At 31.1% G+C, this 102,703-nt stretch overlaps 12 protein-coding genes and 1 non-coding gene across 20 annotated transcripts in view; 6 read left to right on the top strand and 7 right to left on the bottom strand.

Annotated features, from left to right (window-relative positions):
• Window positions 1-13,920: 13,920 nt before the first annotated feature.
• Window positions 13,921-13,993, bottom strand: TRNAA-CGC (transfer RNA alanine (anticodon CGC)). Its single transcript has one exon. It is a non-coding gene; the product is annotated as a tRNA-Ala (tRNA).
• Window positions 13,994-16,696: 2,703 nt separating this feature from the next.
• LOC101248258 (putative U-box domain-containing protein 50) lies at window positions 16,697-20,936 on the top strand. Its single transcript, XM_010314352.4, has 8 exons — window positions 16,697-17,085; window positions 17,183-17,295; window positions 17,407-17,534; window positions 17,625-18,045; window positions 18,602-18,742; window positions 18,958-19,497; window positions 19,706-20,389; window positions 20,546-20,936. Exons 1-8 carry the CDS (start codon window positions 16,914-16,916, stop codon window positions 20,741-20,743), a joined length of 2,397 nt encoding a protein of 798 aa, XP_010312654.2. The 5' UTR covers window positions 16,697-16,913; the 3' UTR covers window positions 20,744-20,936.
• Window positions 20,937-21,042: 106 nt separating this feature from the next.
• LOC101263268 (nucleobase-ascorbate transporter 11) lies at window positions 21,043-32,916 on the bottom strand. 2 transcript variants are annotated; one of them, XM_004250475.5, is made up of 10 exons: window positions 28,717-32,916; window positions 25,363-25,460; window positions 25,095-25,265; window positions 24,787-24,887; window positions 24,483-24,618; window positions 24,044-24,094; window positions 23,531-23,818; window positions 22,735-22,969; window positions 21,756-22,036; window positions 21,043-21,531 (listed from the first exon to the last, which is right to left on the bottom strand). In XM_004250475.5, exons 1-10 carry the CDS (start codon window positions 29,423-29,425, stop codon window positions 21,310-21,312), a joined length of 2,292 nt encoding a protein of 763 aa, XP_004250523.1. In that variant the 5' UTR covers window positions 29,426-32,916; the 3' UTR covers window positions 21,043-21,309. The 2 variants fall into 2 exon arrangements, with proteins under 2 accessions (XP_004250523.1, XP_010312652.1); XM_010314350.4 differs by lacking the exon at window positions 24,044-24,094.
• Window positions 32,917-39,510: 6,594 nt separating this feature from the next.
• On the bottom strand, window positions 39,511-39,918 carry LOC138339661 (uncharacterized). The gene has a single exon (XM_069291528.1). The coding sequence runs from the start codon at window positions 39,916-39,918 to the stop codon at window positions 39,511-39,513; it is 408 nt and encodes a 135-aa protein (XP_069147629.1).
• A 5,349-nt stretch (window positions 39,919-45,267) lies between these two features.
• On the top strand, window positions 45,268-49,597 carry SGT1 (protein). Its single transcript, NM_001320221.1, has 5 exons — window positions 45,268-46,595; window positions 47,466-47,786; window positions 48,212-48,345; window positions 48,703-48,875; window positions 49,066-49,597. Exons 1-5 carry the CDS (start codon window positions 45,469-45,471, stop codon window positions 49,246-49,248), a joined length of 1,938 nt encoding a protein of 645 aa, NP_001307150.1. The 5' UTR covers window positions 45,268-45,468; the 3' UTR covers window positions 49,249-49,597.
• Window positions 49,598-49,793: 196 nt separating this feature from the next.
• LOC101247977 (nicotinamidase 1) lies at window positions 49,794-52,293 on the top strand. The gene is made up of 5 exons (XM_004250103.5): window positions 49,794-50,239; window positions 51,133-51,316; window positions 51,397-51,530; window positions 51,619-51,804; window positions 51,941-52,293. Exons 1-5 carry the CDS (start codon window positions 50,084-50,086, stop codon window positions 52,034-52,036), a joined length of 756 nt encoding a protein of 251 aa, XP_004250151.1. The 5' UTR covers window positions 49,794-50,083; the 3' UTR covers window positions 52,037-52,293.
• Window positions 52,294-52,446: 153 nt separating this feature from the next.
• LOC101262680 (kinase-interacting protein 1) lies at window positions 52,447-56,662 on the bottom strand. Its single transcript, XM_004250473.5, has 2 exons — window positions 56,241-56,662; window positions 52,447-55,377 (listed from the first exon to the last, which is right to left on the bottom strand). Exons 1-2 carry the CDS (start codon window positions 56,332-56,334, stop codon window positions 52,652-52,654), a joined length of 2,820 nt encoding a protein of 939 aa, XP_004250521.1. The 5' UTR covers window positions 56,335-56,662; the 3' UTR covers window positions 52,447-52,651.
• A 5,918-nt stretch (window positions 56,663-62,580) lies between these two features.
• Window positions 62,581-65,704, bottom strand: LOC101247386 (uncharacterized). The gene is made up of 2 exons (XM_004250101.5): window positions 64,504-65,704; window positions 62,581-63,062 (listed from the first exon to the last, which is right to left on the bottom strand). Exons 1-2 carry the CDS (start codon window positions 64,970-64,972, stop codon window positions 63,013-63,015), a joined length of 519 nt encoding a protein of 172 aa, XP_004250149.1. The 5' UTR covers window positions 64,973-65,704; the 3' UTR covers window positions 62,581-63,012.
• Window positions 65,705-72,910: 7,206 nt separating this feature from the next.
• On the top strand, window positions 72,911-78,348 carry LOC101262375 (uncharacterized protein At4g38062). Its single transcript, XM_004250472.5, has 2 exons — window positions 72,911-73,073; window positions 74,218-78,348. Exon 2 carries the CDS (start codon window positions 74,250-74,252, stop codon window positions 78,141-78,143), a length of 3,894 nt encoding a protein of 1,297 aa, XP_004250520.1. The 5' UTR covers window positions 72,911-73,073; window positions 74,218-74,249; the 3' UTR covers window positions 78,144-78,348.
• Window positions 78,349-79,376: 1,028 nt separating this feature from the next.
• Window positions 79,377-87,394, top strand: LOC101247086 (mechanosensitive ion channel protein 2, chloroplastic). Of its 2 annotated transcripts, none has more exons than XM_004250100.5 (14): window positions 79,377-79,523; window positions 79,831-80,062; window positions 80,443-80,502; window positions 80,880-81,034; window positions 81,484-81,607; window positions 81,698-81,795; window positions 81,887-82,000; window positions 83,234-83,294; window positions 83,421-83,570; window positions 83,731-83,841; window positions 83,972-84,139; window positions 84,228-84,341; window positions 85,240-85,296; window positions 86,061-87,394. In XM_004250100.5, exons 2-14 carry the CDS (start codon window positions 79,976-79,978, stop codon window positions 87,024-87,026), a joined length of 2,265 nt encoding a protein of 754 aa, XP_004250148.1. In that variant the 5' UTR covers window positions 79,377-79,523; window positions 79,831-79,975; the 3' UTR covers window positions 87,027-87,394. The 2 variants fall into 2 exon arrangements, with proteins under 2 accessions (XP_004250148.1, XP_019066536.1); XM_019210991.3 differs by having other exon boundaries at window positions 79,389-79,523; window positions 81,701-81,795.
• Window positions 87,395-87,732: 338 nt separating this feature from the next.
• Window positions 87,733-93,835, bottom strand: LOC101246780 (O-fucosyltransferase family protein). 6 transcript variants are annotated; one of them, NM_001347877.1, is made up of 11 exons: window positions 93,575-93,633; window positions 93,222-93,385; window positions 91,408-91,470; window positions 91,224-91,305; window positions 91,004-91,074; window positions 90,788-90,876; window positions 90,505-90,708; window positions 89,850-90,120; window positions 89,387-89,614; window positions 89,075-89,272; window positions 87,735-88,327 (listed from the first exon to the last, which is right to left on the bottom strand). In NM_001347877.1, the coding sequence occupies exons 2-11, from the start codon at window positions 93,324-93,326 to the stop codon at window positions 88,118-88,120; spliced, it is 1,521 nt and encodes a 506-aa protein (NP_001334806.1). In that variant the 5' UTR covers window positions 93,327-93,385; window positions 93,575-93,633; the 3' UTR covers window positions 87,735-88,117. The 6 variants fall into 6 exon arrangements, with proteins under 6 accessions (NP_001334805.1, NP_001334807.1, NP_001334806.1 ...); XM_019210992.3 differs by lacking the exon at window positions 93,575-93,633 and adding an exon at window positions 93,671-93,835 and having other exon boundaries at window positions 87,818-88,327; XM_069290685.1 differs by lacking the exon at window positions 93,575-93,633 and adding an exon at window positions 93,671-93,817 and having other exon boundaries at window positions 87,818-88,327; window positions 91,004-91,071.
• Window positions 93,836-100,252: 6,417 nt separating this feature from the next.
• Window positions 100,253-102,703, top strand: part of LOC101246492 (very-long-chain (3R)-3-hydroxyacyl-CoA dehydratase PASTICCINO 2A) — a 4,108-nt gene continuing 1,657 nt past the window's right edge. The window contains exons 1-10 of the mRNA XM_069291527.1: window positions 100,253-100,262; window positions 100,623-100,667; window positions 100,781-100,887; window positions 101,042-101,060; window positions 101,165-101,253; window positions 101,328-101,381; window positions 101,452-101,522; window positions 101,650-101,731; window positions 102,014-102,110; window positions 102,280-102,703. The exon at window positions 102,280-102,703 is cut by the window's right edge and continues 1,657 nt beyond it. Coding sequence (XP_069147628.1) covers window positions 100,253-100,262; window positions 100,623-100,667; window positions 100,781-100,887; window positions 101,042-101,060; window positions 101,165-101,253; window positions 101,328-101,381; window positions 101,452-101,522; window positions 101,650-101,731; window positions 102,014-102,110; window positions 102,280-102,365 — 660 coding nt within the window. The 3' untranslated portion in view covers window positions 102,366-102,703. The remainder of the gene's footprint in view (window positions 100,263-100,622; window positions 100,668-100,780; window positions 100,888-101,041; window positions 101,061-101,164; window positions 101,254-101,327; window positions 101,382-101,451; window positions 101,523-101,649; window positions 101,732-102,013; window positions 102,111-102,279) is intronic.
• Window positions 102,626-102,703, bottom strand: part of LOC101246201 (probable methyltransferase At1g29790) — a 1,849-nt gene continuing 1,771 nt past the window's right edge. The window contains exon 1 of the mRNA XM_004250098.5: window positions 102,626-102,703. This exon is cut by the window's right edge and continues 1,771 nt beyond it. The gene's annotated coding sequence lies outside the window, so the exon portion shown is untranslated.

Below are 102,703 nucleotides of genomic sequence, written 5' to 3'. Positions count from 1 at the left end.
ATTTATTAAATATATTTAAATTATTACTTTTTATAATGTATTATATTTTATATAAAATTCTAAATATATAAAGTAAAATATAATATGGAGTAGGAGTAGGAAACAGTGACTTTTTGGCACTGCATAGTAGAAAATATGTCTCAAACAAAGCCGCGAAGAATCCGGGCTGGTGGACAATTTTAATTTTTTATAAAAAATAATAATTGAATATATTAAAATTTACAAAAAAAAAAACAATATGAAATTAAATTGAAATTTCAGTATATTATACTATATGTATTATATAAAGTTATAACGATGTTAGAATCATTAAAAAAGCTTGAGATTGTATCAATATTGAAATTACGTGAATGTATATGAAAATTGGTTTCAAATTTCACTAAATTTTATCAAAGTGAAACTTTATTACTTAAGTTACAATGATATTAAAATTATTTAAAAAATAAATCTATCAAGAATATAAATAAATTAAAGATACTTCCGATATAAAATTTATGAAATTTAAAAAACCTTTGTTTTGTCAATGAAACTTTTTATACTTAAGTTACAATGATATTAAAATTATTTTTAAAAAATTAAATGTATCAAGAATATAAATAAAATTAAAAATACTTTCAATATAAAAATTACGAAATTTAAAACATCTATTTTGTCACTTTATTAAGGGTGAGAAAAAACGTGATCTTATTTGGATGGTTGTTAATTGTATTTTTATTTTTACTGTTTTGATAAAATATAACGTATGAATAATTTGTATTATTCGTAAAAAGAGAAATTTACATTAAATAATTTTATTTGACTTTATGTATTGTCGAATTCCTTAAAACAAATATCTAATACACGCACTTCATGTGTTAGCAATCAACTATTAGGGAGACAATATATAAGTGGCCCACTAATCATGTCTAATTTACAAGTTTAAATGAAGTAATTAATATTTTATAGCACTTTTGAAGTAATCATTATAAAGAAAAATCTAAATATGAATAAATACTATATTTTGAATAACCATAAAATACTCTTTCGGAAATAGAACAAAAAATGATGACCACTATCTCAATTTATCACTTTAGCAAAGTACTATGAGAAAAAAATAAATTATACGTATATATATATATATACACATTAATATATAAATTTGTGAGAGAGAGAATTTTTGATAAACTTTAACTCCAGAAGCATAAATCAAAGTTGTCCAGCAAAAAAAATAACGAAAATACAAAAAATCACAATTCATACTTAATACTAACAAACAACAGATGGCAACGTAACAAAAACTACAACAAAACAATATGAAAATAAAAAGTATAAAAATATTAACATATATATAGAATTAAAAATTATTTCGGGTAAATTTGATATTGTGTAATATCAAATTTTTTGACCTTTTAAGTTATAGATTACGAAAAGAACTCATTTCCTATAATCATAATTCGTTGAAAATTAATTTACATAAATATTGGACTCGAAGAAATTATTTTATTTATAAATTATGAATTATATTTATTTTATTTTCAAATAATATTTTCACTCAATAAATAATTCAACATTGGTTCGCTAGTTAATACGTTGCATCCTAATGTAAAGAATTATTTATCAAGATACATCACCTTTAAAATGATTTGAACTCAAAATCTAATTAAGAATTGAGTAATTTTATTCGTTTCGCCACAATTTCAATTCATGTAACTCTCTTCATCCGATATTATTTGTCATAGTTTCTATTTACAGAGTTAAACTATAAAACCTTTGACTAACATTTTAAAATATATTTTTCCATTATATTAATATGCGAAAAATTGTAATTTATAGTACTTTTCATATAGTTTTAGAATATCTAATTTTTTTTTAAAATATCGAATTAATATGATCTAATTTACCTTTAAAAATTAATCAAATTAACTTTTAAAAAAAATAACATGACAAATAATTTTGCACGGAAAAAGTATTTTAAGTTCTAAAAACTTAACTATATGAACTTTGAATTGTTTTCAAAGTAAATAAAATGTGTAATTTGAGTTGACTTTTTATTTTGAACCTAACTAATGTGTATAAGTGTATGAATTAATTAATGTCATTCTGAACATTGTATTTAGTTTTATTTATTACAAGTGAGTAAAGTAAAGTATGTCACCCTTTTCTTCACACTTGTCTAACATGCCGATTGTTATTGCCACCAATAACTATTATATTATAATGTACTATGGTCCATATTTAAGGTCGTACAAAAATAAAAACAAAAAATAGCTTTAAAAAATGATAAATTAAATTTTTCTCCGAAATTGTATAAAAAATTGAATCAAAATAATTTTTCTGTAAATTTTTATATTACTTTATAAAAAATAATTTATTTACATTTTCTTTTTTGGTGCCAAGCACTTGAAAACTAAAAAATTTCTTAAAGTAGAGCTTAGTTACTAAAGAAAAAGAGAAAAGAGGTTAATTGAGCAAAATATACTTCATTAGAATTTTAATCAATTAATATTAAAATATGACAACTCTTTTTTTAACGTTAGACAAAATTCATAATTACTATTCTTTGAATCGAAATAAATAGTACCTTCGATTTTATACATTAACTTACAAACTACTCAACAAAGATAACTTGCCCTAGATTGTCAATGTATGTGAATTGATTTTTAAAATTATAAAAAAAAAAAAAAAAAAGTTGCCATATTATTAGATTCTTGTATTGATAGTGACTTTAGTCATTCAAAAGTCCATAATAGGTTCATCATTTCTTCTTTTTTTCTTTTTTTCCCTTTTGATTTTAGATATTATAATTTTTTTTTATAATCATAAGAGAGAATAATATTTTGTCATATAAATGATTGTATGTAATTGGTAGGGTCTGATAATCTCAGCAATGTCACATTTAAAGGGAACAAAAACTCAACAAGACCAAAATCTATATAATGGCCAACACTTGTGGACATTTTTTTATATATATATAAAAAAAAATAGAAAGAGAATTTTTTTGATTGTGAAAGTTTAACTAACGAATTCATATTTAATATATTTTGAAATAATACTTGTTAGTGGCTTTTTCAAACATTTTCTATTTTAATCCAAGAATCCCACTTCATGTTGTTTTAATTAGCGCCACACTTCTTTGATTATGAGAATTAATTAACAATTATGTCATCACCATAATAAACATTTAGAGGACATTAAGTAATAGTAAAATTAAAAAAATTTAATAGTGGTGTTTTTATCACCTTACTCCGAGTTTAAGGAGAAAGATATTTTAATCCACTCTCCATTATTTTCTAAAATTTATAAATTATTTCAAAAACACCAACACAAAAAAAAAAATCTAAAGCGAATAAAGTCTTTTATAACCTACTTAAATCAAGAAAATTGAAGAAAAAAAAAACATATTTTTTAAAAAAATTATTGCAAAAAAATGACTTATTTTTCAAAAATATTTTTTCCTTTGCATATCAAATAAAATATTATAATTGACTAAAACAAAATCAATTCGATAAAATTTCACTAAGCCTAATTAACTTAGAATTACATAATAAGAAGTCACATGTTTAAGTCTCGAGAGTTAAAAACAACTCGATATAAAGAATTTTCTCCTTTAATAAACTTCACATAAAATAAATCAGAACTAATTAAGTAATCAAATATTCAATAATTATCGAGTGAGAAACAAAAGAAGAATATACAAAAGAAATGAACCTCCATCTCTAAATTATATGTCATTATTGAAGTTAAGAAATTCCTGATTTTCTGGTCTATTTAGCTTCTCGTTATTGTTTAATTAATATAAAATCTCTCTTATAAAACTTATTAAAAAGAAAATTAATTTTAGACATAATATTTTCATACCCAATGTTCAAAATCTTCAAACAAAATATCAAAAGAAATTCTATTCATCTCGCTACAATTGTGATCGATAAATTCAAAGTCGTTTAGTCAAGAAGTATCCCAAAAATTACTTTAGAGACAAATTGCCGTAAAAACAGCAAGGAAACAGTAAGCCTTATCATCTGGGAAAGAAAATAAAATATTCACTTTGATCCCTAATATTTGTCTTATATTGAGATTAGTACTATTAAAATTCAGAAATTGGTCTTCTTAGGTCCTCCAGTTTTTATGGAAGGTGACCTATTAATTGCATTCGTGCAAATTACAAATCCCCATAGTATTATACGTACATTAATTTGTACAAATTTCTATATATACTGTCACTATATATATGTATCTCGAGCCTGCTAAAAATGAAACACCTATACTTCTCCCTAACCTATATATAATGTATATATCTAATATCATTTTTAGTTTTTATATACTGACAACGTAACAAAAAAAAAATCGATTAGATATAAGTTAGATTTTAAAACTTATGTATTATAAAAGAATTGAGATCGGCTACGAGTTTTATCGATAATTTGTTTCTATTGTAGCTATTTAACATAATTCTTTTATCCACTATCGTTAAATATGACTATTGATGAATTTTGGTGTTCAGTTATACTATAAAGTAACATTTAGTTTAGATTTAGATTCATTTTGATAATTGAACGGATTAAAATTCTTAAATTATGAACTTCGAACTTAACCAAAGTGTGATGGGACAAAAAGTCAGAATATAAATTTTAAACTTATAGAATTAAAATTCTGAATTAGATTTCATACTGATTAATTAATATCACGATACAATTAATAACTTTGAAATAAATTATATTATTACTTGATACAAGATATTAAAATATTTTGTGTTTACTCTGTGTGTGGGGTGGGGGGTGGGGGGTGGGACTAATATATAGGTACAGAATCGTAGAGTTATATGAAGGTGTTGACCTATGGCTGCAACATACGTACAAAGATTAATTATTTTTTAGGACTTTGCAAATAAAGGAAATGAGTTTAACATTTAATTTAGATATAGGAACAGTCAAATACAGTCTCGATTTGGTAAATTGGTCCTACGGAATATTCATACATAAAAGAAAAAAAAGAGTTTGTGATTTAATTTATGTTTTACTAAAATATATATAATGAGATCCCATACAATAATTGAAGTTGGTGATATATAACAAGTTATATCTCATAATGGAGGTTAAAAATTATTTTTTAAAACTAATATCTTTCAATAGGATTTATCGTATTTAATTCATATAATGTGATTATGTTTTTTCTATAATTTCTGATTTATTACAATAAGTGAGTTTATCTAACACATATTCAAAAGAAAATAATAATGAACTTTTGAAAATTTCACTATATCAATATTTTTTTTCTTCAATCTACTTTTATGAATATTTAATTTGTATTTATGTGATTTATGTTTTTTTTCTTTATAATGTATGACTTATTATACGTAAGTGAATTTATCTAGTACATATTCAGAAGAAAATAATAATAAATTTTCAAAAATTTAACTAGAAAAATATTTTTTTCTTCGATTTACAAGAAGTCGAAAATGGAACACATTGCATTATCAAAGTGTGTAGAACTAAAAGTAGTTTACAACCTGTATTTTTGTCTTGATTAGATACGAGTGAATTAAATGATATTTTTGGACACTAGTTAAAGAATATAATATTTCAAAAAATTAATAATATTGCATGTGTAAATAGTAGCAACACGTAAATATGGATTCATTCGTTAGTAATAGCGGTGCTAATCTCTAAATCTATTTAATAGTCAAAAATAGTAGCCTCCGTCCAGTATTTTTAATGTATACGTAATAAGTATTCGGTGGTAATTAAATTATTATTGTTAATTAATTATTGCTAAAAGTTATTATTTATCGTAGTATATCAAAATATATTTCATGTTTTAACAATATGCTCAAGTATATATTAATTGAATAGATACGTATGATTATAAGAGATGATGTAATGCCATATTATTCATTTAATCATCTATTAAACGTTTGAATATATTTTTAAAAATATTTTCAAAATTTAGAGTCGAATAAAGATAATTTATCATATATTTATATGTTCAATTTAAACACAACTTTTTTTAAAAATTTGGAATCGAATGAAAATAATTTATCGTGTGTTTATATGCTCAATTTAAACATAATTTAAAACTCTTAGTGTGGGAGCCATAAGATTTCATAGGTGTGACGTGGCCACTAAGGACACAATACTTGCTATTTTTGTGTTAAAAAATTCTCTCTTTGACCCCAACTTTTTAGAAAATTTCAAAATAGGCCTCTAAGTATTATTTTTATCCTTTTCGTATTTGAAATTTATATTAAAATTTAATTAAATCAACATTTCTACTTTATATGTCACTCAACTATAAGTATAGCGTTTTTAACATGATTTTCTTCTTTCTCAAACTTCGAATCGAGAGATCTACTTAAAAAATAGAAATATAAAACATCACATCGCATCATAATAATGTTGGTAGCTTGAAATTTGAAATCTTTGATCAAAAAACTTTCTTATGAAGTAAAACAAATTAAACTTAGGTACGTATCTTTTTGAGCAAGCAAGCGAAATTCATACTACTACTACTAATAAATAAATATAAGAATGAATTTTAACACAAAGAATTATATTATTGCTTGCATTTTCAGCAAAATTATCATCTCCACATGTTAATTATAGCTGGAAAGTTTCAACTAGTAGTCCAAAACTTACTTATAATCAGATCACAACTTATTATAAATCCCCATAGGATATAAATAAATTAATACCAAATGGGAAATACATATAATGTTCCTTCATTTAATTGTTTAAGATTTTAACTTGATAAAGATCGTTTGATATATTAGATAAGTATAAATATTATACTGAATCGTCATATTAAATCGTTTGTTCAGATACTAATGACATTATAAGTTATTCCTAATGATAAAAGGTAAAATTGAAATAAGTTATTTTGAAATAAAAAATTAAAATAACAAAAATACCAGTGTTACTCAAGCAAGCCATATTATAATCATATGGGATGATTCTTCTCAAAAAAAATAAAAAATATTTCTTCAATAACTCCAAATATTATTTTAAATATTTAGTTCTATAAAATTAGTTTTAATTAATTTGTTTTTATTGGGGAAAGAATAGAAGAGATCAGAGAGCTCTACTTTTAAGAAGGCAAATCTGAGATTAGAATTGCCTAATTTGATGGAGGTAAAAATGGAAATACTTGATCCAATAACAAGTTAATTTATTATTCTCTTTTTTTTATTATTAAAAAAAAATCACACCTTCAATTCTATGTTGATTTTTTATATTACTCTGATCAATTTATAAAATTAAGATAGAATTAATTAAATTTAATATCCGAGAGAAAAAGAAGGAACGAAGAAGTCTATTCACGTAAAATTGTTAGTAATTTTTATCGATCAATTAAAAATGTATATTAAAAAGTGAGCAATTAATATGAAACAGATCAATAAGAAAATTTGAAATTTGTAAAACTGGTTTACCCGATGCCAATTGTAAATGGGTTCTCCTCGGGTTTTTCGTTAAGCCGACCCAACTTGCACTTTTCCGGTTCTCAAGTATAATTTTAATTATTTTTCTATTAGATTTTTATTAGATATTTGATATTTATATTAAAATTTAATTAATTATTTTTATTATTTAATATCTGATATTTATATTAAAATTTAATTAATCGGATATGATCTCATTTAAAAAAAATGTGTATAAACAAATATTAACTACCAAAGTGTTTGATATGTAATAAGTTTATAGCAGACATGATCATAACGTTTTCTCAAGCTATCGTAAAAGTACATCATAGGAAATTTTAAATTACTACAATATGTCTTACATTTTTATTTTATGGTGATCTCTTATTCAACTAGGACTTTTAGGGTCGTTTGATACAAAAATTAGTAATGTAAGAATTGATAATGTATGAATTAGTAATATAGGGATTGATAATACAGAGATTAGTAATGTATGGAATTATTTTTATGGTTCATTGCTTCTTATCTAATTCTGTGTGTGGTTTAAAAGTTTACAAAAAAAAATTCTTTCTAATTATACTCGAGAGTTATTATGAGATTCTTTTATTTAATGTAATTGAGTCAAGATAGACAATTAACGAAGAATAATATTTTTTATAACATTTTTAACTTGCTAAGAGAATAGAAATTTTATTGTCATGTTCACTATTTTTTCACATAAATTATTTGAGAATCAATAATTGTCATCTTAATAAATTGAAGTTAATATCTCAAAGGGTCACACAACAATAATGATCTATAGAGAAAATTTATTTATCATAAAATAAAATAAAATAAAAAATAAGCACAGCAAAATAATTTAAACTATTTTTATACTCGAGATGTGTGTATGTGTATATATATATACACACACTCTCTTATTTCATACTATTTGTGTAATTTTAATGGACTTTCATTAATAGACAATATTATATACGTGAATTGTTTTTAAATTCATACATCAACATTAACATATTAGTCTGATTATAATATTTTATATTAATAATTAATAGATTAAATAACTCATATTTTAAAAATAAAAAATTATATCTAAACAATAAAATTTGTAAGCTAATTTATTTAAATAAATTTATTAGTATAAATATAAAAATATACAAAATGATCAAAGGGTATTTTTGTCCCATGGTATAAGAGCTAATATCACAAAATGAGAGGTATTAATCATACACCCTCTAATACCATGTAATTGACCTAAAATTCCTACCAAACATAGAATCAAATAATATCACACATAATACATAGACTGTTTCTCTTGATACTCCCTACCAAACGATCCCTTATAATCCAATGACATTTTCTTATATTTTGATATATTGATATAAAATTTATGAAGGATAAATTCTATAATTAAATTCAACCGTCAATCATATATTTATGTATTATATAACGTTAAAAAATACAAACATATCTACGTATTATGACCGCTAAAAAATGCAAGCACTTTTTCACTATTGAATGATTGTGGAAAAATGAGTACATGATTCATTAAATAAAATTAATAGTTTAACTTAGATAATTAATAGGTACATGAACTGTATATGGTCAATTAGTTTATAGTTATTCCGATTTACGTGCTGTAAATAGTTTTTGTTTATTATAATTATTTTATTTCATTTTTACGAATGACTCATAATTGAATAATATTTTTTGGTACCGTACATTAAACACTTATGTTGCAATTGGTTATAACTTTAGGTGACTAATAATTAAAGTCATTGGCTTAATTCTTTTTTAAAGGCCTTATTTAACGGCACGTGACACCACACGTGGTTGTACTATAGTGATAACAAAATTATTATTGTTACTAACATAAAATTAATTATTAAATTAAATAAACATAAGATAAGTAGGACTTTTGAACTAAAGAAAAAGCATTGTACATTTGTATTCTTCTTTTTTTTTAAGCATCGGATTCGATTAATTTAGATTTATTTCATATAAAATTTATCAAAGAAGAAGTATTATTTATTGGAATTTTGTTTTTTATCTAGAGCTCGTTAAAATGAAGCGAAAAATAAAAATAAAAAAATACAAGTTTTGACTGCTATGATTAAATAATTTTGAGGGATTAAAAGCAATTTATTGAATTAGCTAAAAAAAAAAGAAGAAGAGAATCTCAAGAGTACTAATGGCAATATTTTTCGTTTTTATATGATTTATCTTTCTTTTTTTTCCTGTTATTTTCTCAAACCACTTTTGTGTTTTTCTTTTTAAATTAAAGAATCATACCCCAAAAAGGAAAAGAAAAAGATTAAAAAAGAACTTGCATTTGATTTTCAAAATCTTTTCAGAAACTAAAACCTTTCAAAAGAGGGAAAAAAAAACTAAATTTCAAAAAGCAAGCAAAATTAACACTGAAAATTAAATTAATTATGCTTTAATTTCAAGCAAGTTAAAATCAATTATATGAATCCTCTTTTCTTCAATTAAAAATACCAACATTCATTACCATATAACATAATCTTCCTTAACATTGTTCTATAAAACCTACATTTTACTTAATTAGTTGGTATCCTTTTAAAACATAACAAATTCTTCAATTAAAAATACCAACATTCATTACCATATAACATAATCTTCCTTAACATTGTTCTATAAAACCTACATTTTACTTAATTAGTTGGTATCCTTTTAAAACATAACAAATTCTTCACTTCAACCATATATTTTTAATTTAAAAAAATCATCATTAATCCATAATATTTTTCCAAAAAATCATAAAAACTAAAAGGAAAATGATGTTAAATATTATTTAAAATCTGAATGCTATCTCATTTTGTCAAAATCATATCTACTTGTAACATTAGATATATTATTTGATCAAGATAAACACAAACATTAAGAAAAAAAAATACTTTATTTTACTTATTTAATAAAAAAGATAACTACAAATTAGTCAAAAGTATACACAAATAGAAACCTAATCCCATTCAGACTTAAACTTATATAATCTGAGAATGTCTGAACATAAAGCTAAGAATCTAAAAAAAAAATCCAAATTTGAAGTTTATCCCAAAAACAAAATCACCAAAAAAAAGAAAAAAATATATATTTATATTTTTTAGAAAAAAAGAACAGCTGTGAATTAAATTATTTAAAATATAATTTAGCGGTTCCTATTTGTTCCATGTGCAATAAATCTAAGAAAAGGTAGAAATAAATAGCAAAGTAACATGCAAACCATGACCTATGTTCATAACAATTATCACCCTAATACTATTATTAATTCAAGAAAATAATCAAAGATCAACATCCATGATTTGATCTTATCTTACATAATAATATGAGGTTAGCTTGCGAGCACTTTAACTAATTTATCGAATTTCCTATTCATTTTTATCAGCTCAGGTTTTCAAGATAAAATTCATACACATGCTTAAAATGCTGAAAAACTGATATTTTGAACTTCAGATCTCAATAATTCATTTTTAATACCTTATTATTTTATAATTCAACATCCGTAATTTATGTATTTGACTAATTCGAATTTTTATCTCCAAAAAATCCACCACAAATTAATTAAATATTTCTATTTAAAACGACTCTATGTACATATTTTAAACATAAAAATTAACAAAAAGACTTTAGTTAACGTTAATAATAAACTAGTAGTGCTATTTTATTTTTTTCTATCGATATTTAATTTTTCTAATACTCAAAACTTAACTAATTTTAATTTGTGTTTAATAGGATACATTAAACTACACAAAAGCTCAAATTTATTTCAGAGTAATCATATTCATCACATCAATCATTTTAAGTGGTGTTATTCTAATGTCTTTATTATTATAATATAAATAAACACAAGATTTTCCAAATAATTAAATACATTAATCAAAATGTGTATAATACCTTCGAGCAGGTTCTAAAAATAGGTGGAGTAATTTAAAATTAAATAATGTCAGAAATTCACCTTAATAAATTAAAAAAAACCGTAATTTATATCATGTCTATATACTCTTTTAGAAGGTAGTAGTATATAAAGTATATTAATTAATTATATTATATAGTTTAATAAAGTGATTTAATTATGTTTTTACGGCCCCTAAACTCGTGCATTGTGATCACACTAACTTTTGACCATTGACCAAAGGCACGTGCGTGGTATCTTTTGACTCAAATATCTCGATGATTACGGAGCGATACGCACGTGCACTTCTGCTATTTTCGAACAAATTAATTATTTTTTTAAAAAATTAAATCGCTTTATTTTAAAATATTTTGATAAATACTACCGTCCTCTAATTATTAATTTTGTTATTATTTGATTATATTATTATTTGGTATTTTATTAAAATAATGTTAACTAGGATTGGATCCTCTGTCATCCCTTTAAGGACATTTAACTAAGTGACAATACAAGAATTTGGATTCATTGTATTATTATAGATTAGAGGTCCCACATTTATATAAAGGCCATGGAATTTCATAGATTTATTTTAGTATCATGACTATGGTATTTCATTATAAGTACTTGGTAAAGAGATTAGATTATATTCTTTGCACAAATGAATGAGGTGAGTTATTGATAGTTAAAAATTCTCATGAAATGAAGAATTTTTTTTGTTTTTATAATTTATGGATTTTTAATCAGGTTGTAAATAAGTTTTTCTTTATAGTTTGACTTTAATCACATATGTCAAAGTAAAAAGTTCATTATTTAGGTCTACTTTAAGTCTGTAGCTGATCATGATACTGATTTTTTTATCGACTATGGTAAATTAATATGAACAAATTGATAGCTAGGAGAATAACGAAGTTATTTTCCTAAAGTGGTGATGTTGACTTACTAAGTTAATCGTCAATTATATATAACACCTATTGATTGAATGTGGAACCTTTATTGAGTTTAGTGTAGAGTGTTTGAATAAGAAATGTGAATTGAGTTCAAGTTATGACGAATAAAGAAATTTTTATTTTTTCATCTTTCCTACTTTATCTAACATATTGCAATAAAAAAACTTTGTTTAAACACGTATCAGGATACAATTATATTTATAAGTAGGATATAGAAGGACGACAAGGTAATGTGTTGATTGATACCCTTATGAATGGACCCGATCCAATAATATTTTTCAATTACAAAAATTAGGATTACATTAAAATTATCAAAGATGTTAAAAAATTCTTAACCAATTTGTAATTTAATAATATCATTTTAAGAATAAGGTTTTGACATAATAATACCAATAGAATTTAAGATGGACATAAATCTAATGTGGAGAAGATTTTCCTAGTTCTATGTCAGTCTATCTTGATGGGAATTTTCAATTTCGCTATTAAAAAACGAAAAGTTACACATTTGACTATTCTGTCAAAAATATTTACATGCACAAAATATATATTATTTTTTTGAACGGACGATTATTTACTTTAATTTCTCACTAAGAAATACATTTATAATATTTTGCAATGTATGTATTTTTTTAGTTAGATTGACACGATTTACCTAATAAACTTCATGATTTATGGCTTGATTTTCTTGTTGAACTGAGTTATTGGGCCTTATGAAACTGTATTATGGGCCATCCATTTATATGACAATGGACTTTATGGCAGATATGGGCCCAATAGAGTACCCTGAAGTTCAACTTCTCCACCATTTTATTTAAAAGCCCAAATTTAATCACTATATATAACGTAATTTTTCGACGAAATTGTTGGCTAGTATTGGCGGTTTTTTAGATACAAAGATACGCGTTTCTTATATATCTACTATAAAAAATAAATAGTATCACATCGAGCTCGTTAAACTCATCATATAATACATTGTTTCTATTAGAAATTTCCAACTAAAAAATTGAAAAAGTTTCATTCAATCGCCTGTTAGGTAGACAAAAGAACTCTACTTAAAATATGTTTTTTTTTAAAAAATTTAATTATAATTAATTATTAGCCTCAATAAGTGGTAGAACCTTAATCTGCTCCAATTAATGTTGAGTGTATAGTTAAATGAGATAACATATTTAATACTTTACATTTGATAACACATGAAAAGGTTTTTCAATAAATTTGAAGCGAAAATGTTTAACATGAACACTTTATCGTGTATCTAAATGCTCAATTGAAACATCTTCATTATTTTCTGACAAATTAAGATATATACATAAATATATATTTTTAACTTGATAGTTGATTGAAGATACATTTCTTTTTATTAAAAGAGGAAAGAAAAAAGTTAGTTACACAAAAAGGATAAACTTTGCTTGGAGTACAAGAACTTGCCACATATAATTTTCAGCAAATAAAAATAAATGCACTTGACTATATATTAATATTGGTAAAAAGAATAAAATTATAATAATTTGGTATTATTTATAAAAAAGAATGGAGTACAAGAACTTGCCTCGTATAATTTTCAGAAAATAAAAATAAATGCACTTGACTATATATTAAAATTGGTAAAAAGGATAAAATTATAATAATTTTGGTAAAAACATTATTTTATTTATTAATAAAATAAAATAAAATGGAGGTGCGGGGAATCGAACCCCATGCCTCTCGCATGCGAAGCGAGCGCTCTACCATATGAGCTACACCCCCTTGATGTTCTTTGCAATCTTACAAAAATATTTGAAAGATATTAAATTGTCTCATATTTTATCGATTAAAAAAATTAAGTTTATAAGATTTTAAAATAAGTTATTTTAATATTGTTTTAAAACATTACATTACATTTATTACAATGTGATAAAATTACGAATAAAATATAGTATTGTTTAATAAGTAGGTGTACGTTGATTTGGTTTGATTTTATATATTATTATTTTTTTAATCTATTTTTTATTTGTAAACATGCTAAATCGATAACCTAATCAATAACATATTCATTAGTATTATTTTTTTAAAATTTAACCGTCAAGAAAATGCTCTTCTAATTTTATATCAAATCCGTTTTAGTTACATTAACATTACTAAAATGGAGCAAATTGATTTCAAGTCGAAATACTTGGAAGCTAAAGATAATATGTCACACGTAAATTCGTGATTACAGTAAATTAACTATATCAATACAAACTTACAAATATAAGGACGACATATTCGATCATTATACTATTTATGACCAGTGACAAGATATTAATAAAAAATAAATTTAGATTAAACTTAAATCAACTGAACAACAATATATACAAAGAAAAGTACGTTCTTTTGTCATCTCTATATCGAAAAAGTAAATATAAAGTTACAAGTGTAAAGACGATAAACTCGATTACTATCTATGATCAACGACAAAATGTTAATAAGAGATAAATATTTAAGATCAAACTTGAATTATCGATGATTCGACAATACAATGAAAAAAGTATGTTTTTTTATCAACTTTCTAACAAAAAAAGTAAATGTAAATTGACAAATATAAAGACGATAGACTATATTATTATTTATGATCAACGACAAGATATTATAACAAGCGATGATGATCTGATAAAACAAAGAAAAAGTACATTTTTATCATCTTTCTATCGTAAAAGTAAATAATAGATTAACACATTATAATCAAATTTTAAAGACATATAGGATGAGTTCAAATAAGGCATTACACTTACAAACAAGACAGGTACTCATACATATAAAAACTTTAACTAACATTTGTCCAGTATTATTTGTCATAATTTCTATTTTTAGAGTCAAATTATAAACTTTGACTAACATTTTAAGATACATTTTTTCATCATATTAATATGTAAAAAATTGTAATTTATAGTACTTTTTATATAGTTTTAGAATATATAATTTTTTTGTTTAAAATATCAAATTAATATGATCTAATTTATCTTTGAAAATTAGTCAAATTGACTTTCGATAAGCGTAACATGACAAACAATTTCGAACGAAGGAAGTATTTTTTATCATGAATTTTTTCAGTGAGCTAAATTAATAAAAATGATTTTTAAAAAATGATACTCTGCGGTAGAAAAAAACCTTTATTTGATAACTACCTATACAAAAAATTCATGCTTTATATTTCTTTCATCTTATATAAATATCTGGTACAAATAAATTGTCGTGTCAAACAAACTTGTCCTTGTAGTCGCACCAAAATATAAAAGTATAGTTTTCATTAATTAACATTTAGTGTAAATTACCCGCAAAGAATATCCTCGGATATGCATTATATATCAAATGTCATAGAGTCAATCTTCTTTCTTTTTCCTTTTAACTAATCACATTAAATGTAATTACCAATAAAATTCTTTTAATCGAAGAGCTCGATTGACGTGAAGAATAAAGAATAAAGAATAAAGAATAATTAATTTTAAATAGATAAATTTTCAATTTATGGGGTAGTTGGAATTCTTAATCAGTGCGAAAATCACTTATTTGATTGATGGTAATTGATATTCATCGTCTCATATTTAATTATGATAAATTAAATAATATAATTTATTTTGAAATTAGTTATCTTAAAATTATAATATTATTTTTATATATAATAATTTAAAAATAATTAATTTCGAAACAAATAATTATATAATAACTTATTCATCGACCAAACTAGGAGTATTCGTAAGATACCAATCAATATGGCCCCATCTTTGCTATCATCGGCTAAAATCCTAAACTAAAAAGTCCAAAATAAAAGATAATAACATTATTGCCCCCTTAAGTTATTTATAAATTTACTCTTAGTCCAAATGATGTATGATTAGCATATTAAAATGAGTGCTTTGGTCCCCTTTAAAAGAAATATATGTTATATTTAGTCTATTTTTTAAGATTATGTTATTGCCTAATACTAGATAAACGTTATATAAATTTAACATATAAGTAAGATAAATACTTAATTTTACGATTCATTATTTTTTTTGACTCGATAAGGATTTTAATCTAGCACCAATAGGTAAATGGAGTGCGTAAGTGGTCCTCACTTTCCAAAGCTAGAATCTTTTAGCTCCTTTTACTTGATCCGAAATCGTTCGATCTAGCCGTGAGTAGGATAAAATTAGTAGAACAATGAATAATCATGATAAATTTGCGAAGATTCACGAACAACAACATATTCAATAATATCCCATAAATAGAGTAAAAAAAAAGATACACCAACTATATTCTTATCTTCTCGAGAATAGACGTTTTCTAAAATACACATTGCATGACAATTGGATCTAAAGTGCACATTTCGACTAAACTTTTAATCAAATATGCTCAGTCAAATATCATAAGAATAAAAATCAAATTTCATCAATAATCAAAGGACCAAAAATGTTACTTACCAAAAGGGAAAAAAAAGGACCAAAATTTGTTGTCTTGAGTCTTGCCACATCAAATATTCAATTTCCTTTTAAAAATCATCCACTCAAGAAATCACACACAAAATCTTCAAAAAAAAAAACCATAGGTTATTTTTTTCAAACCTATATATACTTTCTCCTCACATGTGCTTCACACTATATACTTTTTCATGACTTATAAAATTACCACACAAATATAATATATAGTTTTTTAACTTAATTTCTTAGCCATGGCTATAGAGATGGAGAGAAATAACAAGGTATATGTAGCAATAAATTCAGATATACATGATGGTTTTTTAACCTTACAATGGGCACTCAAAAGATGGAGTCCTCACTCAATTACTATTGTTATTCTTTATGCTTCTAATAACATATGTAAAGATTATGTTATAACACCAAGTAAGTGTAATTCTATACACATATATATATTTGATTGATTTAAACACCCTTTTCTTCTTCTTTTTTTTAATTTTAATTTTTTATTGTTGTTGTATAGTGGGAAAGCTACCAAGAGGATCAGTAAATGAAGAAAAATTGAAGGATCTTGAAAAGTTAGAAGAAGCAAAAAATCAAAATATACTTTGGAGATACAAAGTTTTTTGTGGAAATGTATATGTTTTTTTTTAATAATATCTTTTTTGAATATATATATATATATATATATATATATATATATATAAACTTTATGTTAACAAAAAACTAATCTTTTTTTTTGTATAGGTGAAAGTTGAAGCAATCAAGATTGAAAGATATGATGAATCAATTCAAAAATTCATGGTGGATTTGATCTATGGTCTTAAGATAACCAAATTAGTCATGTCATTGACTTTTATGAAACCTTCATCATGGTACCAAAAAAAAAACAACAAAAAAACCCTTTTTTTTGAATTTTTTTTCTTCTAATTTTAATTATTTTTTTGTGAATTTTGTTTTTATAGGAAATCAAGAAGTGCAATAAGTGGATCATTTTTTGTGCATAGACAAAAGCCAGAATTTTGTGAATTATTTATTATATGTGGAGGGAAATTGGTTTTTTTAAGAGAAGGAAATAATGAAGGATTAATTGAAGATGATGAAGGAATTATGGTTGCTAAATCAAGATCAATGAGACAAAGTTTTAGAGATTTGGTTGTAAAAATGTTTCCTGAAAATAGTTCAAAATTGTTGAAAAATCAAAGTGATTTATCATCATCATCAACAAGTAATATTGAATTTGATCAATGGGAAAAATATAAAAAAGAAATTGATAATTATATGTGTCAATTATTATCTTCAAATTTTGAAGAAATTGATGATTTTGTTGCTGATGAGATTCTCCACAAGAACATCATTACAGAGCTTGTTATGGCAGAAAATATGGTAAGTACTAATACATTTTTATATTATTAGCGTATTTTAACTTGTTATAACAAATAATTTATATTAGTTTCTGAATATACTTTTTATAGACGATAATCTAGAATTATCTTCCGAGTAATTGAACAGATATTTGAAGATAAACAATAAATTATGTGGCTATGATTAGTTGGTGTAGTTGCAAAAGGGATTTTTATTTATTTGACAAGTCAACTTTGGGTTTCTTTTAATTTCTTTATTTTGTTTTTATTTTAAATTTCTTGCTTAATTTGAATGATAATTTTCATCATTGTGAGAGCGTAAACTAGTTATAATTTGTTATTTGATGACGAAGCGTACTTTGATATTCGTTTAGATACCTGCTATCTTTCACCATTGCAAATGATGAATAACTAGTAACGTTAACGTATCTCGTCTTTGTTGGGATTTGAATCAGGACTTTCAATGTTTCTTACTGACTTCATTGAACGTTAGGCCATATAAATATGTGCATAAAGTTTAATATCCTAATTACATTGTTTTTTTTTAAAAATGAAATTTTGAGTTTTTTTGTTATTAGACTATGCAAGAAAAGAAAGAAGCCTTGAGAATCAAATTTTTGGAGGTAAAAGAAGCAATACAACTAAGCAGAGATGAAGCAAAATCTCATGTTGAAGCACAAGCTAAGGCTCAATGGGCTATCACTTTATGTACTAGAAGGGTAAGTGTTACGGTTTTACCGCACCGCGATTAATTCTACGGTGTATTAGGTAACTCTGTCCACCGAGGCTTTAGACATATGGGATTTGAACCTCGAGACCTTATGATTCTCAGTTCATTTCATTGATCACTAGACCATGTCCTTGGACGCGTTATGCTTTATAGCTAGTTTCATTTTGCAAATTTACATACTTTAACAGTTTGTTGTATCTATAGGCTGAGGAAATTGATGGTTGCATAAATGATGAACTCGCGCGTAAACCTGATCTAAAGAGAGAGTTAGATGCTACAAAAGACGAGCTGAGTGAACTTCACACGGAAGTAGAGGTCACGAAGAGTAAACTCAGCTCGAGTTTTGAACTACAACACGAGTTATCTACCAAGATGCAGCTGTCTTCTGTGGCAAGATCGCGTGCTGAGGTCCAAGTGGAAAAGTTATTGAAGCAGAGAATGGATACAGTCCAGGAGATTGAGGAGTTTAGAAGGCAAAGAGATGTTCTACGAAGAAGGATAACGTTTTGTAGAGAAAAAGACGCGATAGGTAATGCTTCAATGCTGATTGAACCGAGGCTCGAGTACAAGGAGTTCAGTGCTGCAGAAATTAGAACAGCCACAGATGGATTTTCGAATCTTATGAGGTTGAAATCTGGTGGTGATTGGACTGATGTGTATAAAGCTAAGCTTCATCACACATCAGTTGCAATCAAACTGTATAGTTCTGCTGATGTTGATTCTGAAGACACCTTTCAAGCTAAGGTAATTCAACACACTTTATTTGCAGTTAAATCGGTAGAATTTCATGTATCAAAATACTTTAGATGGAAAAAAATCGAAATATCCTCTGTTGTACTTGGGGGAAAATACGAGATGATATGCTAATGGCAAAGGTATGAGTAGCTCTAAATTAACGATATCATGAAAATAGTAACATGACATGTCTGAAATCCGAAAAATTCTGATGCAGGTGAAGTTCTTAAGTAATATGAGGCATCCTCATATGCTATCGATGATCGGATATTGCTCTGAGCTAAGGTGCATCGTGTTCGAGTATATGCACAATGGTTGCTTAAGAGACATTCTCTTCTCAGGCACCAGAGGCTCTAAAAGGAGGAATAAGGGCCTAAACTGGCAAGCTAGGATATGTATTGTAGCCAATGTCTGTACTGGCTTGTGCTTCCTCCATCATGCCAAGCCAACGCCCGTGGCTCATGGCAACCTGAACCCTTCAAAAATCCTTCTTGATCATAACTATATGGCGAAAATCCATGGTGTTAGGACACCTCTGTCATGTGACAGATCGAATATGAGATCAGATATCCGGGCTTATGGGAACTTAGTCTTACAGATTCTGACTGGAAGAAACTGGGCGGGGTTGGTTGAGGAGGCGATTATGATGGACCAGAGTAAGCTTATTGAAGTGCTTGATCCGATGGCCGGAGAGTGGCCATTGGATATAGCACTAGAACTTGGTAGAATTGGAATAAAGTGTTTGTCTGTTCATGAAGATAAGGAGTTAAACATGTCGAATTTGGCAAGAGAGATGGAGAAAGTGAAGAAGTTAGCTGATGAAATAGTAGCAAATGGAAGAAATCTAGATGATCAAGACTCAACAGAGTTTCCTAATTTCTTCCTTTGTCCCATTTTACAGGTTCGTTGTCTATTTTGTATTATGCTTTACTTGAGCCGAGGGTCTATCAGAAACAATCTCTCTATCCTCATAAGGTAGAGGGGTAAGGCTGCATCCACACCACCCTCCTCAGACTCCACTTGTGGTATTTTCCTACGTATGTTGTTGTTGTTGCAGGAAGTGATGAAGAATCCACATGTTGCAGCAGATGGATTTTCATATGAGTTAGAAGCTATAGAGGAATGGCTAAAGAATGGAAGAGATACATCACCAATGACAAATTTAAGGCTCAAGGACAATATTCTCACTCCGAATCATAGTTTACGTGCTCTGATCCAAGACTCACAAAAGAAACAATCAACTTCAACCAGATAGATAGATCGATAGACAGACAGATAGAGAGAGTTCAATAGGATTTTGTACATGCAGGAGAAGAATAATACAGGTACCAAAAGCAACAAGATAACTCATTCTCTTAGATTTTAGAGTAAACATGGTCTCAGAACCATCATTGACAAGTTCTTTACTGGTTGAATGTATCAAGAATGTCAATCATGTAGTTCTATAACTGAGTGTCATTGGTGCATGCTTTGAAACTCGATGCATATCTTTCTACCCTTAATACGATAAACGAATTACTAGGGACAATAGATAGTAACGAAAGAACAAGAACCTACAAAAAGTATTTCAATATAATGCTTCCATTCATCATAACCAAAAAAACAACTTACATTTCTATATATAAGAAGAATTAATTAACAGTTGAAATATATATGGAATTGCCCCATATAATACTATATTTTGGTGAAATCTCTGTAACCTCCTTGTGTATACCTTTCACCTATTTTAGCTACACTCTTTCTAAGCTATGCTTTGAATAACAAATTTCTTCCCTGAAGTTTGGCATGAAGCAAAAACAAAGTTTTTTCTTTTGCATTTCATCATGTGCCAACACATTTGGCCCAGTGGAAACACCTTGCTACTCTACTCGGTAACGAGTAGTCTAAGAGGGAAGAAGGATCTGTCATAATGTCTTCAGCCTTTGACCACGCATACACTCCTCGTTCTTGTCTGCTTCCAGGGACAGTGTTGTCTAAAACGAATGCTACTAATAGTGTGACCACCATGTTTAAGGACAGAAGTGCATTCATTGCAAAATTGAACTGTCAACAACACAAGGAAGAAACCAGACGTAAGTTGAGTAAAAAGTACATCTTCTATAGAATTCCGTTGTTATACACAAATTCCATGTTATACCAAATTGTGTGCAATCAGAGGCGGAGTCAGGATTTCAACTTTATGGGTTCTAGATTTTAAAATGACGAGTTCATGTGATAGTACAGATTTAACTAAAGGACAATAACAGAAGTCTTTAAGATGAACTCACTTGTGAATTTCCGGTATGTACTGGTCCATTGGATGCTGCTGCATAAGGAATTAGATAGCCAGGCAAGATTAGGCCGGTCTCTGGTGCATACTGCTGAAAATAAGCGGGGACCGACAAACCAAAGAACAAGGATACACCAACAATTATAATGTTTCGGGAACTTGCATTTTGTGTATACTGCAATGTAGATAGTCCCAGAGCCACAATAAGAGCCCATGTGAAGCACAGTACCGCGGCTGCCAATGCTTGTGGTATAGAAGCAAGAATAGCACCAATTTTACCTACCACATCAGTTAAGAAATAAGAGGTTACATGTCTTTGCTAATGAACTTGCTAGCTATTCAAAGACGTCTTCAAGGCAACATCGTTTAGGCATTTTTCATATTAATAGAAGCAAATAACAAGAACAAAAATGTTCAGTATCTAAAAGAATAGACCAAGAAGGCAGTGCGATTTATGAAGCATAGCACTTAAAAACTTATCGAGAGGCAGAGCCAAGATTTGAAGCTTACGGGTTCGGGATTCTAGTTCTTTTAAGTTACTAGGTTGTTCTAAATTAATAACTAGTACATATCCTCAATAGATTTCCTAAGACAAATACAGGATCAGGACCAAAGCTACTAAGTTCGACCGAACCCGTAAGCTCAACTCTAGCTCCGCCACTGAATTTATTTGAACAATGCTACATGTTCCATTGATGAAAGTCTTCTTTATGGTTGAACTGCTAAATAGCAGGTTTCTGTCTCTCGTGTTTTCACATTTATTAACAAAATTCATGAACCAGGACAGTATTGTAAAGGGAGAACGGAGACGAAGAAAATCTTGCAATGCCTCTTTTCCATTCATCTAACAAGTATAGAAATTTCCACAGAAGCGGACTAAAAAATAGAACTCGGGGAGTACTAACTAGAAAAAAAAGAAGGGATAGGATAAGCTTTTTCCTGCTTCAATGAAGAATTGGTCTTTCATTAAGTCATACCTACAAAGGAGAATAGGATTAAAAGTACTGCTCCAAGCTGTACAGCCCTTCGGTTTGCTACTTTCGTTGCATTGATCGTGTGTACATTCTCTGTCAAAGTTGTTGCCCCAGTACCCGTTCCCCAAAGTCCAGCCAATACACTACAGAAACCTTCCAGACCAATCCCCCTGCTGACTATACCTGGGGTTGGGGGTTTCAAATTGATTCGTATTGCGGCGGAGTGATAACTTCCAATCTACAATGTGCAAATCTTAATCAATAATTAGTCTTGAATTATGACAGATAGTAAGATCAGTAAAAGACAACTTTTTTTCTTTTCAAGAGTGAAGGATCAAAAACACACCAAATTTGAGTTCCTTGCCTAAACTATCAAGTGAGCGAATTTCCCAGCTATCACCAAATGTTCATTGAAACACACCTCGATCCTGACTAGATAAAATGTGTTTCGATAAACATTTGGTGATAGTTCAATTATGAAACTTGATAAACAAGATAATTCAGGTGTGTTTTTGACCCTTCGATCTTCTCAAAGAGCAACATGAAAGATTTTACAGGAACCAAAAACAACAAAGAAGGAAGTTTTTCCTTTTTAAATCTTGCTGGTGAAATGCTGGTCAGCATAGAGAAAAGAAGAGTAAGATTCCTTTTCCTCTTATAATAAATTATAAAAGAAGATGATATGCCAGAACCCAGAAGTGCCAAATTGTGAAAATGAGACCTAATGTTGGTGACACACTTAACTAGAATGATTTCGATACCATAAATGACACATTTACACAGGTAACTGCTAACTCACCGAGTCAATGGAAGCAACCAGTGACACAATAACCATAATGATTGAAGTTCGTAACCGAAAGGTCGGTATACCCCATTGGAAAGGGTAAGGAATCCTGACCCAGGCAGCAGTTCTCATAGCATTGGAGACATCAGTCCTACAATGCCTCATTGTATTTGCATGCTTTTGACAAGCATCAATAAGGATGTTGGAGTTTGGTATGTCGGGGCTACAACCCTTGAAGTTGTATGCACCACCAGCTGTCAAGAAAAACGCATACGCCCAAATGATCATAACACTAACAGGGACCTGCAATAATTCTTTTTGTTCGTTAGAAAACAGATGAACATGTGATGACAGTTTCCGTAGTAGCTGAAAAATCATAATACATCTCCCAAAAGAGTTCTCCATAAGAAAAGTCTTGGACTAAATCCACTAATATTATCTTGTTCGGAGGCTCCCGTCTCAGACACCCCTCCACCTCCCAAAAGAAAATATTCAAAGAGAAAATAAGAGGAAGCAGAAACTACGTACAGCATATATACGAAACACTCGGTAACCAAAAATGGATATTCCTCCAAGGTACTGTAAAGAGAAATGACAGAATATAGTTAGTGAAAGAAAACAAAATCTATACTAGAGCTCAGAAGTGAGACACTGAAAACCTATGTTACTCTGACTCTTCAAAAATGTCGATAGGTGCATGTCGGATCCTCCAAAAATAGTGTATTTTTGGAGGATTTGATACGGTTCACGGGTGTGTCAGTATTTTTGGAGTTAGAGCAACATAGCTGAAAATCAGCTCATCATCTGATATTTAAGAGAGTATCTTATCCATGCCAATACAAAGCATTTTTCTTTAAAGTTCTATCAAGTAAGAAAGATTTCAGTAAATAAATGGAAAAATTCACCTATGCAAGTCGTATACCAAAAACAAAACTTATGATCATAAAACATTCATACAGCTACCTACCAAGGTAAAAATAAGGATAAGTAGTATTTGAGGAAGGCTGATTTCTACACAACTACCAGCTTGTGGAAAGCCATAGCTAAAAAATGCTAAACCCACTGCAGCTACTGTTGGTGCGACCACAACGGGATTTACTAACCTGCAGGATATGTTCTTAAAACATATTGATTAATTCTCGGAAGTGTCTTAAAAATAGAACTAAAAGACTGATCAAGAAAGTCATATTTGTGAAATACAAGCTCCTACAAGGAAATTACAAAAGGGGGGCTGGTCAAGAAGGATAATGAGTAAAGAGCTCAAATATTACCGTAGAAAAAGGGACATCAAACCACTGTAACCCAAGAAGCTCTGGAAAATCGATCCAACAATTATAGCTCCTTGTAACTCCCTCATTATGTACCTAAATTTCTGTGGACACCCAAAAAGTTTCCATCAACAAAAACCATCATCTATTACAAGAACATGTGTGTGTGTGTGTGTATATATATATATATAAAATTTCACGTGCAGTCAATATTGAGGGGTAGAGACGTTATTTCCAATAGACCATCGACTGATATATAAAAAACATTTACCTAAACAAAGTCTCACTAGGATGACTTCATTTTAACTTACATGATCAGCAAGATTCCGGTACTCCTCAGAATTCATGATAACTAATGCAGGAGCCAAATATACAAATGAACTCCCTTGAACTAACGGCAGACGGGTGCCAAAATATGAGTGCAGTATTGTGGTAAGGCCAGACAATAGCAGCACTGTGGAAACCACATCAGCAGTGTCTTTCTGTCACCACATGGAAAGAGAAATCAATGAGAATGACAAAAAACTTGCTAACTAGATTCTAATAATTCAAGATGTAAGTTCATAAGAAACAACTCACATCACTTCCACCCATGGTGGGAACAGTAATCAGAGGGATAAAAATAAGTGAACCAGCCAATGACAAATAGTGCTGCAACCCATAGAACATAAGAGGCACTGCAGTTTAAAGACCAAAAAGTGGTCAACAGTGATCAACATAGAATCACAGGAGATCATGCATCTGAATAATTTCACCATGAAAAGTCTTTGCTACTTCATCGTGAATAAAATTCACCATGACATTTATATTATACCATATTCTTTGACAAGGGTAACATAATTTATACCACACGTGTAATTATTCATTTTTTTCCAACAGAGACAATTTTGTGATAAAATAACATAATTTTTGTTGAAGTGTGTGACCATCTCATCTAAATGCTTAAGCTACTATTACAGAGAGCACATTTTTATGATTCTACATTAATCAATATACAACAGAAGCTTCAGAGATCTGTTTATTTAGTCAAAATATCTTGATTTTAGCAATGACTGTTACAGTGCAAACCTATCAATGCAAATTGGATGAGGACTTAAATGCATACAACGATTTCTTGGAATGCAGCTAGTTAAAAAAGAATTTTATATTTGGTTCAAAATCAAGAGAATACAACTTCGCCACAGAAAGAAAATATGGGAAAGTAATGGCAAAACAGAATGGTAAAAACTTACCTCCAACAGGCGTTTACATCAACCCAATGAATGCAAGGCATGTGTCATGCATATCACTTTATTGGTTTGGTGTAAACGCCAGGTGAGGGAGGGTGAATATTTACCAACAAAAAGTGCATATAAACTATCTTTGTTGTTTCCCTTGGTGAACTGAACCAAAATAAACTGTGCTTCTTTATAAATTCACTTCTTTAATCTATGTCTATACTACACTAAAAGTTAGAAGCCCTAAGTGTACTGTTGAACTACCAAAATATCCATTGAAAGTCGACATGCCATTTTACTCTTCACCACCACGGAGTAAAATTACCTTTGATTTTATGATTAATTTGAACTACATTAAGCAGGGTAAATAGGAAGAGATCTTGTATCTACCAATACTTATTGTTGATGTGGTAATTATCTAAATTTTATTTACAATAATTACAATGTCAGTTTTTCCACATTTCAACTTCAATTTATTTGCCACCATTAATAACATTCATGTATAACCTTTTCACATCCTTTATTGCACTTTATAAAAGTGCATAGCTATGTGTTTGTTCACTTTATCATTTTCTCTTGTTTATATCAGAGCATTACCATTTGCAAGTTCCCTTTTCTTCATAATATCCTATTGCTCTTCCGTCTGGCATATCTTCTTAGCACCATTTGCAATAGACAGATAATTTTATATCTTTGTTTGTTAGTTGGCTTTCTAAATAGATAAATTTAAGTTCTACTTGTTGCCTACTATCTAGGAGTAAAAACATACCCGCACCGCATCAAACCACATCAACTTACCACGATTGAGTAATTTCATAATGTGAGAATACGTATCAATTAACCATGGTTATGTGAAAGAAGTCTGTGAAAACAAGTGTCTTGCATGTATGTGAAAGAAGTCCATATGCAAGCAAATATCTTGCATCTATTGGTTTGGTGTAAGCACCAGGTGTGGTAAAAATCAACTCGCACCCAATGTATACACCAAGCCAATGAATACATATCACATACACTGTGATCATTGAACCATAGTTAATTAATACACATTCTCACATTACTTTATCATTATCCATGGTAAATTAGTATATGTTGATCAACCACCAGGTGTTGGTAAGTTTTTACCATTAATTAATCATCCGATCTCATAATTGAACGATGGTAAATACATATTGCAACCAATGTTTACACCAAATCAAGCACTTCACATTTAACCTTAGCATCCAAAATTAAGTTGAAAATACATATCACTTAACCCTGATTAAGTGATAAATATGTGTATGAAAGATGTGTTTTGCATTCATTAGGTCGGTTTAAACATCGGATGCATATAAGATTTTACCATGGATTAGTGGGATAAATGGTCCATCTACTCTTGATAGACATTTTAGTATTCAATTTTAGACTTAAGGTTTCCCCAGTTTAAATATAGTATCAATAGATAGATTAGTTTCCAATGGTGAACCTATGTTTATGTCTACTGTAAGATGTCTAATTCATTTTTCTTAATAGTGATAAGTTGTCTACTGTACATTGTCTGAGGTGGCTTTAAAATGCTTCTTATGCTTGAATTTACTTTCCACAAATGACCTTCTTAAGATTATACCCTTTCAATCACAGCTCGGACTCTCTGAAATTGTTGTCGCACCCGTGTCGGATCCTCTAGACATCCACAACTTTTGGAGTATCCAACACACACACCCATCAACATTTTTTAAGAGTCCAAGCAACATAGATTTCAATTCGGATCAAACAAGGCAATCTAGAAATATAGCAGTGTACTTCAGTGTTTGAAGGCAAAGTGAGAAAAAGAAAGAGAGGTGTGGGTGTCCTTATTTGGTGATAGTGTAAAAACCAAAAGGTGTTTGTTCATTTAGTTGGTGATCGAATGAAAAAACAAAGTGCTTTTTTCATTTTTGGTGATAAGAGTGAAAACCAACTCAGCACTGTTGGTAGTGAATGCTAGAAAATACAGATTTTACTCAAATTATAAAACTTCAAAATGTTTGAGATATAACATCCTTGTGTTCCAAGGGAACTCGAGCAGGCACAATATTTGTGATATGAACCAGCATAAAAATTCCTCCACTCCTTTACTTTCTTGCAATTTATCTCTTCATACTTGTTCAACTGAAAAACTAATGAGTTTGTTATGCAGCTTATTTATCTCAGTTTTCAGTCGACTAAATCAAACTAAGTCTACTCAATTTGGAGCTCACAGGCCACTAACCTCTTGTGTTTTCAGAAGGAACGTTCTGTACAAATTTAAGCAAGACAGATAATTACAGTTCCTTATATCAAGGATTGAATGTGTTATTGTGATTGCACATAAATAAATAAAAAGCCACCCATTCAAATTTCACTGATTCACCTACATTACTCGATCTATGCTGCTCGGATCCTTCAAAAATATTAGCAGGTGCATGTTGGATCCTCCAACAATAGTGCATTCCTGGAGGATCTGACACGGGTGAGGCAGCATTTTGGTTAGACTGAGCAACATAGACTGAGATATTTCTCCCTGCTTCGCTTTGTGCTCTACTTATGTGGTCACGGAACAGCCTCTTCTTAGTGATGATATTCTAAAAGATTCTTAATTTCCGCGAAAATCATTTGACATAAAGACACTAGAATAAGAATCACAACCAAGTGTAAGGGAAAAATGATTAGTTCAAGTCGGAGACCATACAACAATGTTAAAAGCAGAATAAATACTAACCAACACCCGGATTTTCCCTTAATCCACATTTCATCCGCGGAGACTGATGCCACCCTCCGTAACTAGGGTCCTCGCCATTGGGATATATGCCCATTCCTACTTCTTCATCCACATTGCCGTCATCCTTCCGTGGTACTTCTGTAACTGGAGTAGCTGGTTGAGCTATGTGTCCATTCCCATTCCCATTAACAGCTCCATTAGCACTATCACCATCATTGCCATTCTCATTCCTAGCATCTTTCCTCTCCTCATTATGACCTCTCAAAATAGGCTCCATCTCAGTTCTCCTCCCAAGATTTTCACCTTTTCCTCTTCCTCTTCCTCTTCCATTTCTCAAACCCTCGTTGTTTGACCCGGAAATTGGCTCGATTTCAACCCCTCTATTCCTTGCCCTTCCTAAAATAGGATCAAGCTCAATCTTTGGAGATACAGTTTCAGTTTTATTAACCCCTCTTTCCAAATCAAATCCAACATTCTCATTACTACTCACATTCAGATCTCTACCATTATCAAAATCCCTCCTACTATGACCACCACCTCTTTCAGTCTCACCAGAAAAAGTTGTTGACACAAAACCAGTCCTCTTAGCCCAAGATTTCAACTCTCTAGGATCATAACCTTTCTTTGGTACAAAAGGCTCAATCTTTGGATTTACCCCCTTTTGCCTCTCCATTCTTTCTTTCATGTCTGAGTTTGACCCACCTTCCATTTCACTATTTCCTCAAATGGGTATCAAGAAAACACCAACAAAATCAATTCTCTCACCCCACCACACAAAAACAAGAAAAGACCAAATCTTTAAAGCAAAGAACTAAAGTTTCAACTAATGCAATAAAAGGGTGTCAATAAAACACCAACAAAATCAAATCTTTCTTCTGCTTCACCCACCCCCACTACACAAAAACAAGTAAAGAACAAATCTTTAAAGCAAAGAACTGAAGTTTCTGATAATGCAATAAAAGTGTCAATAAAACACCAACAAAATCAATTCTTTCCTCTGGCTCTCTCACCCCCCACAACCCAAAAACAAGAAAAGAACAAATCTTTAAGCAAAAAAAGAAGCACTAATGGGGTTGTCAGAGTGAAGTTAACATGATTTTTCTGAGCTCTTTCAAACCATTAATGGCTACTGCTTAGCCAGTAAGAGCTCAAAATACTACTACTACTATATTACTGCTCAGTTGTTGCTATCAACAAGCTTAAGTTTCTTCTTGGAATAGTGTGGAAGTGTAAAGACAAGAGTGCCATTATTGTGTAAGTTGCCGTTGAAAAATAGCGAGGTTTGTTATCCGTTGAGATTATTTTCTTAAATTTCATGTCAAGTTTAAAGTCAAAAACAAATAAATTAAAACGAAAAGATACATACAATTATGTCACTTTTTCAAAATTATGTGATTTGGCTCCCTTAGTTTTCAAGCATGTTGTCCCTTAGTGAGTTCATGTTGTCTTTACCTAGTAAAAGGAAAACAATTTGTCTCTTCTCTTGAGTGATTCATGGACTTGGTGATGAATGATGATTGTCACATTTTGTTGAAAAGGAACATTTTAGTTGGTTTAGGTTCATTAGGTTTAAGAGAATATTTTTTTTTAGATATTCAAATTAAATTATGTATCTAAACATATTTAGTTCATATATTTATTTTTTTAAAATTTAAATTAAAAGTGTCTTATTGAAAAACTTTTTAAAATTGAAGTATTTAATCGAAATATAACTTAGTTCGAATGTTAAAATAAAATATAATAACAAGTTTAAGGGATTAACTATTTATTAATTCTTCCTTTCTTTTACATGATATTGTTCATGTAACTAATCCATTCTACGTAATCAGTACAAATGGCGAGTAACTTTTGTAGTTATCAGAATTAAATAAGAAAATTATGATTATAGGATAATTTTTTTAAAATGATATTATATATCTTATAAGTATATCAAAACGAATAAATTGAAATTTACATCGAAAGCTCTTATATTTAAAGTAGAGTGTTCCCTAATAAAAGTGTTTCGAAGAGTGAAAATAAGAAAGTCATTTAAAAAAGCTGGTAGATCATTCTCAAATTTTTAAGACAAAAAGGTACTCAAGATATACATGAAAAAAGGAGATTTTAGTGATTGATTTCCCTAATCTTGATTTTTCTCTAAATTTAATTTCTGTTTAGTGACTGATATTGACAACTCACTGAGATTGTACCAAACTTTGTATTTAAAAAATTATTTCTTACATGAAGTGAAACGGACACAAGAGCTTTTAATGTGCAATTTAGTAAAGATCGAAAACAAAATAATATATAGTTAGTAAGCCATGTGCAAAAGTATAGCACTAAATAAGTATTTAAACCATATGTTAATTGTCATGATTTGGTTGGCTAGAAATTAATAGGTGATAATAAAGTTTAACAAGAAATAAAGTGTTATTATTAGTGAAAGAAAGCATAAAATTCAAAGGCCTTAATGGAAGTGTTGATTTGAAAAAGTAATGTAAGAAAGCCAAGTAAAATGAAGTTTATTTATCCACGAGAATTGTAACAGAGCGATAAGTATTCATTTATCTTTATTTAGATGTCTTAGCTTTTTGATTTTGGGGGTTATACCCTGAATATGGAATAATCACTAATTGTTTGATTTTTCATTTCAAATTCAAAATTAATCAAACTCTAATACAAATATCGAATAAGTAAAAGGGTAGAAAGTATTGTCTATTCTACCAACAAGATTCACTATGAATTTTATATCTTGAAAAGATATCAAACTAATCAGATTTAAGAATGGGATCCTAATAATTACAATCTATAATAGTGTGTATATATATATACTAATTATATGTTTTTTTTTTTACAATCTTAAGAAACAAGATAAGATTGGCACTTTGGAGTTGTTGATGATGATGATGCATAACCAAACAAAAGTTCTTTGACTTCATCATCTTGTCTTTGCTACCATTCTACTTCTCATATTCTCTTGGACTCTTTTTTTCTGTTTTCTTTCTTTTACTCGGTGTTCGATACTTATTTTAAAATCTGAAATTTAAATTAAATTTTTTTACAAAGTATCATTAAAGGTACAAAGTAATTTTATCCTTTAATATTTAGACAAATAAAAAAAAATCGCCTAATATTTTTGCTTACCAGAACATAATCAATTTCGAATGGTTTTCCTTCAAAATACAAGCTTAAATCCATTGGAACTTTGGATTTTCATTCTCTTTTAAAATTATTGCAAATCCTTTTTGCTCAGACAAATAATTTAGAAAGTTTATCCTTTTATACTTTTTCAATGCAAGAAACTGCCTTTTAGAGATCAGATTAACATAAAATTAATTGAATTTATTATATTAAAGCCAGATAAAAGTTTCACAGATTCTTAACAGTAACCTTTACAATTGATATCCTGTAAATGTTTGATTGGAGTGAATCTTACTTTATTGCTCTCTTTCCAAGATCCTCATCTTTCCTCAAATCTCTTTTTATCATGATAGAGATTTACGACGTTTATTGAGAACATGACTTTATATGATAGAATATTGGGATCAAATTAGAAATAAAAAAATGACTAGGTAGTCGATCGTTGTCGAACATGGCTCATCTGCAGTATCTTTTGTTTTTCGTTCTAGTACAGGTTAAGGGATCAACAAGACTAGGGAACTAGCCATGATGGCAATAAACATTCAACTTATTAGTCTTCTATAAGTAATTTGGACATCTCCTAGTGCAAAAGTATGATAAAGATGTGCTTTTGTGAGATAAAGATTGGATTCTAAAAGATGTGTGTGTGTGTGTGTGTACACAAAAAGGAGATGAAGAGTGATTCAGACTCTAGAACACAAGAAAGATCATGTGCAACATTTTTGTATTTCAAGGTAACAACAGCCCATGCTTTGTCATTTCACAATATATCTGACATCCCATATATACAATGCCAATGAGAATTTGAAGCTTCTCTTGAATGCTAATAATGGTCAATGATTAGATAAGAAGTGTAACCTAAGAAAGTGGGAGTTTTAATCTCCATGGTATGGCTAAACGGTTAAGGCATCCAGATTGTAGTCCCAACTACAACACTTGGTGTGATTCCACCTGTTCTATTAAGGTGAACAACATTACCTTGGCAACCTGCCTGCTCGTATACTTTGACAGACCGTCTGGTGGATCAGTGAAGGTATGCGTAAGCTGGTCAGAACACCAAATATGACAAAAAAGAAGAAGTATAGAAAGAATATTTATGATGCTAGAGCAAGAAATTAACAAAAGATAAAAGTAGAGCTAGCCGCAGGTCTTAGGTTCACAGAATGGAAGCAAAATCATTCTCTTATAGTGAGTCCAAAATCAGTGGCAAAGAACAACCATAAACAAGAGTTAATAACATCATGCTAACTAGAATGATGAAGCAACATGGAACTGCCAAATATGTGGAAGCTATATCAATCATAAACCACTAGCAGAAAAGATCACATGCCTTCTCAAGAACACATTTTGTCATATTGAAGAACGCAACTGTATCACTGATTAGCTGATTGTAGAATATTTACCATTGAACAATATGTGTTAGATGTACTTCACTACTGAATCACATATTACTCCATGTATAAGTTCTAGTAAACCAACAACAACTTCAGAAAAGATAGTAATTTGGATGTAAGAAAACTTGCAAAATCATCTTCAATAAAAATCATCATAAGATCTCTTAGTGTGTGTCCTATATGACTTCCTAGAGAACTCAACTGTACATTTTCAATATCCTACGATATTTGACATGATGCATGAACCATTTTAAAGATTCAACGAAATGTTAGTAAATACATAACGACCTTTAGGATAAGGATATGCACTCATTCATATTAAGTTGAAGTACCCAAGCCTTCGTACTGGCGGAACATACCCATGTCCTACATGTGCTTAAAGGGAACTCCTTAAGAGGTAGTTAGGATCCGACTGTCAATTGCACAAGGCAGTATGGTAGACACAGAGGTACAAAAGAGGTAAGGCATACAACCTTCAAGTATAAGATATATGGCCTTACGTGTCAGGTGTTGGTACATGATACAAAAACGAGATAATTGCAAATGGAAACATAGTCAATAAGGTCTATATTAGTGCGCTATAAAACTGTACATGTTAGGGAACATAGAAATTTTGTCTTGAAGTTTTTAAATAACCAATAGAGAGAAATAACCTATCACTTCTCAATTTCTATAATATGTCCTCAACTTTCAAGCTAATTGTACTCCATCTTCATATCGTTATGGAGTCCTTTACAATCAAAAGAAAGAAAACATATACTCAAAAAGCATTTGCCTATGCCCTTCAAATCACCACCATACAGATCCTTCTCCATACATGCAAAAGTTTTTAAAACTTTAACGTAAACATATGAGAGAATCAATATCTACTTAGACCATAATATCACTAGATAACTAATTCTATACTTGGATAGAAATTTATCACATAGCATAAATTGCTGAAGTTAAGGCATATAAAGCTTGCAATGGCTCTGACAGAGAAATGTCTACTTCATGCATTCAATTTGCCCTTGGAGAATTCCTTCTTCAGAATCAAAGGTACAAAGAGATTGAACTAAACAACTTCTCAGATATCCTATTCTAGGCCATAACTAAGCATCTAGTGTTCAGCTTCTGCTTCACTTTTATGCAATGTCTGACAATGAGCACAGAGCACCAGGGTACCATAGGTACTACAATACATCATATGTCAAGAAACCCCAAATTTCTTGTGTCTTATAGAATACAACTCTCTCAAAACTCAAAGGCCCACAGATAAAACAGTGAAAACATCATGGCAGATCACACATCCAATGCACACAGAACATCCACTTCTCCTATTTGATTCATCTAAACATTATTCAGGGATAAGCTCAAAACATTATACTCAACCCAAAAAATATAAATTACAAACTAACAATTCATGCAGCAAATTCAGTATTCAACTCTTCTTTCTGTTGACACTTGACACTAAAACATTAAGAAAAGAAATGGCTCCGACTTGAGTGGAAGGTATACATCAACTCCAACTAGTTTATAGTTGAAGTTTTCTGAAAGACAATGCCTTTCAGCATGTGCCATCATTTCCTCGTATCAATCTTGCTATTAGCGAGAACACAAATCACACTCGTAAAGTTGGTTTGGGTGTGTAGATGATATATACCAAAACCATTGCAACTGAAATAGCTTTCTTACAAACAAAAATAACAACTTTTAACAGCAAGCCATTGCACAACCAATTTACATTCAGCTCCTCGACCTCGAGGAACTTCCCTTACCATAAATTACTATACTGCTTAGCTCCACTATTTGAAATTTCTAATCCAGATTAACATCAAGCTTAACACGTAGAACAATAAAATTGAAGAGTATTTCAAGTTCAATAGATTAACAATTCTATATCACACTGAAGAATATACAATTACAACACACATGATTACATAAATCACGAAACCCTAATAATCCATTTTAACCACATAAAAATCATCTTTACTTCGAATTTACCACTGCTAGGGTTCTAACTTGCTGTTCCCTGTATCGGCGCTTGAGGTAACATTCCAGAATTTCCATAACGCAGACGTACCTCTTCATCTCTTCCAGCTGCCGGCTCAGCTCCGCTTCCCGAGCCCTAGCTCGTTCCAGCCGCGCCTCCGTCTCAGCTAACCGGTCCCGAAGATTTTCAACCACCACTGCGTTCTCGTTCGCCGCCGGTAAAGTTCGGGTCCGTCGGGTCGGGTCGGTTAAGTCGTCTTTTGACGGTAATCGTTGACCGCCGTAACACATTTTGATTGGGAAATTTGGAATAGTGTTACGATCTTGTGATTAAAAACGAGAATCAGGAAAGGTGCAAGGGTTCGGATAAAATTACGGAATAATTTATTTTAAAATTATAATGTCATTTTATATATATATATATATATATATATATATATATATATATAAAATATTAAAAAAAAGATATGTCAAAATATTTATATGTTGACACTATGGTCAAGTCATTTGAATTTTTTTATTAAATTATTTGTTACAAAAGATAAAACTTAATTTAATAGTATGAAAAAAGGCGGAAGCTTAAGCGGAAATGAAAGAGGAGGTTGAGGGAAGCCACTAAATTGAGGGCTTCGCTCGCTCGCTCTAACGCTCGTTTAGTAGATAAAATTTAATCTGATAGTATAAAAATTTACGTCACTTACATTGTATATGACTCAAGTCCATATAATAATTGACCAATTATTTCACTATAACACCACTAACTATTATGTCTATTGTTTAAAAGTTAGAAAAAGATTATTTGATTCATAAAGCAAATTGATAGAGGGAAATAATTGTGTGTAAATTAGGTATATAACATATTATGTAGTTATATTCTCAAGTTATGGCATAAGAGTTTGATTTTCATTCTATAACATTTAATATATCAACTTATAGCATTTATTTAAACTAAAATATTGTTAATATTTATTCTGTAAAATTAGGATGAAAAATTAAAAAAAAATGATTAATTAAAATTGTATAACTTCCGTGAATTTAGTTAATGTTATTAACTGATAACAAATGTGCACCTTTTAAGGGATTTGAAAATATATTAATTATAGATATGCACCTTAATTGTCTCAATCCGTTTTAAATGATAGTTAGTTGTGATTTTTTATCCTTAAAAAATTGTATTCTGTTATCTTCTTTCTATAAACGTGTACCATTTTTTCTCCAGAAAGTAAACTATATTCGTATATTTGAATTCTGTCATATTTTATCGTTTTTTTTTTTTTTGGAAAAACAATTAAAATTGAAGGTTGAAAAAGTTTAGATTTGATTTGATGGAGAAAATTGTGTCAATTTTAATTAAACATGGTGGCAAATGAAATTTATCAGGTTAGTTTTTTAATAAATTATTATGTTTTTAGTATAAATTATTGGTTGTAGTTATATATATATTTTTTTTGTTGTCATGTATTGAATGTGTCGTATGTTTTTTTTCCATGTTATATTGCATATGTTCAATTGATATTTTTTTTTTGTGATACAATTATTCAGTGTTTCTAGTAATAAATATTTCCTAATATTAAATGTATTTTCATGTGTAATTAAAACGAAGAATGCTGTTAAATGTGATTACTTGTTAAAATTAAAAAGTTTACAGATTTTGATCAATTTGTAATTTTTTTGTTTTTGAAACAGTATGAACAATATCTGATATTTTGTATTAATAATGTATACATTTTGTATTTTAATGTATATAAATAGTGTATGAACAATATATACGAAAGTCAATGTTTATAGTTGTACGTAGCAGTGATTGATTTGTAATATATATATGAATTCTGTATAAAAATTGAATTAACTGTGTATTATTTTTTTTATTAAATTGGATAAATTGTGTATGAAAGTGTATTTTAGATTGTATGTAGCAGTTAATTGTGTAGTATGCAGTATGTATAAACATTGAATTTTGTATTAATTTAAAATTTTGTTATTGCATATATATGTGAATTGTATATAAATTGTGTATGAAGTGTGTATTAATTTTGTATAAAAATTGTATTAAGTGTGTACTAAACAGTGGATTAATTGTGTATTAAATTAAAATAGTGTATAAACATTGTAGTAAGTGTGTATTAAATTGTGTATGAAGTGTGTATACCATGATTCCTTTATTTCTGACGAGCACAGGGTTTTATGGCAAAAGGCTTGATTTGTATGTGAATAATCTCCGTGATTATCAACAGAAGTCAACAAGAAGAAAGTTCAAAGTATGTATTTTTGTTACATTATTTTTTATTCATTTTATATTGGAATTGCTATATATTCATTGTAAAAAAAAAAATTCAATTTTTTTACAGTGATTGTGGTTTATGCACATCTCTATTTGCCGAATACATGAGCAATGGTGTTTTTGATATATCACATATTGATATTGATTCAAAATATCATCGTCAAAGATATGCTACATTACTTTGGCATTATGCAAAATCAAAGAATGATGAAGGCGCAACAAGTGAAAGTGAAGTTACAGGAACAGTTGCTAGCAAGAAGGGTTGACCTCGAACTCATAAAGAACAAGTTATGGACACCACCAATTATCCTACTCCAAAATTCCGTATCAGGAAGTAGAAATCTCCATGGCACGATGTACATTTTTTTGAATGACTTATTTTTTTTTTAACTTATGAACAATTTATGTATTTTTTAAATTTTTTTATTATGACTACTGATGGTTTTATATAAATTATTACTGATTATTACTAATTGTCTATCACTTTAAAATATAGGAACACTGTATGAATCATGTATGAAAATTATATGAATTATGAATGTCATATTAAAATTTGATATATAGAACATAGATAAATGTTATATATATACTTATTTTTTTAAAAAAATTATATAAATGACAGACTGCTTCAATATATGTTTTTTAAATGATAAATGATAATAATTTTTTTTATAAATTGCACTTTTCAATATGTAATGTTGAATACAAACAGAAACAGATGTTAATTATATTACTGGTATGAATAATGTATGAATTATATCATATAAATTAATTTGTTAATTATATTACTGGTATGAAAAATGTATGCACTTTTCAATTTGTTTTGCATGAATACTATACACTTTCAAATACAAACAGAAACAGATGTTAATTATATTATTGGTATGAATAATGTATGAATTATATCATATAAATTATTACAAGCATAACGTATGAAAATTATATGAAATTAGTACTGACATATGATTCAACACCACAGTATGAATAAATATACAATTAAAATGTGTATGACCTTCTTGCATACAATTGTTTTGTATGAATAATATATGAATACGGTATATTTTCAAATATATTTTTTCAAAATACAAACAGAAACAAATGGTATGCATATTACTGGTATGAATAATGTATGAAAACTGTATGAGTTATAACATATTATAATTTGATATGTAGAACATAAACATACATTATTTTTTATATGCAAGTATTGAATGTATAAATTCTGTATGTAGTCCCCATTCATTATGCAATAACTGAATAAATGTTCTATGATTATATGAATTATTATTGTTAACATTTGTTAATATATGAACAGTTATATATACAATGTATGACATTTGTATGAAAAGTAATATGATTCAATAAAAAAACATGTTATAACAATGTAAACCCTCAAAAACACAGATGTAACAGTACAACATCATTGTTTTTGTACAGGATAATTTGAACATGTCTTCCTATTGTGTCCAACCTGATGACATCTACTGCATGTGTTTTTTGTCCTCTTGAATTTCACATCTGTGAACCTCTTCCACCGTTCAAATTTGGGTCTTCCTGCTGCTCTTTTTGGACCAGGCGGCATCATTTCTGGATCTGAAATATAACTTGGTATATCTCATGTACTCTCGCACGGGATAGGCTTGAATGTGGTATATCAAATGTGGAATTTCATACACATGTAATACAAAACTAATACAGTGAATCATACACAATTCATACATGTTTCATATATTGATGTTGTAATATTAAAAAATATATAATTTCATACACATAGTATACAAAAACATAATACAATATAATCATACACATTTCAAACAAACTTACAACATTCTTTCATATACAATATATTCAACACCAAATATACAAATCAAAACATAAAGTATAACCAATTATGGATATTAATATTCAACAGTATCATAAAACTTGATACAAAAAAATTTATACACAATTCATACAGATTTCATACACATTTTATATAAAGCTTAATATACATATCATACCACATTAATACAGTGAATCATACACAAATCATACATGTTTCATATATCGATCTTGTAAATGTGAAGTATCGATTTCAGAGGCTCTTGGTTTTTTGGATTTTGATTTTATCAATTCTTCTACAAAATCAGATTCAGAATCTGATGAGTCCTCAATTTCTTTTTCTTTCCTCTTCTTTCCTCTTTCTTTCGCCCTTTTCTCAAATTCATCTACTTTTTTCTTTTCTTTCCCTTTTCTCTTCTTCTCGTTTTCTTTTGGATGTTTGTTTGTTTGTTTTTTCCAATTTGATTTCCCTGATCTAGATTTAACTTTAACATATGAAGGTTGAGTTTGTGTTTGTGATAAAATTTTGAAAGATGGAGCATGAAAATCGTCTGAGCTTGCTTCATCATTCAACCTTCTACTTTTTCGCGGGGTTTCATTGCCTCTCTTCGACATTGTACGGTTTGTTTAGCGCAAGAGTTGAAAATTTGAGTGCTAAAAATGAAGATTTGAGTGCAAATATGTGAGAATTCGTGAAGAAGACTGTTAAGAGAGAAGAGATTTTGAACGAAATTTGGTGAAAATTAAATTTTAGGCGTGCAAACGAGATAAATAATGGAGAATTTGAGAATAAGACTGTAAAGAGATTCAAATTTTTGAGCGAATTTTGGTGAAAATTTTTGATAGGCGTGCAAAGGATATGATTTTGTAAGGATTTGGGGAAGAACAAAAATTTGGGGAATATAAATTTTTTTTTCTTAGATAACGTGTTACAGTTTTAAAAATAAAACTGTAATTGTTTTAGATATTGATAGGTAATTATTAATTATGGAATGATAAAATCCCTATTATTTTGTAGTTTTTTTTTAAAAGGTAACTATATAATATTTAATTTAAATTACATTAGTTAAGAGTTTTGTTTAAAAAAAGTAACTTAAAATAATTAATTTAATTAACTACATTGGTTTAAATAAGGTTATTGAATAATAAATATAATTATTTAAATAAGTTAATTATTATTTTAAAAAATTAATGAGAATAATATATTTTTTCTTAATATGCTATAACTTGATAATAATATACTATAAGTAGTTTATTATTAAAAAGTTTGTTTATAACTTGATATTTAACATCTTAAATGTGTGTGTAGTGTTATTTTTATGAAATAATTTCACCCTTTATTACTTTTGAGCAATGGGTGTCAATATTTTATTTTCTATTTTAACTATTATTAATTTTTTGAATTTAATAAGTATAAGATGACATTAATATAAAAATATAATATAATATTAAATCATGTATTACAAATCTTATTTTGTGAAAATTTATTGAGTATTACATAGTTATTGTTGTTATCAAATTATGTATGATAATTATAGAAAGAAGGCATAAATTTATTTTTAAACTTTGTTTCTAAAAATTAATTACACATTTAAATTATTATAATGACTTATTATACATTTTTATTATTCAAATAAATTTATTTTCCTTTAAAACTGAAGTGACAAAAAAGAAAGGCATTTGAGAAAAATAAATGAATCAATTAAATCTTTTTTCCACCCCACCCCGCATCTCTTCTTCTTCACACTCCACCCGCATCTCCTTCATATTTTTCATTTTTATTTTACATCATCTTTTATACCGAATTTTTATCCACTCACCCCACCCCACCTCCCCCAGAATCATCTTCCCCTCCCCTCCTCAATCATATCCTATTTTAATTCTTCTCCAATTTCACCATATCTATTATATTCGATTTTTCTTTTAAACTTCATTGATGGTTGATGAAATTGATGTCTAAGTTTTAAAAAGTTTAGTGATGGATTTATTAGTGATGGGTAGTAGATGGCAAATAAGAGGAAATTGAAGGTGGTGAAGAAAAATTAAAAATTGATAACGATGGATATGATATTTGATGACGAAGATGTGATTTTGGTGATGAGTTTGTTATAGGTTTTGAATTTTGTGGTGGTTCTTTACAATTTTTTTGGGATTATAGTGGTAGTGTGACCCGATGGTAGGTTTGATCATATATGGTGAAATTTCTGATGACTATTTTAATTTTTGATGGTGAAATATATGAATCTGGTACCTATACGATGTCAATGATGGTGGTTCCATAACGATGTTCCTTGTAGAAGAAATAATTGAATGACAGAGATTATTTTTTTTCTTCAAAATTTGTATTACATCTCAGGTGGTAGTGAGATGACATTGATTTGGCACGAGCATGATACACCTCACATATGAGAGTGATATTATATGTTTTAGAGATAAATAAATTCACTTCTAAATAATATAGAAGTATAACCGGTCACATGATAGTTTTAATATATAATAACTGACTTTTAAAAAACAAGTTTGAAAATAAATTTATGTCATTATAATTGTTCACGCTATATAAAACTTTATAGAATAAATTATACACGAACCTATACCAAAGTCATAAAGTAAAATTTCTTAGTATTATCTAGTACAGTAACACACTATTTCCAAGGACCAACCAAGAAAAGAAGAAGCAATTTCCACAAAGTGTATTTTCCAAGAAGGTTCATAGGAGTTGCATCGTTACTTCAATTGAAATAATGTCCAAGACTATATGACAATTGACATGACATTTTGCCACTTTATATTCATATATATAAATGTAATACACAAAGATATAACACACACACAAAAAAATAATAAAACCCCACTTAATGTATACACAAACTAGTTGTAAAAGAAGAACTCCAACTATATCCATGACAAACTCTACATCATTCACATTACAATGTGTTCAAACCTTATTGATCATATTCAATTTTATTGCTACAATATATCGAGCATATTCTAACAGTCAATATTCGTTCTTAGCTTTCATCTTTTTCATATATTTTAGTGCTTACTTGGCAAATAACTTATCATCTACATATCGAAACATTCAATCGAAAAATAAGTCTTTTGAGAAGAGCTTGTTGGGATTTGCTATATGGTTCTTGTATTCTTCCATTATTTTTGGGTTTGTTTATCAATTTTATCCATTTTTTGGATTTTGGGCTGGTCTTCCTATTCATATTGTAGCCATAATTATTAGTGGGGTTGTGTTCTATGACTATGTCATTTGTGATAAACAAGATGGAGATAATAGTCATAATTTTAGGTATTTTGGTAGTAGCAATGATCAAATGAAGAGGGGTTATTATTGTGAAGAAAAATGGGAGGTCATTTGGGAAAAAGTTTGAGTTACTAAGGAAATTTCAGTACATTTCACGGATTCGAGATAGGACTGAATCACTAAGATTTATTGTACGTAATTTTATCTACAAATATTTGTGTTATTAGGAAGTAACAAGGCGTGTTTGTTTGTACACTAGTACCAATCTCAATGTTATGTGTTAAATTTCCCCAAAAATCAGTTTGAGAAAGACAAATTATATGTGAGTTTGTAAACGAATCCAAATTAAAGCTCTTCAAATGCAATAATTATATATTAACTAAAAAAAATCAAATGAGTTAATTAAGCTAAAATAGAAATTAATTAAATTATTTTCAAAAAACAATGACAAAGCTAATTTGAACTTTCCAAAGTAGGGAGCAATAGCTACAATATTAGGTATAGGTTTATTGAACCCAATAACATATGAGATAATAAATTGAGGATAAATTCATAAATCATAATTTTTAATATTATTTCTAATAAAAAAGAGTATGCGATCACGTGAATTTTGAATGTAGTAAATTAATTAATATACATTATAACTTTGATTTATTAACGCAAACACATGAACTTATGTGAGAAAACAAAAAAAACATTTAGTAACAGAAGTAGATATAAATATGTTATAATTTATAAAATATAATAATTTAATTTATCTAATTCAAAATCATAAATTAAAAATCAATATATGTCAAATTTCACCAATAATATAAAAATTTTATCAATCACTATCAATACATATACATCATACAAATTCATTTATTAGACGGACTTAAATGATTTTCTACATTTTTGCTTGATCAAGTGCTAAAATTCTAGCAATCACTATCTAAATCACTATATGTATACAATACCAATTCATTTGAAAGATTTGGATGTTTTTCTAAGTTTTGCTCGTTCATATGTTATTTTTTTATGAGTAAAAGTTTTATATATCAACCGCTGAAAAATGATTTGAATTTTTTAAAATCATTTACAAAAGATATTGTAAGATTTATGAGTAAAAGTTTCATACGAGTTATTTTCCTTTTTAGTTAATTTTAAAAGAATAATATATTTTTATATTAAGTAATATTTAATTTTAAAATATTTATTTTACTATTAATGAAAATAATTATAGTCATATAAATTTTTATCATTTATTTTAGATCAAATTTTTTAAATATATATATATTTTAAATTGAACCCACCAAGAAGCAACAAGCCCAACTTTCAACTATAATAAATGAGGCATCTTCCAAGAGAGTGTAGAAGAAAATTCGTTTTAAGTGTTTTTCAAGTGATTTGACATAAAATTTGTCCCTTTATTCTTTGACCCCCCCCCCCCCTCCCCCAAACCCCTATATATAATTATATACAATTTTATATAAATAAATTACATCACAAGACCTAACTTTAGTTTTCAAATTAAAGTCTTTTTTATAATTTTTCTATTCATATTTCATTTTCAAACTTCATGCATTCAATGATCAACAACCATCATCATTATTGCTATGAAAATGAAAAAGAAAAAGAAAGAAAAAAGCTCTCCTCACATTACTTTGTGTTGAAATCTTGATCATAAATTGAAAGTATTACAATTATCGTTGATATTTGTTTTTAATTTTTATTTTATTCATATTATTCTTAGCTAATTATTTATCGTCTGTAGCTCCGAGCCTTTTATGAAAGAAAAATAACATTTGGAGAAGAAGTTGTTGGGATTTGCTATAAGGTTCTTATTTTTTCCTATTAGTTTTGGATTTGTGTATCAATTTTATCCACTTTTTGGATTTTTGGCTGGTATTCCTATTTATGTGATAGCCTTAATTATTGGAGGTGTTTTGGTAACAATGACCATATGAAAATGGGAGGTCAATTAAATACTATTAATTATTTTTAATAATAGATGTAAATTTCAATTCTTTTATTGTAATTTTATTTGTCTTTGATCTTCCCATGGTAATGAAATTATGCATTAGATCATATAATTTTTTCTAATTTGAGAATTCACGATATGTTTAATAATAATTTATGCATCTAAATTGAAGTTTACGTAAATTAATTAAAAATTTAGTCAGTTTATATAAACTTTGTTAAATTGCATGAACTTAAAATAAATAATTAGTGTTTTTAAAAGGTGGAGGCGTGAGGCGAGGACGTCTTATACAGTATATGGAGGGCATAAGCCCCAACAGCGCAAAATGGAAATTTCGTGAATCTACAGGGTGTTGTCTCATATTTATTCAATTTTATAGTTTTATTGCTAATAAAATAAGTAAAAATAAATCTTTCAATGATCATGATTTTTATTTGAGATAAGTATTAATAATCAATAACGAAGAAAAAAATTATAATTGCTATTTGAAATATCACTACACCAACCTTATAAATATGATTTAAAGCAAAAAAAAGTTTTAAAAAATAAATTAAAAATACACAAGCGTATGTTTTTATACCCAGGACTTACGTTTTTATATTCAAGCTTTACGTCTCAAATTTTAAGACTTCCACCTGATAAATTTACATTTTTAATTTGCACTCCAAAGCATTTTCATACATTTTATCCCGAAACTCACCTTAAAAACGTTTCTAAAAATACGAAACTTCATTCAACCATAACAAATGAATACAATTTCAACCATAACAAATGAATACAAGTTAAATGACGAGCCCATTTTCTCTCCGGCCCAAACAACGAACAAAACCAATATTAGGCGGGACGGAAAATTCCCGAATTTTCGAGCTTTCAGTCTCTACTTGTTCTTACAATTTCCAGAACCTCACCGTCACCGGCGGTCTATTTCCCGGCGACCCAACATCCAACCATGGCGGAGCAAGACCCTTACGCCAACATCTTCTCCCAGAAAAACTCCCGTCTAGCTGACGACACGGTATTCTTCTCCATATACCCAGACTTTACCTTAAACCCCACTTCTCCTCCAACCTCCATAACTTCTCAACTCCAATCCCTTCACCTCCAAATCCTCCAAAATCTCTCCCCTTTCACTTCCAATTACATATGGCAACACGAACCCTTCACCCTCACCCTTTCCCCCGGCCCCACCCCTCCCCATCTCTCCGGCAAACTCCGGTACGGGGACAACCTCGAAGACGAATGGTTCGTCGTATTCCTCCTTTTCGAAACCTCAAAACGCTTCCCTAGTGTGTCAATTCGTGTTTGGGATAGTGACGGGGAGTTCTTATTGATCGAAACTGCATTTTATCTCCCCCGTTGGGTTAACCCTGATACAGCAATGAACCGTGTTTTTATCAGAGGTGGGTTTCTTCATATTATCCCTAATTCGGTAATACCCACAACCCCATCAATCCACGAGGCGTTAAATTTGTTAAGGAATGTGAGTAGTACTAGAGCACCTGAAGGAGTGCAGCGTCAGTTAGAGAATAGGTTGAAGGAGTATCCCAATAGAGCGGAGAAGAATGTGCACAAGGTTAGGGTTAGGGTTCCCCTGTCAGTTGCAAAAGTGTTAAAGCATGAGCCTTGTTTGATTTCGCTTGCGGTGGAAGGATTTTACGATAGGGATATTGATACAATGAAGTTCGCGGCGGAGATGGAGAGGTTTTTGGGGAATGGGGGTAGTGGGGAGGAGCTGGTTCGAGTTTTGGTTACGATGTCTAGGGCAATGTATGCACAGTTGGTGCAGCAGACATTTCAGGCGCCGAAATGTTATCCGGCTTTGCCACCCAGGAGTGATGTGGGTGCTTATATGGAAGCTGAGCTGGGAATGAAGATTGCTTGTGGATTTGAGATGATTTATCAGTTGAAAAAGAGGCAGGGCATGGACGGAAAAGGGAGTACATGGGATGCGTTTAGGCTGAGTCTAGAGCGGAGTGGGTACTTCGAAGGGCTGTTACCAGGATCGAAGGAGTATAAAAGATTGATGAAGAATGCTGAGGAGTATTACAAGAATAGTTCACTGCATGCAAGAGAAAGGTATCTATTGTATTAGTTTGTATAAAAGTCACGTTTCTTTGTAAAATTTTAGATGATCCACACTGATGACAGATTAGAATTTGGTACAACGGGATTAGATATCTGGAAATTTGGTGTATATATGTCTAATTACTTCCCTGCCTTGGGGGAAGGGTGTATGCACTGGCTTGTTTCAATGATACTATTGTTAAGTAACAAAAACAAAAAAAGTTGGTGACATCGTTAGAGCATCACTAATGATATCTGTAGATTGATTAAACTTTTTCTTAGTGTTCCTATCATCAGGATAATTTCTGCATATCGGGTAAAATATGAGCATTGCATTATCAGGATCTATATGGTGCCATTTGCAGCTTCACGAGTCCTAGGCTAAAAAGTTTCTTGGGTGTGTCTGTTTAGTTATATTTCTCGATGATTCGAAATCTTATGACTGTCCATCCCTGAATTATCAATAATGAGGTCAAGTTGTTGTTTACTTCCCCATGTGTCCTAGATGTCAAAAGGAAATTTGAAGCTTCTATATAGCAGAATTTGTGTATACGTACTGTATTCTATGAACCTTGTGCCTTATTTATTGAAAAAGAAAAAAACTGGAACTGGATTTTGTAGAGATCTGAATCTCCTAGAGAAGTTGTTAGTCTTTGAATATTTGTTTCTTGCCTTACTGAAAGGAAAGCTTGAAATTCTATGAAGTGACATGGTCATATTGTTTACTGTAATGATACTTTATATTCTCTGCTTGATTCACTGTTCTCTCCTCTTACTGCTCAATATACTGATAGTACTGTTTTTATGATTCTTGTCTGAGACGTTCTTGTGTGTCATAAGTATACCTTAACCTGCTACTAACCAATATTGAAAAAAAAACAGTGCTACACTAAGTGCTCCAGTGCGAAGAATAGATGAGATCCTTGCCCTTCCTGATTCTGCTGATGACTTTAAGGATCAGGAGATACCGCCATCTGATGATGATTCATGGCTTTATGGTGGAGAGGATGAGCTAAATTCCGTTCTTCAAGAGAGGCAAAAGGAGATGGAACTTTACAATTCAAAAAGGAAACAGAAATCAAAAGAGCAGGATGGGCCCAGCAATCATTCTGATAATTTTGATCTAAAAGATATATCGAACTCTATGCAAGCATTTGTCACAAAAGTGGCCAGTTATGAAGGTGCAGAGGTTCCAGAGGACAGGTTTTTGTGCTTCATTTCTCTCATTTCAACACATGAAGTGGCATATGCTTGGTTTCTTTTATCTTATTTTTACTGATGAGAGGTTACATTGTAGTATCCTATAGTTATACTTTGGGTTGGTCTTTTTTGTATGTATTCTGGTGTGCAAGGGTAAAGTTAGATCAGATAGTTAGCAAGAGATTTTGTCATCAATTTCATCATAAATATTAAGTTCCTTGTCAAATAGATATGAAGTCACCTACGAGGGTGGTTTGAGTAAGTGATTTCCAAATGGGGGATCACAGGTTCAAAACAACCTGCATGCCTTTTTGGTTGAGTTTGTCACACGGGGCTTGCCTAGGGCTGTTAACCTTTTCAGTGTGGTTTGTGGGCTATTACATTGAAGCGAGCTAGTAACTTATTTTGGCCTATCCTGTCTCCTATAGGAATGTAAAGGAAGTGGACTTTGATGTCGATCACTTTATGAAAGACCTGGAATCGTTTATGAGGGGTCAGGGCAATGAAGACATTGGCCGTGATGTTGATATTGAAGAAGGGTCATCATCAGATATGGAGTTCGGTGAGTGAGATTTTTTTAATTTCTTCAAGTCAATCTTTTTGGTAACACTAGTAAAATTTTATATATTAACTTTACATGCAGATTAGAATTTGTCACTTATTTGTACCATCAGTGGCTCTATGCCAATGGAAATTCCTAGTCTAGATTGATATCTCAGAGCTTTTGGTTTATCTTTCAATTTTTCCAACCACTATTTGGTTGCTTTTGTTCCATTCTTTTTTGGGGTGAGGGGTTATGCTTAAAATTATAACATGTTCGCACATCACAAGGAAAAAAAAATCATCTACATGTCCTCCCCCTCCCTCTTTTAAAAGAACGCCGAGTAAGAAGCAAAACTGACATCTACTGCACATGCAGATGAATCTGAAGATGAGAGTGATATTGCCGAGCCACATGATGATAATGATGAGGGAGGTGCTGCTTTCATGCATTCGTATTCGGACACTCTGAATGATGAACTGAAAGGCACCACACTAAGTAATACCTTTGTCCGCGCAAATGGAGAGTCTGAGTCCATAAAGAAAGATGAGGTTAGTCTACACTTATTCCTGCTATACTAAATTTACAGTTGATTCATTTGTCCCAAACGAATAGAGAATGTGGCTTGTTGCTTGATATGCCCCGCTATGTCACGAAACATGGAAACTGTTATGGTTCGTTGCATTTGTATTTACGTCCTATGTTGCTACGTCCACTCATTGAAGCAAATATATGTATCAGGGAACATCTACTGCTGCAGAAAACATGGAAGAGGAGGATTTCAGTCCTGTAGATGTTGATTTCAATCTTGTAAAGAATTTCCTGGATTCGTTTTCTTCTCAAGATGGACTTCCAGGACCTGCTTCTAACTTGCTTGGACTTATGGGTCTACAGCTACCACCAGATGCTAGCAAAGGGAAATAACCATATTATACACAAACTTGTTTCCTCATTCTTCTTTTCCTTGCCTTTTTCTAAACGGCAATCTTTACAATACTATGTATTACGTATGTTTTAACTTCAAACGGAGAAAAAAGGAGGAGGTGGATTTATGTGGTATTTTTCATTTTTGACCATCAAATAATTTATATATTGATAAATTATGTAAAAAATATTATAAGTTGACGAAATTTATCATGACCAGGAAGTGAAGTAGTAGGTTTTGGTTGTGACTTTTTGACTTAGAACATCAAATTTGGAATAATGTATACCTGATTGTTTATCAATCAAGAAAATCCTTGAATTAATCCATAAATTTTGTTGAAGAATCAAATTTGGAATGACTTTTACTTGAAAAATAAAGAACATTAGGGAACTTGAAATGTGAGAATTGTTTTAGAGAATGACTTGAGAAGAGGAGAAAAGAATATTGTATTTGTTTTTTATTTTAAATTTGTTATTGGTTAGAATGTGGTTCAACTACTGGATCTTTTAATTAATAAAAGGAGATTCAAAAAAATAATAAATGTGAACACAACTTATTTTTGAAAATATTGTCATTATGATATTTTAAATAAATATTTTAAAATATTGTTATTTTATATTACTATATACTCTTTTTCTATTATTTTATGTGGCACTATTTCACCTGACACGAAATTTAAGAAATAATTGAAGATTTTAAATTGTTTACCAAAGAAAAATTGTATCAATATTGTTTTTTTAGATTAACTAAAAAAATAACAGCACGTAGTAACTAATTTTTCCATATAAATAGGAGAGAAGGAGAAGACAGAAAATAATTTTAAAAAAATCAGTGATGGGAACAGTGGGGCAAGAGGCTGCGATTGACTTACTGAAGAGTGAGATTCCGGCGGAGGAAGATGAACCGCTGCTTCTCACCGGCGATGTTAACACCGGTCTCGTACTCGTCGACATCGTTAATGGCTTCTGCACCGTCGGAGCTGGCAATTTGGTAAATTTATAATCACAATCATTTAATTTAAGTTTTAAGTTCATATTGATGTGTATACTTTTCTGTATTTATAGGAAATAGACTGCACAAAAAAACAAATAACGAATTTAGACGAATCTGTATATTACATCCGTCGTATTCTGTTTGGATCGATCTATTTGTGAAGGAAATACTTCGAAATTCATAATTATATGATATATGTGGTCAATTTGCATGCATCTCGACTATGATCGGTATTCACCAAAGTGAAAACATTAAAAATTCATACTTTTCCTTCTCAACCAAAAAAAGAGGAAGAAGGAAATACTTTGAAATTCCTAGTTTAAGCATTTGGATATAAAAATTGTGAATTTTTTTTTTCAAAGTTGAAAATGGTGTATTTGGAAACTGGAGTTGTGTTTGTACATGTGTACAAATTGGAATTTTTTTTTATTTTTTGTTAGTGATTTTAAGCAAAAAAAAATATGTGAAAACTACCTTTTCGGAGTTTTCCAAATACTGGAAAATTCCAAAATTTATCTTAAAACAATTCTATATCCAAACAGTTTTTCGGAAATAAGTGAATATTATTTGCATACAAGTGTGCTTCGAAAAATCATCTTTGTTTTTCTTAATTCAATGTAATTTCTTGGGATTCAGGATTCACAGGGTAGATAATCTAGTGTGATAATCGAACCTTGCACTCCAGTAAGGAGCTTCATTCAATCTATGTTATCTTTTTTGAGTTGTTTTGTTCTCTCTCTCTTTCTATTAGTATGTTGTTCTAATGTTTGTTTTTCGACTATTTTTGTGACTATAGTGGATAACTCGTTAGTTTCGCTAAGCAATTCATGTGATTCTTATTCCTCATATATCAGTTAGATTGTGATTTTGTGCCATTTGTTTTGCTATAGGCTCCGGTGACACCAAATAGACAAATTTCAGCAATGGTTGATGAGTCAGTTAAACTTGCAAAAGTGTTCTGTGAGAAGAAATGGCCTATTTATGCACTTCGTGATTCGCATCATCCTGATGTGCCTGAGCCACCTAATCCTCCTCATTGTATCGCTGGAACAGATGAATCTGAGTTGGTTCCTGGTTAGTATTTCCTTCATGTTTTTTCTCCTTTCAGGTTAAAAGTGAGTTTTGTGAATGTGGTCTTTTATCATCATTTGCAGCACTGCAGTGGTTGGAGAATGAACCTAATGTGACAGTGCGATGCAAGGATTGTATTGATGGTTTCCTTGGCTCGATTGAGAAAGATGGATCTAATGTCTTTGTAAATTGGGTGAAAGCTAATGAGATTAAAATTGTAAGTATCGCCATATTTCATAATTTAATCAAAATTTGTTTCCATTCCAATTCTATCTGATGTTGTGAGTATCAATATGTTGGTTTAGATATTGGTTGTAGGGATATGCACGGACATATGCGTGCTTGATTTTGTGTGTTCTGTCTTATCTGCACGAAACCGTGGATTTCTCTCCCCACTGAAAGACGTGATTGTATATTCCCCTGGCTGCGCTACCTATGATCTTCCAGTCCAGATTGCCAGAAATATAAAAGGAGCTTTACCTCATCCACAGGTGAGCTGATAAGTATATACACATGCATTTGGGCTGTTAGCCATAAAAACTTGATCCTCAGATACTCTTCTTTTTCACGGGAACAAATCTCGAATGTCTTTTGACAATTTCACCATTCCCATCATTTGCTATGTAGGAATTCATGCATCACATAGGCCTTTACATGGCCAAAGGAAGAGGAGCAAAAGTAGTTTCACATATCTCATTTGACACGACAACCAACGAGACATAACTTTGAACAATGAGATTAAGATCCATATTTCTCATTCGAAACTCTGAAGGACACTGCTACAGCTATTGCAGACACTGCTTAGTATATATTAAGTTATAGTAGTAAGATAAATATGCCCATATGCATCTTCTCTTGTTCAGTTGGCTGTGCAGCTAACTTCTCTTGTTCCAAAACTACTAATACTTCTACCATATTGTAATAAACTATCACGTTTTGGATGCCAAATAAATTTGTCTATAGACAACTTTGATTGTTCAGTTGGATATGCAGCTAAACTTTTCTTGTTCCCACGTTACTAGTATTTTCGCGGTATTGTATTAATTCTTGGTTAGATGAAGCACCTTCAGAATCATAAAGGTGATTCTTTTTCAGTTTATGGAACCAACGACCAACTGAGTAAGAGTTACAAGTTGAAGAATGGTACTGTTATATAAATTATCTGTTTACACTAACTTACACATCAAGACCATACATACAATCCCCAAACCTTCTCACTCAAAAAAAAAGAAAAAAAAAAGTATGACCAACATTCTTGCCTATCCAGATACATGAAAAAATACCTGGAGAAGAATGAGAACAAAGGGGAAAACCGGAAAAAGGGAAAAAAAAAGACAACTATAAAGGTACTCCACCTTTCAGGACCTGGTATTTCCTATTGTGATGAAAAAACGAACGTTTACTCTTCTTTACTTTCGTTCCAAAGATGAATGCTCTCAAAGGTATCCTTGATCTACTTGCTGAGTTTGTTAATTGTGGTTGATTTCCACCAACATCAAACTGATGATCTAGTTTTCTTAATGTCTTCTCAACATCTACTTGAAGTGTAGTTACATGCTCTACACCAGCTTCTAGTTCCTCTCTAACTTTGTTGTTTTCTTGTTTCATATTCAAAACTTCACCTTGGAACTTTGCAGCTTGATGGCTACTGAATCTGATTTCATCTTCTTCAACGCCGTCCTTTAGTGCTTTTGTGATTTCCTCCTGAATGCTGCATAAAGACGAGAATCTACGTTTCAGTTCATCTTTTAGTGACAAGCTTTGTTCTAACCATACTGTTAGCTCATTCTGAATCTCCCTCAGGTGTTTATATATGGGCCTGATTTCTGATTTCATGTCTGTTTTGGAGCTGCCCTCTTTTGTTTCCTTTTCTTTGAGTGTTGTTATTTCGCCCTGCAAATCTTGGGCTGTGGTCTTGAACTTTTGAATCTGATGAAATGCTGAGCTAAATCTTAGCCAGAAATTCAAGTTTTCGTCTAGTAATGCATCAATGCCCATCCGGAGTTTCTCTTCAACTGGCGAGAGGGATGAACATTGATCAATCAAAATGATCTTGGCATCCTGTTCATCCTTCTCTTCATTTTTAGGCGTGTCCTCAGGTTTTAAGCTTCTATCATCAGAAGGATTGAGATCTTGATGTTTTTCTTCTTTCGACTCTGAACTTTCAGAAGCATTTCCTTGTACCAGACTTAACTTTAGACGTAAACTTTCTATCTCTTCATCCTTCTTTGAAATAGTACTTTTTAGCTCTCTTATCTGCAACGTGACTTCGAATTCAGTGTCTCTTTCTTTCTTCTCCATTTCAATTAGTTTCCTCTTTAATTCCTTGTAGTTCCTGAGAATTGTTGTATATTCTGTTAAGAGGATCTTCTCTTTATCTTCCAAACCAGTCAACAGCATTTGCTGCCATGTAAGGTCATCGTCCTTGTCCTCGTCTTCCAGTGGTTTTTGCTCATGATGAACACTACTTTCAGATTTAGATGAGACTCTCTCTTCACCTTTTTCAGCTACTGTTGGCTCTAGAGGTTCGACATGTTTCTTAAGGGATTTTGTATCTTCCTGAACTTCTTTATCACTAACAACTGAAACAGGATCTTGCTCTTTCTTAATTTCACTTGCACTAACAGGATCTTGTTCTTTCTTAGCTTCACTTGCACTAACATGATTTTCTTTCTTTTCTGGCTCATTTTGTAACCTGATATCAGCAAGATCCTCCTCTTCATCTTGTGATGAATCCGTCTCATCAACTTCTTCATCTGGTTTCACACTCGTCAATTTGAACGATAACTGGCCAAGACTGTTATGAGCTTCAGCAAAGTGAGTCTTAAGGCTGCTGTTTTGAGTTTCAACGTCTTTGTTTAGATCCTGAATTCCCTTCAACTTTTCCTCTAGCATGGTCACTCTAACGTTCAGATTGTGTGTATCCCCTGTCAGAGTAGCTGCCTTATCGTCTTCCAAAGTCCGAATGTGTGTGTGGAGTCCACAGGCTTCTGTTCTTAATCTCTCAATAAGAACAGTTTGTGTTGAAACTGCTGCTTCTAAGCTGACTACCTTATTCACAAGCTCATCAATCTTCTCTGCCAATTGTGTCACTGTTAGAGATGACATAGAGCTTGCATCAAATTGCTCGTTCATCTTGCCATGCAACGACTCCATTTTCTCACCGATTTCTTCTAGGCTCGTGCATTGTGATGATACATCTGTTACTCCAGCAGATTCATCATCTTTTTCATCTGGTTCTGTTTCATCAGCTGGATCACCTAAGTACTTTTGCCTGAATGACTTGAGTTTCTTACGAGCTTCTTCTATCTTCTTAAACTCCTCTTTTGCTTCGTTGGTGGACTGTTCTTGTTTCTCCTGGAGCTGAGCCAACGTTTCTTGACACGATTTTAATGCTGCTTCCGCCATCAAAGTCCTAGCCTCATCATCCTCAATAACCCGAGCCTCACCAAATTCATCCTCCAAACTGCAAATCTTTTGATGCTTCTCAACAATCTGGTGCTCGATTTCCATCGTCTTAGCAATCCCACTTTGGTAAGAGCTTTTCACAAACTCTTTCACAGTTTGCAAAGACAGTATATCTCTCTGTAGCTTGTCAATCTCTTCAAGTGCCTCGTCTTTAGTCAAACCAGATTTTGGTGTTTCTTTGTTTGCATCTCTTGCTTTGTTAGCTGTTTTCTTGCCTAGAAATTGCAGTGTGCCTGTTTTCAACAAACCTTTCATGTCTTTAACAGGAGCCTTTGGAGGAACGTTTGGTATATTTGCACCAGTTGTTGGTACTTGAGGGAAGTTCTTTGGCATTCTTGGTGTACCATAATCATCTTCTTCATCCATCGCGAGTTGAATCTGTTCTGGAAAAAGTGTTGCAATGGTGTTGTTGGCACTCTGCAACTCCCTCGATAACTTGTCATATCGTTCAGCCAACGCTCGATAGGCACGATAAGATTCTTCCACAAAGTTTATTAGCTCTGGTCTTTTCTTGTAGTACATCTCTGCTCTTTTAGCAAATGAATCTCCATCTTCTTCAATGAGCTTGATCACATCTTCTACCTTCTCTTCCATATCTGCAATGACATGAGTTACAATTAGAACTTCCGGTTTCCACACTCGTGACTCAACGAGCCAAAACCATTCAGTGATGATTCATATAACCGACCCTAACTTGCTTGGCACTGAGATATAGTTGTTATAACGAGCCAAAACTATGTTAAGAAAACTAATGACACAAGTACAATTAGAACTTTTGATTTCCACCCTCCACGAGCCAAAACCATTGGATTAATGGAACGACATAGCCCTAACTTGCTTGGGACTGAGATGTAGTTGTTGTAACGAGCCAAAACCATGTTAAGAAAAGTTTTAGAATGACATAAGTACTATTAGAACTTTTCATTTCCACACTTAACGAGCCGAATCCATTGGTTTGACTAGATGAGCTTAATGGAACGAACATAGTTAGTGATGATTCATTTACTCGATCTTAACTTGCTTAGAACTGAGATATAGTTGTTGTCGTTACGAGCCAAAACCATATTAAGAAAACTTTTAGAACGACACTATAAGAGAACATAGAAATCAAAATGGCAATATGATGTTATTCCTATACCTATAGGTACCAACAATCTCCTTGGATTTTTTTTTTGTATCTTTTCTAACATTGTGCAATTCATATGTTAACATTTTTATATTATAATTTGAAACTAAATAAACAATAAGAAAATGGAAGAATTTGCAAATTTGTCAACACAAAATTTTAGGTGCAACAAGACAGATCTTATTCATATTTGAAATAATTTCATTTTTCCTCCTCAGCAATCCAAAGGTACTAACCCCATGCTAAAGTACAAAGTGCGCGTTTATTATCTATCGAGTTTCAAAACTCTAACCATACTATTTCTCGATATGAATATCGAAAAATAAAACATACCTTGAAGGCTTTGTTCTAGCCATTTGGATTGTTTAGTCCTAATATGGCTAGCAGCCCACCATGAATAAGCATTAGTTGCAGCTCTTTGTAACATTTTCAACCAATTCTTGATCTTCCTTTCTACTAAATTTCAAAAAATACAAATTAAATATGAAACTCTTCCTCTTTTTTCTATTTTTTTTTCCCTAAAATAACAAAAAATGTATCTCTTTTTTTCTTTTTTTTTTTGTTTAGGAGAGAGAGAGAGAGAGAGTTTCAATCCATGAGAAATTTTCTTGTAAATGAAAAATGATAAGAAAAAAATAGAATCATAGTTGAAAGGGACTAACAAACTATGATGTGTTTTTTTGTTTTTGTTTCTCTTGTTTGGCTTTAATGTCTAATTATGGTTTTTATGGTTGAGAGTTCCTTTAGCACCAAAATAAATGTTGGACCCTTCTCTATTCTTAAATAGTTTACTAGTTTTTTTTCAAAAAAATAAAATAATAGTGGGGATAATAGCATTTTTAGTCCCTTGATTATTGTTAAAAGTTGGATTTGGTCCTTGTGATATCTGAATAATTATATTTTACTTTCAATTACTTGAGATGTGTACTGTTGATCTCTTTGCTTATGAATATTTATAAATTATTCGATTTATTAACAATCTTATTGTTTCATTACTCACGTGTTATGCTAAATCTGTAATTCGATAAATTTCTTTTAACAGTAGAGATAGTGAAAAGTGTGTTAATTTTTCAACAAAACCAAGTCTCTTCTCGCTACTCAAGAAATCAGTTCGAGATCAATAAGCCAAATCAAAGAACAAATATATTGTCTTGATGAGTTTTGCATCCCCAAAGCCATGTCCTTCTTTGCATAATTCATCAACAAAAACAATTTACTCCGTAAGGATGGTTCATCTTGATTATGAATTTAGCAATTACAAGAGATCGTATTAATAGTTCATATTTTTTTTTCCTTTCTTCGATTGTTATTCTATATTTCAAGATGACATAACAATAACATATCCAATATAATTTTATAAGTGACGCCTGGATAGGATAGACCCTAACTTTATGACAGTAAAAATAACTCTACTCTGATTCTGATAGATCCTCGACTCAAAAGGACATTTTAAGGTAATATAGTTCTAAAAGTAATCCAAGTAAGACATATATTTTACATAAGTAAACCGAATCACATATCATAAGGACCAAAACCGCAATTCATCAATAATTGAGGGATTAAATCTAGTATTAAGTAAACCGAATCACATATCATAACTGCAATTTATCAATAATTGAGAGATCAAATCTAGTATTAAGTAAACCGAATCACATATCATAAGGACCAAAACTGCAATTTATCAATAATCGAGGGATCAAATTTAATATTTCCTTTCCTTTTTTTTCTTTTGTGACAAAACCAAAGCTAAAGCCATTGACAACCAATTATGAAATTAGATTATTGTGAACATGGTATCCACTGGCCTATTTTAACAACTTGTCACATTCTCATAAAGAAGAAAGAATTATAAAATGAATAAACAAAAGAAGAAATATCTTTTTCTTTTGTCCTAAAAGTTTTTTTTTTTTTTTAATAATTACTATTATAATTATTATTTGGATACATTGGAAAAGACTAAAGTAAATATTTATGTTTCTTTTTTGCGTTCAATACAAATAGCTGCTTTTGGCCTGTCATTTACTAACTTTCCGTTACATATATTAAAAAGAATGTGAAGTGAAACTCAATATACAAAGTTATTGTTTATTTCGATATTTATTTCGAAAATTTGATTATTTCAAATATGTATAAAAGAAAATATTTTTTTTTTCATTTTTTAATATTTGAATCTAGGGTTTTTGATTAAGGATGTGATAATCTTATTAACGGTGCCATGATTGTTGATGATCTCTCGAGGAAAACACTAAGGAACGACTAAATATAAATTCGTATCGAATATTTACTCTCCTTCTACATGAGTTTATTCTTCTTTTGGAAAAGAATGTCAAGTAAAACTCAATATACAAAGTTATTGTTTATTTTCGATATTTATTTCGTGAATTCGATTATTTCAGATTCATATCGTAAAAGAAAAAATATTTTTTTTCATTTTCAATATTTGAATCTAGGGTTTTTGATTAAAGATGTAAGAATCTTATTAATCCTACCATGATCGTTGATGGTCTCTCGAGATAATCACTAAGGAACAACTAAATATAAATTCGTATCGAAAATTTACTCTCCTTCTATGTGAGTTTATTTTTCTTTTGGAAAAATTCAATTGGAATAGGTCTTCAAAATAATCAGTAAAAATGAGGGCCATGATCTCATGATAACAACAACAAATAAATTATTTGAAAGAATAATTATTTAAATACAACTCATAATGATCTGAGTTTAGATGCTCAATAGCTGGGAAAAAAAGATCTCTTAATAATTTTCTTAAAAAAATAATGATCTTTGAACAAATTAGTATACTAATATTTTATAATTAAGGGTGTAAAGTATCTAGTGCTTAGAATAAATAAAGAAATGAACACATATTAATTAATTATACTTTCATAATGAACATTGAAAAGAAAATTAGAAGCTTCATACAAGGAAAAAGAATATGCCAAGGGAACTTATGTACTCTACCTTTTGTTTTTTTCGCGGAGTTAAAATTTGATGTTTATTGATATATATTTGATAAAAAAAAATTATTACAATTCAGAGTTTGAATCTAAGTTACTGATTTTGATCGAATTCGTACACATCTCTAATTTATAATATAGTGTTTGAATCAATTCGTGTACTTCAATTATTGAAAAATTTGAATTAAATATTTATAAAGTGCATGTGAGTATCAAATTATCACTCGACAAATATATATTTGTTATCTTCAACCTAAATATCCTACTATTCTTACTATATAGTCTATGATAACAAATCCATTTTGCTCATTTTTTATTAGTTATAATACCAAAGTCAAATATTTATTGCATGCTACATAAAATTTTATTATTGCTATCTAAAGAGAATAATAGAAAATCCGTAAAAATAAATAAAACAAAGTTAATCTCTCCTTGTTAAACTTAGTTATGTAAGCAAGAAAAACCTTCATTTTCAATATATTTTAAGGGAAATATTTCTATCGACCTCAAGTCAAGGTCGGTAGAAATAACACACAAAAGCCATTTTTTAATTTTATCTTTGAAAAATAGTTATTATTTTAAGATTTCAAATTTTACGAATAAAACTCAAAATAGCCATAATTAGCCCAAAAGAGTAACATGTAGGATGAATATTGAGCCCAATCAGAGCCCAACATTGCTGTAGGCTTCATAAACCAGCCCAATAGTAAGTCATTTTGACATATTTTTAGTTTGTTTGTCCAAATTTTCGAAATATAACGTAACATTTTGAAAGATGTTTTTAAAAAAAAAGTACTTTTAGTGAGAGGTTTTTACAAGTTTAAAAAACACCTTTGAACAACAATTAACGTTTGGTTAAACCTTTTAACATTGCCTTTGAAGAAAGAGGTAGATGTTCTAAATAGCGGATCGATTCGAAAGCAAAGACTGGAAAATAGTAAGAGTTTACTTTGTCTCAATTAGGCTTTTTAACAGACTGAATAATGATCTTATTTGAGTTTAAGGGATTTTCTAAATATATTTTTTCTTAAAAGTGTTTCAGAAAAAAAAATTACTTTTTAAACTTCTGGAAAAAGAAACTTCGACTACTTTATAAAATTATTTATTTTCTCCTAAAAGCTCGATAAATATCTCAATTTTACTTTCGGTATTCTATAAACTTAGTCAAACAAATTAGTATGTGTTTCAAAGTAAAGAACCAAACAAAAAATGTACACAATAAAGGTAAAATGAAAATGATATAGAGATCTTTATTAGTTGATCATATTCAAATTGTAAAGAGTACAAAATTCATAAGAATTAGATTAAGTGAACAATTTCATAATGACTATCTTTTAATGTAGGTTCAATGAACACTTTTTCTACCCAAAAAAATAAAGTTAATTAATGTTCGTTTTGATTTATGCGATATTTTTTATTTATCGAGAGTTAATTAGGTTAGCTCAATATTTTAAAACTAAAATTTAGATCAATATTGAAAAAAAAAATTACAAATCTTTCATATCAATATAACAAGTAAATATATTAATAAAAATTTATATATTCCTTTCTGAATTTCAAGTAGCGTGTCATATAAATCTATACAAAAGAAAAGATGGAGTATCCCACAAACCACTCATTTTTTCATTGCATGTGATTATTAGAAAAATATAATATATCGAGAGTTTAATTTAATTAATTTTTTGAGATTAAACTATATTAATTCAATTCAATAAATTAAAGCTAAAATTTAGTTCGATATTTGATAACTATATAAAAATATTATAAATTAAAATCTTCTCATATTAATATATTAATATAATGAGTACATATATTATAAATATCAATCAAAAAATTAATATACTTTTTTGAATTTCAAGAAGCCTATAGAGAATCCCATAAATCACTCATTTTTTCTTGACATATAGTTATCATCAAGTGGAATAAATCCATCTTTTGTAAACAAAAATGTTTCAAGTACGCAATTGAATTGAGAAAAGACAAATTAATTATATCTTAGAATAAAAAAAAAGTCATTTTTTAAAAAATAAATAAATTATAATCAATAATTGCTTGTCGAAATCCCTCTAGTGACACTTTTGCTTATCAACAACATTTATTAGGATTAGAAGGAACATCAATGAAAGTGACATTTGCAAAAAGCACCTATCTCTTTTTTGAAATTTTATCCATAAGAATCTAGCTACATTTTCAATAATGATGTGGTTCCACCAACACGAGTATCGAGTAATAATAAATTTTTACGTAAGAATATTAATGGATTAATATCTTCGATATGTGTTGTTTAAATTTATCAATTCACGACGTAGAGTATTTTGCACCTCATGACTCAACCTATGGATCATGATATCACCATCTTTGACGACATGATCTTTTCTTGTTCACTTATGCAGGTAACGCAGAGGCCAACAATTATATTGCCTCACAAAGGTTTAATTGATCAAGATTTACACTCATTTCATTAATCAATCACTCTTGTAATCAACTACGCGATGATGCCTCACTATATTAATCGCTAAGATACATCCATAAAATTCAGTAATATAATTCTTGACATAATGCAAGTAGGAAGCAACAAAAATATATAAATTCTTTTAAAAGTTATCTAAACTATACTATTTTTGGCACTAATATGTGGTGAAGAAGCAACCATTACATAAAAAGAAATAACAGCCACAAACTACATTTTCTTTCCCCCTATCACAAGTGCAAGGGACACACAAATTTTTTTATTTTTATATCTCAATATGTCCCATTGGTAACCTCAAATACCAAAAGTGGGGTCTGTTTCTTTTTGTTTAGCAAAAACCTCCTGGTGGAAAAAGTTGGAAACTTTTTATAAAGGGCAGAGGAAAAGTAGGTTAAAAGAACTTTATGAAGAGCTAACAAGAAATAAATGTTTGTGTTGAATGCCTTGAATCGGACCCGTTACAGTAGAAAGAACGGGGGCCCTTAATTATCTGCCAATTCTGTATTTTGGGCTCAAGCCTGTTAAAGCGTAGCTTAGCACTATATATAGACGCTATGGCAAACCCTATTCTGTAATTCTGTTCTTGCCTCTCCATAATAAAACTGTTTCTCCTCTTCCCCGTGGACGTAGCCAATTTATTAGTGAACCACGTAAATCTGTTGTCTTGTTTTTCGCGTTTATGTTTTCTCGTATTATCTCGAATTCCGCATAACAATTTTTTTTTTCACTTTTCAACCTATAGTAGCAATGGTCACATGCCATTCTTGCAAAAACATCAAGTGTTGGAATCAATGTGTGTTTAAAAGGGGTTTTGAATCAATACAACAACACAAATGGTCCAAATTCATCTTTTTTAGGGTTTTCTTGGCTTTGAGTTGAGCAATCAACAAATCCACTTGTCTTTCGTAACTCATTGTAATCAAACATCTTGCTTACGGAGTAACTTTCCTAGTGAAGGAAAGAAAGTTCGACAAGTTAAGATAAGTCTTGTAGAAAGAAAAACTAATCAAAGATCTTGCTTACAGAAGAATAACCTTCCTAGTAAAGGAAAAAATGACGACTATTTTCACTAGCTTCTACAATAGTGTACTAACGAAGCAAACGATGTGCGGTGGTCCACAAACATAGAGGGTTCTTGGTCAGCATAGGAGCCAGAACCCACGAAGAAATGAAGGGGTATCAACATCTAGTATATATACATAATAAACAATAATGAACAATAAGACAGAGGGAACCATAACAGAATAGATTCATAAGAACATAATATTTAACATTAATGTATGATCAAAGATATAAACAATGATGTTTTCACTTGTCTGGATATTGGAAGACAGATGATTTATTTACAATAGCAGCAGTTAAAAAGCATACTACTTCTCCCATATTCACATTAGCTATATTTACACTAAAAAATCAGCTTGATATGTCAAGTTTTCCCCACAACAACAGAAGTTGATCAGTTCTAAAGTTTAAAGATGACATTGATTTGTGTATTTGAGCCCGAAACCAAAGATCACTGCCACGAAAAACTTGATTATTTGTCTCTCGCAAATGAAAATGCTGACCTGCTGCCACTACTTTTCGATATTGATGCAGAACTAGCATATCTCCTCAAATACTAAAAGATAGACCCTGCTTCAGAAAATTCCTAATGCGTAGATAACGACCAGCTGCAGTATATTCAAAAATTCTGAAGAGAAGAGAGCCATTGCTCCATATACTTCTTACCCTCTGCAAGTATGAAAGAAGAATTTCAGACAAGATCACATTCACTCGTACGTCTAATACGAGACAACACAGACTGGCATAGATATGATACATATTAACCAACCTATCTAGACGAACTCATAACAAATTCTGCAGGCTTTAAATTGGTTCAAGGCAAATACAAGTCGTAAGTTTGGAAACTTCATACAGGAAGAAACAATAGCATTCAAAATAAAAGGAAAAGTCAGTTCTTTGTTCATTGCTCTATCAATGTTTAAGCTTTCTTTAAGAACCAAAAGGCTGGATTGAAAGGATATAACATCACCAAGATGGAGTATGTAGAACTCACTGCATTAGGTTAGAATGAAATTTTATTGAGGTTCTTATTGTCAAATTGCACAATAATACAACACCATACTCATAGAAATCCCACAAGTGGGGTCTGAGGAGGCTAGAGTGTCCGCAAGGTTACCCCTACCTTGTGAAGAGAGGCTGTTTCTGAAACACCCTCGGCTCAAAATACACAACAACGGATATGTAAATAATGTTCACTGATTGTAGTACGATAACAGTAAATATTGCTCATTAATTCTACTCCATTAATAGTATCTATCCTTCAATGCAACTATTGCTTATTAAAATCTAAATCCAATGATATTACTCTATCCATCTGTGTCCTGATGGGAGACTGGCTTCTATTTTTAGCACTATTATGCGACGCTTGTTACCACGCGCTTGGTAACACGAAGGATAACAATACGACAAACTCACATGAATCTTTTTCTCAGTCTACACATTACTAAACATAACTAATTGTTAAATTCAGCTCCAGAGGTGTCATAATTGTCAGAGCAGTTGCAAACAAGCATAAAGAAATTCAAATCATAGTTATCAAAGAACAATAATCCAAAAGAATGATATTCTACATAATCAATGCAGCAAAAGCAACAAGAACATAATGCGACGCTTGTTGCCACTCGCTTGGTAACACGAAGGATAACAATACGACAAACTCACATGAATCTTTTTCACAGTCTATACATTATTAAACATAACTAATTTAACAAATTCAGCTCCAGAGGTGTCATTATTGTCAGAGCAGTTGCAAACAAGCATAATGAAATTCAAATCATAGTTATCAAAGAACAATTATCCAAAAAACAATATTCTACATAATCAATGCAGCAAAAGCAACAAGAACATAATGTGACGCTTGCTACCACACGCTTGGTAAAACGAAGGATAACAATACGACAAACGCACATGAATCTTTTTCTCAGTCTACACATTATTAAACATAACTAATTTAACAAATTCAGCTCCAGAGGAATCATTATTGTCAGAGCAATTGCAAACAAGCATAATCAAATTCAAATCATAGTAATCAAAGAACAATAATCCAAACGAAAGAGATTCTACATAATCAATGCAGCAAAAGCAACAAGAACATATCTAAAGCTCTTACCAGCAGGATACCCATTTGAGAGATTCTCAATGGCACTTAAAAACTGATTGTTTGGCTCTCCTATCTCTCTACAATCATGCCTGTAGCAAGGAACCAACACAGCAAAACTGTCATCTCCCTCATCATCATTCTGGAAATCAGGGGCATGTGGTTCCAGCCACCCGATCGACCAGTCAGAGTCATCGGATTCGGAACCTGATAAACAAACACCATCAGATGGCACCAATACCACATCATATTTCTCATCAACCCTCTTCCTCTCCTCTCTACTCTTCCATTTCCTCTTCACTTTCCTAGTAGTTGAAGCTAGATTAGCCCCCCTCACTGACTTAAACTTCAAACTATCACTTTGTTCCTTCAATCCAAATCCAAAATCTTGCAAGGGATTCATTGAAGATCCATTAGACACTGGTTCCTTCTCTTTCCCACCCCACCACCACCATGACAAACGAGTCAAAGAAACTGCCATTTCATCCAAAAGGGATTCTACAAATGATCAAACTTAGCAAAAAAAAATCAAACTTTAAGCTCTGAAACACAATCAAGAACTCAAATCCAAGCCCCAGAACAAAAATTCAACAAATGCTTAATCCATTACTAAAACAAAATATCAGATGGAAGGCTAAAGACAAACTTTTTCTATCAAAAGAGCAAAAAAGCAAACAGCTTTCAGCAGTTTAATCATAAAAAAACAACCCCTTTTCAAGAAAAGCTTCAAAAATTAAAACCCCACCATCTCCTAGCACTAAAATTCAACTAAAAATCCCAGAAAACATCAAACAGTTCAAAAGGGTCTAACAATATGATAAATCCACAAAATTTAAATCAAGTTTTTCATCTCAAACTCGTGATTGATGAGGGCAAAATTGGAATTAAAACACCAAAAACCATTTCTCCAATCGGGTCAAACCCAGACCCGAATTTGTTTCTCAGTAAAGAAAAAGGATAAGCTTTCGGCAGATGTGTGTATATATATCAAACGGTGTCACCACCGGAAAATTCTCAAATCCTCGCCGGAAAGTGAGATCAGCACGGTAATATCACCGGAAAAAAACAAAACTGTTCACCGGCATATCCATTTTCCGCCACCGGCGGTGAACCCCTTTTTCTCTCTCTCACTAAAACTCCCTTCTTTCGTCTTCACCCCACCCCCCCAAAAGTAACACACACACACTGGAAAATCAACTGAATACTTTGTGGCGGGCCTATATATAAGCAAATGGATAACTATTTATTTATTTTTGTTCAACTTTGATCTCTTATTTTATATAAACTACATTTTAACCCCCAAAACTTTCCTAATTTGCTATTGTTATCTATTTTGTTTTGTTAATTTTTTATTGCTTATTTTGTACAAAAACTAGACTTTAATCCCATAGCTTTCCTAATTAATTGGTGCATATTTCAATTGCTTATTTTGTATATGTCGTTGTTTCGATCGATAACACGTTTTTTTTATTATTCATACGGAATCATATTTTTACGATTTAAGTATTTTTATTTTGCTTTTCGTTTTTACGAAAATTGCTTAATTGATGAAAAAAAGGATTAGCTTAATTAAAAAAAATTTATTGACGAATAATGTGATGACTAGGAGGAGTGTTGATATTTCATCATTTTTTGAAATTGAACTTCAAAATATATATTTAGTCAGAAAAAATATAAAATATTCTCATTAATTTTGAAAATCATACACAAAAAAAAATAATTATTTTTATCATTTAAAACTATTCACAAAAATTTAATAACAGATAACTTTCGTTATATTAGCGATCAAACACAATTTCAAACATTTTAATATATTTTTTCACTAAATATTCACAAGGTCCTTTTTTACTCCCATAAATATTCTAATTTGTTGTTATATCTATTTTGTCTTGTTAATCTTTTATTTGCTTATTTTGTTCAAACTTGATTTTAACACCATAACCATCCTAATTTGTTCTTGTACCCATTTTGTCTTATTCACTTTTTATTTCTTACTATGTTCAAATTACATTTTAACCCCCATAGTTTTCCTAATTTGTTGTAATACCCAATTCATTTATCTGTGTAAATATTATTCATGAGAAATATTTTTCTTCCTATTGAACACAATCTTAAAGTAAAATAAAATTGAATTTGACGAAATTCAAGTTTTCTTTTTAGCAAAAATAAAATAAAATCATATAATCATAGATTGAGAAAAATAGAGGAAAAACTATAGAGGGGTGATTTATAAATCATGTAACTATAGAGGGGTGATTTATAAATCATGTTTTTCTTCTAGGCCCTTAAGTTAAATCAATGGCTAAGATTTGGTGATAGAATTGTGACCGTCCGATCATGTTTTGTCTGTCCAATGAATTAAAACTATATTGTAATCTGAGTAATAATAAATGAGTTAGAAAATCATCGCCAAAGAGTGGTTTGGTTATCGAGATTAGTCAAAAATCTTTGATATTATTTAGACGTTCGTTTTAATTTATGTAATATCATTCGTTACGAAAAAAATATCATATAATTGACAAGTTTTATGTTATCTTTATTTAGTCTCACAATAATATTTTATTGTGAAGAAAAATAAAAAAAATAATTTAATAAATATAATAAAATCTTTCGTTATTTCATAGGTTCTGCATTAATCAAATGATATAACATACTTAAAGATGAAGGAAGTAACTCACATAAAAAATAAAATTATATGTGATTAATCATAAGATAACTTTGTTTTGAATTAAATAGCTGTTCATCGTTATAAGATGAATTCAATTTCTTACCCTAGTTTTGGAGACAATTAATTTTATCAAAAAAAATTTTAAATTCGAAAAAAGATCAAACCACCAAAATTAGTTTATAACTATACCCAATATTTTTGCATGAAGTTGTTTTGACACATAAAATATTATTAATTATATATGTATAACATGAATTTTTTAATGAGAAAATCACTTTTACCTTCCTTTAATTTTGCTCCAATCATAGTTTTAGTTGTAGGTATTTAACTTAAATTTGGGATTTTAAAACATCATTAATATTTAGAATTTTGTTTTTCATTTTAATCTATTTGTTTGATTTTAATTTAACACTAACTTTAAAAAAATAAATATATTACAAAGGGATTCTATTTATTCCACACATGTGAAGTGTGTCGAATGTCAGCTTTATAAATAAATATTTTTTCTATCTTTTTTTTTTAATAAAAATTATTCATAACCTCACCAAATTTGACAAAGCTTATATAGTCATAATTAACTAAAATGAAGATCGTTAAGATCACATTTGCATATAATAATATCAATTTGATAGTCAAGAATGACCTACGATGTGTCTTCTCCAATAATTATGATATAATTATCGAAAAGTTTCTTTTATCGATTTATTATTTTAATTTTACATAGTTCAATATATATTTGAGATAATTTAAATATCTTTTTCTTTTCTTAATCATGTTGGACACAAATTAGCTTGTGTTCGATAAAACTGAATGGATTTAGTTTTGATTGATCCTATTAAAAATTCATCGTTTGTCAAATAGTAGCACTACTTGTATGCATGAAATGCTCGATCTACGCATATGTGATTGAAACTTAAATATATTTTATTATTATTTTCCATAGTCGAAAGAGATTCTCTTAGTATAATTTTAAAAATAATTTAATAACATCCAACGATTAGAAAACGTATTAAAAAGTGTTTAATAATTCTCTCATTTCATTGACTTATAAAAAATAATATACTTTTGATATATATATGTATTTGTTGGAAAACAAGTTCTTCACATATTTTTCTCATTTTGTTATCATTTGTTGAATTTTGTTGTACATATTGACCCCATCAATAATTGATTTATATATTATTTGTCAACCTTGAAAAGACAAGAAAAAAAGAAGGAAAAAATAAAGAAAAAAGGGGACGTAAATGAAAATGAAAAAGAAGTTACGTTGAAACTGTTTTTTCTTTAATTATTTTATTAAAAAATAATATACTTTTTTAGTCATATAATATGCAGTAAGCAAAATATATGGCGATAAAAGTTGTATTCCAAAATTTAAAACTACTTATCACATATCGCCTTAGAAAGTATATTATAATTTAACCTATTTATTTTTGAAGCGTGAAATAACTAAAGCAAACTAATAACAAAATTATGATATAGTGTATACGTTTTAATTAATTGTGGCTCACAATCAATTTATTTTCCACACTTGTTATACACTTGTGATGGTTCATTTTACCATCTTTAAATTCATGTAACATGTGCTAAAATCTAGAATAATCTAAGTTAGGTTCAATATGATTAATGACTAATCAAAAGCAGTCATAATCTTAGTTGATATATAACAAACTTATGTTTAATGTATATGTGTGACACGTTTTGCATATGAAATTTAAAAATGAATGTGAAAGTTCAATACATTTTGAAGAAAAAATTACTATGAAATTATTATTGTTAATAGTACAATTAGAACATGGTCATTATAAGGTTCTTAACTATTTTAGTACACTTGTTAGATATCAGTCACATCTATAATATTTAATTACAATATTTCTTCTTGTTTCACTCACCGTAATATTTGTTATTTTATTTTAGAAAAATACACAAGTATCCCTCAATCTATGCCCGAAATTTCAAAGACACATTTATACTATACTAAGGTCCTATTATCCTCCTGAACTTATTTTATAAGTAATTTTCTACCCCTTTTCGGCCTACGTGGCACTAGCTTGGAAAAAAAAGTCAACTAACGTTGGACCCACAAGATAGTGCCACGTAAGCCAAAAAGGGGTAGAAAATTATTAATAAAATAAGTTCAGGGGGTAATATGACCTTAGAAAAGTATAAGTGTGTCTCTAAAACTTTGGACATAGATTGAGGGAAAACTTGTGCATTTTCTCTATTTTTTTTAATATAGATTTTCCAAACTCGATTTGTTATATGTTTTTCTTAAGTCGGGAACCTTTCAGAAATAAGTTTTTTATTCTCGATCACAAGATGAGAATATGATTTGCAATATATATCAGTGTTTTTTCAGACTCTTATTTATAAAATTACATTCAATATTTTTGTTGTGATTACATTCATAGTACTTTTGGCCTAATACCACGTTATTGTTTTTGTAATCTTCTTAACACTTGCACTTAGAAATAAAAAGACTACCATTACTAGAATATTTTTTAAAAATTAATAATTACTACTAAAATTGTCCTTGTATAATGATTTTCTCTATTTGCATTAGTTGTACTTTTGTCTTTAGGTAGCCAAATTCCACATGCAAATACCCAACAAGGAAAGAAGAAAACATGCATTTAGAAAGCAAGCTTATAAAATCTACACTAAAATTGTATCCATTCTTCGCGATTAAATTAGTTTTCCGCCTCGTATCGAATACTTATATTAACGTTTGACTATGATTAAATTTACTTTGAAAAGTCTCACCTCACTTGTTGATTATTTTTTTCAAAAATTTCAATTTGAGACCTTTATTTAGCCATATAAACTTTGGCATAATTGATATTATTATAAGCAAGTCGTCTTTTTTAAAAAATCATTGCCTTTTATTTAGTTAATCAAATCTTAGAGAAAGTTCATCATGTATAATACGGGTCCACCAACATAATCACCATTATAAATGGACATAATATTGCACTTAAAACTATAGTGCAATATTAATTGAGACAATTAAAGTTGTTTATGCTATTAAACAAATTAAATTATTATTCACTGAATTACACGTTGTGGTTAATGTTTGATGTGGTTTAACATGTTCATATTAATTTATATGGACTAGAAATTGCAAGACATGACCAAATTTCCATCCTCTTTTTTTTTTTTAAAAAAAAATAGCTATTATCATAAAGTTTTAAATTTAATTTATCTGTAAAATTTTATAACAATATCTTTGGGTTTCACTTAGGAAATATGTTTTTATTCAATTGCAAAGATAGAAACATGACTATTTGTGAAATGATCATATATAGTTCATGTATTTATATCTTGCTAACATATTATAGAAAAGAGTCAATTTTCTTGAACTATATGAAAGAAATTATTTAAATTATCTATTATATATGATCGTAATTATTCAAAGAAATAACAAATACCTTCAAGAGTTAGTAACAATGATGTGGTAAATTACATGACATTAACTCTGTCACCTAAGCTTGCCAACTAAATTTTGATCCAATTTATAATTCTAACTAGTAACACATTCTTGCTAAATCCCAACCATTAACCCACTAAAATATGGTATTTCATATAAGTTCGATTGTCGTATTATTTAGTTATAGTAATGTTCTGCTATTATCTATTGTTTTGTTACAACCTATTCTTTCTCGTACTTCTATTAATACATTTTTTTCCAATTTTATTTTTGTCTTAAATCGAAAGTTCATCGAAAACAACCTCTATATCTCGAGAAAGGTAAGATCTTCTTATACACTACCTTCTTCAAAAGCCAGTTTTTTTGGATAACTTTCGCATATATCAAACAAAAAATTCAAATTTATATGCTATAGCAAAGTTTGCATAATTGCGCTTCATAACAAATATATATACACATATATATATATACACACACACACAAAAGAATCAATTGTATAATTCATTGGCTCCTCTTCAGATTTGTATAATTTCGCTGGTAGACCATTTGTATAAAATGTTGTTAGCCTCTCAATTCAATTGCATGTGTTTGTATATCTGTATAAAATTTGAATTTATATACTTGAATCAAATTGTATAAAATGAGAATTTGAATTTGTATAAAACGAGAAAGAGAGAAAGGCAAAAGAGACTTGGGCAGGAAATATAGAATTGAATCGAATTGAATAAATCAAGAAAGAGAGAAATTATATACTATTTGAATTTGAATAAAACCAGAAAGAGAGAAAGACAAAGGAGACTTGGCAGAGAAATATTTGTATTGTATAATTATAAGTTTATAGGACGTAGATATATGTATTTGCATGTGTATATACATTTTCTCTCGCTTTATACTAACAGAAGTACAATCCATACATTTCTATTGTATAAAACGAGAGAGGAGAGCGACATGGAGCGAGCGAGAGAGGGAGATTGACGAGCGAAAATATGAGGAAGAGAGGTAACTGACAATAGCTTAGTACTGTTGTACTAACTATATCAAAGAACAGTAAATTGCAAATGAAAAAATGTGTGTGTGCATTTCTGATTCAACAAAACAATTTTGAACATTACATTGAAAATTTTGTATATTTGAAACAATTATTAGTACCACAAGAACACTTAATTAATTGCAATTTTCGAATTGGCTTGGCCTTTCAATTCAGCAGGCGCATAGATAAAAATTAAATAATAAAAAATTAATAGTAATTAAAATTTAAAGATAACTATCCATATAAAAAAAATTAATTTATTTTTCTTATCTCACTTCACCACCTCCTCCATGTAAACCCCTCTTCCGACAATTTCATCCTTTTTAAAAAAAAAATTATTTATAAAATATTTTTAAAAAATTTATATTTCATCCTCACCCTCCCCGGATAGAAATTGATATTATTTTATTTAAAAAAAAAATCTACCTCATCCTATTTAATTTTTCACTCCTAATTTTATTTTTATGTTTTTCTTATTTTTTGTTAGATATGCACGTACATATATTTTTAGGAAAAAAATTCTACTAGTGTACCGAATATAACATACAACAACTAAAAAATATAAAAAGTCTTGTGGCGGCAAGTAAAAAATATTTTCGATATGTATGTCTAAACACTGGGGGAAAAATTTAAATGCTAATCTTCATATTATTTTTAGTATTTGTGTAGTTGAATACAAATTTTGGAGATTAGATTCTAGAGTATGAAATCAACACCAAAGATATGTATTTATAATTATTTATTTTATGATTTAGCAACCTTTTTCACCATATTAAGTCATGACTTTTATATATTAATGATCAGATATAATTTAATTTGATTAAAAAAAATTATGAATATATAGATGTTCAAGTCATCAATTTTTATCTAAGAGTATATGTCATCACAAATTGTTTAATTTTTTTTATTAAATAAATTGATGACGTGGACGAATTACAATTGGCCACGTCATCAATTTTAAAATAATTTTATTTTCTTAAAAAAATTGATGACGTGGCCGAATTATAATTGGCCACGTGTCAAAAATGGTTTTGCAAAATCACCATTAAATGAGCCTTTTCTTTAACGATAGTGACATAAATGAGCCAAACTTTTAACTGATCGCATATTTGAGCCTTTTCTGTAAGTTCGATGGCGTATTTTTGAGCTTTTACCTTATTCTTTATTTTTAACCCATTTTTGGTCTTTCCTCTTTTGGGCTTTCACTCCATAGATTTTGGGCCTATGTTAACGGCTAGTTAACAATAGATCCGAACAAAATTGTTAAACGATAACAAAATTCAAAATTTTTTCATTCACAACGGCTATTGATATACACAGAAAAAGTTTCAATTTTTTTTCTTTTTTTTTAAACTCTTCCATTAAAGCTTGTAACTTTCAATTTACTTACTTCAAACTGAAAAAAAACCCACTTGTTGTTTTTTCGAATGGACTACAAACCAGAAATTTAATCAAAGGTACATTTTCAAGAACACCCTTTTGTTTAATATTGTTTCTTGATTAGTAAATTGAAAGAAAAATTGAATCTTGATGTATGATGTTGGGTAAGTTTTCTTTTGTGGGTGTCTTGAAAGATTTAGTCTTTCGGAAACAGGCTCTCGAAATTTCACTTGATATGTTGTTGTTGTTCTTGTTGGTGTCAGGCAGAATAACTAATTGTTAATTATGTGAATGAATGTATGTGCTGTGTTGACACTCTGAAGTTGGTAATTCCTTTTAATTTTAGTAATTTATGATACTGTGAATATATGTGTTGTTTGAGATAATCGAGAACATGATTTTAAAAATAAGGTTACGGAGGACATAAATAAGGTTTGGAGAATAGTAGATAGTAGTGTGTTGTTTTGCGGTCCTTCGAGACTAGTATTAGAAGTAGTGCTGTTGTTGCTTCTTGTCCTTCGGTTTCTGTTACTATATTATTGTTGTATAATAGTTATGTTTGTGTGATTATTTAGGGCACACTCTGCTAGAGCATGAAAATGTACATAATTTATGTTAAAAATCTTCTATGTTACATTATTTAAGATTAAATGTGTCAATCTTTTGAAATTCTGGCATTTTCAGTGAGTAAGAATTAGTGTCCTTTAGAAAAAGCTTAGATCTTGGATTTGTGTGGAGAAAGATTGTGAATAAGGAACACCTAGTTTGGATGTTATTGTGACTGTAAGAGTAACTGCACTAGACTAGAAACTGGACCATTGTGAAGGTTCAAAAGCGTTTCGAGTTTCTCATATTTAGGGTGTGGCAAGTTCAGATCTTATAAACTTTAAGGACTCCGCTTCTTGAGTTCCAATTTTGCCTAAATTCATGTTCTCTAGGCCAATTCTTTCGTAGTTGTTATTCCTTCTGACATCTGTCTCTATAGCTTTCAATGACTTCAGTTGGTTTGTTTCAAAGATCTTTTTGGAGATTGATAACATAGCATGTCTTGTTTAGTATTGTTTCGTTGTGGTTACTGTTCTCATTTATGTATTCCCTTTTTCAAACTGCTTCTATCTCGTAAAGGTAGAGATAAAGTCTGTGTACATTCTACCTTCCCCGAACCCCACTTGTGGGATTTCATGTGTTTTGGTGCTGAAATTCTCTCTTTTGTGCGAACAGGTGTTTTAGTTGATCTCAGTTGGAGTGAGGAAATGGACACAGTACATGAAGCACTAGATGAGGCCAAACTTGAGATTGAAAAGCTCAGGGCAAACTACCAAAGTAAAGCTGAGTTGTGTGAGAACTTGAAAAGAGTCAACAATGAGTTGCTAACCAAGAACCAGGAGGCGAATTTGAAAGTAGAGAAGCTCACTCATGAATTGTCTGGGAAAGAAGATGAGCTTGCTGTCACTGAACAGTTGCACGAAGCAATCGAGTCAAAACTTAAAGAAAAGGAGTCTGCTGTCAAGCATCTAAGTTCTACAAATGATAAGCTTCGTGCTGATATTGCTGAGATGCTCCGAAAGTTTGAGGAAGAGAATAGAGGGCTGGCATTGGCGTTAGATGGTGCTAATTCAACTCATATGGATCAGGAACAGCAGATTCGTTCTCTCGAACAAGAAATTGAGGGGCTTAGGGCTTCTGCTTCACAGAAGAAAAAGTCCTTGGAAGTTGATGAGAGGAGAGCCAAAGCATCCAAAGAGCTGAGAAACAAGGATGATACGCTACTGGAGATGGAGCAGGAAAACAGGAAGCTCACAGATCAACTAAAATGGAGGAATGAACATTTCATTCATCTGGAAGAGGCTCATGGCAAACTCAGGCAACAACTTAAAAAATGTGAAGAAGAGAAACAAGGGCTGGCATTGTCTTTAGATGGTGCTAATTCAACTAATGTGGATCAGGAGCGACAGATTCATTTTCTTAAAAAGGAGATTGAAGGGCTCAGGGAATTCGTATCGGCTTCACAAAAGAAGTCCTCAGAAGATGAGAAGAGAGCCAAAGCATCCAAAGAGCTGAGACACAGTGAAGATATGCTTTTTGAAATAGAGGAGGAAAACAGGAAACTTGAGGAACAACTTAAATGGAAGAAGGAACAGTTCAGTTATCTGGAGGAGGCTCATGGCAAGCTCAAGCAACAGCTTAGAAGGTATGAAGAAGATAGTAGAGGGATGGCGTTGGCTCTAGATGGTGCAAATGCAATTAATTTAGATCAAGAGCAACAAATTCGTTCTCTCAAACAAGAAATTGAGGGGCTAAGGGAATTTTTATCATCTTCACGGAAAAGGTCCTCAGAAGCTGAGAAGAGAGCTAAAACATCCAAAGAATTGAGACACAATGATGATATGCTGCTTGACATGGAGGAGGAAATCAAGAAGCTAGCAGATCAACTTAAATGGAAGAAGGAATCGTTCAGTCATCTGGAGGAGGCTCATGGAAGACTCAGGCAACAACACCAAGAGGAGGAGAAAGAATGGGCCAAGGAGAGATCCACATTGCTAGATGAGATTTCCAAACTGCAGACGAATTTAGATTCTCAGCTAAGAATATCGAAAGATCTTGAAAACCGTTTGTGGATGTGCAATCAGGCTTTAGCTCATGAAGAAAGCAAGAAAAAACTACTGGAAGTTCAACTTGTTGAGTCTAAAACATCCTTTAACAGTGTCTGTGCGGAGTACGAGGAATCCAGGTCTGTAATTGAGAGCCTGACTAGTCAGAGGGACAAAGAAATTGCGCATCTAAGAGACATATTGGGTTCAAGGGATACACTTCACAAGGAAATGGAATACCAATTCAGGAGGGTAGAGCATGAAAATCATGAATTGATGACATCCCTTAAGGAACTCCAGGAAGCCAAAATTCAAGAAGCTGGAGCTTCTTCTTCCTTGTCCAAACTCCGAAACAAGCTCAGAGGCCTGGAGCAGGTGCACAAGGACTGTTTTGGTAATCTCAAAGCCAAAGAAGCTGAATGGGCTTCTAAATTGGAGAAACTAACAGAAGAGCTTGATATCTGCAAGTTTACTGTACAGAGCAAAGAAACTTTAATTACTGAACTTCGACAGGAGCTGGAGACATGTGAATTATTAACATTGCAGTTAACACTACAGAATGAGGAGACTTCCATGATGCTGTTAGTGTTGAAATCTCAGTTTTTTGAGCTCCATCAAAGAATTGCTGATGATTACGCTTCTATGGAATTGGAAAAGAGAGAAGGAGTTGATAATATCTCTACTCTAATCAAACAGTTGAATACGAAGAATGAAGCTCTTGTTAGAGTTCAGGAAGATCTCGAAGAGGAGCGTGAAAAGGTAGCACAGCTATCAGAAAAGATCGAGTCCTTGAATTCCGAAGAACAACAACAGCTTCCTTTACAAAGAGAGGTTGATACACTAAAGGAAATGCTAAAAGTAGCATCAACTTCCCAAAGTCATTTGAAGGAGCAGGTATTGCATACAAAGAGTGACTTGGAACAAGTTCGTGATGCCTTGGATAGAGCAAATGAAGAACTAGCTGAAAGTTTCGAAGAAGGAAATGAACTGGAATTTGAACTGCAGGTATGGAAATCTGTTGCTGAGAAGTTGAAAGCCAACTTGGAAGAAAACCTTCAAATGAGGAGACAAATAGAAGCCTCCCTTCTTGCCCAAGCAGATGTTGAATTTGACCTCAAACAAGAAAGAGAGAGCCTTGAACTCGAGCTGGCAGAAAAAGATACAAGAGTGAATATACTCCAGCAGCAGCTCTTCGACCAGAAAAGGGAACAGACAGCGTTGCTCAGTGAAAACATTGAGGACAAGAAGACTTCTCAGGATCTTCAGAAGGAAGTGCAGTATTTGGAGCAAGAGTGGGTGAGAAAAGAGCTTGAAGGTGCCATTTTAGCACAAGTGGAAGCAGAAAAAAAGCATAAGAAGGAAAAAGAAAGCCTCCACCAGATTGTTGAAGAGAAAGACCACAGAATATATGATCTTCTGAAGGAGGTGGAGTATTTGGAGCAAGAGTGGGTGACAAAAGATCTTGAAAGTGCCATTTTTGAGCACGTGGAAGCAGAAACACGGCATAAGAAGGAGAAAGAGAGTCTCCACCAGCTTGTTGAAGAGAAAGACCACAGAATAAATGTTCTTCAGAAGGAGGTGGAGTATTTGGAGCAAGAGTGGGTGAGAAAAGAGCTTGAAGGTGCCATTTTTGAGCACATGGAAGCAGAAACACAGCATAAGAAGGAGAAAGAGAGCCTCCACCATCTTGTCGAAGAGAAAGACCACATAATAAATGATCTTCAGAAGGAGGTGGAGTACTTGGAGCAAGAGTGGGTGAGAAAAGAGCTTGAAGGTGCCATTTTTGCCAAAGTGGAAGCAGAAACAAAGCATAAGAAGGAGAAAGAGAGCCTCCGCCAGCTTGTTGAAGAGAAAAACCACAGAATATATGATCTCCAGCGGCTTGTCAACTCGCTGGAAAATGAGTTTGAAAGCTCAACTAGCTCATTCTCAGCCAGTCTCTCAGAGATGCTAGCAGAGGTTGATATGTTTCATAAAACCTGGGAGAAGATGAGAACAGAGGAGATCCTAAAGGAGATTGAGATACAGATGAGGAACTTGGTAATCGTTGAATTGGAAAATGAATTTTGCAAGTTGCAAAAGGAAGTGGAGCACTTGGAGAAACACATGTCCAATTCTGTTGGAAAAAGGACAAAGCTTGAAGATGAGATGGAAGCCAAAAGATCAGAGATAGATGTATTGCAGTTTAAACTTGAAAAGCAAGTAAGAAGTTCAGATATCGTGATCAAGAACCTTCGTAAAGAAAAAGCAAAGCTTCTTGAAGATGTCATGAAATTGTCATCAGACAAGGACAAGTTGCTTGATACTTTCATGGACTTATCAGAAAGAATTTCCCGGATGTCTAAGGAAGATATGCAGCTAGCTGGTACTTTGGAAAGGATGGTACAAAACTGTGACAACAGTATGCCGGGAACAGATTTGAAATGGGATAATGAATTCTATGACCCTGTTAAAGAGAACAATAGCAGACACCCCTCCACTCCAACTTCCACTTCAACCAAGAGATTAGAAGCTATTCTTGATGAAAGATCACCGTTGAGATCTCTCAACAATTAACAAGGAAAAGAGAAGTTATTTTTTTTGTATAGCTTCTTGACACACTTGTTCTAACTGCTGTTATCTTGTCAGCAATCTGTAACAGGCTCGGAAAAACACGTTTACTAGAGCTTCCATTTAATAAACTTTGTAGCATTTATTCATTCACTTTCACTTTCATTTTTTTGGTTAGCAATGACAACCAACATTAGTACTGTTTTGATGACTTGATTTTTGTATTCATGTTACATGTTAAGGGCAGATTATGGTATCTACTAACTGTTCTTATACCCTCTAGTAAGCTGCATTTACGGTTATGGCGGATAAATAATTAAACTGTCTGACTGAAATCTGTCTTTCTTAATACATAACGAAAGCATCATTAACACTTAACAAAGAACCTGCTTCATAACACAAATCCTTAGTTACTTTTTAACTGCAGCAGCCTTCGATTCTGGGATATAAAAGACTTCATCCGTTTTTTCTTGACAACTCTTTAATTTCAATTTTCCACATAACATATTTAAGGACTCAAGATTCAAAAGTCTTTTTACTTTTTTAAACTCCGTATCATGTCAAAAGGAGTAAAAACTTAATAATTGATGCATTTCCTAATTCAAGCCATTATAACTTGTAAGTTTTGACAGTGTTATTTTTTAAACAAAACTATATAACTTGGAGTTAGCTTGCTATAGTTTGCAACTTGTTAAATCATGCAAACACTTGCCTAAGCCTTCATTATTATTCACTATTCAATGTTAATAAACAAAACTTCTTCTTTTAACTCCTTTTTTAACTCCCATAGAAATATTATATTAAATATAGAAATTTGTTTTAGTTTGGATTAGCCTTTATTTCTCCCCAATTTATGCTTCTAAAGAAAACTAACAAAGCTATCAAAAAAGAACATACTTCAAAGTTCATATAAATATTAAAATAATATTTGTATCTTATAAATTCTCTCGCTAAACAAAACTTTCACATTGTTATTATGAAAACAAAAAATAAACCTCAAAACATTTTTCTTACTATAGAAAATGAATATCAAATATGTAATTAGTATATAATATATGTATATATTTATCGAACGATCAAATAGGTAACTTCATCAAATTATTTGTCATTCCATAATTGACCTTGGTTTTTTCAACAAGGACAACTAGCACATCAACCTCAAAAATCAAAATCCCCAATTGGTACCCTCCATTGAAAATATTATTCGTATAATGCCACGTGTCCCAATTATATGTAAACTTTTTTAATTTTCTTTTTTTGGAAAAAACACATTTTTTCTTCTTCTTTCTTCCACCTCCATAATTTTTTTACCTTGTTCGTGCAAACCATCACACATACGATGTCGTTTTGAAGGTTTCTTCCTTTCTCTGTATTCCGTTAGACAAGGTTAGTTTCATCATCTTCATCTTCTTGGTAGTTTCCTGTATGTATTTTATTATTATTTTGAAAGTTGAGTTTTTTGGTTCAATGGCTTCAAATTGTCAATTTTCTGTATTTCTTTTTTCAGTTTTTATTGGAAATGGATTAGTAGAAATTTGAATTCTGTGAAAAAAGAAAATACCCATGTAAAAAGATTTGATTTTTCATTCAAATTCCAATTCTGGAGGCTGATTTTTAGGGTAGAATTAAGACTAGGGTTATATTAATGACTTAATTTCAATTCTGATGATGTTTTCGATTATGGGTTTTGCAGGTTTTTTTCAAGAGAAGTAGAGGTTGAGGGGGGAATCATCACTATCCTTGTTTTTGTAATTAGGAAGACTTTTGATCAATGTGGAGTAGTTTAATTATCTTATGCTGCTAGTGATAGTTGGTTGTTTGCTTAGCTTTGTCCAATAATGGTTGCTGCTGGTTCTTTGCAGTTGTCCCATTATTGGGGGACTTGCAAGAACCATGAGCGCCTTAAGAAATATTCGCCTATACAGGTACCTGTTCGACTTGGTTATATGTTTTATTTACATCACTAGTTCTTCTTTCTATATTGAGTGAAGGGTTGAAAACACGCCAAAATTATCCGTTTTTTCGAGTTTCATACTCTGAACTATCATCAATTATTTATCAAAACATACATCTGTTGTTCCGTTTTCCTATCATTCGAATGATGGTGATATTTCGTGTAGGAAAAGGGATCAAGTGATAGTTGAGGTGTATTTTGATAAATAGTTGATGAAAGTTCAGGTAGATAGGAAACTCACATACGTGGTAGTTCAAGTATGAAACTTGAATAAAAAGAGATACTTTATGTGTGTTTTTGACCATTAACTCTTCCATTATATTTGGTTTAATTCCACTTGCTTCCTTATAGAACACACTTGGAAGGAACAGGTGGCGTTCTTGTTGCACGAATCTGTCATCTTTTTCATCAGTAAGTACTTCTGATTGCAAGTGGATGACTTCTTTGGATTCCGGGAAAAATTGGTGTAAATTGAACAATTTAAATGAGAAATGGAGTCCTCGCTCCTCATAAGGTCTAAAAAGGGAAGGAAAAAAAGGAGAAGAAGAAAAGTCTAGAGGAAAAAAAGGGAAGAAAGAAGAGAATACTCCAACAGAAAAATAAGGTGGCAATCTTGTAGTAAAAGAATTAGCTCAACGGGTATTATTTCTTAGGATAGTGTAATCTATGCAAATAGGGTGCTTGCGCTTTTTCCTTGTGTATATTCTCTGTCATTCAGTTGTGGTAATGTATTTGGCTTCAGAAATTTGTTTTAACTCACTAAATTTTCTGTTATGTTACATTTTCAGCGGCAGGACTCTTGGAGCATCCATCACTCAAGAGGATTGCAAGTGAAGAAACATGTGCTCCCATATAGAAGCAATTTGTTGAAGTGTAATTCTTTCCTAAAACCTGACCAAGCTTTTGACATTTCTGTAAAGAATGCTGCTATTATACTGAAAAGGTAATTCTTGTTTGTGTTCAATAAGAGAAGACTATGCGTGTATTGTATGAATAGATCTGTGTAAAAATGAACAAATTGGAAATTCAAGATTAGATGACGATGATAGTTTTGAACAATGCTTGAATTAGGAGGGTAGCTATAGTATCTCAATAGAGATTGTTAAGAAACTAAGTTAAAGCAGCTATCTACACTGTGTGGCGGAACCCTTTAATTTTTTTAGATCTAATATATTGAGTTGAGTTTAGGTGTCTTGTAATGATTTACTAACCATAGTAAATAGGATGAGGTCTACCTGCTTATTTTGAGGAGAAAGCAATAGTTTCTTTATAGCACAACTTGTATGCACATACTTTTGTACCAGCGGCCAGATTTCACTTCTTTACCTGTTTAACGTAGGTTATATTGTTTCCTCGTAATTTAATTAAGAAGATTATTGTTGATTCATGCAGATCATACAATAGCTTACAAGGAAGCCCACATCTGCTTAAGTTGCTTCCCGGAATTGGAATCCTTACTTTTGCAGTTTGGGGTCTTGCACCATTTCTGCGTCGAAGTAGAAATATACTCCTTCATGTATGAGTGTGTTTGTTTTGGTTATATTTCTTTGTACATATCCCTCTTCGTCTATTTTTAGTTTGACAATAATGCCTGATTATGGTGCAGAAGAGTGATAACAGCTGGGGAAAGAGTGGTACATATCATGTTATGACCTTTTATCTTCAACCGTTACTGTTGTGGACAGGGGCAATGCTTGTCTGCAGGTTAGTTCATTCAATTGCAAGCAGTGATCCTTCCCTCATGACTGATATACTTCTTGATGGCAACCTGACGCATGAAATATATTTCTTGCAGAGCATTAGACCCGATGGTGCTACCAACAGAAGCTAGTCAAATTGTTAAACAACGGCTTCTGAATTTTGTAAAATCATTGTCTACCGTGCTAGCCTCTGCATATTGTTTGTCCAGGTAAGTGTGGTTTCTGGAGATCTTAAAAAGATCCTTTGTAGCCAATCGCTCATCTAATTTCAATATTAATGAATTACGGGTAAACGATGGGAATTGAACAAGCATATTGTTGATAGAACTCCAAAATGGCATTCTTTTGACCAAATTTTGCTCTGCTTTTTCACTCAGAAAAAATGGAAGATATTGTTGATAAATAGAAGTACTACTTGTTCATTAACATCTTCGAAATATTCTGCAATAGTTAGGGCAGTCAAACCTATGCTCGAAAATCAAAATATTTTGAGCACAGTTTATATGGTTCAGGTGTATTTAGTCTTTAGTATGACTTATTTTGAGTTGAACTTCTTCGACCAACTAAACTTAAACAACCTCTGATGATGAAATATGAAAAAAAAAATTGAAAAAATTCTGAAGCAGAATACATTTTAAGATGCTTTATAAAGAAATCATGCTTGTACTAAAATCAGTGGTCTAATTCTAAGGTTCAAGCATTTTTGTGTTAACATTGTCTACTTGGACTGTCATATTGCAATTGGTTTAGAATTTGTCCATATGTTGGCATATTTCTTGTGCTTTCTATTTTATGCTAACTTCTAGTAGATGACTGCATTAAGTTGCAGCAAGATAAAGTGAAGAAAGTCGTGAGATATTTATATTGGTACACATTTTATATCAGAAATAATATGCTATGTGCTTCAAGTAATAAGTAAATTGTTTAAAAGAGGGGTACTTTGCTGAATTATGACTCAAGACTAGCCTGAGTGCTGTGTATTTGTCTAATATCTTAGAGATGGAGAGCCAGGTCAGACAAGCTGGAATAAATTAGAGAGCAAAAGGTTTCTTACATTGCTTTGGGTTGGGGTGAAGAGCATCTCTTAAGTTTTCTTGTACTATTTTGTTAGAAAGCTGCATGCTATTTATTTTTACAATATTCACGAGTTTGGTAATACCATTTTGGTAAAGCTATAATGCTGTTTAATAAGTGCCTTCATATCCAAACTTTGCTCCTATAAATTTTTCTATTTAATACACGAAAATGTATTGACTACAGTGTGTCTCAAGGAGTTAGTAGATTGCCTGCTTAAATTCTTTTTCTCTATGAGATTGACAGAATGAAACTCAGTATTCTCTGTATTCTGTAGGCGAAATTTGTTTATACCGATGTATTCTTTGCTTCACAAATAGCTGTTTGTTGTATCTTCTTAAGAGAAAACCTTGAACGATTAAATGCAGTGTTATTCAACAAGCACAGAAGTTTTTTATGGAGACAAGTGATGCAAATGATACCAGAAATGTAAGAATTCTTTGCACCTATTGGATTAGTTAGTGTCATTTAATTTTTTTTTTCTTTTAATGAAAGTAATTATTGTTAGTCTCAGTTGATATATTGTACATATATGGGTGTCTTGCTTCTTGGCAGATGGGCTTCCAGTTTGCTGGTAGAGCTATTTATACTGCAGTGTGGGTCGCAGCTGCGTCATTATTCATGGAGTTGCTAGGTTTCTCTACACAGAAATGGCTAACGGCGGGAGGACTTGGAACAGTATTGCTGACACTTGCCGGTCGTGAGGTCTGTTTCATAGTTTGTCTTGCTGTACTTGTTGGTTATAACACCATTATTCAAGCTCATCTTCAATCTTTATATGGGCATGAAAAGACCGTTTATAGTTTATAGCTCTAGTCCAGTTTCGATGAAGATGGTAATGCAATTATTCTTGTGATGTTATTAGATATTCACGAATTTTCTTTCAAGTATCATGATCCATGCCACCCGTCCGTTTGTCCTTAATGAATGGATTCAAACCAAGATTGAAGGCTATGAAGTTTCTGGCACAGTTGAGGTATGAACTTACGCTTGAGGGAGAAAACTAGTATTTAATGTTTGAGATCAGAAGAATGTTTGAGCCTTTTCCTCTAGCACTTCTCTATTAACTTTTCCGCTATTCATAAATTTCTCTCTGTTTGACGCAGCATGTGGGTTGGTGGTCCCCCACAATCATAAGAGGCGAGGATCGAGAGGCTATTCACATTCCAAACCACAAGTTTACAGTTAATGTTGTCCGAAATCTGACTCAGAAAACTCATTGGCGTATTAAAACTCACTTAGCCATTAGTCATTTGGATGTCAGTAAGATAAATGTGAGCATTACTTCACTCGCGTAGCCAAGAAAATACAGCAAAATAAGTTATACTACTGATGTTTGATCTTACCATGACTTTTCTGTAGAATATTGTAGCTGACATGCGCAAAGTTTTGGCAAAGAATCCCCAAGTTGAGCAACAGAGGTTACATAGAAGAGTGTTCCTGGAGAATGTCAACCCTGAAAATCAAGCTCTGTTGGTTAGTGTCATTGTTTGATTATTAATATCTTGTGACTTTTGGATGGATCGTCATTATCAGTGTAAAGGTTGCTTTAGTTACATGCTTTCCTAACCAGTATGTTTCGAAAATTATCTTGGGTGCTTTTACTTCTCTCGGGCGTAAGAGTGTCTGGTGTGCTTGCAATTTTCTAGATCTGGAGTACCCAGAGTTATTTCATAAATTGTGGCTGCTGCTTTGGTTGCCCCCAGATATAATGGGCTAGAATTGTATCTTAATTGAAGTTGGTAGACTCTTTTAACAAAGAATTAGGGTTGTCTTCCAAACTAATCAATTGAATTGCAGTTCCCGAGCAGGACGTATAGAAAGAAGCAAACTATGTAAACTCAAGGCACACTACCTTGTGCCCATTTACTGAAGATTTGTGCTTCGTGAGTATCAGTGAGACCATTATATTAGTTCACCTCGTGATCTATTTACCTTGAGAACTGGTACTTAAAGCAAGTAAATCAAGAAGTACCACTCTCCTTCTTTGATTCAAGGTAGCGTAAAGTATAACCAGAACACAGTATGTGAATATTATCTAAGTTCATTATGTAATGGCAGTATATCAAATTGACTGATGATCTTTCCATTTGCTCATGGTCCAGTTGAACCTAGTCCACCCTGCTTGCCTGCTTTCAATCTGTTATTACTTGGGGTTATGGCTAACCATCCATTTAGCGTACTCTGTATGTCAGGGAAACAATTGTTGTCATGTGTGTGTTTGTTTGTACGGTTTGGCAAGTGAGAGACTCAGAAATTCTCGAAATGCTCCTCAACATGTTTTTCTGTCTCACATGAAAAGTTGCTTGACATTCTTGAAATTCTATCCGCCGGTTTATATACTCTTGTAAATATCTGCTTCATTATTGTGCAGATCTTAATATCCTGCTTTGTCAAGACATCACACTTCGAGGAATACTTGTGTGTCAAGGTGAGTGAAGATGCTGCTACAAATCCTATATGAAGAGTTTCTGTAATCCACAATATTTTGTAAAACAATAAAATGTTCTATCCTCAATTTGAAGCCCACTGATTTCTGTAACTGTAGTATTAATCCTGGCAATGGTAGGAAATTGTCGATAAAATGTTTCTTTCAAAATTCCCATGTATATATGCAAATGTAGTTGATTGTTCCTTGCCGAAGTTCACTTCTCTCCGAACCCTCCCATCACTCACTCCCCAAAAATCAAGTAATTGAAAAGCCACAGTTCTGTAGGTGCCAGTGACAAAATTATTTGTTGGAACTAATGATCTAGTCCAATGAGATGTGCTCTTTTCTATATTCTGCCTGGCTTATGAACAATAGGCAATAAGTTTACTTTATCCAGAAAAGAGTGGAAAAAGAAGGCAATGATTTCTCTGTCTTCTGAGAGGCTTGACACTTGAATGTAGCTAGCTATAAGTAATTTTTCGGCTTCTGAAGGTTGCTTCATCAGATGATTCTTCTGCGTATTACGAATAATCTGCTCATGAAATACGTAGCGATTTGCTGTTTCAAATGTCTGTTTAACAAGAGATGGTTGAAATATGGAATTTGTTAACTGAGATGGAAGTTGACACCTACCTCTTTAATGGTCATTTAGTTTCAGGAAGGATACTTCTCATTTGCTATTGCTAGTCGGTTTTGGTTCCATTTCATTTGGAGATCGACAACTTTGTGTTTTGACTTTTTCTTTTTTTCTTGGATGATATTAGGAAGCAATTTTGTTAGATCTTCTCAGAGTCATTCGACATCACCGAGCTCGGCTTGCTACTCCCATCCGTACAGTTCAGAAAATATATAGTGATGCTGACTTGGACAACATGACATATGATTCTGCCTTCAGTCGTGGAGCAGCATCAACTCGTCCGTTGCTACTGATTGAGCCATCTTATAAAGTCAATGGGGAAGATCGCACAAAAGGTCGACCAATTCGCGTGAATGGTGAAGAAGATACCAAGGAAAAGGCTACCATGAAACCGGCACCTGACAGCAAGGTTGAAACCAAGAGCAGACCTGCATCTGATCCTAAAATCAAAGAAACACTTCCAGCTAACTCTAATGGTAAGGATGTGCCACTTTCTGACTTGAAACTTGATCCCAAAGTTGACAAAATGGCACATGCTGAATCCAAAGATGACATTAAAGCATCGTCTGATCCAAAATCGAGTAAAGCAACAGTGAAAAACACTTCACAACCGGTCCCAAAAGCTGAGCTTAAGTCTGCAGAAGTTGGTACTTCTGATTCCAAAGATCCTCCAGAGAACATCTCTAGCAACAAGCAAGTTGAGAAGGTAAGCCAGGGGATTGGTCGCACGACAAATGTAGTTGATAATTCCGCAACTTCTCCATCAGATGTTAGAGAGAAAACAGGAAATGTCCCATCTACTTCACTACCTAAGAGAGAAGATGAAAAACAACAAGTCTCACAACCATCTGTGCCATCGAAACCTGCATTGGAAGAGAACATTGTTCTTGGTGTTGCTCTCGAGGGTTCAAAAAGAACCCTTCCAATTGAAGAAGAGCTGTCTCCCCCACCAAATCCAGCAGAATCGAAGGAAATGGCTACTAGCCGTAGTAGTAGTAATGCTTCTACCATTGCAGAGAAAGATAAACAAGACGGGCAGCGTTCAAACAGACCTAATTCTACAGCTCCCGATCAGTCGAGTAAAGACAATTGATCCACCTATGTTTTCACTAACAGTTCATGTGACACTAATTCATTGTCAACACCAGATTTGATGTTACATGGTCCATTGAAAAGAGTTGTCTTGATTTCCAGGATAGTGAAGTATTTAGCCTATCACTCTAGTATAAAATTGGTCAACTTATAGGAGTTAATCATGTTAGTTTATGTATGTGCTATTGTCATGTGTCCAGTTTGATCCTCCAGTAGCATGTTTTTTTGGTTATTGGCCTGGTTGGGCACTTCTATAGGAATTGTCATTTTTCTCAGTCATGCTGGTTTACAGAAGACGCACACATTCATGTATTTGCCATTTGTGTGATCTATATCTAATCAATGATCCTACCAGAGATAGTCAACAAACTTCTTGTTTTCGAGAACGAATCTATCAAATTTGAACAGTGATTAACAATCAATATATGTCCAAGGAATTTGTTCTTGACATCATTAATAAAAGATCCAGATTCCTACTTTCAGTGATTAACAATCAATATATGTCCAAGGAATTTGTTCTTGACATCATTAATAAAAGATCCAGATTCCTACTTTGTATCCAAGGCTTCTAAACTTTCAATGAGGTGAAAGGCACATATTCAGATCTTGCCAACTGTATCGCATTTCATCCTTAACTAGCGGTCTCTATATTATAGTAACAAAGAACCCTTAACTAGCAAGTCAAAGGGAGTTTTCGAGTTTGAATATAGAAAAACAGAACTAGGCAATAATGAAATCAATTCCACTAGCTGCCATTTGATAATATTATCAACCTCTGCTACATCAACCAAATGAAACAAACCACCCTTTTGAATAAACTACAAGAACTGACATTACATAGTAAAATATATCTGTCAAGACTAGAATACTACTATCTGTATATGCACTCTTCATAGGAGTAATACACATATTGTACAACATATTCCTTCCACCCCTACCGTAAAATCTCAACGTGGTGACACATAAATATAAATTACCCCCTACAAGTCAACAAAAGGGGTGGCATCTTATTTATAACTATAATATAAGGCATAATAAACAATAATTTGATGTCCAAACAAATAGTGATAAAGATCTATATGGTAGGCCCTCTCAAGCTTGGCACATACAATCAGGAGCAGGATATGTATAGAGGGATTGCTTGGGTTTGCGGAGTCTGATTTGGCCTTGTCTGTTTTGGTGCCCTTCAATTACTGATTCTTGAAACTCAGGCCAAGTGAGTGTCTTGTTCAAGAAAAGCTGGCCTAACAATGCCATATTTGGCCTTATTGTCTTCATATTGTTGTATGTTCTCTGTCCGACCTGTCAATTTCAAGGTAGGTGTATTATTCATTTGCTGTGTGGACCACATTTAGTCAGCCTAATAATGCGGCGTCTGTGTTCTGTGCATTGACCGTGTAAGAACTATTCACTCGGCCAAAATCAACAACATCCCCAGTGTATGCATTACCTTACTCCTACCTCGTGGAGTGAAGCAAATCAAGGTAGTAACAGAAAGGAAAAACGACAGTGAAAAAAAAAAAAGACAACTAATAGGTAAGCAGTGCAGAGCATACATGCAAGGAACCGTAACATCAACAAATCACTTAGGGTAACTCTTTGCCGTCTGTCTCACTTAATGTGATGCACTTGGAGTGGAACGTTCCATTTTACGTGAAGTCTTCGAGTAGACAGAAAGAATGACAGACTTTTGATGCTAGTGATTCAAATGTCATTACATTTCTGTGACTATAAAACCATGACTTTAAGGTTTAATTGGCATGTTCAAGATTAAAATGTTTTTATTGATTAGAAAGGTGTCATTCTTAGCTTGTCAGACCAAAAAGAACTAAAAGGAAAGAATGTCACATAAGGCACAACAGAGAGGGAGTAATCCGGTAATTGTAACTAACCTGTGATCACAAGTTAAACTATATTCTATCAGTGTATATAACTTAAATCTACTATTAACACGTTTGGAAGAAATGACTAACAACTAATGGAGTAGATTCTAAAGGGAGGTATAGCAAGCACAGTGAAACTAGAAAATGAAAAGATTTGAATGATTACCATTGCATTGTGCATATTTCCAGGGGAGGCGGAAACAAAAATATCACTGTGCATGCCAACATAATAATCAACTGCAGCCAATAATGAAGCCTTTCCTTTGATAAGAGCTCTTTCCTCAGAAGAAGCAAGGCTCTTTTTATCTTCCATCAGGGGAAACAAACTTCTTAAGGCTGAAACCCTGCGTTCCCCGCCATAAACCTAGAAAAAACATGAACAAGCTTCAGGACACGAAGATATTAGCTTTACACTTCAAGTATTCTAGCCTTAAAGAAAGGCATATTGTTTCTATAAATGCAGAACTTCAGTGAAGACCTTATGGGAGGCAAGATATAGGCGAGTGTTGTTGTCAAATCCCAAAGCTGCCAGCAGCAATCCAACTTCTTCGGGAGTCAATGGGCACCTTCCTTGACTCCTTAATTCTTCATCAGTAAATTGAGAGTTGATGACCCTTCCTCCCCAAATTACTTGCCTGTATTTAGCTAGAGCCAAATTTTCAGCCTTGCCGCCACCAAAATCACAGGCTGAATGAGCAGCCATATCCTGGAGAGATAACAAGTCCAAAGGTTCTTAAATCATGTGACACTTTGGGTGGAGTAAAATTAACTAAAAAATACAGCAAAAATACGGTACTGAGATATATTCATCAATAAGTAGTGTTATATTGCCTTTAACAGGCAGTAAAGGAAAGCTGATTTTTTCAGGAAAGTGGAAGTACTAATATTTGATCGGGAGATATTGCAGGATAGGTAGTTCAACAACAGTAAGGTGTTTTTACCTTGTCAAAGCGAAGGTGAAGAACAGCAAACTTGCCAACTCCTTGTTTGGGCTTTAGATCAGTAACCTCTCTAAGGTAGTTGTTACTAACCATGTTGTCTTCACTAGGAGGAAACCTAAGGCGAGTGATAAGGGCATCCCCGAGTTGTCTGATGTGAGGAACAAAGGCCAATGCTTGAAAGTTGACTTTACATCGTAGGTGTTGGAGGTACTTGGGCATGTTGTCAAATGTCAGTCGGTGAGAAAATGGAGCTATGGCAGCAATTCCATAACTGATCCATTCATAAAATATTAATATACAAAGCAATGTCACAAATTCCAGCAAAAGGCTGATAAGAGAATTACTACCTTCAGAAGCTAATAACTGAACGAACAAAATATGATCATATCAAGAAATAAATCAAACACATAATGTTTAGTCCATGCCTAACTTAAATTTTTGGTTTAAGGGAACATACAACTTAAAATGAATAGTAAAATACTGGGCAATGGAACTTTTGTAGAATTCCCTTAAGTTTTGAGCACTAAATCCTGCCAGTAATTTACCAATTATACATGTACTTTGTCATACGGGTGGGTTGAGAGACTGAACACAGTTTACATGACTATCATACAACTAGACCAAAATCTTCAAAAAAAACAATGTTGTGACTAACCTCTGCAGTACAGGTGACACATTCTCTAAATACCAATTTGCTGAAGCATGAACTGGAGCAGTCTTGATTCTTGTAGGTCGGATAGCTATGCCATAATATTCTCGTGTGCTCCAAGAGAATTCATCAGGCAACTCTTTGACTATAGCTACGTCGTCTTTCAATGCATTGATGAAGTGATCCACATCAAAGATATCCTCGAATGAGCTGTAGGAAAGAGGACGATAACTTGTATATGTTTTTAAAAGTTGAAAGAAAACCAATTTTAGCACTATACTTAAGATACCTTGAATCTTGCCAAACAGGATTTACTTCCAACTGAGGGATCACAAGTGTGGCATTCAGAATTTTGGCAACGACAACTGCATCACAGATCTTCTCCAAGAAATATAGATGTCAGTAATGAAGGGTCAAACAATTTGTTTCTATAATTAAAGGAGTTGAGCATTATTCATTAATGTTGTTTCTATGAACAATCAAACAAAGGAATCATAATACGCACCCCCATCCTCTGTTGATTTAGTCCACCATCAAGGAACACTTGAACGTATCCCTCAGATTTTTCAGGTACTGCTGCATAGTGCAAGGAACAGTAATTAGTCATTGGAAAATTAGAAGGCAAGATCGCGCTGATGCTCAATCGAGTTATTGCTTAACAGCAAGCCTTCACAAACTAGATGTAAATTTTAGATGTATCAGAATATGTGATCATAGACACTCACTGGATGCAGCATCAGATTTAGTACAAGGTTTCCATCCTTGGTGTTCCAAAGGTGTCCAAAGCCGTGACTGTTCTTCATTGGACTAAAGACATAGAAGAAACCAAGCAAGACACAAACTCATGACAGGAGAACAGAAGTTAATTTAAGAGGAACAAGTGAGTGTGATCAATAAGGTCTTACGCACAGTTTGGCGTTGTATAGCACTCTTCGCAAGACGTGAGTGCCTGAATTTTGGAGCATTCAAATCCTGCACATGCAAATAAGCCTATACAATCAATTTTTTCTAAATTGTTCCAGAAATAATTACATAGATACATACCAAAAAAACGTAATTTATTCTTTATGGACACAAATTTACCAGATTCCTAAAGTTTGTCAAAGAGATCACAAGGAATTTTGGAATTGGAACAAAAGAATCTAAATATGTTGTTTAATCGAACTTCTCTAGTCCTTTTAGAGTCCATGTAGTTCAGACTCGGGAATAATCATAGCAACCTTGATATTTTCTTTGGTTATATCCTGTTTGCTTGGCTAGCCATGTTAGGTTCTATTCAAGAAAGTTATGCAGACCTTAAGTTCAGTTACCCCTTTTCATCCTTTTATGCAGTAGCAACTGCAACAGTAGAGACAATAAAATAGTATAACATTACACAAGCCTTCAAGTTTCAATAATTCAAATTGACATTGAAGCCAAAACCATGGATAGAAATGATTAGTTTATTGCTTGCCCCTTGAGAAAAGAATGATTGTTTCCTCTTCTTTGGGCTAGGATATGCATGTGATGTTTTTCCCAGAAAATTATGATTTCCTCTCTTTGAAAGAGAAGTATAATCATCTTGCACCAAACAGAATTTTATTATTATTATTATATAATAATTATTATTTCAAGGCAATAGCAACTTCTTTGACTGTGTTGATCTACCAAACATATAAAAATTTACCCAAAAATCAGATCTTTTCAATGACATGAGAATTCTTCCATACAGACTGTACAGTCAACAGATTCAAAAACTTCCCATTCCTGGGGATCAGGCAAGTGGCATGAAGACGGGTTTAATACCGGAAGGATTAACAGACCATTAAAAAAATGACACTTAATTAGTCCAAAGTCAACAGATCCAACTTTAGTAACTCACCAAATCACTCCTTAAACACCAATCACTGCTAGATTTACAGATTATACCAAAACAATAGTTTTTTGCCAGTTTCTTCTCCACTTTTCTGCTGTCTTGACATCAAAAGATACTACAAAATCAGCAAAATCCACCTAACCAAAAAACAACTTTCTCCACAATGCTAGTAAACAAACCCTAATTTCCGCATCATAAAATATTTCCACAATTGCTCATATACACCAAAAAAATCAAGACTAATGCTTACCTCCTCACATAGAAAAAGTCCACCCCCTTAACCCTACCACTATCTACACTTCCATTTCTGCCGACCCTAAGATCTAAATCTTTTACCACCTTACCTACCCTTGTAAAATTGAATAATCTTTAGATGACCATTTTCATCAAAATTCCCCAAATCTCACTCTAAAACCCTTTTCACATTAAAGATTGCATTTTTACTGTTTTTTCCCATCACCCTCTTTCTCCATCTACCTTTTCCATTCATTTCCATTAGACCACCAACAAAGAACACAAAATAGAAGAAAACCAAAAAAAAGGTACATTGAAGAAACTTAAAGATTGCATTTTTACTGTTTTTCCCATCACCCTCTTTCTCCATCTACCTTATCCATTCAATTCCATTAGACCACCAACAAAGAACATCAAATAGAAGAAAACAAAAAAAGGTACAATGAAGAAACTTAAAGATTGCATTTTTACTGTTTTTCCATCCCCTCTTTCTCCAACTACCAACAAAGAACACAAAACAGAAGGAAACAAGAAAAGGGTACATTCAAGAAACAACAAGAAGACTAAATAACTATGTTTACAATTACACAAGACAAGCAAAATCTAAAGAAAAAGATAAGAAACTTAAACTTACAGAAAGAATGGTGGGTGAGCCATAGCTAAAAGTAGTAAAGTAAACAGTCAAAAGAACCACAATAAGACCAGCCATAGCACCCCCTCCTCTATGATTTCCACTCATGCTGCTTTCTCTTCTTCTTCTTCTTGCTGCAGTGTATTTTTGGTATTTGGCTCACCCCCCTAATGAAAATATAAAGCAAAATAAAGAAAAGGGTGTGCCTAAAAACTCTCAAAAACTTGAAAGTAAGGAATACAAGAAAGAAAAAAAGCAATCTTTTTTCAAGGAAGAAAGAGAGAAAGAAATCAAGAATCAGTAGGAAGAGTAAAGAGGGGCCAATATCATTATGAGCCTCAGTAAAAGCATCTCACATGGGGGCACCTATCTCTCCCCTTCCATATAATATCAACACATATACCAAAAATCAATGCATATAATAAAACCAAACAAGCAAACAGCAAGCTTACAGCTGCCACACTGAAGTGATTTTACTGCTACAAAAATTAGTTTTTGTGAAGTGTAAATGCTTTGGGGGTGGGTTGTCTTTATCAATTATCAAGATGCAAAGGTGTTTACACCAATTACAGCCAAACAACGGATAGATTCATTGAAGTGAGAAAACATTGAAAAACAATTAAAAAGGTACATCCACCGCTATGTACGTGGCAACAATTGAGGTGGGGTATGATACTTTTCTCACATTTTCTTTATTTTCTCTCTATATTCATATTAAAGTTCAACTAATTCGCACAATAATCTAAATTTTCACAAAAAGTAATACCTTCGAGAATCTTTACATATCCACAATTATAAATTTAAAAACTTTTTAATTAAAAATAGAAAATAATATCATTCATTGCGCCGATATATACGTGACAACAATTGAGATGGGTATAAGTACAAGTCTTCGCTCAATTTTGTTTTTTTTTTGTGTATAATATTTATATTAAAGTTCAAGTACATAGTATATATCAATATAAATTCGCATTATATAACGCTTATTCAGGAAAAGTGCTCTAAATTAAGAATTTTTAGATATTTATGATTTAAAATCGAGACTTCTAATTCAGAAAAGAATAATATCGTTTGTTCACAACTCTGTATGTGGCAATAATTGAGGTGGGATATCTGACTTTTATTTCGTATTCAGTATTCACATTAGAGCATAATTTATTTTGTACTAACATATTCGCATTATATAGAGCTTATTCGAATTTTTTACATTCACAATTCAAAATCGAGACTTTTAATTAATAAAAAAGACAATATTATTCATTGCATCACTAAAGCAACGAGTGAGATAAGATATCAAATATTCATATTCAGTATTTATATTAGAATTTAACTAAATTTACATATTTATATAGCTAAAATTAAAAATTAATAACATAAATTAAGATAAAAATAATTTCATTCATCGTACCGCGACTTTCGATCGATGAGTCTTTTCTTGATTAGCTTTATTGTGAATGTCACAAGGAGGATTATACTTTTATAAAAAAAAAAAATGTGCTTTGTAATGTGACTCATAATAATGGTGGCAATGGCCTATTTAGGCACCGACACTTGCTCTGTTACTGTTCTTTTCACATTCACAAGATGGGTGAGTGGTGGGGTATATTTGGTTGGGGAAGGGATTGTTATAGTTATTATGAACGTTCGATATTTGATTCGATAATTTCGATATAAAATATTAATTTTTGATGTTTGACTCAATATTATTATTTTATATGTCAATATTATTATTTTATATGATTTAGGTCCAACACTAGTTTACAAGTGATCTCTATGATTTTTTCTGAAAGAATATTTAGTAAATGATATTGAAAAATTTTAAGATATTTTAGATTATGATTTTAAAAAATTTCCTTTAATAGAATGAATAAATTATGAGGAAATATTGATTTATGGTCTAAAATTTGGTAAATTATTATAAATATTGGATGTATGTTCATTGATTTGTAGTATTAATGTATTTTTTATATATATATATAAGGAGATGTAGGAGGTTTGTTTGATTTTGAAGTTTATCGGTTTGATTTATTGTTTATTGATTTGTAGAAATGCTAAAATGTTTAAAATCATTAAAATATTAACTTATTGATTATTGGTTTATCGGTTATTGATCGTTATTGGTTCGATTATCGTTTTAACCATTACGATTTGACACAAAAAAACACATAGAAAATCACTTTAAAACGAGATGATAAACCAAATGAACCGTGTACAGTTTTTCAAAAGTAAACATTTTTACATGATGAAATAACCAAGAGTTTGGGTCAACTAGAAATTAAAGTAGAAAACTAAGCTCTACATCAAGGACTTTAAATAAAATGGTATAAATATAATTATTTAATTTACTATCGAATTATCGGTTAACCCAGGTGGGGGTACATGGGTTCGGACGAATCAACTAGCTTTTTCAGAGATCTTATATTTGTCTCGAAAAATTAAAATTTCTTATATATATTAACTTGTGAACCCCCAAACTCTTATTCTTGGCTCCGCCTCTGATTAGCCCATTAAGAATCAATAACCTTATCAAAAAAAAGTCAAAATTACTAACAAAACCGCTAAATCTATAACCCATAATGAATAAATTAATAATTTTTTTTCGATTCAATTTTGAACAACCTACGTTCCAGTCAAGTCCCTAGTAATATTTCGACCATTAAAATTCATTTATTAAAGGGTGGAACATTGTAATGTAGGTAGGGAAGACCTTCATAGATTGTGTACCAATAATATAAAAATCCAAAGGTAGGGTCAGAAATAATTTAGTTAATGGAAATATTTTTCATAAATTTGATAACGCGTAAATCCTATCAAATAAGACCAATCAATATTCAAAAGTTGTCTGGAAGAATAATTTTTCAAGAATTTTATTTATATAATTTTTATAAATAAGACAAATCTAAATAATAACCTAAAAAGAGATATTTACATAAATCAATCATCAGAGCTTCGTTTAGTCGAATGAGAGATAATTCTTTTTAATGTATTGATAAGATTATCTGAATCACGATTGCTTTGATACTTACTATTCCAAATATTAACCAAAAAGAATATTTTAAATGACTTTATTTATCAAGATCGATTTAAAATCTTTAATTAAAATTAAAAAATATTTACTGTCTTTCACTATAATTTTTGTTTTGAGTGTTTTGGCATTGAGGGAATGGGATGAGGAAAGGCTTTTTGTCTTTTCTACTTTGACTGTTTTTGGTGCTATTTTGGGTGCCATTTTCCACTTTAAATGGACTCTAAATGTTTGCTCTTTAGGATAAAAAAAGTTTATAAAATGAGTAAAATAATAAATAATTAATTCTTTATAATTGATCAGTTTCGGAGCCTATATTGAAGCCCTGGATAAATTCAATCGCATACTACAAGGCTCATTCAAGAGTGACGTTCCTAATATGATTTTATTCATACGCAGGATTCGAACCCAAAACTTCTGGTTAAGAGTGAATCAGTCTCACCACTGCACCATAACTTATGTTGATATAATGCACCATAACTTATGTTGATATAATGCACCAACTTATTATAACATGTTTGAAACTAAAAGATTTCAAATAAAACTTTAAAATATGGTGAAAATGAAATCAAATGAGCAATTTTTTTTATTTGTGTAGAACGAAATTTGAATTCGCGTTAAAAAACTCATATCAATATATAAAATGTTCACTTATAAGAGTGTTTTTGTATCATGGAATTTAAAATCGATATCTCTGACTATAATAAAATAAAATATTATTCACAAGACTTATTGGACAAAAATAATAGTGGTAATTATCTTTGATCTTATGGGGATTCATTAACATTAATAACATTAAGGAATAAACTATAAAGTCTCTTTCAATAGTCCAAATCATGGAATTATTGGTTTTAATAAAATAATTCCCCACATAATTAATATGATTATTGAATTAATGGCTTTAGGTACATCCCTACAAATTGCTTTCCAATAATACAACTTAATGCAGCTTAGCTGTAGGAATTGATTCAAAAGGAAGATATATAAATTTGACAAAGAATATATATATTCTTCGTCAAATCACTTAACTATGATAAATTTAATTTATTTGATGTAAAATAATTTGACATATATTAAACTTTATGAATATATATAATCTTCAAACATCTCAATAAAATATAATCTCGATTACGCAAATGCCTCGATAGGTGTGTATTTGACTTTTTTTAACGTGTGATATGTATAAATTCTTTTATGATTAATACATCAATTTGTTAATAATGCTTCTTTTTTAGTAAATTTTTTCATTGATTTTGACGTTAAGTTAATGAATTTGTGACTTTTTAATTTAATTAACAAGTAGCAAAGCATGAAATAAAATTTAATCTTCAGATTTTGAGCAATTCTCAAAACAGTTGCATTATTTTATGAAAAGAACAGTTTTTTTTCTTTATTAAGCTTAGAATTCCACATTTTTTTAAAATTATAAAATATAGTCTTGATATCTACGCAAATGTTATTGCCTCGATTGATGTGTATTTGACTTCTCTTTAACGTGTGATATGTATAAGATAATTTTTTTAAACTTAAATATGATTAATTAATTATAAATACATCAATTTGTGCTTTATGGTTAGTTTATTTTTATTTTTTACATTTTTTAGGGTATAAAGGAATTTTCTACCTCATTCTTCTTCTTTTACTTTTCTTTTTTTCTTTAAAAAAAAATAATTAAGTTAAAATTCAGACAGCCGATCAACTAAGCTATTAAGATTCTTCATTTTATATTCCATTTATAAAGTGAAGGAAATATTATTATTCACATTCAAAGGATAAAGAAAATCAAGTAAAGACGAGTACACGACACAACGATTTTAAATTTATTTGACAAGTAGTGAAACATGAAATAAAATTCAATCCTTCGTTACGAGCTAGGGTAGAACAAGAAATTATGTGACACCCTTTTGATATTTATGTTTATAGTTACTTAGTAATCATAAACATTTATCTCTTAATTGATGTGGAAGTATGAATTTATTTACTTTCTCGAGTGTGTGAATTTATTACTTTCTCGAGTGTATATATATATATATATATATATATATATATATATCTGTGTGTGTGTGTGACGCTTTGCTCTCAACAAAAGGAGAGGAGATCCTGTACAAATCCAATGTGTCATGCCCATACATATAAATGTGCCATATATATATATAAGAGAAAAGACATAAAGTAACATCTAAAGTTTTTTCGAAATTTCAAAAAGACACTTAAACTATGCAAGAGTCATATTACCCCCTAAACAATCCTGAACTGATATTATTACATCATTTTTTGTCCACTTGGCATGGAGAGTGTATACACTCTTTTAAAGAGCGTAAACAAACTAAAAAACAAATATACTTTTATTTTTACAAAAATTTTACTATAAAAAATATATTTTTATTTTTCTTATTATTTTTATTTTTTCTCCTTATTATTTTTTTCTTTTTCTTTCTTCCTTCTTCTTCAAAAATTCATTGTCATATTCATTAACTTATCACTTTTAATGACACTTTTTACCACAACTCCATGTCTCTTTTATTCTACTATTAGTTTAACTCTCTTCAATTTTATAATTATATCTAGATATTTTAATACATTTCGAACAATGTGATAAACACATTAGATTTCAAGATGATTAGTAGACATTATTTAGTTTTATCCAAATTCTAATTAAACTTTTTCAATTTTCGGAGAATTCTTATGCCTTCAAAATTATCATTTTTTGTTTTGAATTTATATGAAAATGAGATAAATTAAATGATGATACCTTCAAAATTTTGATCTTTCTTAGAAAAATAATGAGTTTTATTTTCAATAACTCAACAAAGTCTAAAAAATAGTATAATTTTAGAAAATAAGAAATTTGACCAAATAAGAAGAAGAAAAGAGAAAGAAAATGGAGGGACTCAACTTGATATGGGTGTAGGGTTAGGCGAGGATAAGAGGTGAAAAAGAAAGAATAAAGAAAGAAAACGGAGGAAGCTTGAAAATTGGGGTAGAAGATAAATTAAAAATTGAAATAAAATAAAAATAAAAATAATAAAACTAAAATAAGTCAAAAAGTAAGAGAAAGAAATAAAGAAAACGTAAGATGACTGAATTAACACGTACGATTGGTATCTGATTACACTTGTCATTTAAAATCTGATTACGAAATATTTAAATTAAAATTATCGATTTCTATCGAGCCAGATGAATCATGGACTGCCCAATGCATGCGGAAAATAAGACAAGCCTCACATTTACCTGACGTTTTGATTCTTCTTTCATCTAGTAGTTAGTTTGTTTTACTCTTTTGTTTAAGGATCATGTCATTAATTAAATAATTAAAAGGATAATTATACAATTGAATAAATGAACAAGATTAAAGAATTACTTAGAAATTTGTTCATATATGTTCACCTAATCATCTACATACATTTTAAAAATTCTCTTTTGTACGGCATGTTAACTTTTTGTTAATTTTTTAATTTTTTAGACAAAGAATAATATTTAAATAATGGTATGCCACGTGGCAGCTTGTTATACAGTAAATAATTCAGCCAACCACTAAAATGTTAGAGATTAAGCAATTTATATCAAAATGAAATATTTATTATAAATTGATAATAATATTTATTTATTTAGTAGAGAAATAATGATCATAGTATAACCAATTAAGTATTATGATTTGATGAAATAGTATGAAAAGAAACAACATGCTAATAAGATTAGAGCATGTTGATGCTAGATTTGAGTAGCTATGCTTTTTTGCTTCTTCTCTTTACTTTTTTTTTTTTTTAATTAAGAACATCGTCGATTTAACATTAAATTAGAAAAGCTAAATCCTTATTTTTTAAGTTTCAAATTACGAAAAAAGAACATGTATGATGATATATTAGTCAAACCAATATACTAAGATAGTGTGTAAAATACTCCTAGAACCTTACCAAACAGGCTACAAATTTCACAACTTAATCCAAGCATAATACTACGTCGTTTTTTTTACTATTTTTTATATTAAAAAATAAATATGCTTTGAACTATGGTGAATGGTATGCAAATACGCTTTGTCATATTTTTGTTAGGTTGATACCCCATCGTCCAAAAGCTAGAGCATATATATCCTGTATAGTAGTGAAGATATATACGCTCTAGTTTTTTTACGACAGGGCATCAATGTAACAAAAATATGACGAACGTATCCTGCATACCATTTAAAAAAAATCTAAGTTTATCAAAATGAGTTTCAGAAAAAGAATTGAGCTACACTTAATAGAGGCAGCGAAAATCGAATTATAGGTGGGTTAATCTACTAATACTAAGCTTAATTATGCATAAAGATTGTTTCTTTAAGTACATAATTTTGAGCCTTTTCTTTGTTCTTCAATGGCTAGATCTTTATCAGGTTTAAGGCGTTTGTATCTCATTTTTTACAATTGGATTGTGTTTTTTGGATGGTAAGTTGAATACCCTTTTGGATTTTTTGTTTATTTTTCACAATCATTTGGTGTTTTTGTTGGTGGTGGTGGTGTTGGGTGTGTGTGATGGATTTTGGGTTTTTGGTGTTTAGGTTTCGAGTATTTTGGTGTGAAAACTTTGAAAGAGACTGGGTATGAATATGTCTATGATGCTGTGGAAAAGCCTCTGATTTTTGCTCAAACTGCTGCTTTTTTGGAGGTAATATCTGAAGCCATGTTTCTATTGTGTTTGTTACGTGATGTTTCATAATGTATTATATTGTGTTGTATCGTACTGTATTGTTTTAAGTGAAACGCAAATATGTGAATGAAGTCTAACAGTTGATTTCTTGTCCATATATCTTGCTGAACAGATACTTCATAGTCTAGCAGGTACATTCATTTGATCTGAAGCATTTCTGTGTTCTTTGTTTTAGCTAGAACTTTTGATATATATAACAATAACTCGTTTATCTTTCTCTTCATCCTCAACTAAGGTTTGGTAAGGTCTCCAATATCAGCAACACTTCCACAGATAAGTTCAAGATTATACGTATCCTGGGGAATTTTATGGAGTTTTCCAGAGGTAAGTATTTTCCTTGTAGATCACAGTAAAGCATTCCGAAGCTTCTTTACTATTGACAGACTTGTTGATTACAGGTCCGGAGTCATATACTTGTTAGTTCTCTAGTTATTAGCTGGTCTATTACAGAGGTGAGCCTTTGCTTATTCATAAAAACCATCAGCACATAACTTGTTCTAACATCGTTATGTTCAACTTCAGATTATTCGATATTCATATTTTGGCATAAGGGAGGCATTTGGTTCTGTACCTTCTTGGCTCTTGTGGTTAAGGTATTACTATTTAACTTGAACTCATCATTCTAAAATTCGGAATCCATAAAGTTGAAATCGTGACTATGCCTCAGTTGATGGGTATAGTTTGTAGCATGTTCTTATTAAGCTGATTTCCTTACTGCAGGTATAGTACTTTCTTGTTGTTGTATCCTATTGGCATCACAAGTGAAGTAGGTCTAATATATAATGCCCTTCCTTACATGAAGGTACCAATATCCTCTATCTTAGTGTGTTTCTTTCTCACTTAGAAAAGGCAATAAAACTTGTCTTTCTATCCATTGAAGAGGTGGCAAAGAGCTAACCCGCAAGGGTGACCGAGTTGGTTGAGCAGGGGAGGTTCGAAACCCCTTGCATGCTTTCTCGATCGAGCTCATCACACCGAGCTTGCCTACCTCTCCCATGTGGCTATTACACTGAAGCAAGGTTTACCCTGTGCGTACTTGAAGGATGGCTGACTATGTCTTGTTATCGACTTGTTTTTTTCGTAGGAATCTGGAAAGTATTCTGTTAGGATGCCAAATAAATGGAATTTCTCTTTTAATTACTACTATGCAGCATTTGTTTGCCTTGCCATTTATTTACCAGGCAAGAACCATAACATCATTCTCTTACTAAAAGCAATTATGTTTATTTACTCGGTTTCTTGGTGAGGGAACTCGGAGACAGAATATCAAGTTTATTACAGTTTTCTTTTTAGATTATTATTAGGATAGCCAGAGCTATGATTAACAAGACGATGTTCGTGAAAATGCAGGCTTTTCTCACCTCTATAGTTACATGCTTGGGCAGAGAAAGAAAGCACTCTCTGAACCAAAAAAGCATAGGACAGAGACGGACTAGCACTGTGGCTCCATCCCTGAGGACACGGTTTATAGGCGGACTAGCATTGTGGCTCTAATGATACTTGAAGAACGAGAGAGTCCTCTTGATCATACTTTTCTTTTCTAGGGAAAAAAGTACCTACCAAATTCGAATAATCGACTATTTCTGTGTGTAACATTTGGTATTAGTTATTGTATCTCAGACAGTTCACATGTTTTAAGTTGCACACAGTATACCACAAGTTTATATCAAACAAAATTATCAATAACATAACGATATGTCGAAAAGGCATCAACCAAATGCTTTAATCAAGGGGACAATATCAGAGGATTTTAACTTATATCCCAACAATACAA

The sequence above is a fragment of the Solanum lycopersicum genome, chromosome 11, assembly GCF_036512215.1.
Source record: "Solanum lycopersicum chromosome 11, SLM_r2.1".
Classification (NCBI taxonomy): domain Eukaryota; kingdom Viridiplantae; phylum Streptophyta; class Magnoliopsida; order Solanales; family Solanaceae; genus Solanum; species Solanum lycopersicum.
This window is presented reverse-complemented; position numbering and strand designations above follow the sequence as displayed.

What these genes read in the sequence shown, in the direction of transcription:
- SGT1 (NM_001320221.1), top strand. Translation starts at nt 45,469, where the DNA reads ATGGCGGAGCAAGACCCTTACGCCAACATCTTCTCCCAGAAAAACTCC. An exon ending in TCACTGCATGCAAGAGAAAG is followed by an intron (nt 46,596 to 47,465) that starts GTATCTATTGTA and finishes AAAAAAAAACAG; the next exon opens with TGCTACACTAAGTGCTCCAG. An exon ending in GCAGAGGTTCCAGAGGACAG is followed by an intron (nt 47,787 to 48,211) that starts GTTTTTGTGCTT and finishes TGTCTCCTATAG; the next exon opens with GAATGTAAAGGAAGTGGACT.
- LOC101262680 (XM_004250473.5), bottom strand. Translation starts at nt 56,334, where the DNA reads ATGTTACAAAGAGCTGCAACTAATGCTTATTCATGGTGGGCTGCTAGC. An exon ending in GCTAGAACAAAGCCTTCAAG is followed by an intron (nt 55,378 to 56,240) that starts GTATGTTTTATT and finishes ATGTCATTGCAG; the next exon opens with ATATGGAAGAGAAGGTAGAA.
- LOC101247386 (XM_004250101.5), bottom strand. Translation starts at nt 64,972, where the DNA reads ATGGCAGTTTCTTTGACTCGTTTGTCATGGTGGTGGTGGGGTGGGAAA. An exon ending in CTCAAATGGGTATCCTGCTG is followed by an intron (nt 63,063 to 64,503) that starts GTAAGAGCTTTA and finishes TCATACTTGCAG; the next exon opens with AGGGTAAGAAGTATATGGAG.
- LOC101247977 (XM_004250103.5), top strand. Translation starts at nt 50,084, where the DNA reads ATGGGAACAGTGGGGCAAGAGGCTGCGATTGACTTACTGAAGAGTGAG. An exon ending in CCGTCGGAGCTGGCAATTTG is followed by an intron (nt 50,240 to 51,132) that starts GTAAATTTATAA and finishes GTTTTGCTATAG; the next exon opens with GCTCCGGTGACACCAAATAG. An exon ending in TGAATCTGAGTTGGTTCCTG is followed by an intron (nt 51,317 to 51,396) that starts GTTAGTATTTCC and finishes CATCATTTGCAG; the next exon opens with CACTGCAGTGGTTGGAGAAT.
- LOC101248258 (XM_010314352.4), top strand. Translation starts at nt 16,914, where the DNA reads ATGGCTATAGAGATGGAGAGAAATAACAAGGTATATGTAGCAATAAAT. An exon ending in TCACTTTATGTACTAGAAGG is followed by an intron (nt 18,743 to 18,957) that starts GTAAGTGTTACG and finishes TTGTATCTATAG; the next exon opens with GCTGAGGAAATTGATGGTTG. An exon ending in AAGACACCTTTCAAGCTAAG is followed by an intron (nt 19,498 to 19,705) that starts GTAATTCAACAC and finishes ATTCTGATGCAG; the next exon opens with GTGAAGTTCTTAAGTAATAT.
- LOC101246780 (XM_019210992.3), bottom strand. Translation starts at nt 93,326, where the DNA reads ATGAGTGGAAATCATAGAGGAGGGGGTGCTATGGCTGGTCTTATTGTG. An exon ending in CCTGTTTGGCAAGATTCAAG is followed by an intron (nt 90,709 to 90,787) that starts GTATCTTAAGTA and finishes TCTTTCCTACAG; the next exon opens with CTCATTCGAGGATATCTTTG. An exon ending in GTGTCACCTGTACTGCAGAG is followed by an intron (nt 90,121 to 90,504) that starts GTTAGTCACAAC and finishes TGAATGGATCAG; the next exon opens with TTATGGAATTGCTGCCATAG.
- LOC101247086 (XM_004250100.5), top strand. Translation starts at nt 79,976, where the DNA reads ATGGTTGCTGCTGGTTCTTTGCAGTTGTCCCATTATTGGGGGACTTGC. An exon ending in ATGCAAATGATACCAGAAAT is followed by an intron (nt 83,295 to 83,420) that starts GTAAGAATTCTT and finishes GCTTCTTGGCAG; the next exon opens with ATGGGCTTCCAGTTTGCTGG. An exon ending in AAGTTTCTGGCACAGTTGAG is followed by an intron (nt 83,842 to 83,971) that starts GTATGAACTTAC and finishes TGTTTGACGCAG; the next exon opens with CATGTGGGTTGGTGGTCCCC.
- LOC101262375 (XM_004250472.5), top strand. Translation starts at nt 74,250, where the DNA reads ATGGACACAGTACATGAAGCACTAGATGAGGCCAAACTTGAGATTGAA.
- LOC138339661 (XM_069291528.1), bottom strand. Translation starts at nt 39,918, where the DNA reads ATGTCGAAGAGAGGCAATGAAACCCCGCGAAAAAGTAGAAGGTTGAAT.
- LOC101263268 (XM_004250475.5), bottom strand. Translation starts at nt 29,425, where the DNA reads ATGGAAGGTGGGTCAAACTCAGACATGAAAGAAAGAATGGAGAGGCAA. An exon ending in AAGGGAAAATCCGGGTGTTG is followed by an intron (nt 25,461 to 28,716) that starts GTTAGTATTTAT and finishes TTTAAACTGCAG; the next exon opens with TGCCTCTTATGTTCTATGGG. An exon ending in AATCCTATTCTCCTTTGTAG is followed by an intron (nt 22,037 to 22,734) that starts GTATGACTTAAT and finishes CTGATGTGGTAG; the next exon opens with GTAAAATTGGTGCTATTCTT.